General features: G+C 42.6%; 2 protein-coding genes and 1 non-coding gene across 3 annotated transcripts; all 3 read left to right on the top strand.

The window, feature by feature from the left end:
* Window positions 1–19,466: 19,466 nt before the first annotated feature.
* On the top strand, window positions 19,467–50,194 carry GPATCH1 (G-patch domain containing 1). The gene is made up of 20 exons (XM_065416392.1): window positions 19,467–19,563; window positions 24,068–24,202; window positions 24,561–24,646; window positions 25,367–25,527; window positions 25,874–25,971; window positions 26,153–26,211; window positions 26,671–26,916; window positions 28,513–28,660; window positions 29,944–30,023; window positions 31,299–31,503; window positions 35,292–35,570; window positions 38,808–38,986; window positions 39,260–39,387; window positions 39,796–39,932; window positions 40,282–40,451; window positions 42,695–42,908; window positions 44,439–44,546; window positions 46,784–46,908; window positions 47,458–47,609; window positions 49,124–50,194. The coding sequence occupies exons 1-20, from the start codon at window positions 19,485–19,487 to the stop codon at window positions 49,152–49,154; spliced, it is 2,820 nt and encodes a 939-aa protein (XP_065272464.1). The 5' UTR covers window positions 19,467–19,484; the 3' UTR covers window positions 49,155–50,194.
* Window positions 50,195–61,344: 11,150 nt separating this feature from the next.
* WDR88 (WD repeat domain 88) lies at window positions 61,345–95,661 on the top strand. The gene is made up of 11 exons (XM_065416784.1): window positions 61,345–61,452; window positions 65,264–65,374; window positions 70,188–70,276; window positions 74,086–74,149; window positions 74,688–74,826; window positions 84,602–84,731; window positions 87,998–88,182; window positions 90,424–90,506; window positions 93,968–94,036; window positions 94,486–94,578; window positions 95,524–95,661. The coding sequence occupies exons 1-11, from the start codon at window positions 61,345–61,347 to the stop codon at window positions 95,659–95,661; spliced, it is 1,209 nt and encodes a 402-aa protein (XP_065272856.1).
* A 5,282-nt stretch (window positions 95,662–100,943) lies between these two features.
* Window positions 100,944–101,017, top strand: TRNAT-AGU (transfer RNA threonine (anticodon AGU)). The gene has a single exon. It is a non-coding gene; the product is annotated as a tRNA-Thr (tRNA).
* Window positions 101,018–125,839: the final 24,822 nt, after the last annotated feature.

The following is a 125,839-nucleotide window of genomic DNA, read 5'->3' as shown; positions in this document are numbered from 1 at the left end:
AGGAAGAAGAAGACGCGAGAGGACATGTTCTCAGAACTAATGGGCTGCTCCCGAGCCCAGGCAGCACAGCAGAACCAGTGGAGGGAGAATTTGTCCCAAATGCACCGGACACACATGGAACGTGAGGAGAGGTGGCGGCAGGAAGACCAGCAGGCGACTCAAACGCTGTTTGGACTTATGAGGGAGCAAACGGACACGCTCCGGCGCCTTGTTGATGTTCTGCAGGAACGGAGGCAGGAGGACAGAGCCCCGCTGCAGTCTATCAGTAACCGCCCTCCCCCGCCACCAAGTCCCATACCCCCCTCGCCCAAAGTCCAAAGAAGGAGGGGCGGCAGAGTCCGTGAAAACTCTCACTCCACCCCTGCAGACTGCTCAAGCACCAGAAGGCTGTCATTCCCCAAAATTTGAAAAGTCCTTTCCTTCCCGCCTCACCCAAGCCCCCGTCCAAGTTTCACCCCCCAGTTTCATGTGTGGTTGTTAATAAAAAATACGTTTCTGTTCGTTACTGTTTCCATCATGTTGTTTTGGGGGAGAGTCTGTCTGAAGGGGGGGAATGGGCTTGCTAATTGGACAGGACCGTCACCTTTAGCAGGGTACAGAGGCAGGGGCAGGTCCAGCAGCAGGGCACATACACAGTGCACTGACTAGTTACCCTGGTCAGTCTGGGAGGTGGTTTTCATGTTCTGTGTGTGTGTGGGGGGGTGCTCTGTGACTGTGTGGCGGGGGAGGGCAGATCTTATGCAGCGGTCCTTTTCCTGGATCACAGAGCCACGCAGCAGGGGATCTGTAACCCTCCTCCCCCTGCCATACAGTCACATAGCCCCCACATAAACGCAGTCCCGCTCAGGAGGGCTGGCAGGCTCCGTTGAAACAACCAGTCCACCACTGCGAATCCTGTCATTCCTGGAGTTTAGAAGCATCATTTGCATCAGTACACTACACCCGCTCCCCACCACAGTCTGCGTCCCAGGTTCAACACTTTCCCACGAAAACAGTAATAAAGACAACGGTGTTCATTAACAAAATAAAACTGATTTTATTTTTTTGGAAGGGGGTGAAGGGGGTATGTAGCTGGATAGGATAGACAACATTAACCGGGTAAAGAAACGGGGGCAGGTTCAGCTTCTCTTTAAACAAACTTAAAAGTCACTGGTTACCCTGCTCACTGAGGAACCTAGCTTTCAAAGCCTCCCGGATGCACAGCGCATCCCGCTGGGATCTTCTAATCGCCCGGCTGTCTGGCTGGGCGTAATCAGAAGCCAGGCTATTTGCCTCAACCTCCCACCCCGCCATAAAGGTCTCCCCCTTGCTCTCACAGAGATTGTGGAGCACACAGCAAGCTGCTATAACAATGGGGATATTGGTTTCGCTGAGATCACAGCGAGTCAGTAAGCTTCTCCATCTCCCCTTGAGACGGCCAAAAGCACACTCCACCACCATTCTGCACTTGCTCAGCCGGTAGTTGAACAGTTCTTTTTCAGCGTCCAGGGCGCCAGTATAGGGCTTCATGAGCCAGGGCATTAGCGGGTAGGCTGGGTCCCCGAGGATCACTGTAGGCATCTCCACATCCCCAAGAGTTATTTTGTGGTCCGGGAAGTAAATACCTTCCTGCAGCCGTCTAAACAGACCAGAGTTCCTGAAGACGCGAGCGTCATGAACCTTGCCCGGCCATCCGACGTTGATGTTGGTAAAACGTCCCCTGTGGTCCACCCGTGCTTGCAGCACCATTGAAAAGTAGCCCTTTCTGTTAATGTACTGGCTGGCCTGGTGGTCCGGTCCCAGGATAGGGATGTGAGTTCCATCTATAGCCCCACCGCAGTTTGGGAATCCCATCGCGGCAAAGCCATCTATGATGACCTCCACGTTTCCCAGGGTCACTACCTTTGAGAGCAGTACCTTAACGATTGCGTTGGCTACTTGCATCACAACAACCCCCACGGTAGATTTGCCCACGCCAAAGTGGTTCGCGACTGACCGGTAGCTGTCTGGCGTTGCAAGCTTCCAGAGGGCTATGGCCACTCGCTTCTGGACAGTCAGGGCTGCTCGCATCCGGGTGTCATTGCGCTTCAGGGCAGGGGACAGCAACTCACAAAGTTCAAGGAAAGTCCCCTTCCGCATGCGAAAGTTTCGCAGCCACTGGGATTCATCCCAGACCTGCAGCACTATGCGGTCCCACCAGTCCGTGCTTGTTTCCTGTGCCCAGAATCGCCGTTCCACAACATCCACGTGACCCATTGTCACCGTGATGTCCTCGGTGCTGGGTCCCGTGCTTTCTGACAGGCCTGTGCTACTCTCAGACTTCAGGCCCTCACCGCGGTGCCGTAGCCTCCTCGCCTGGTTTATCTGCATCTGCCTCTGGGAAAGGTGGATGATAAGCTGCGAGGCATTGACAACGGCCACAACTGCAGCGATGGTCGCAGCGGGATCCATGCTCGCAGTGCTGTGGCGTCCGCGCTGTCACTGACCGGAAAAGTGTGCGAACTGATTTCCCGCCGGCGCTTTCAGGGAGGGAGGGAGGACGGTAGTGACGGAAGGATGACGACAATTACCCAAAAGCACCCTAGACACATTTTTTTTACCCAGAAGGCATTGGCGGCTCGACCCAGAATTCCAATGGGCAGCGGGGACTGCGGGAACTGTGGGATAGCTGCCCACAGTGCACCGCTTCCAATGTCAACGCTTTCCCCGTTAGTGTGAACTCACAAAGTCGAATTACTGTCCTTAGTGTGGACACACACGTTCGACTTTGTAATATCGATTCCACATATTCGATTTAAGTGAAATCGAACTACCCTCGTAGTGTAGACATACCCTAAGAGTCTGGCTTAGCTGGCCAAGGCACCATCTTTGAAACAGCACTTTGAACCTGTGACCAGACATCTAAAAGCAACACCTAGGCATTCCGACACTGGTACAAGTTTGGTAGGCTTCAGAATGCCTGATAACACTGTGCTGGGCCTGATTCTCTAGCAGTGAAGTTGCAAGTGAAAGCACCAGAGAAAGAAGCTGCATTTTCTATATTTGCTGTTCTTTCTCTATCCTTTTGTGTGCATTTGTCTTGCTTTGCCTTAAAAAAAGCAGGATCGGACTTCAGCAGTAACACCACCAGGTCCAGACCATCTAAACTAACTTTTTCCCTTTTCCCCAATAGAGAAAGGTAATCTTAAATGCCATCTAAAAGACTGTCAAACAGGGGTTGTCCCTGTAAAAGATTTTATATAGCTAAAAGGAATAAGAAATATTGTTACAATTAAACTCTTAGTTACTACTTTGAATTTCAAATGCTTCACTGATTTTGTGTGTGTGTGTGTGTGTGTGTACGCATCTTCAATAATAAGTTTTAAAGATTTTTAATCATGGTTGTTACAGTGGAAATAAGCCAGCAATAACTTGAGACACAGCTCAGGACCATATGTAATTATTTGATGATGAATTCATGATTAATCATGAAAAAGAGTTTCATTAACATCCCTTGTTGGGCCTGAGACACTGCCTTATTAACATAATAGTCCCCAAATTAGAGGGCTTTATTATTACTATTACTAATTTAATATATTCATATATGTTAGGGTGTTGCCTTATGGTCCCAAACAGGATTGGGACCCATTATTTCCTTTAAGGTGAAAGGGAAAAGAGAGTTATGAAACCCAGTATAACAGAAATATTGCAGTTTTCTTCTTTTTTAATATCAAAGGAAACCCTTTTTGTTTGGAATGAAACGTCCTCTAACAGAGTTTACAATCTACATACTGAAGCTTTGTTCAAGTATTTGAGAGCTTGAAATTGGCTATAAACAAAATTGAAACTGACTAGTCTATTTTTATTGTCCAAGTTGAGTTAAATGCAAAAAGTAAACGGTATCACTAGTAAAAAGTATTTTTAATTTTAAAAACTCTTTCAGCTGTAATCTAATCTAAAGATTTTAGGCCACGTTCATAGGGAAGGTAGGCTGTAGTGAAAGACAACCATTTCTAGTTAACATATCCCTGATACATAAGTGGGAAAGTAGTGTAACTTGCACAAATTTCCATTCAATGGATGTGCAAAATGGGTGTAACAGGTCTTTTCAATACTAGAAAAGGGCCTTGGTGTAACAAAATAGATTTTAACATCAGTCTAGCTAAATCAATGGACACCCCCCAATGCAAATGCACCTATACCAGTTTACCTTTTGTTTATATTAATTTAGCTTGTGTTGGAAAATTAAAAACTAAAGCTACATTGATATACACTGAGGGGGTTGTTCTGCTTTAACTAGATTTATTTAAAATCAACTCAGATAAACCAGTGCAACTTTTTCTTCATAGACAAGGCCTAAGTGTCTGCAGGATTGCCAAAGGGCAATTTGAGAGGAAAAGCAACCAATATAAGGGTGTAAGTGAAGTAGGAAATTCTGTGGAACATGCCAAACTTATGTATGCCAGAACCTATTTGACAAAATGGAACCTAACAATTCACACGTTCTCACTTGCCATGTAAACTTGAATTATTGTATATTATTCTAGCAGTGCTTTCCCTGAGAATTTCCACAGCACGCAGCAGAGTTCAGGGTAAATCTGAGGGACTTTCACCCCATACTCACTGTCCTGCATGTTTCCTACCAGGCACTTTTATTTACTAGATTAGACTACTTTAAAATGATCCCTGACACTGATAAAGGCTACTTAACCATAATAACATACTATATGTGTAGGGTTTGATCATATATTCCTTACATAAATCGATGGGAGTTTTGTCTACATAAAGAGTACATGATCAAGCCCTTAGCAATTTTTCTCCCCAAGAACATGCAACATGTTGATTGTATCATTTCAGTAGCTATAGTTAAGCTGTGTAATGGCTGGGTAGGAAAGCTCCATGTCCGTGGAATGTAAATCACAAGTTTGTATTTTCCAAGAGCTGATTTACTCTCAGACAGTCACATTTCTGATCTTTCTTGGAACCAGATGGCCAAGCATCCCTCATCTATTACCAGCTACACATTATTATATCTGTTTCCTTGCTATTAGAAATCTTAGGTAGACATGGACCCAAGCCACAAACTCTGCAGGGTTCCAAAGAGGTAGTGATCGGGGTTGTGGGTTTGTTCCATTATAAAAATAAGAGCAAGAGTAAAGTATGGATCTGGAACTAATGTCCTCAAAGTTTGGGGTATATGGATGTAGGATTTTGGTTCAAGTCCACCTCTATTATTAGGAGAGAGAAACTACAGCAAACTGCTACACTTGACATTGGGCTTTCTTTACCAAAACATTTCTTTGCTACTCACAGGTTTGGCTCTTAAGAAACATTTGGTATCTTTTGGTTAAAATAACAACTAGAAAGCACTGAATCTAACTCTGAATCAAAATAAATATTCCCCTTCGTCTTTTTTAAAGATCTCTGTACTAGTTGACTTTCTTTATGTTTACAGATGAACCCACCACTTAATCAAAACAGAGTTTACATGAAAAACAGGCACAGAATTGCAAAGCTTTAAAACAAAGGGCTCAAACCTGGTCACACTGAAGTCTATGTAATGGGACCAGGATTTGGGCAACATCACCACAGACACAAAATCCTATGTGCGTTACATATAGTAGGTCAAATTTTCTTCTGTGATGTTGGTGTCACCCAGTAGCCCAATGTGTTCTTTCTGAATGTCTGCCCCATGAATATGTGAAGCTCTAGCCTTTACTCTCTGGGCTGGGCACCTTCCTGTTCAATCATCTTAGGCCTGGTCTACACTGGGGGGGGGGGGGGGGGAATCAATCTAAGTTATGCAACTTCAGCTATGTGAATAACGTAGCTGAAGTCGACGTACTTAGACCTACTTACCGCGGTGTCTTCACTGCCATAAGTCGACTGCTGATGCTCCCCTGTTGACTCTACCTGTGCCCAGGGCCGGCTGTAGGACCTGCAGGGCCCGATTTGAATCCCCGGCGGCGGCCCGGGTCTTCGGCGGCACTTCGGCGGCGGGGGGTCCACTCCGCGTCTTCTGCGGCACTGAAGGACCCTCCCCTCCTCGCCTGCTGCCGAAATGCTGCCGGAGCAGACCGCTGCTGGGTGAGCCTAAGGCGTGGGGCCCTCTTACGCGCGGGGCCCCCTTACCCGCGGGGCCCGATTCCAGTGAATCAGGGGGAATCAGCCTAAAGCCGGCCCTGCCTGCGCCTCTCCTTCCAGTGGAGTACCGGAGTCGACGGGAGAGCGCTCGGCAGTCGATTTATCATGTCTTCACTAGATGCGATAAATCGACCCCTGCTGGATCGATCGCTCTGGAGGTAAGTGTAGACATGCCCTTAGTTAATCTTGATTAACTTTACAGGAGTAGTAACAGTTAATGAGTTACAGTTAGTGAGGTAATTACTTTAAATGGATCACAGCATTAAACACATTACAATCCATGACAATAAATGCTTACAATAAACTGTTAAAATATTTACAAACAAGCTCCTAAATTGATTTTTCTCTAACCAAAAAGGTGTTAAGTCAGTTATATTTCAGTATGGATACTCATGCAATTTAATGATAAGCCCCCATGGTGCCTTTTGGTGAACTGTGTTTTATTATTCCTGTAGAATACCAGTGAGATGAAAGCACTTAAAAGAAGACAACTTGGTCTAAAAGTCTGCGATCCCTCTTCCATTGCAGTCAAGAGCAAATGTCTCATTTGTCATAGTTCAGGGAAACTGCACCTGTTTTCTGCTTCACTGGTCCATCAAGGGCACACACTTTAGGCTCCCAAGTCCTCAGCCATCACCTCTATTGCGTGGAGACCTGTGCCTCTCTTCCTCCTGACCAGGTTTTTCTAGGCTGTACAGTTCCCGGCCTATACTGTGTTATTCCTTCTTTCCTAATAACAGCTGCTATTTTTCATTAAGGCAGCAGCTTACAAGCAGAAGCATAATAAAATGGGATTATGTGGAGATGGAGGCATGGACTAGCCAATGCTGTTTTTCATGGCACATTGGTAGGGTGACCATATGTCCCATTTTGGCTGGGACAGTCCCCTTTTTAAGTCCTGTCCTGCACATCCTGCCTCTTTGGCAGAACTGGGCATTTGTCCCATTGGCAAGAGCAATGGGACAAATGCCCAGTTTTGCCAAAAAAGTGGGAGGTGCTTCCCTAACGGGGGTGCAGAGGAACATTTGGGGGGATAAGCGATAAGGCCAGCCCCTTATGGCAGGGCATGGGCGAGCGACTCGGACCAGCCTCACGTGAGAGTAGAGGGGGTTCGGGTGTATCCATGGGCAGTGGCTGAGATGCAGGTTCGGGGATGCTAGCCCCCCCAGCCCTGCCCCTTCCATGCCCCCTGGAGCCCAGCCCCTTCCCCCCCCCCCCCCCCGTGGCCGCTGCCCCTGCCCCAGCCCCAGGCTAGCGCCCACAGCCACACACACACACCCCCGGCCCCGGAATGTCAGGAGGCCGGGCAGCGCGGCCCCAGTGCCCGCCCCCACTGGGGCCATGATGACATAGGGGAAGAGCTGTCCACAGAGCGCGGGAAGCAGGAGGGGACCTGGGGGCGGAGTGTGGGCAGGGCCACACCTGGCTGTTTGGGGAGGCTCAGCCTCCCACAGCCTATGATACCCGCCACTCATGACTGTATCGGTTCTCTTCCCCTATACTAGAGTAGGTGTAGAGTGCATCAGACACCGCTGATGATGTGGGGGTTCCATGGCTCACTGACTAACTTATCCAGACATTTATGACTATAGGTTGTAGGACATGGTAAATCGAGGCAAATCCACACAGCTCATCTGCCTCATGGATCACTCCTCAGCTCATCAGCCTGAATAATAATATCTAATTCATATATTGCACTCTTCACCAGTAGATCTCAAAGCACTTTACAAAGGAGGCCAGTGTCATTATCTGCATGTTACAGATGGAGAAATTGAGTCACAGAGGGTCACTTGTTCTGTCTACTAGGCCATAGTGCCCTGAAGAGAATCCAAAATACAGTCTTTCAAATACATAGCTGTTGAACTCCATGTTTCACTCCCTTATCTCATGATCTTGGCAGAGATACTGTCAGCAGCTTCTCCTTGGATCCTTGTCCTTCTTCCTTTGCTTCTCTTTACACTCCTTATCTTACTTTCTTCACTTTTTGGGAGTGCCCAGTATGCCCTACAATGTCCTATTCAGCATACACAGCTGCATCAAAAAGTAGCAACTTTTATCTTAAAAGAACAACAATTCTCTTTGCTGATTCACTTGGCTAGCAAACTTCTGCCTTTTGTGAAGCTTTGTAAAGGCGTTCTCTTCCAGGGATAGTTTTAGTTTTACTGCAAGGCAAACTAGGTGAGGTCAACCACAAGTGGGGGAAGGGAGAAGAGAGAGGATTATAGCGCTAGGGCTATTGCATGTTAGTTATCTTGATGTAAAAAAAACAACTCCCTTTGTGAGACAAAGTAGGTGAGGTAATAATATCTTGTATTGGACCAACTTCTGTTGGTGAGAGAGACAAGCTTTCAAGCCACACAGAGCTCTTCTTCAGGTCTGGGAAAGTTACTCCCAGCGTCACAGCTAAATGCAAGGTGGGACAGATTGTTTAGCATAAGTAAAAAGAACAGGAGTACGTGTGGCACCTTAGGCCTTGGCTACACTTGCAGATGTACAGCGCTGTGAGTTAAACCTGACTTCGTGCAGCTGAGTAGGGAAAGCGCTGCAGTCTGTCCACACTGACAGCTGCCCAGCGCACTGTCGTGGCCACATTTGCGGCAATTGCAGCGCTATTGGGAGCGGTGCATTATGGGCAGCTATCCCACAGAGCACCTTTTCCCATTCTGGCGCCATGGGTTGTGGGAAGGGGGCGTGGGTGCGGGGCATTCTGGGTCCTGTCCCAACGCCCCGTGATGCATCGCTTCGCATCCCAGAAATCCCTTTGTTTCCGTTCACCTTTGGCGCCATCTTTCAACGGTTTCTGTGCAGCGCGATCTGTCTGCGGGAAATGGAGCCCGAATTGCTGAGGCATATGCTGACTTATCTCGCCAGCACGTCATGTTTGGTTGTCGAACTATTCCTTAAGATCCAAAGTGACAGTGAGAGTGAGGAGTCCGACGATGCTATCGAGCCGCGTAACGCGTACGACACGAAATTGCTTGTGGCATTCACAGACATGCTCAGCACCGTGGAACGCCGCTTTTGGGCTTGGGAAACAAGCACCGAATGGTGGGATCACATCGTCATGAAAGTCTGGGATGACAAGCAGTGGCTGCAGAACTTTTGGATGAGAAAAGCCACTTTCATGGGACTGTGTGAGCAGCTCGCCCCCACCCTGCGGCGCAAGGACACGAGATTGAGAGCTGCCCTGCCAGTGGAGAAGCGGGTGGCTACTGCAATCTGGAAGCTGGCAACTCCAGACAGCTACCGGTCGGTCGCAAACCAGTTTGGAGTGGGAACGTCGACCGTTGGAATCGTGTTGATGCAAGTTTGCAAGGCCATTAATCGCATCCTATTCAGAAGAACCGTGACTCTGGGTAACATGCAGGAAATAGTGGATGGCTTTGCACAAATGGGGTTCCCTAACTGTGGAGGGGCGATAGATGGGACGCACATTCCTATTCTGGCACCACCCCACCTAGGATCCGAGTATGTTAATTGGAAGGGGTATTTCTCTATGGTTCTCCAGGCGCTTGTGGATCACCGCGGGCGTTTCATTGACATTAACACAGGCTGGCCCGGAAAGGTGCATGACACACGCATCTTTTGGAACACTTGGCTGTTCAGGAAGATGCAGGCCGGGACTTTTTTCCCAGAGCGGAAGATCACGGTAGGGAAAGTTGAAATGCCCATTGTGATCCTTGGAGATCCCGCTTACCCGTTAATGCCGTGGCTCACGAAACCCTACACAGGGAGCCTTGACAGCAGTAAGGAACGGTTCAACTACAGGCTGAGCCGGTGCCGAATGACTGTGGAGTGTGCCTTTGGCCGTTTAAAGGGTCGCTGGCGATCTCTGTATGGGAAGCTGGACTTGGCCGAAAACAGCATCCCTGCGGTTATATCCGCGTGCTGTGCCCTCCATAATATTTGTGAAGGGAAGGATGAAAGCTTCACTCAGGCATGGACCTCCGAGGTTCAACACCTGGAGGCTGAATTTTCACAGCCAGAGAGCAGGGCTATTACAGGGGCCCAGCGCGGGGCTGCAAGGATTAGGGATGCCTTGAGGGAGCAATTTGAGGCTGAAAACCAGCAGTGATATCTGGTGCCCTGCATGGGAGTGAAGTGCAGTAGTTCCAATCTTTAGGAATCAGTGTCTGCTAAGCAGACAAGCAGACTTGCAGTGCCTGTTTATTTCCTGGGCTAAGGAGTCTTTTACTTTATGCAATAATAAAGAATGTTTTCAAAGCCAAAAAATCCATTTATTGAAAAGAAACAAGGGAGTGGAGTGGGGAACAGTACAATCACAGATTTGCATATGTCCTGTCTGGTGTGCTGTGCAGTGAGTACTGCACTTCAGGATAGCTATACTGCATGGTGATGGGGGTTGAGTGCAGAGGGTAAGGGTCGTGGTTTTCAGGGCTGGGTGGTGAAGATACTGGTGTTGGAGGCAGCGGGTGGTGTGAAGAACACGGAAGTTGGGGAAAGTGGGTTGGAGGTGACAGTGGGGCACAACGGAAAGAGTTTTGGGACAAGGGCTGTGGGGGGGGGTGGCGTTTGTGTTTGCGGTACTGCTCCTCTTTCTGCATGGCTACCAGCTCCTGGATAGCATCTGCTTGGCGCTCCAGGATGCTTATGAGCCTATCAGTGCTTTGCTGCCGGTGCGCGGTGCTTTGCCGCCGGTGCGCTGCGTTTTCCTGGCGGATCCTGCTTTCTCTCTCCCTCCAGTTCTGTGCTTTCTCATTCTCTTTAACAGATTGCCGCATCACTTCTTGCAGCATGTCTTCTTTGCTTTTTCGCGGTCTCTTCCTGAGTCTTTGCAGTCTGTGAGCAGGCGATAAGAGGGACGGCTGAGGTCTCAAGGTTGATGCAGGTGTATAGGCAAAATGCAACATTTAACAGAGGCAGCATTGTTTATATCAGACAGAGTAATGATTCCCCCCACACTTAAGGAGTAGAAAACACACAGGGTCTACACAATAGCATAATTTTCCTGTCCGAAACAGAGCACACATACTCACCATTTTGAGGCTCCTGTGGGATAAGGGGGACTGATTGTTTCAGGGCTGCACTGTCCTCTGGGTTTCTGTGCCTTGGGGAGAGCCAACAGCTTCAGGGGGCACCTACACTGAACACTGTCCCAACATTTTCCACAGCAGTTCATCCTGGACGATATCTCGCTGCTGAGGGTGACCTGGGAAGCAAGGGAGGGTCTTCTACTGCAACGCGGCTTCCGCCCTGGCCCATATGCAGCTTGCCTGTGTGCAGCAATGGTCCCCCCCGCCCCTCGTGGCACAATGGCGCGGACACGTTAGCCTGGCTGGGACAAGGACCACGGTGGCTCTCCCGATAAACCTGCGCAAGCGCATTGCACACGTTCTGGATGAGACATTCGAGGAGATTACCGAGGCCGATTACCGTGATGTGATAAACCACATCAATGCACTATTCCGCATCTAGGCATGCATGCCTAACCCTCCTCTCCCAAAGAGCCCACACCGAAAAAATTCCTTCCCGGAAAAAAAAACCGCTTACCGGGAACCTGCTCTTCTGTTCCACCAAGTACAGGCCGCTGTGACTGGCTACCTTCCTCCTGGCTCGAGAAGAGCTCCTGGCTGCATAGCTCCAGGGATTCCGGGGTGTCTCCATCCGGCCCACCACCATCACTCCCGTTTTCCTCCTCCTCCTCCCCTCCCCCCCACCGGCTCTGAAGTGTCCATGGTGGTGCTCGGAGTGGAGGTGGGGTTAACCCCAAGTATCGCATCCAGCTCTTTGTAGAATCGGCAGGTCGCGGGGGGAGCACCCAAACGGCCGTTTGCGTCGCGGGCTTTGCGGTAGGCACTCCGCAGCTCCTTCACTTTAATCCTGCACTGCAGGGCGTCCCGGTCATGGCCCCTTTCCATCATGTCTTTTGATACCTTCCCGAAGGTATCGTAATTCCTACGGCTGGAGCGCAGCTGGGACTGGACAGCTTCCTCCCCCCAAACACTGATGAGGTCCAGCAACTCGCCATTGCTCCATGTTGGGACTCGCTTGGCACGTGGAGGCATGGTCACCTGGAAAGATTCGCTGATAGCACTCCACGCCACGCCGGGCTGAGCGAACAGGAAGGGGATTTTTAAAATTCCCGGGGAATGTAAAGGGTGGGTCACACGGTTGGTTACCTGAGGCCAGGGCAGTAGAGTTTGAACTGATGACCAGAGTGGCTAGAACAGGCATTGTGGGATACTGCTGAATAATTCTGGAGGCCATTCACAGCGCATTGGGCGGCCACACTGGCGCCGCAGAGCTGCAGCGGCAGCTCAATACTCGCTATTCCTCTCGGGGAGGTGGAGTACATGCAGCGCTGCAACCACGGAGATACAGCGCTGCAAATGCCTTGCCAGTGTGGACGGGGAGTGAGTTACAGCGCTGGGGGCGGCTTTACAGCGCTGTAACTCGCAAGTGTAGCCAAAGCCTTAGAGACTAACAAATTTATTTCAGCGTAAGCTTTCATGGGCTACAGCCCACTTCTTCGGATGTAGTTAGCACATATTGTAAGGGACCATTCAAGATAGACTGACCCATTATCACCTCCGAGTCATAAGATAAAAAGAGTGGGTTAGTGGGTTACAGGTTGTTGTAATAAGCCATAAATTCAGTGTCTGTGTTATGCTAAACAATCTGTTCCACCCTGCGTTTTGCTGCTGTGCTGATAGTACCTTTCCTAGACCTGAAGAAGAGTTCTGTTTATCTCAAAAGCTTCTCTCTCTCACCAACAGAAGTTGCTCCAATAAAAGATATGGCCTCACCCACGTTTTCTATCTAATATTCTGGGACCAACATGGCTATAACTACATTGCATACAGCTCCCTTTGTGTCAGTAAAGACAAAGATGCAAAGTCTGTCCTAAGCCACAGGGGGGGATGGCTGCTTTGCTGTGTGGTACAGTGTGGATGTGTGAATGTGGAGTGCAGTAAGAGAAAACCTTCAGTGGAACCTGAGGGCTGGTCCACACTAACCCCCCACTTCGAACTAAGATACGCAACTTCAGCTACGTTATTCACGTAGCTGAAGTCGAACTATCTTAGTTCAAACTTACCGCGGGTCCACGCGCGGCAGGCAGGCTCCCCCATCGACTCTGTGTACTCCTCTCGCGGAGCAGGAGTACCGGCGTCGACGGCGAGCACTTCTGGGATCGATCCGGGATCAATTTATCGCGTCTAGACAAGATGCGATAAATCGATCCCAGAAGATCGATTGCTTACCGCCGGACCCGGAGGTAAGTATAGACGTACCCTGAGTTAAGCGCCAGCAGTTAAGTCAAGGCCTTTATTTCTTCTATAATTTTGGTAAAATAAGAGAGTTTAGTTGATTTAATATTGTTTTCTGTTCTTCTTGTTGATAACGTTTTTATCTCTTTGTTACCATGTTTAAAATACTCCCATCAATTAATCACCTAATTTTATATATTTACTTAAGAAGTTTATAATGTGTTTGTTACCATGGCATGTCAGTGACTCACATTTAGTTTAAACCCAAACATTACACTACCTATTTGAAAGGTTACTTCTACACAAAAGATATAATAAGCAGCCTAATTTGGTCCATCCTCTTAACAAGTTTAATTAAAAACAAATGCACTGACAAGTACTGGCAAACTTCACTCTGCCCTTAAAAATTATAACAAATTAAATCGGTCTGTGGATTTGGGGCCTTCTTCCTGGTTTTGATGTATCCTCCTGTATTTGAGCTTTCATATAAAAATGATCATGTTTCTGCTAGCCTAGCCTAGCCTAGCCTAGCCTATCTGTGGCAAAAATCTTTCACAATATACATGCCTACATTATTAACAATTATCTACTTAATTGATGGGTAATATATTAGATCAGTGATCCTCAATGTTGTAGAATCTAGAGAGCCACATTGTCGCTGAATGTGTCACTGTTGTAGAAAGGCACTGGAGTCATCACAAACCCTCACAACTTTCCATTCCAGTTGCAAGGCACATTTCTTTGACCTTGCCCTGCAAATGGAGTGGAAAGTTGTGAGTTTTGTGATGATTTCAGTGCCTTTCCTTCTCTAATATAAATACACACTAACCAGGGCTGGCCCTAGGTCAAATGGTGTCCCAGGCAAGGCGCGTCTTTGGCTCCCAGGAGCACCACCAGCTTTTCTGCCGCCCTAGGCGGCGGAAGGTCCCGCCCCGAAATGCCGCCCCCCACAGAGGCGGCGGAAGGTCCCGCTGCCGAAATACCGCCGCGGTTGCCGCCCCCCAAATTGTAGCGCCCTAGGCGACTGCCTAGGTCGCCTAATGGGTTGCGCCGGCCCTGTTGGCTCCTCCTCCATTTGTTAAACTTTTGAATACCTTATTTTTTATTGCATTTGTAGCCCATTTCACAAGTTTGATGCACGATTTGCATGCATGATTTATCTCTGTCACATAAGATGATACATTTGCATGCTAGGATCTGTAAATCTGTATTTATTCATGCCATATATAAGCAAATAAAAAATTTCATTTCCTCTAAGCATATAGAAACTTTAATTTTAAGAATAACTGAAATGTACTAACATCAAGAAATTGAACTGTGCACCAACATTGAGTGGACCAGTATTAAATAGTGTCTCAGTAGGTAACAGTCTTAGAATGTTAACTCTAGTCTTTTAGTTCAAAAAGTCACTTTTCTTGCCTTTACCCTTGTGAATTGAACCACAGCGTCTGAGAGATCCAAAGACTGGCCAATGACATTTTCAAGTGATAAAATAGCAAGCAATTTCAGTCTTTTATATTGTTGCATAGCTAGTAGTTCGATAGATATCTCTGGCATCTCATTAAATATGTCCTTTATTAGTCACTACTTACACTCTTCAAGTCTTAAAACATAAGCACACTTTCAAATTACACAATAAAACAAGGTTCACAATATTGCAACTGTGAACTCACTTCAGTTCATTCTTATATCTCACTGACTGACAGGTGAGTCCCCACCCCTTGTATACCTGCAAGGGGATGGCTGACAACATTCTAGGAGGTTCGAGGAAAATGTTCTCAGAAAGTCTGGCAGGTTCCACAAGATTCTACAAAGATCTAGAACATTCTAGGAGGTTAGTGAAAAATGAATCCACATATGGAATACCTGAAACATGTTACTTCAAACATTCTATTTTCTCTTTTGTCGTAACAACAAAAACAGCACCCCAAGCGGTCTCTTGGGTTATCTGCCCTAAAACTGGCCCTGTTAGCAACATGTATATTTATTTATTAATAATAAAAACTCTACAAAAATAAGACATTCCACTACAAATGCTGCTCCACCTGGAGAGAGGATGAGAGAACAAACAACATATGACAGATGTGTAGTCATGTTACTTAATGAACTACTGGAAAGTGCTCAGATACTATGTGATGAGTGTGGTATAGAAAAACTATATAGAATATAACAAAATCATCACATATTCTCCCACCAACTTGTATAATGAATGCAAATTGTTTATTGACTTGAAGAGATAACAGTTTATTATGAACAAAGTAAGCAACTCTATAATGCAAGATGTAATTCTCATCTGATAAAGGAAAGTCAGTATGATTGAAGAAGGAGCTGGAGACTTTATTACCCCATCTCTCTGTATGTGCCAAACAAGACATGGGAAGAGATTTGTTATTAATGTTCATTTGGTGCAAAATCCAGCTTGTGTGTATGTGTCTTGATGGTTATAAACTCTTTAGGATCAATTATTTACTAATCAAAGGAAACCTCCTACCATACTAATGACTAACAGCTCATTTTACCATTAAGTATTCTGGCCAACTGTTCAGTAATTAGCAATGATGAGAAAAAAGATAATATATGTAAATATCCATTGTTCCCTTCTCTACTGTTTTAAAGCTGGATTAAAGCCACAAATTATGTAGATAGGGAGGATTCTATTTAAAGCTGTGTAAATATTTCCCATGAAAGCCTGAAACCATAGGAAACTCGGCTAGTTTCAGTTTGAACACAGAAGTTAAAGCAGCTGAGCTCTGTGCAAAATATTGTTGGTCCTAAAACACTTGATTTAAACTCAAAGCAAAACATGTTACAATCTAGGATTAGAATGGAATTTCTCAAGGTTGAGTGTTGTGATTTCCTTTCAGTGTTTTAAAGAAACTTGTGACAGCTGCTCGTATGATAAATCTTGGATCAATAGAAACCTCAATAACCCACCTGCAGCACAGAATTTAACATCAGATGTTTTTTATAAAGTTTTGCATTCAGCACCTTGACCTTGAATTAACCTGAATCTTAAGAAAAATGCAAGGTTGGGAAACCACTTGAATCAAAATGTACATAAAAGTTTCTCTCTGATAATAATGGGTAAAGCCACAAAATTAAAATGCAGAGACAGATTAAAAATTGCAGGATTTCAGATCTAGAAGTTTGTTTGTATTCATTATATAAAGGCCAGTTTGCAAAAACTGGATCCAGAAACAGCCCATCATCTGGATGTATTTGGGTCCAAGGTTTTGGGGCAGGCCCAGCATTAGTTTCCACCCATACAAACCAAAAATGGCAGGTTTGCACAGCTCTAGTTGAGCTCTCATACAACATACAGCAGTGCTTTTGCTGTCCACTTACATTCTAATAATTGATCACACAGCTATGACTAGGTATGATTAGGGTAAAAGGTAAATACTGTACGTAATCAAACCCTGCTTGTTGTCCTTGACTACAGGGAAGGAACAGGTTGGGTGGATGTCACCATTTTAGATTCCTACCTGGTGCCTAATGAGCCACACCCAGTGCTGGTCCAAAGGGCAGGTAAGACCTATCAACACACCTTGTGTATAGACTGTACATGAAAGGTAAACAAAGGTGACTGAGTTGACGTCAGCTTTTTCTTTTAATAAAATGTATTTTCTCCTTTGTATAATTATTAATGCAGAAATAAACTTACTGAGAGAAAAAGAGAGAAAGTCTGTGTACATATGTGAATGTGCTCAAAATTTCCTAGGGTATATATTATAAAAGTGGAGCTTATTTGCAGCAGCTAACAGACATGACTTTCCAGTTCACAATTGTTTCTAACACCACCTTGATAACTGCCTTACAGAGTAAACCTTCTTCACATGTGAACTGGAAAAAAATTGACACCACCACTAATTATTTCCCCCTTCATCTTTTAGTACAAAAAAGTTTTGGACATCCCTTCTAACCATGTACACTAATTCCTTTAAAACTGTCTGTACAAGTAATTGGATACCTCAGGAGACCAGTAATAGCACCTAGAGCCTTTAACTTATAACATGTACAGGTTTCAGTTAAAATTATAGATGGTTGTGAAGTAAAACCCCTGCCCCAAACTTTGCTGCTCAGGACCATCTGTAGTATATCCTGGTAGGCCTTCATGGAATAAGGGGTGGAACCAAGTCAATTCACCCGTGGCTGTCTTCTATCCTTTGGGTAAAGGAGGCAAATGTGAGTGATCACTAATGGTAAAATATCTAGGAATGTTAAGAAAACGTGTGTGCCACTGTTTAAATGTAACTTGTAACAAACTGGAGAGAATCTAGGGGAAACCAACACAAATGATACAAGGTTTAGAAAATGTGACCTATGAGGAAAAGATTAAAAGAACTGGGCATCTTTAATCTAGAGAAGAGAAAGCTGAGGGTACAAATAAGTCTTCAAATATGTAAAAGGTTGTTAGTGGATGGTGATCAGTTGTTCTCCATGTCCACTGATTGCAGTTTGCAGCCAGGAAGATTTAGGTTGGATATTAGGAAAATCTCTCTAAGTATAGCTAAGCACTGGAAAAGGTCCTAGGGAGGTTGTGGAATTCCCATCCTTGGAGGTTTTTAAGAACAGTCTAGACCTGTCATGGGTGGCTAGAGTTTGACTCTTCAGGGCTAAGAGGGAAAAAAATGTAGTAAAAGCTTATTTTTGACACTAGTCAGCAAATATGACTCAATGAAAATAAAGAACAGCTCTGTTAAGTACCATAATGCAGTTTCTGCACAAACACTTTTTGAGTAGAGCAGCACTTTAAATAAACTGGACCAAATTTGGCTCTGTGAGTTTTATCAGCTGTAAGTCAGTAACATCCATGTTTCCCCCTTTCCACATTGAATACACACGGAGTATGTTTTACACTTTGATTCTGGAAGTGGATCCATTTCACAAAATTGCAGTTGCTATTATCCATTACTCTTCAATCCTGACAGCAGTAGTGATATTGGTACCCTATGCTAGATTCTTTCCATGTCTGTTGTGGGATCATATCTGCGATTTGTTGGCCTTGTTAACTCTGAGTTTGGAAACTATTACCACCTTTCTTGCAAGAATCATGCTTAAACATGGTTAACTACAGTGTTTCAGACCACTAATTTTGAACATTGCACTGTAGTATTTTTTATATGGGCACGTCTCACGCTCCCCAGGTTAAAAGGTCTGTAAAGGCAAGGGGCTAGCTCCTGGGATCAATAATGTTGCTCTTGAGTGACCTCTTTTGGCCAGTAAATGAAGAAAGTCGTATCCTGCCTATTCATCCTCATGGAGGAAGTGTTAGTGTTGCTGTGTGATGAAGCTACAGGAAATTAAAGATGAAATCCCAGAGGAACCTGGCCCCACTCACACACCATTCCAGGACAGGAATATGAAAGGGATCTCAAACACTTGTCCTGTTATTTCCAAGTTCATTGTGATTTTGCTGTGGCAGTCCTGCATCCTGCAAACATTCATATGGTCATAGACGTTAGAAATGGAAAAGCCCTGTTAGGTAATGCAGTCTTACTCCCACCGCAAGTACAGGGTTTCTTTCTGAGTATGTTTTCTATTGTATTGCCCCATCTAGATTTAATCTTGTCAGGGGCAAGTGTGTATTGGTGGTGGTGGGTTCTGCTTGCTTCTTAGCTTGGAAATATCAAGATGTAAAATATGAGCCAATGAATGATACATTTAAAATTATTAGGGTTAGAATTATTATTAGGGTGCCCACCCATCCCTTATTTCAAGGGACTGTCCCTTATTTCATTGATTTGTCCTGGAGGATGCCCCCCATCCCTTATTTTAAGATGTACTGAAATGTATTAAAACTGATCACAAGTTACATTTTAAACATTACATTGAAAATTGATGACAATTGCATTGTGTGCCTGAGGGTAGCAGAAATATAAACTTGAGAGAAAAAGACGTGATACTTCACACCGTCCCTCAGCAGCCCAAGGGCTTAATGGGGGAAGGGCCTGAGCTACAGCAGCCCCCTGGGGTTGCGGGCTCTGGGTGGGCACCTGAGTGCAACCCCTGGCAGGCGAGAGCAGACTAAATCCGAGCAGGACGCAGGTTGCTCTGCTCCATCCCCACACCGCGATGGCGGCGCCCGCCGAGCGCCCCGCCTCTCTCACGTGACAGCGGCTTGGCCCTGGCGCCAGGCGCCCTGGTCAGAAGATGGCGGCGTCGGAGGCCAGCGACAGTGAGGAGGAGGAGTTGGCGGGCTATGGCACCGCGCTGGAGCCCCTGCCGGAGGGTAAGGGAGCTCGGGGGGCACAGCCGCCCCGATCCCCCGGCTTGCGCGGAGGCGTCCCCCTAACTAGCCCGGCTAACGCTGCGGGCGGGCGGTGAGCGAGGGGCCTTGTCTCCCCGGAGCCTTCTGCCCACATGAGGTGGGGGGAGTCGCCTTGAAGCCAGACCCAGCGGGGCAGCCCCCGTCTCGACAGCCGCACATCCTGTCTGCTTCAGGGAGCGAGACGAGCCAGCTCCTCTCCATGCCCGCCGCCCAGGGCCGTCTCCAGGCACCAGCCCACCAAGCTTGTGCTTGGGGCGGCACCTGGAGGGGGGCGGCGCGGCGCTCCTGCTCCGGCCGCCGGGGAGAGCGGGGCCACGGCCGGGGCTCGCCGCCCTCCCCCCGGCGATCTGGCCGCCGGGGAGAGCGGAGCCCTGGCCGGGCACTCCGCCCTCCTCCCAGGGCTCCGGCTGCCCTCCCCCCCCCCCCGGCCGCTGGGGAGAGTGGAGCCCCGGCTGGGGCTCGCCGCCCTCCCCGCGGGGCTCCGGCCGCCCTCCCCCCCGCGCCCTCCCCTGCTGCGCTGGGGGGGGGTGGTGGAGGCTTTTTTGCCTGGGGCGGCAAAAAAGCCAGAGCCGGCCCTGCTGCCGCCTGGTCTGCGGCTTCCTTTTCGCCCTGTGTCCCGCAAGTCCCTTTCCCTGCCCTGCGCCTGCGAGAGACCCGCCCAGCTCTCCCCGATCAGGGCCCAGTAAACACAGCCACCCCCGCCTAGCCCGCGAGGTTCCCTCTCGCCAGGGGAGAGAAGGGGTTGGGTGGGCGAATACTACTAATGCACCGACGCTGTTGTGCTGAGAGGTGTTAATAGGGGAGGACAGGGTTGGCTCGGCCTGGTGGTTGGGGAGGCTTGATGTAGTAGTTCTTAGTGCTCACTGTACAGCCAACACAGTCGTACCAGGGCAGGTCTACACTACAGCCAGGATCCACGCTCTGAGATTGAGCCACCGGCCTTCGATTTAGCGAGTTTACAGAAGACCCGCCAAATGGACAGCAGATCGCTCTCCAGTCTACCCCTGTACTCGACAGAAGTGTAAGATAAGTTGACGGGAGAGTTTCTCCTGTCAACCCACCGCGGTAACTCTACCTAAGATACGTCGACTCACGTAGCTGGAGTTGAGTAGTGTTGGTCGACTTACCGCGGTAGTGTAGACATAGCTTTAGGGTAGAGTGGGTAGTACAGAAGATAGGCTAAGAGCTGGCAAATGTACAAAACAAACAAACTGGAGGGGCTGCAGGGGATTCCCTTCTAATCTTTGAGGGCTTATTTACACTACCCACCAGATCGGCGGGCAGCAATTGATCCAGTGGGGGTCGATTTATTGTGTCTAGCATAGATGCGATTAATTGACCGCTGAGCGCTCTCCCATCGACTCCAGTACTCCACCAGAACGAAAAGTGCAAGCGGAGTCGACGGGAGAGCGTCAGCTGTCAACTTACCACAGTGAAGACACTGCAGTAAGTAGATCTAAGTACGTCGACTTCAGCTGCGCTATTCATGTAGCTGAAGTTGCGTATCTTAGATCAACCCTGCACGGTAGTGTAGACAAGCCCTCAGTTACTGAAGTCTCAGGTGTTACTTGTTGCAGTAGACAGGTTTCAGAGTAGCAGCCGTGTTAGTCTGTATCCGCAAAAGACCTAAAAGTCGCAATATTACAACAAAAAAACTTCAAAAACAGACTCCAACGAGAAACTGCTGAGTTGGAATTAATTTGCAAATTGGACACCATTAAATTAGGCTTGAACAAAGATTGGGAGTGGATGTGCCATTACACAAAGTAAAACTATTTCCCCATGCTTATTCCCCCTTCCCCCCCCACTACAGTTCGTCATATCTTCTTGTCAATTGCTGGAAATGGGCCATTTTCATTACCACTACAAACAGTTCTTTTTCTCTTCTGCTGATAATAGCTCACCTTAACTGATCACTCTCGTTATAGTGTGTATGGTAACATTGTTTCATGTTCTCTGTGTGTGTGTGTGTGTGTGTGTGTATATATATCTGTCTATCTTCCTACTGTATTTTCCACTGTATGCATCCGATGAAGTGGGCTGTAGCCCACGAAAGCTTATGCTCAAATAAATTTGTTAGTCCCTAAGGTGCCACAAGTACTCCTGTTCTTGTTGCAGTAGGTGGTCCTCAGTTTTCAGACACAAGTGTGATTAAGGCCTGGGTCCGCACAAGGATTTTGTACAAATTCGATTACGGTTGTGATTTTGTTTACCGAAATAGTTATACCAGTGCAACTCATAATGTGAACACAGTTATGCTGGTATAAAGATGCTTTATGTGAGTATAGTTTATTTCCCTTCATGTACAAGAATAAGCTAGACTACTTGTACTTCTTTAATAATACCAGGGTTGTTAAAGCTGTACAAATTTTGTGTGTAAACAAGGCCTAAGTTGACAGTATCTCTTTTAACAATGTCACTGCTAGGTCAAGTTCTCAAATGACTGTGCTTAAATGGAACATCAAAAATCCTGGCACCATTGAAGCACTAAGGCTTCAGTTCTCAGTACATTCAGACTGTTTCAACAACCTGGAAGTTCCATGCATTTCTGTAAGGCCTTGTTGTTGGTGTTCAGATTTTTAAAAATAAAGCTATGTTATATTTATTAAAGTTTACCTTTTTTCCCCCCACTTCTGTGCTCAGATAACCAAAAACACTGTGCATGGCTGATACGAGACTTTTGCTATAACAGAATTATATTTCTAATAAATGTTGGAATAGAACTGATGGAAGTAAACTGTGAAAGCCCTCATTGTTATTTACTTAGGGCTGGTCCACACTGGGGCGGGGAATCGATCTAGGAAACGCAACTTCAGCTACGAGAATAGCGTAGCTGAAGTCGACGTTTCCTAGATCGAACTAAGTTTACTTACTGCGGGTCCACGCGGCGCAGGCAAGCTCCCCCGTCGACAGCGCTTCCTCCTGTCGGCGAGCAGGAGTTCCGCAGTCGACGGGGGAGTGCTTCTGGAATCGATTTATCGTGTCCAGATGAGACGCGATAAATCGATCCCAGAAGATCGATCTCTACCCGCTGAATCGGGCGGGTAGTGTGGACCTACCCAAAGACAGATACAAGTAGAAAGCAATTAATTGTTGTAAAAGTTAGACTCTATACAGTAAAATCCCCCTGTGGTTTGTAGTGCTCCTTACCCAAGGAATAAATACAATGTTGCTCATTTAATACTGTTTCTTATTGCCTTATAAGGTTCAGGGTCAATACTTTTTCTGTTATATCCAGTTTCATAAAACTGCCCTGCAGCTGGGTGTAAATAGGCATCCTACCATCAAAAGCACAGAGTGCATGTAACCAGCTGTGGGTGGGTGGGTGTGTATGCATGTACATTCACAGGTGCACTGGCCACATGAATGTTTAACCTTCATCCCATGTATTATATATGTACAGTATTATATTTCAATGGTAAATATTTGCATAATGTAGGAATCCTGCCCTTTAAAGGCCATGGCAAGAGTTTTGAGGCCTGATCCTGCAAACACTTAACGGTGGGTAGTGTTGAAGTCAGTGGGCAGAAAGCACTGCATACAGCAATGTTTCAATTGTCTGTCCCTGAGATTATAAATCTCTTGGAGAAATGACAGTATTTTACATGTTTTTGCCAAGCCAAGCACACGTTTGGTTTTCAGTAAATAATAATGAGTTTACACACAACAATGAGTTTACACAAAAAGGAGATTATATATACACTTTAAAAGTGCTTATTATGCAAATCCCTCTGTTCCCTTGAAGTCGTCTTGTTAAAATGTGATTTCAGCACAGTTAGTTGTATGAAATATTTCAAGGTACATGATCCTGCAATAGATTGCATGCAGCAGATGTTTGCACCTGTACGGCGCCTCATTGACTTCTCTTAGGGGGATGGTGCTATTACAAGTGTTATCTTTTGGCAGTGCCATGCAATTGAAGTTCTGACCACTTAAAGATAGCCCTGACTTTTAAAGATCCTGTTGGCTGTTTGCATTGATAGTGTTGTTAGTTAACCTCTGTCTCGATTAATTTCAAAATTGGATAGTTATATTCTGCCTTCCAAATTCCTAAAGCTTCAGTTGGATATGATGTTAATAACACTTAGCAATTTTCATAATGCTTTACAAACAGTGCTTAGAGCACCCTCTAAAATAGGAAAATAAATATTATTCGTCCCATTTTACAGATTGGGACATTAAGGAGACAGATAGATAGTTTGTGGTTTGCCCACAGCCATGGAAAAAGTTGGTGTGAGAACTGGGATTAGGATTTAGAAATTCTTCATCACTATTTTTATTTTCTTATTCTCTCAGTTCCTGTTTTAAATAGCAGCATGTAGTGCTGACATGCACAGTTGAACTGCTGTCACTTTCCTCTTCAGAGTTGGCTGCTATTCCTGTGGGGAACAAATAGTTACTGAGAAGAGTGGGGATTTGATTCTCTGTTCGGGTTAACTCATTTTCCTGTTCTTTGTATTTGTAGGTGAACGAATTAAGAAGCCAGTTCCTCTTCAAGAGCAGACTGTTAAAGATGAAAAGGGACGATACAAACGTTTTCATGGAGCATTTAGTGGTGGTTTCTCTGCTGGCTACTTCAACACTGTTGGTTCAAAGGAAGGTCAGAGATTGTGTCTGAAACTAGTTCCTCTCATGGAGAAGAACTGCAGTAATAATTTATCAAAACATAACACTACTACATTTGTTTTTGGGAAAACAAATGTAAATTGGTATTATGTATTTTTTTCTGCTGATGTTCACTGTAAATAGTTATACTTTTCTATTAAAATGAACATCATTGAAGATGCTACCGTTGGAATGCTCTGCTTATGGATGCATCATGTTGTGTTGGAGTGTCCTTAATGTGTTTCTGATTAATAGAATGGCAAAATGGCAACATATTACCTTTTCCTTGATGCGTTCATACATTATATTAGAGTTTCTTTTTATACATTTCTTAAAGATTGGTTTCTTTTAAGGATGGGCCCCTTCAACTTTTGTATCATCACGTCAGAAGAGAGCAGACAAAACAGTCCTTGGACCAGAAGACTTTATGGATGAAGAGGTAAGTTTACAAAAATTATACAAAAAGTTGTGGCATGACAATACTTCAGATGTTTGGGCATTTTATCACTGCGTATATTGTTGCATGAATTTATGTAGATATGGATAATAGAATCATTTTTATTGTAGATAGTACTAATAAGAAATTTGTAAGAATGATCCATTATTTTAAATTTTCGTCAAAGAACTGATTTAATCTTGTCAGGGACAAGTGTGCATTTGGTAGTGGTGGGTTCTGCTTACTTCTTAACTTGGAAATATCAGGATGTAAAATATGAGCATCCCTAGTTTTGCTGGCATAGTTTTGAGGGCTGATGGGTGTAGTTGGGAGCAGTTTCAGCCCTTGAATGTTTGTAGGCAATTAAAAAACCCTATTTTGTTTAACTAAGAGTCTTCTAGGTAGGACCTGTTTAAAACAAACAAAAAGAAAAACCTTACAAAACAGAAAGCAAACAAAACTTTCTAGGTCTCCATTATAAAGAAACATATGTAAATAAAGACTGTGATTTTCAAAGGTGCTGAAGGGGAGGTAGGTGCCCAATTCCATTGAAATTTAATTAAAGTTGGACACCTAACTCCTGTAGGTGCCTTTGAAAACCCAGCCAAAATAAAGGGCATAAACTCCAGGTTTTCCTTGGATGGTCATCTTTAATATTAGTCTATATTTGAAGAAAAGTTATTTCTAATTAGAATTTTTCCATTTTGTGTGTGTGTTTTTCAGGATCTAAGTGAATATGGGATAGCGCCTAAAGAAATTACGACGACAGATGACTTTGCTTCCAAACCCAAAGATAGAATAAAAGAAAAAGCTAGGCAGATTGCAGGGGTAACTGCATCCATTCCAGGAGCCACTGCACTGGATGATTTAATAGCACCAGCAAAGTGAGTAGATATAGCGCCTCATCCCCAAAACATCTATGCTGTATTGGCAAGTAAAGGAATATCTGACTACTGCAGTCAGTGCAAATTACTGCAAAATATATAAAATTGCATTTTCAAAGGGACCTCCACCTGCCTTCTTGTTTTGCACATGCAAATTTGCGCGCACTGTCATTTGCAGTTCTGCATGCAAGGTACAAATGATAATACATGAAGAATTGTGCTTACAGAAAACTGCTTTGAAAATTTGGCCCATACTGTTATGAATTTATAGCTTTCAGGAGCTTCACCATGAATACTTTTAAATTAGGCTGTCAGCATAAATGTTTTGTTCTTAATTTTCTCTTAGAATAACTATTGGTGTTGAATTATTGCGAAAAATGGGCTGGAAAGAAGGACAAGGAGTTGGACCTCGAGTAAAGAGAAAGCCACGCAAACAAAAACCTGGTATGTTCAATTAAGTTTTGAGTCATGGAAAATGTAGAGTTTCTAGTCTTCTCTGTGCTATTGAGAAGATCTTGTAAAAACCTTTCATTTGCTCTGTGGTTAATTTTTTTTTTTAATGTAACTAAGAGAAACTTACTGAAGAATTGTAACTTTATAGTATGATGCTGTTATGTCTTTACAGATCCTGAAGTAAAAGTATATGGCTGTGCGCTACCACCTGAAGGATCTGAGGGATCTGAGGTATTATGCACGCAAAAGTTACTGTTTTTTATATAAAAAACAGTATTTGTAAGTTATATTTAAAGTATAACTTTCAATATATGTAAAAATGTATAACAAAAAAAATATGACTATTATATGACTAGAATACTAATATTTGTAGTGTTGGTCCTAGGACATTAGCGAGACAAAGTGGGTGATGTAATATCTTTTGCTGGACCAAGTTCTGTTGGTGAAAATGACAAGCTTTCAAGCTACACAGAGCTCTTCTGAATATTAATGGTTGGGTTAAGGTAAACCTAGAACAGCTCCTTTTCTAGTCAGGCATGTGAAGTGATATCCGTATGTATTTAGAGAACTCTTAAGCTTTTTCAGAATTGGACTTTATCTTAACTAAATGTTGCTGTGGAACTTACATTTTTATACTGCTGTACAGAGTTTAATGTTTATTTATTGTAATGTACTTTAACTTTGTAAAAGGATGAAGAGGATGAATATCAGCCAGAGAATGTGACGTTTGCACCGAAAGATGTAATGCCTGTAGACTTGACTCCTAAAGAGAATGTCCATGGACTTGGTTACAAGGGTCTAGACCCCACCAAAGCATTGTTTGGGGTTTCAGGAGGAGAACACCCCAGTCTTTTTACTGATGGTTCTGAAAAGACAAGTAATCTAATTGGTGATCTGAGACATAGTAAAGGAAGAAAATTGGGTATCTCAGGCCAGGTAAAACATTACTGTATATACTGTGTTGCAGTGCCAGTTATAGGAAATAAATATGTTTGTCTTAAAATCTCTCTAAAATGGAATTAAAACAAAGTTTTAAAGCAAATTGAAAATACCATATTATTAAAAATAATACTTTGTACTACTCTGTTCCCTTCTCTCTGAGAATCTGAAAGAGATCATGAATTAAATCTTAATAATACCTTGTGATGTGGATAGTAGTAGTATACCAAATTTGAGATGGAAAACTAAGGCACAGATAGGTAAAATGACCAAACACCAAAAAACAGGGTCAGCCTGAATCTTGAATTTAATATATTTTTATTGGTTGAAAGAGGCAAGGATCATTGGTTCCTATTACATTATGCATGACATTCCAATATTAATATTGTGATTGAAATAAATTGTGGGAGAGTAGAATAAAACAAATGTATACAGTACTCTCCTTTTTTACATTGAAAGTACTCTTAAAATTGCAGTAGAATCTGCAAGGGCCAGATGCTATGCTTCCTAGTCCGTAATCAGGCAACACTTCTGTTTAAGTCAATGGTAATTTTTGCTGTAAATGTAGATATTTCTGTTATTACAGTGTTATTTCATATTCTCAGAGAGCCAGGAACAGTAAAAAAAAAATGACACTATCTTATCAATGTGAAGCAATGCTTTCATTAAATGTTCCCTTTCATAAGGTAGTCTCATTTTTTTTTTCCTACTGTTCCTGGCTTTTTGAGAAATAAAATGTAGATAATTTGATTTTTATTTCTCCATGAGATGGAAAATACTCAGAAATTGTAGAATGATCGCAAGAAACTTTGTGTGGTTTGAGAACAGGACTGGGAGGCAGGTTACCTTGCCTCTGTTCCCATTGCTAACACGGGCTTGCTGTGAAGCCATGGTTGAGTCCATGAAGCTTCTATATGGCTTAGTAAGTTAATGGGTGTAATGTAATAATATCATGATGAGTGTGGTGTAAGTAAAAATGAAAGTGAACATTAAATTTCTCCAATTGGAGTAAAATGAGCTTTTTGTGAATCAAAGACGTTTAATTTTTGGCCGTTTCCTTCCAACGCTAGGTTCTGTCAGCCACATTCAATTTCCCTTTAGCAGTATGCCGTGATTCATGTTTTCACACAGGAGAAACATTGTCAAGTTTTGTGATTTTTGGGAAAAAATAAATATGGTCAAATATGGTTGTATTTATTCCCATTACGCTGTTCTTCTCCTCTTTAAAGGCTTCCTGCCAGCATAATTATTTTCTTCCTTTAGAGCTCAACTAGTGCCGTTCGTATTTAGATGGCAGGATACATTGTTCAGTGTTGTATAGCTAATCCTGCCGATTATAAATCAAACATGCCTCTGACATAGTGGTCCCAGTCCCTCTCTGCTGGAGGACACGCTTGCTGTTTTGATCATTGGTCTCCCATTTGGCAGGGTATAGTATTTGCTACATGAAAGTTATTAAACTGGTCCCAAACATGTAATTTTAATTTCAGAGACAAAATATACATATTCTGACATGTTACTTTTTCAAGACAGAACTGTTACATTTTGACACTGTAGAATTCTAACCATTTTTAATTTAAAAAATTTTTCTAGGCTTTTGGTGTAGGAGCTTTGGAAGAAGACGACGACGATATATATGCTACTGAAACATTGTCAAAATATGATACAGTTCTGAAAGATGAGGAACCTGGAGATATGCTGTATGGTTGGACTGCACCTAAGCAGTATAAAAACAAGAAAGGTAAGAATTATAGATAGATCTGAAGTTTCAGTATAATTATACTTAAAATGTATATAAGAATGCTAACCTCTATTTCCCAAATACGTTCATTTATAAAGGATTGATATTTTCTAGCCCTGAGATCTCAATATTTCACCTAATCTCCTCCATTACCATTACTTGTCGTTCAAAAGCAGATTAAATGAAAACTTCTGCTTTCTTCAGTTTAGTCATGTATTTATATGAAAAAAAAATTTTTTGCTGCAGGAAAAAATAGTAAGTGAAAAGCAACACCACTATAAAAATACAGATGATATTAAGAGAGCTTATTCCAAAGTTGTCCATGGCCAAGGTATAAAATATTATATGGAAAAAATGTTAAATATAGTGGTTGAAAAGCACTCAAAAGTTAGGAAATGCCAGGATGAAAGTTGCCTATGCAATAGATATGAAACTACATTAGCATTATACAGCTCAAAATTACTACAAAAGAGGGCAGTTGTAAGAGGAAAATAATTACCACTAATAGTGATAATAGTTCACCACTAACATTAGTGGTTATGGTTGAAAATCTCAGAAATACTGTGTGCACTAGGTTAGAACTAATACTAGACTGTGATAACTTACACAGTAGTTTTATTGTCAGAAAAGATGCATGAATATTTAAGAATCCTTCAGTAATTTACTTGCAAATATAGGGCCTGATTTTGTAGCCCTTACTAATATGGGTAGTCTTGGAGATTTGAGTGGGGCTGCTCACATGAGTAAGTGCTGTAGGATCACGTGTATAGCCATTTGCCATGTATCATGCAAAGCAGCACTTGGTAAAGTACCATCTTTGGATTTAATTTAATGTACATACATAAACTTCTGAATTTCTTTCCAAATGAAATTGATTCCATCAACATTGGCTTGAATTTGGTTCCATCAACATACATAGTGTATAGCCAGTCACAGCCGTGGAGGCTTCGATGGATTCTGAATGAGATAGGCATGCCTCAGGGATTGTTGTTAAGCAAAAATTATGCAGGATATGAAAGTCAGCGGTAACTTTTGCATATTCTATTTGTATTATACAATGCATAGTAGTATTAGTTATTGCTGATCATTCACAAGTTGAGAAAAACTGTAAAGGTTTTTAATAAGGAATTAAAAAATATCAGGACATACTAATTAAAGGATGCTGTATCAGAAAATAGAATCGTTTGAAATTATTTAGTTAAAAAATTAAAGTTGAATATCCCTGTCTATGAAGTTAGTTGTTGGCTTTGAAAGTTATGACTAATTCTGTAATCATTTTATAGGAATGGAGAAAGAAGTTAGATATATTGGCAAAATTCTGGATGGCTTTTCCTTGGCTTCTAAATCATCAGCTCCAAAGAAGGTAAATAAAACATAATTTTTCTCTTAGCAAAAACAACTGTTATAATTTTGCCATCTTTACGTGTTTAAATATAGACAATAAGTAATCACTCATATGTCAATAATAATCAAATAATTTATGAAGGAAAGATGTAAACAAGCCTAATATAGATCTAAAGAGTGATATGCAATTTGACTGAGCTCCTTTGTTATTACTCTATTCTACTGCATTCATATTGTGTCTTGTAATAGGAATAAACTTGTTGGTAAGCAACAAAGATATCCTAAATAGTCAAAACTATAGGTTTTCAGGTTGATAATACAAACCTGAAGTTTGTCCATCCACTAGACATACTAAATGCATTCAGAGCTGCTCACTACTGTTTGGCAGCAGTTTGGAGAATTGGTTTTAGCAAGAATAACGTATATATTCTGCTTGTCTGTTGTTCAAACATAACATCATATTTTCTTAGTGACCAAGACCTCTCAAATTCACTCATAGTGACAAATTTGTTTTAACCCTATTTTTAGGACTTAATTTTAAATAGAAGATGTATTGGTATAAGTGTAGAATGGGGTAAAATCCAGGCATATATAAAATTTTGTGACAGTATGCTTTTCCTAAAGAGGAAATAGAAAGAAAAATCCACTTAGTATACTTAACCATAAGGAGGCATTGGGATATCTGTTGTTTGTTGAGGACTATTCTTTTAAGAGATATGAAAACAGAATTTCAGTGGAGGATACTAAGGTATTTTAGAAGCTTAGGGAAACTATTCAACTTTTAAAATTTAATGTTTGAAAGTGCATGTAATTCCCATTTTAAGGAAGGTAAATTCTTAAGCAATATCCAAAGCATTTTCTGAAATATTTAAAAAAAAAAAAAAAAAAAAAAAGCAGTTCTTGATTTGCTATTTGATCTATGGTATAATTTTTATAAACCGACAATTTGGTAATTATTTTTTTCAAGTTTCAAATGTTCCTGTTGATTACAATGCCATTTATTTATTGATTCAGACTAATTGAGCCTGTCTAGTTTGTTTGTTTGTTTGTTTGTTTGTTTGTTATATAGCTTACTTTTCTATTGTTAATGTTCACAAATTACATTGACAGTACTTAAAGGAGTATACAGGTTATGGATGTCCTTTTGTGCAAGTCTGAGCAGTATATACTAGTAGTCTATAGTAAGACTAACTTTTGTACGCTGTCTTGTGGTTTTTGTGAAGGACATCTCCTCATCTATAAATAACAAATATGAAACTACATCTCTCACTGTGTTTTCTGTTTATTTTGGAAGACTTATCTACCGCCTGACCTGCCAAGGGATTACAGACCAGTCCATTACTTTCGACCAGTGATAACAGCTAGAAATGAAAACCCCCTTTTACTTCAGGCATTAGCTGAATCAACTGGGAAACGTGAGACTGATACTCCACAGCAAAACAGACACACACTGAATGCATCTCAGAGGAGGGAATTGCTAGGAGAGACTGCTCTAAAAGGTATGTGACATAGTGTGTGACCATACTTCTCCTTGTTTCATTATAATTTAGATTCACTTAACACTGACTAAACTACTAGGTTATCCCCATAATATTTTTAGCACAGGAAATACTTGTTTACAAACTTGAATGTTTACAATCTTGAATATATATATTTTCTAATTTAATAAAACTAAAAATAAAAATAAAACACCCCTTATGTTAGCCAAAATATTGGACAATATGATCCCTAAATGTCAATTACTGGGAATACCTACAGGTGTTTTCAGTTACTCACGCTGATTAAAGGAGAAAAGTGTGTGTAAAGGTATTTCATTTTTTGCTTCCATGAAGCCTAAATTTATTTATTTTAAATTTCTGCTTGTGGTTTTTTTTTGTTTTTTTTTTTAACATTAGAAATTCATATCTTGTGTAGCCTGGAAGATTTTATAGCTCTCTAGTCACTAGTGTTGTTATGACATTATATGAGTCTAGAGAAAATAGCAAATAAGAGGGAAAGGGGATGTTAGACTTTTTAAAACTTTTTTTTTTTTTTTTGGTTAACACTTGTTTAATATCAACCAGTAAAGGATACTGGAGAAAGAACATATTAATTGCCTTTCCCTTCAGTTAAGTTGTGAGGCCACAATACTAATGCTGCGAGACAGGGTGGATTTTAATCCGCAAGCAGGTAACCTTTAGTAAAATAATCTATTTTAATCTTGCTTTGCATTTGTACGTTTGCGTTATTATGCTAAAGAAAGGTTGGTTCTCATTGGTTGGTAACCATTAAAATATGTTGATTTGCAACTAAATGTAGCCTTTGTACTAATTTTGGTCCTTCTTTTTGCTAACCAAGATATTCTATATTTATACACGTATTTAAACAAGTATATCATTTAATTTACGTTTATTCAGATTTTTAATTTTTACATTTACATTGTTTATAATATGGTGAATGATTATTCATTTTTTACTTGATTTGTATCAAGCTCTGTTTGAATAGAAATTTAATTAAAAATGTACAAAACAAGCGTTTTTAATTTTATTAGACAAATAAAACTAAGTCTTAATTTATCAAAATGTGTTCTTCATTTAAAACTGACTTATTAAACAAAGGAAGTATTATATGTAGTTACTGAACTCTTTGTTTCTCATCACCATGTCCTTCAAGATTTTAGAACGAATAGGCCTCATTCTCTCACCTAGTTTTATTAATAGATTAGAAGAAAAACCTATTTTTCTGCCTTTTTTTTTTTTTTTAACTCCCATTGGGTTTTTTACTTTGAGTGAACTAGTCATTGAACTGAATTAGTTGAATAAACTGAGATGAAGAAAACATTATTTCTTTGCATGCAGAAGAGGCTACTCTTGCCAGAAGCTGATTTAGCACCTGAACAATCTCAGGTTCCAGATACTTAGCCAGTGTACTTCCCACCAGTGCAGTGGTTTGACTTTCTTTAAAACTTGCCAGCAAACATGTACTGCTTAATATTTGTTATTTAATTTAAATTATTTTATTTTATTTAAATTATTTTAATAGACTATAATAAGTTTAGGCCTTAGCATAGGTTGTCATCATTTCAAATTTAACTTGAAATAGGTTTATTTATTAAAAAAAATAAACCTGCATTTTATTTAAATAAAAAAAATCTGATTTTAATAAAAGCCATCTGATTGTTTTGATTTTTTTCTTTAAATAATAGATTTTTTATCCACCCTGCTCTGAGACCCCCCCAGAAGAAGGGGCCCCCGCAAAACCTGGAAAGGTCAGACTTCACATTTCTCAGTAAAAACTAAGGAGGACGCTTCCTTTTTGTCTTTAGCCTTTCAAGCCTTTTCCACACATCATAAATAAGCAAAATATGGCACAAACATAACTTAAAAAAATATCCATTGCAGGTCACTCTTAAATAGCTGTGACAGAAATTAAGATTGTATAATAGCTACAATAATGCTATTTTGTCAGCTTTTAAAGCATTCCACCTGGTAAAGCTCCATGGCATGGCCTTTAACTTTCTGCCTCGTGAGAACTGGAGATACTCTCCGAACTAACAGTACTACTCTTTAATCAACAGGAATAGTTGTTGTTGGGTAATATGAATAATTCCCTCACCCTTGCCCCCGAGGGCTGAGTATGACGCTTCTATAGCATCCCCAGCCCTTCTTCACTTGAGAAGCAAGTGACTGGGACCAGGAGCTGCACTGTACATGGCAGAGTTTGGCACTGAGACCACTGGGCTAACCAAGCGCAAAATATATTTATAACTGAAAACAGCATAATAGATTAATATAATAGCTAAATTATATGCAATATAATTAATAAATATATATGCATGTTTATGTAATAAAAAAAGAAAATATATGGAAGTGTCCAAAACTTTCAAACCACTAATGTAACTACAGTAAAAGCGATGTTATCTAGCAATTTACCAACTGGAAAGCTCTATAAACTGGCATTTCTGATCTTCATTGAAAGTCTGGTTTATAGTCCAGTTGGTACGGGGCTGGCAGGCTCCCTAGCTGGGTCCACATGGCTCCCTGGAAGTGGCAACATGTCCCTGCTGCTCCTAGGCGGAGGAATGGCCATGAGGGGTTTGGAGTGCGGAAGAGGGTGCAGGGTCTGGGAGGGAGTTTGTGTGCAGGAGGGGGCAGGGGGTCAGGGTGCGGGAGGGGTTTCGGGGTGCCGGATCCAGGCAGCGCTCACCTTGGGCAGCTCCCCGCAAGTGGCAATATGTCCCTGCTGCTCCTAGGCAGCGATGCAGCTAGACAGCTCTGCGCGCTGACCCCACCCCGCCCTAGGTGCTGGTCCCAGAGCTCCCATTGGCCAATGGGAACCACGGCCAATGGGAGTTGCAAGGGCGGCGCCTGCAGGTGGAAGCAGCGCGCAGAGCCGCCTAGCTGCGCCTCTGCTTAGGAGCAGCAGGGACATGTCGCTGCTTGTGGGGAGCTGCCTGAGGTGAGCGCTACCCGGATCCAGCACCACCTCCTGCACCCAAACTCCCTCCCAGAATTCGCGCCCTACACCCACTCCCCCACCCTGAGCCCTCTTCCCCCATCCAAACTCCCTCCCTCTTAGTTAACCGGAGTTTTTGACTTACCAGTACCTCCCATTTCCCCAACATGCCGGATAACAAAGCTTTTACTGTATTAGATTCTGAAGGTTTAAAAAAAAAAAAAAATGGAGCATATACATATGCTGTACAAAATTTTACATTCCAGATTTGTATGAAGTCTAGATCTTTACACTATCAAATGTAGACATCCCTGGTTTATACTATGCCAGATACATATGATGAAAAACAAATCAACTATCTATCTATCTATCTATCTATCTATCTATCTATCTATCAGTATAGAGATCTGGTGGGGCACAATACATACGAATGAGTGTGAGGCACTATCCTGCTCCTTTCATAAAAGATGCATCCACTCAAACAGCAGTAGGTTCACCAAAGATGTAACTTGTAAAAGCGATGTGTGTCTATAATTTTTTATATTAGTGTAATAAAAAATACAGTGAGAGCCACTTCTGGTAAAAGAAATCTCCTCTCTTTAAATGACCATTTAAAAATATTCCCTCAGGGTTTCCAGCAAAATTGTGACATTTAAAATTAACCACTACTAGAGTATTGATTTTTTGATGATTTCTTGGGTATCTGAATGTATATACATCCTATATTTAGACACATTTTTGTTTAGATAGGGAAATAATATACATGTAATATGTTTTATTCATGACAGTAGAGATAGTTACAAAGATGTTTACTTTTCCAAATATCTCCTTTATTGCTTTTTTCTATCCTCAGGTCCATCTCCTTCTGTTTTGGAGTATCTGTCAGGGAAAGACAAAGAGAGAATCAAAGAAGCAAAACAGGCAGCTGAACAACAAATGAAAACACAAACTTTGCCTCAGCAATCCCTGAATATCTCATCTTCCTCAGATGGTGTTAATCACAAGTGGCAAATGGCATTGGGGGAGCAGTTAGCCACCCCTGGTTCTAGTGACTTCAAACCATTTGCAAAAAATCCAGAAAAACAAAAAAGATATGAGGATTATGTAGAGAGCCTTAAACAAGGACAAAAAGGTAACTAGCAAATGGTCATGAAACTCTTCTGCATTTTTTTTATTTGGAAAAAGTTATTTCTGCAATTTTAAGTATTTCATTTTAAGCTTCTCATAGGCTTGATTCCAGAATTCCATATGTAGCGTTTTTCCTTCTGTTTTCTGAGGCCCTAATCTTGCAAAATTTAGGCACATAAGTAATCCCATTGATTTCAATGGGACTACACATTAATTTAAGTGTTTGCAAGATTGGGGGCTTTGATCATACTCATCTTAGTTTCTCTGATCCCTCATAATGTAGCTCACAACCTCACAGATGAGGGGTTTTCAACCTTTTTCTTTCTGAGGCCCACCCCAACATGCTATAAGAACTCCACGGCCCACCTGTGCCACAACAAATAAGAACATAAGAAAGGCCGTACTGGGTCAGACCAAAGGTCCATCTAGCCCAGTATCTGTCTACCGACAGTGGCCAATGCCAGGTGCCCCAGAGGGAGTGAACCTAACAGGCAATGATCAAGTGATCTCTCTCCTGCCATCCATCTCCATCCTCTGACGAACAGAGGCTAGGGACACCATTCTTACCCATCCTGGCTAATAGCCATTTATGGACTTAGCCACCATGAATTTATCCAGTCCCTTTTTAAACATTGTTATAGTCCTAGCCTTCACAACCTCCTCAGGTAAGGAGTTCCACAAGTTGACTGCGCGCTGCGTGAAGAAGAACTTCCTTTTATTTGTTTTAAACCTGCTGCCTATTAATTTCATTTGGTGACCCCTAGTTCTTGTATTATGGGAATAAGTAAATAACTTTTCCTTATCCACTTTCTCAACATCACTCATGATTTTATATACCTCTATCATGTCCCCCCTTAGTCTTCTCTTTTCCAAACTGAAGAGTCCTAGCCTCTTTAATCTTTCCTCATATGGGACCCTCTCTAAACCCTTAATCATTTTAGTTGCTCTTTTCTGAACCCTTTCTAGTGCTAGAATATCTTTTTTGAGGTGAGGAGACCACATCTGTACACAGTATTCGAGATGTGGGCGTACCACATCTATATGCCGAAAACCACATATTTATATGCCGAAAACCATTCGAAAATGGTTTTCAGCATATAAATGCCAGGGCCGGTGCTAGGGGGTAGGAAGCTGGGCAACTGCCCACCAAGCTACATTGCTCTGGCTTCAGCTTCTGCCCCAGGTGGCGAGGCTCAGGGCCCTGGGCTTCAGCCCCATCCGATGTGAGACTTCAGCTCTCTGCCCTGGGTCACAGCGAGTCTAACACTGGCCCTGCTTGGCAGACCCCGTGAAACCTGCCCGTGGCCCCCGGGGGGGCCCTGGACTTCTGGTTGAGAACCGCTGTCATGGACCATACTGTGATCTTGCAGTTTTTGTTTTGTTTTGTTTCCTTTTTGTTTACCTTCCAGCTCCATACCTTCAACCTGCTTTTAATTCTCATCTCTCTTTTGTAATTAAGACAGTATGTACTCTGGGTACAGTGGGACCATAGTAATGTTAACTTAGTCTGTCACCAGGAAGTATCCTTCATTCCCTACCCCCATACAACAGTTTCATGTTTCAGAATACCCATTGACGTAAAATAGAATGATTTTCAATAGTTGTTATTTTTAGGGATGGGTATTTTTGCTATGCTCTCCAGGCCGTCTTGCTCCGCTCTTCAGGTCCAGCTTAAAACCTTCCCCCCTGCTCTCCAAATATGCCAGGGAAATGGGGAGCTCGTAGTTGGCTTTAGCAGTTAATATCCAGCGCTCCCTGTTCTTCAGTGGCTGTGCTGTTCTCCAGGAAAATCAGCTACCCAGCCTGTGCTTCTGGGTTCCCCCCACTTTCCATCTGCAAACTGGGCTTCAGCTCTGCTGGGCTTCATGGATCAGTGTAGGGAGCAGGTACTGTAATCCAATTGACTTGCATTTGTGGGGAAAACTGGATAATGAGAGACAGATCTCAGCAAGACAGGGAAACAGAAAACAAATGTCAGATGCCCAGTTGCAGCAAAAGGGCAAATTCTCTGGCAAAAATGCTGATTTTTGAGGTATTTTTGAAAAAAGCCATATCTACGGAGTCCATGGGGTCTCTTGCTGAGATGAAGGAAAACTCGGAATCAGAAGTTGGTCCAGTAAAAGATGTTAGTTAACCCACCTTGTGTCTCTGAGATGGAGGCAAGTTACTACACCTCTACCTCGATATAATGCTGTCCTTGGGAGCCAAAAAATCTTACCGCGTTATAGGTGAAGCCGCGTTATATTGAACTTGCTTTGATCCACCGGAGTGCGCAGCCCCACCCCCCCGGAGCACTGCTTTACCGCATTATATCCAAATTTGTGTTATATCGGGTCGCGTTATATCAGGGTAGAGGTGTACTTTGTTTTTTTATGTTATTTCAGGTGCATTTGGCTGTTCTTTGATGTTGAGCTCTGTCTTTGGGCCGGTAGTTTATCTGCTCAGGACATAGATTGTTGCTTTGTATAAAATGGAACAACTTAAATGTATTTATTAGTAGAACAGGATGAAAATGCAGGAAATCTTGAAATAATGTGGAAGGTCAAAAACCTCATATCAGAGGCTCGGCTTGGTGTTGATTTTGTTCCTCTCTCCTCTAGAAGCAAATATGAACCAAAATCTGTTCCTTGTAAACAGGAAAGGATGATTTTTTTTTTTTTTTTTTTTAAGCTACTTGGCACATCTGAATTTGTACTTATGAGCACGCACATTTTATGCATCCAAAAAGCTAATTTGAATACTCAAGTGCATATCTAAACTTTAAACTTTACTAGCAGGTACACATATTGAGCTTTTTACCTTTACATTTCAAGCATTTTGTTGGAGTTGTGTGTGGAGTTGTTTTGTTTTCTATGGAGCAATTCATATTTTGTATATTCCAGTGTGCATTACAGAGCAGTGAGTTAGGTGTCAATAGTACAGTAATGGGTTAGGTAAATGAAGTAGCCATCATTCATTTGTCAAAGATTGTCATTCTGACACTATCTTGGGCAGTCATCCTTGGCTACTGAAGAATAGTATATCCAGCAAGACACCCGGGGTTACCCCTATTCTTTATTTCTGAAGTTTTTGGCACATTTATATTCAACTACATATTCATCAGACCCTTGTGGAGATGAGCTTGGCTTCTTGAATTGGTTTAACTCATTTTGTGATTCTTTCAAACAGCATACAAGTGTATTTTAACTTAAAAGTAACTTTTAAGGGCTGCTAAGCATTTCTGTCCTTTAACTTACAATAGATACACCAGAGAGTCATTCAGATCTGGGAATGACAGAATGGGAGCGAGGAAGGGAACGAGAGGAGTTCTTCCATGCAGCAGTGCTCTACAAATCCTCCAACTCAGTCCTGTCATCAAGGTTTACTCGGGCCAAGCATGAAGATGACACCGACAAAGTGGAAGTTCCTCGAGACCAAGAGGTTCATGCTGTTAATAATCCTGTATTGTGATTACCTGTGTTAACACTCAGTAGCACAGTCCAATTTATTTAAAACATCATGGTAGAAGATAAATGTAATAATGTTCTGTTGCCTTAAGAAACCAAAAGGAAATATACAATACTGCTCGCACAGCAGTAGTTAAGTATTTATCCTTTAAGTTCACTGAATGTTGACACCATTACCATAATAACAGGCATTTTAAGAAGGTGATTATATTCTGTAGAGTATATAATCAACATTTGAATTTTACAGATGGATATTGATGACAAAGAATCTGCAGTGAAGATGAAGATGTTTGGCAAGCTCACAAGAGATAAGTTTGAGTGGCACCCTGAGAAGCTACTGTGTAAAAGATTTAATGTTCCTGATCCCTACTCTGAGTAAGATGATTAATCAAATATCTTAATGCTTTCAAAATATTTTTTTTTAATTGTTGTGAAATGTGTGTTTGTGTAATGTTTGGGGAACATGCCAGCTTGACATCTCTGAAGGCTGAAACCCTCTCTTTATCTTCAGAATAGATGCAACCCAGGTAGAACAACAGTCAGGCTTCCTTCTGATAACTTGCCAATTTGCTTTTTACCTAAACTAGGAGGATCACCTCATTAGAGATACTTTGAATGGAAATAGGTGATCCCCCCCCAGAACATAGTGGATGCTCCTTTGTTAGGGTTTGTATTCATGGACTCTGCTTGTTTTGTGGATAATCTGAGACTTCATTTTCCAATGTTGTCCATCCATCCCATCATTAAAAACAACGATTGACAAATAATTTCATTTTCTTCTAGTTCATCGATTGTTGGGTTACCCAAAGTGAAACGTGACAAGTATTCTGTATTCAATTTCTTAACTCTACCGGAGTCTACCACAACAACTATAACTCAAATAACAAATGAAAAAATACAACAGAATATCAATCCTAACAGTAAGTGGGTAGCATTTTATTAGTGTAATTCCATTGATGTACTCGTCATGGAATGTAAAAATACCAAGATGCAATTTCCTTAAAAATAAAAGGAAACTGTTTGAAAACTCAGAGCTACATATATAAGGCCAGAGCAATTGAAATCAGTGGAGTTATACTGATTCATAGCACTGAGAATCTGGCTAATAGAGATCTTCTAGTTTTAAGATTTTTTTATTTTTTAAATATAGGCAGTAATGATAAAGCAAGTATTAGTAAATAATTGACCTGACTATGACATGCTGTAGTATTTAATATAAAGCTAATTAACCATGGTGCTTGGGATCTTGTACCATTTTTTTTTTTTTAGAGCCAAAGAAACCATCAAGATGGGATGTATCTGACAAAGAGAAGAAGAAAAACGATTCTGTTAGTGAGTTCCTAAGTCTTGCTAGATCAAAAGTTGATATTCAGCAGCAACAACCAGAATCAGTAATAGAAGAAGACAGAAGTAGAACAAATGAACCCCTTCCCAATAAGGTATAAGATCTCCAAAGGTTTGACATTTTCAGTAACATTCATGCTATTGCACATTGCTCTTCTCTTGATCTTGTTTTGAAATGCCTTTCCTTGTGCATGGAGAGAGTCAGTAGTAGCAAGTTAGAAAAGACATGTCTGCACAAATTATGCCCTCCACCTGTGGGAAAGAGAGCTTCTTCTCCACAATATGTCTCCTATGGAAGCTCCTCTACTGGGGCTCTGCAAGCACTGGGTTCCTCAAATGGAGAGGCTGCAGACCCAGGACAGATCTAGCTGCTCTGCAGCATCATACATTCACAAATGTACACTAGAGGGAACTTCATGACTTTGGCTCTAACTTACTTAGGTTCCCATACTGTGAGCTTAAGCTTCCATCCCCATGAAAGATGGGCAGTGGCAGGGAGGGTCCTGGTCACCACAGTTCCTGCAGCAGCATGTTGTCAAGAAGATGAGGAAACCAGGAGGCAGTGTGAAGGCACCAGTTGACTATAAGTGGCTCTGCATGGATCTTGGAGTTCTATGGGTTCTTTGGCCTGAATCTCCCTATCATGTGCGGTGGGAGGAAAAACACCAATTTTGCCCTCTGCTCAAACAGAAAATGGGGAAAAAACTCTGCAACAGTAAACGATTAAATTTTTAGTCTTCTGTATGGGGAAACATATATTGATGGGGAATCTGGGATATTGCCATAACAGTATTTAGCATTGAAATGCTATGTATTTTTATTCACATCATTTTGCCCTATAATTTCCTACATAAAGCACATAATTTTAATATCTGTGGTTCTCAGCCTGTGGTCGTGTGTTGCTGGTGGTACATGAAGAGCTGGCTGATCTCAGGGTGTTGGCAGTCTTTGTTGTTTCAATAAGACAGCTAAAAACAGATCTCTCATAAGCAAGTTGGTGTAGTTGCCACAGGAATATGTGATAATGAGTGTGAGGAAAGGTTGTGTACATTTCTAGAAGTTGGAGGGGAAGTGGTCCAAACAATGGGGGAAAAAAAACCCAATCCTTGCTTTCTATGGAGAAATGTATAGTTCAGATGAAGGAAAACACTTGTACTTCTAATTCTTGCTGTTTTACTGAAGAAGCAAAACAGTAATCTGATGTACATGAAACTCTGCAGGCATGTAGATCTTGATATGAAGTAGGAAATGTATTTTGTTTGAGTACTATCTGCTATAGAGAGCAGTGTGATTCTATTACATGTGGGGATGAATTGTGGAGACCTTCTGTAGCTCCAACCATGAGAAATTACAGGGGTTAACAAAAAGAGCACAAATTGGGTAGTTATCATAAATAACAATTACCCCTTTTGCTTGTGCAGTTTTAGCAGATATGCTGGTGGAGGCCATTTGAAAATTTGGCCCCAACAGTGAAATTTGTTAAGGGCTATCAGTTTTTTTAGGTTAGCAGGATAGTTCTTTTGTTAGTTAATGCGAACGTCGGTTGACTCTCACATTTGACATTGATGTTATTGTGAATGGACTTGGGGGCTTGAACAAGGCACATTTAATAAAGAGGTGGAGGGAATTTACTCTTTGGAAAGGGTCTGCAAGCCTCTCTGTGGTCCATGTAAGGACTGTGGGGGGAGCTAGGTTGCAGACAGAATCACCCTACAGTCTTTGTAATCCCTAAGTGTTCTGCACTGTCTAGAATGGTGCGCAAAGGGAAACATGAGATCTGTGCTTACAGGAATTGTATGGTTATAGCTCATACATAGAGGACACAAGGATTGCAAGTATAGTCTGGGATTATGGCTGTAGAGGCTGTGATGCCTTCCAGCAGATGGGAGGTTTAATTGCATCTACTACACCCACTGATTTTCCTGCACAAAGTCCACTTTTCTCTGTTTTGTACAGGGACAGATACATATTATTCCGAGGAAGATAATAGATTTGCTTGTTGTGAATTTAAGCTAAAGAAAAAGTATCTAGAGTCTATTGACTTAAAAATAAAAAGTGTTAATATTTTATATTCTTTCAAGTGAGCTGTTCTGACCTGCATGAAAAAGGCACAGGATGCAGTGTCCTGTATTGGAAAGTGACTTAATTTAGCAGTATCTGAGCTCTACTACTGTGCATCAACAGTTGTCAAGTTTATAGACTTCAGATTTACTGTAAAATTTGCTAATTTTAAAATGAAAATACCATTAAAAGTGTCACAATATTTTATCTTAATGGAGAGACACTTCTTTCCTCTGTCAGTGTTTAATTTTTTTCCCTTATGGGCACTGTTATGCAGGCAGTTAATGAAAGCACAGATCAGAAAAAAGAAGAAGAAAGCAGACCATCTATGGACTTATTTAAAGCCATCTTTGCCAGTTCCTCAGATGAAAAATCATCCTCATCTGAGGAAGATAGTGATGAAGAGACGCATCAGACACCTTCTGCTATGCCAAACTCAGAAAGTACAAAGCCTGCTAATCTACCAGATACCTCCTCAGCTGATGTACAAGGTAATAGTAAACAGTTTGTTCAGTTTCATGAAGTTTTAGCAATTTTATAATAAATTAAAATATTATGAGCCTAGTAGAAAAATGCTTTACACCAGTTTTACACTGGTGTAACTACACTGTTCTCAATGGAGTAACATCAGTGTAAAACTGGAGTAATGGAATACTGAATTAAGTGCTCTCTATTTAAATATTATCTACATAGCCATAGGCCAATGACAGTTTTTACAGATACACTGTCAGATGCAATTGTTTGCTAAACAGAGTGAGGGATGAGGACAAATCCTATATTACTCTGTAAAGAAAGCCCCAAAGTTGGGTGATTTTATACACCTGTAGTAAGGTGTATGATATATGATAAAGTATGTATATTGAATTTGACCAGACTGGAAATAAGTAGAATTTGCATTTATTTGAAAAAGGAATTTCCTTTCTATATTTTGATATTCTCATTTAATATAATTTTTAAATAGTACAGTAATATAGCTGTATCTGATCAGTTTTCATTATCGGTCTACAAAGCAAATAAATTCACGGGACTGGGGGGGAAAAGCAGTCTTGTTCTATTATTTAGCAAGATTTAATAGCAGAGTATTATAGGGAGTTCTCATACTAGAAATTAAAGTAACAATGTACTAGAATACATTTAATAGTTTACTAGGAAATATTAGTAAGCAAAATAACATTTATTTTGACATTTAGGGATGATGTATCTTTAATTTTTAAATTGGCTTTTGTTTGCATACTTACCAACTAGAAAAGAAGGCAATATGCAGTGGATCTGCCAGTAATTAGTGCCAGTTAATCTAATTAGTGCAAATGGCAGATAGAGTAATAAATTCCTAAATAAAAATAAGCTAATACCCCCCCATTCAAATGTAAAGTAGCCTTATTTCATAGTAAAAATACCAATTTATATATACTTTTTAATGTGGAAACTTTTCAAACTGCTAGGTCTAAAATCACCTTTTAGGCTATTATATCTTAAACACTGGAATTTTGCATAATTCTTGAAAAATTTGCAGGGGTGAATCTGTTTTTTGCCCTTAAGTTATAGATTCTTTTGTTAATATTTATACTTGTGTTGCCTGCCATTTTAATTTAAAAATCAGTAGCACTGTGATCAAATATTTGGTGATCCCAGCCAGTGCAACCAATCTTTGAAATGCACAGGAAGGTGCAAAAGGAAAAGGCATCAACTTCTCTTTGTTGATACAGATTTTTAAAAAGTTAAGAAGGTTGTGTACAAAAAAAAAAGCTTAAGAAATCATATATTTATGTAACTGAAGTCCTTTTTAAAGAATTTGTGTAGTTATTGGGGGCTTCCGAGGATCCCTTCAATAAGAAATAAGGGTGAGAATCACCTTCTGCTTCTTTGAAAAACTAGTAAGTGCAAAATCTAAACAAGGGTGCAAAATTCATTAACTTGTCTATTTATTTGGTATTTCATTTTTAATGGAATATTTTCTCAGCTGTCTTGGGTATGGGAAGTACTTTTTCCTTTTAAGTTAACCTATATGTTTGTTTTTCTAGAATGCATGGCTGTTACAAAAGAGCCTGACCGTGTGCCACCTCTTTTGAAGGAGCAGTTGGATAAGGAAGAAGAATTTGGACCGAGGTTGCCTCCAGTTTTCTTTTCTAGTAAGTACTGAAGACTTTAAATTTTGTACACTGAAAATGTATATTTGATGCAGTTATTTTATTTATGCTCCCCATAAACATCTTCAAAGTTACCTCATTATCTACCTTCAAATCCCCTTCTCAAAACTCTCCTTTGTCATGATGCCTACAAAAATCTGGTGTGCTGAGACCACTGCCTATCATGCTAACCAATATTGTCTTATTACTTCCTGGTAGTCCCCGGTCTCTCTGCCTTCATCTGTTGTCTCTTGTCTTTTATAGTTAGAGCCCTGCAAATCTGTGGATATCTGCTTTATATCCGTGGATATCGGATGCCGATATCTGCGGACCATTTTTGCAGATCGCGGATCAGATGCAGACATAGGTGCTGTCACACCCCCTGGCTTGAAGTGGTTTCCATTATATACAGGGTTTACAGTTTGGATCAATGTCTCTCAGTACCCGCCACTATAAAAATTGTTCCAGCACTCATGGATGTGGCTACAAATTTTGTATCCACGCAGGGCTCTAAATATAGGATCTCAAAGGTGGGGAAGCAGCTGTCTGCAGCTCATAGCCTACGAAGCTGCTTCTCCACCTTCCAGAGCCTATACCCCCCCCCCCCACACACACACACACCCCATTTACTGACCTGACATAGCAATATGAAGTTGGGAGAGGTTTCCTAAATAGCTTGGATGCTTAAACCGTAGCGATAGGAACATGGTGAATTTTGCTGCCTGTCTTGATCTAACACCTCCTTTTTCTCTGTATACGTGGGGGAAAGGGATATAGGCTGCTTCCCCACCTTCCAGATCCTATATTCCCTCTCCTCAGTATACAGAGAAAGGGGAGGTGATAGATCAGAAGCAGCTGTCTGCAGCTCATAGCCAATGAGGATCTGGAAGGCGGGGAAGCAGCCTCAGAGGCTATGAGCTGCAGACAGATGCTTCCCCACCTTTGAGACCCGATATACCAGGGGTCGGCAACCTTCGGCCCATCAGGGTAATCAGCTGGCGGGATGCGAGACATTTAGTTTACATTGACCGTCGGCGGGTACGGCCCCCCACAGCTCCCAGTGGCTGTGGTTCGCCGTTCCCAGCCAACGGGAGCTGCGGGAAACGGCAGCCAGCATGTCCCTGCACAAGGCTCTACTTATATTTAGATTGTAAGCCCCTCAGGGCAGGGACCATCTTTTTGTTCTGTGTTTGTACAGTGCCTAGCACAATGAGGTCCTGGTCTTAGGACTAGGGTTTCTAGGTGCTACAGTAATGTAGATGAGGATAATTTCATTTTTTTTTATACTGTTTGTATTTCAGAGGGCAATTTATTGACTGGTATTTGATCTACAATTAGGTACTATACAGAGATAGATATACAAGTGAATGTTACACCGTTTTAAAGCCTAGAGTTGTTAAGCAGCTGTCCCCATGCAAGTAGAAGGTATTTTTGGGTCAATAAGTGTGTGTGTGTGTGTGTGTGTATATATATATACACACACACATACGTACATTTAATGTGGCTGTAAGTTTGTGTTCAAGTCACTAAAATTCAGAACTCATGTGTAGTTACTGTCTTTTCTCTACCCAGAATCAGACCTTACAGATCTTTGAGTAAGAGAACGTATGCTGCTGCTATTACCTGTTAAATGTTGAACAGACAGGGTTTTTGTTGTTGTTTTTAATCCCGTTTAATTAACGACGTTCAACAGATTTAGTGTGAATAACAAGGCGTTGTTACTTCATCTGTGGAAATTTTGCGCACAGATTAAAGATATTCTATGTGTTCTTAAGTCATATAATTTCAATTCAGATCCAGGTCCCTTTCTTGGAAACTATCAGAGCACTGGGGTCCTTCATTCTTCCCTCCAGCCCCACATACACCTGTGTACATTAAAGTGATATTGTCAAAAACTTTGATCCTACATTGGGATCCACTAGCACAGACTTTTGTGCCTGTGAAGATTCCCACTGATTTCATTGGGGCTCTACACAGACTCGAGTCAATGCTAACAGATCCTGATGCAAAATTGGGTCCAAGGTTCGCATGATGGTTTTTTTTTTTATATCTGAGTACAAAGGTGTGTCTATAGAGTAGAGAAGTTAAAATGAATTGGAATTGGGAGTCCCAAATCCGTTCTGTAGCTTTGGAAATCTCAGCCCAAATATTAGGGAATTTAAATTTTTGTGTAGTTTAATATTGTGTTTGTCTTTTATATGGTAATGCTTTTATTTCTCTATATTTGATTTTTGCTTTAGAGACTACTCAGAAACATGAGCCAGTACCACTAGCGAGTTCTCTTGAAGCCAATCAGAAAGAGAAACCTAAAAAGAACAAAGAAAAACACAAGGCTAAGAGAGAGCACAAACACAAAAAGGAAAAGGTGACCAACTTAAATAAATTGGTTCTTTCTTTCTTTCTTTGGACTGATTTCCTCAGCCAAGTGAAAACTACCATGATATATGCTAGATTATGGAAAACAGAAATAGAGTTGGGCTGCGTGGACACCCTCCCTTAGACTCCCTTAGCACTTCTAGCTTAGAACAGAAGGTACATTGGCTGAATAGGGTGCTGCTTGTTCTTTATGTGCTTAGGGACCATACGCATAGTTTGCTTAGATACTGCATAATGCTGTAGAAAACCTTGATACAATATAATAATAAAGTTTCTAAATATATGTTAATTTAATTTATTTGGTCCTTGCCTCCTAAAGACCTTGGCTTGTATTATTTAAAGTTTACACAACTGAAGATGTGCAAGTACTGTTGTTACTGCTCTGCTCCAGTTAACTTTGGAATTTACACTGAAATATGTTTCCTGTAATCCCAGTTGCTCTTTTTTGGTGACCTTCTGTTTTAATTTGACCAACTCTCTTTGTAAAATTTTAAAAAAATACACAAATAGCAAACTCAACTATTTCTTTTTTTAACAGAAAAAGAAACATAAGAAGCACAGGCACAAAGGCAAACACAAGAATAAAAAATCGGAGAAAAACAGTAGCTCAGAGACTGCTGATAGCAGTGACAGCCTTAGTGACATAGAGGAGGAGATCACAGATTTGTCATCCCAGGAACTTCTAAGAAGGTAAACAGATAATTTACTGAAATCTTTGTAAATCTGGCAGCAATAATGAGCCAGATTCTTGCTAGTGTAACTTGGTGTAGTTCTGCTGAAGTCAGGGGAACTACGCCAATTTAAACCAGCTGTGGATCTGGTACAATATGTTTGTGCCTAGAATACAGCTTATTTTGCTAATCAAGTCAGAAAAGATAATTTATCCTAGGCTTTTGGATCTAGATGTGCCAGATAAGAACTAGTTTTAAGATAAAGTGCTCCAGGGAAAAGAGCGTTGAGCAGCTAACTCTGCAAGCACTAGATAATGAAAGTTAATTTGGGTGAGATCTTGGTGTCATTGTAAATTACTATAAATGGGAATAAATACTGAGTAGGTAAGAGAAATACAAATGGTGAGAAGTGTTGCTACTACATTTGTTCAGAAGACATAGTTAAGGTTAACAACATTTACCCCTCCCCTGATAACTATGGGGTATTGCCTGATAGATTTTTAGTATCAAAAATAAATGCTGTAATCTGGCTAAAATTCTTCATAGCTGAATGACCCAGCTCCAGCAGACCCAGGTTGTTGGGCTTATTTTGGTTCAGTCAGGGCTTGTCAATATCACACTGTTCACTGCTTGCTGGTTCTGTTCTTGTGAGATGGCAAGTTATTGACGTTTAAGAGCATTCTGTGCTTGAATACAAGGTTACTGTAAGTCAGTACCCTGCTGGCTCACAAATATGGAGCAGGCAGGCAGAACTGAGTAGACAATGAGAAACTGTTTGAATCAAGTGTGCATTTGTTCAGCAAGCTGAAGTGAAGGTGGTAGGTCTAATTTTAGACAGTGTGCTCTTAAATATTTTATAAACCATAGACTTGAACAAACCAGTATTAAGCCCATGAACAGTAGAAGAGAACACTGTGACTTCATTCTGCTTTCAAAGTATGTTCCATACACTTCTAAAAAAACCAACCAAATTAAACATAAGTAACTTCAGCTCCAAGCATGCTCTGGGTGGAGGAATCACTGCATCACACTCCAGTTAACCCCTCTGGCTGATTGAAGGAGTGGCCTCAACATGTTCTGCAGAGTAACCACATTGTGGTATAGGACCTTAGTGGGACAAGGGAATACAAATAGGAAAACTAGGCATTCCAAAGGACTATTCCCATCCCTCTTTTGTTCATTAAAAAACAAGCAAACAACAACCTGATGAGCGCAATTTAAAAATGTATTTCTAAAAATTAAGCTTTGTTTCTGTATAACTTTTTTTTTTTTTTTTTTTTTTTTTTTTAGGGTACTTTTTAAGGGGCTTCCAAACAGATAGCTCAAAATTTGCAGCCAGACCTGTCTTGTTTGTGAAAACTGACATGTTGGAGGCTCTTAGAAGATTTGCCAATTTTGTTTTATTAAAAGGGCAAAAACTCATTATGGTTAAATTCAGATTGAGGGTTTGAGAAACCTTTTCATTCTTGTTAAAGTGATTAAATGTTCCTGGTGTTGTTGTGTATAACTATTAAATATGGACTTTTTTTCCAGACTGAAACATCTTCCTGCAATGAAGCAGTAACTTGCTTTCTTCAATACTGTATGACTTTTGGTCTGAAACTTTGATCTCCTCCATGATGGAAGATCAGTAATGTATAGATTGCACTGTAAATGTTGTATTTATGCTGAATATATGTTTGAAATCATAAATTTATAATTTTTTTCTGTGATATTTTACCACTTTAAACTATATGAATTGTGGAATGTTGGAAAGATCTTTCTTTCTTTCTTTTTTTTTTTTTTTACTGCTAGCATGCATTATCAAAAGTAATCGTTCAGGCTCTACATTTAATTAATGTGAGGGCTATTGGTAGCAAGCGCGCGTGTGTCTGAGAGTAGGACTTCTCCTTTACATCCCAGTGTTCTACTAAAAAGGTAGGCTCAAAATGGTGAATTCTTGGTTGTTTTGAGGAACCTATTATAGTTTGGTTTGAGCTACCTTTAATTTAAATGAGACTAGATATTTTAAGAAACTGTATATTACAAATGGTATTTCTGGTGTGTTAAATCATTGTGTGAAAGTTCTTAAAATATTATAAACAAGAATGTAAGTCAATGCTGAAAGAAGTGAAGCTCGGAAGTTAAAAAGGCATAATTTACATGAAAACAAGTCATTCTGTCTCTCTCTTATGTAGATATTCAGAATGCAGAATTTCTCTGTATTTCTAAATGTGTTAATCTGCTTTTCAGACTTTTTCTGTCTTAGAATTTTGTATATTCTCCATCACCATAGTATGGCTTTTTCAATAAATTAACAAATGGTATGATGCATGTTAAAATAGCATTACAGTACTGGATTATCTTGAACACTACCTACATAAAAAATGTCATCATCAGTATCGGCATTATTCTACATTCATGTTTATATTTAACACAAATGTTATGTTGAAAAACCCAAAGATTCTTCAAAAATTTCTTGCTTGCTCTGAGTACAAACCTGTGCTGTATTGTACACTTAAAAAGAGGTTGAAATTTCATTAAAAAGTCCAAATAAGTCTGTAAAGTCCTATTACAATTACAGGGTTGTTCATGATGTGAACTATAAAATAATACTGAACCACATGACTGTCTGACCTCCTTTAATGGAACAAGTTGTTAAAACCAGTTCATCATGATTTATTATGAGACTAAAAGAATGTTCTCCATTTGCAGTTGCTAACAAAAAAAATCAAACGAGCTCAAGGTTGTAGATGATGTTGTATTGGGCTAGCTAAAAATAAAGTAAATTTTCAGCATTCACAGTCTTTTTAATAGGTCATTGGAGTTAGAGCAAGGTGGCATAGTGTTGATTTAGGTTTTGTAATTTAAATTTAGCAATTAAGAGGGAACTTTATAAAGAGAGGGGAAAAGTTAGTAACAAATGTGGATTTGGAATGCTGTCTGGATTACAAGAATGGGTAAATGAAGCAGCAGAATAAAAAAAATTAACTAAAAAGCAACAAGAAATTCTTACTTATAGTAAACAGATATTTTTGGTAGACTACTAGTAGTACAGTATTGTTATAAAAATCAGTGTCTCAAGATCTGCTTCTCTCAGAGGGGGAAAAAATGGCTCCTATAAAATCAGACACCAATTCTCAATCCTTTCCATTTAGAATTACTTCTCACTTATTATTTTAAAAAATTAAAAATGCCATGAAGATAAAAAGTAATTGTTTCTGTCTTTTTAATCCACTAGTGTGACACACAACTTCTTGGATTAGTATAATTTGACAGGATTAGAGAAAAATATTAACTTTTTCAATTTGTTTACCTGTACATTTGACAGCACTTTGTATAGTCATTTTCTCTGTATAGTCCGTTCCTAGTTTTGTTCATGTGGGTCTCTTCATATAGCAATAGAGGAGAAGAATATTTTAAAAGATAGGAAAATCTGATTGCCATCCTAGAAAATTGGCAGGAAGATTTAAGAGCAGGTGTGGTATTTGAACTTTTTAAATGTCTTTCAAAATTAATGAGTTTTCAAATTAACAGTGCCCCTTTAATTTCTTAAATCATTATATATCCAACTCGTTTGTGTAGAAGTACATCTTTGTAAATTTAAAGAAGCTATTTTCAACAGTGCATTAATAGAACAGGGATTTCAATCTTTCTTTTCCCTTGACCCCCAAACCAGCTCATTTCTTGTCCTGACTCCAACCCTGTAACCTTTTGTGGTCACACATTTCTAATTGGTATATTGTAAAAATTTAACAGCAAATAAATGCTTCTGAATAAGGAGTAATGAGTATGCCCAATGATGAAAAGAGTTGCAAGATAAGAAGTGAAGGGAGCCTTGATGCATTTTCTTGTACCTCTTTCCTTATGTCTGCAGAAACTTCATTTGAAGAAGGCAAAGTAGCTGGCAGGGAGCTGTGAGCAGTGGGTCCTGGCAGCCAGCTCCACTCTAAATAGCACTTTTCCAAAGTTGAGAGCATAGTGCAGGTGAGAATATAAAAGGTGCAGTGGAGGCAGGGCAGAACAGCAATAGAAAGGGATGGAGTGAGCTTCCCTAGTCCTAGAGGAAGCGAATTACCAAGTAGGCTGAAGCCCTTTTAGATGGGGAAGATCTTGGGCAATATCCAGGTGCAGCTTGCATTGAGGTTGTGACCCTGTTATTGAGAAATTAGAATAGATGATGGTGTGATGAAAGGACGTTATTGGACTGAATTTGGGATGTTACATGCCCTACCCAAGAGGTGAAGACAAGTGAATTATGCAGCTGTCCTAAATTTATGCCAACAAAGCCTTTAGGCCCCATGCTCCATGTAATCAGGTTTTTTGTGTATCTTCATCTAAATACTCCCCTCTTTAAAATATATATATTTATTTAGAAGTTATATACAAGGATAGCACCTTTTAGTGCTTGTGGCTATAAAGCCTGATGCTTGTAGTTACCATGTGTCCAACAGTACAGCTCTTGAATATGTGAGTGTCTCAAGCCCAGGGCTCCAGGCACCAAGCACCCTGGTAGGGATGTGGGAACCCTTTGCCCTGTAAGGTTTGACTTAAAAGCTAGAGCCCAGATGGTGAGCTCCTGGCCGTTTGGAGCAGGGCCGGCTTTAGCAAGTGCGGGGCCCGATTCCTGGGGCGGCACTTCGGATTGCCAGCTGGGGGTAGCGGGGCCGTGGGGCTGCCGCGCTCCGGCCAGCGGTCCAGCCGGGAGAGCGGGGCTGCTGCGCTCCGGCTGGGGTCGCGGGGCTGCCGCGGTCCGGCCAGAGCTCCAGCCGGGGCCGTGGGGCTTGCTGCGCTCCAGCCAGAGCTCCAGCCAGGAGAGCGAAGCCACGGGGCTTGCCGCACTCCGGCCGGGGTCACGGGGCCATGGGGCTGCCGCGCTCCGGCCGGAGCTCCAGCCGGGAGAGCGGGGCCGCGGGGCTGGCCGCGCTCCGGCCGGCGCTCTGGCCAGGGGAGCAGGGCCCCCGAAGACGACCGCCGCCGGGGTGAGTGCGCGGGGCCCGATTCCAGGGAATCGGCCTAAAGCCGGCCCTGCGTGGGAGAGTCGAAGCCGGTGGCCTGCGGGCTGGGGGCCAGCAGCCGCTGCTGAGGTTCAGATGCCGGGCGGGGAGAGAAGCGGCCCATGGTGTCCTGGCGGTGGGTTAATTGCTCCAGTGTTGGGGAGGCGCCGGAATCCCCGCGAGGCGTGGGCACGCGGCTGGTGGTGCGTGCGGTACCCGCTGCAGGTGTGACAACACGTATAGCAACCCTCCCATTTTGCAACTAGGTGCAGTTTCCGTCACGCAACGTGACCATCTGGACTACTGCTCAGGACTTGCTACCGCCTGGTCCATGAGGTTGCGAATGAGGAGGGATGGGGTATGTGGTCAAAAACACTCACAATCTGCTTCCTCCTGGCTAATGTGACAAATTGATCTATTGGATGATTGAGGCGCGCTGTTTCACTTTTTTGTGTGTGAATATGTGAAAAGGGAGGTAAGGTTTGGGGGTACGGAGCCTGCCCCTGAGCCCAAGGTGATACCAGACTGGCCCCTTTGATCGGTCTGCTTCCTCCTTGCTAATGTGCCAGATTGATCTATTGGATGATTGAGGCGTGCTGTTTCACTTTTTTGTGTGTGAATATGTGAAAAGGGAGGTAAGGTTTGGGAGTACGGAGCCTGCCACTGAGCCCAAGGTGATACCACTTTCATTCTTTTAATTTACTTTTATAATTTGCATTATACACGTGGACACAAATACAGAGAATAATTTTTTCAAATAAAAAACATTTATTATTATAATCTGGTATATACATTACAAATGTCTTTTGGTTGCATTATGTTTTGAACAAGAGGCATTTAAACATTTTTTTTTTTTTTTTTTTTTTTTTTGTAAAGGAGTGAACTATGCACATTTTTTGCAGTTGTACTCTTCTCATCTGTCAGGTTTTCTTGATTGGTTCCTTCTGTAATGCGGGGCATATGTGCCCATCTCTTGCAAGAATCACACTGGACCTTTGATAAGTAACAATTAAGAAATGAAATCACAGAAGTTATAATGTTACACATACTTTGCATTCACTCATGCTATTCCTTCCACATGTCAGCATTACCCAACATATGTATGCCTATCAGCATGAAGAAAATGTTTACTGATGTGGAATTTTTACAAGAATCATGATCCTTAGGCAGTTTATGGCATTTATTTCTCATACAATTCTATGTTTCTTACCATCGTGCTATCCTCACTTTCCTTTTTACAGTTGACAAGGTTGCAGTATATGCAGTCCTCCATGCTTTCTTAAAAATAAATATAGCGTTATGAAATGATGAATACGTTACGACCAACACCGAAAATGCAAATCTTGATTTATTAATTAATGTCAATATTTTAATCCAGTCAATGGTTTGAACATATCTTTTTCTTTTTTGTGAATCATATTTTCTCAAATTTTTACTTTACTGCACCTGTATCTAAAAATGCCAATTTCATTTAACTGGTCGATCAATAGCAATCATTCACCCCCATTCAAATGTTTGTGTACTTAAAGATATTATTGATTCATAGTCACCATTACAGAACCAAACCTGTGAGATATCCCACTTTAGGGGTATTAAGATAACTGTCTGCTATGTGACATAATTCCACTCTTCATGTTATCTTCACATGTGCCTAATGAGTCCACAGTACATGGTAGAAAGTAATTACCTGACTCCTTCATTAGAAGAATTGCTATATGTCTTCTAAATGCAGTATTAGCCTCTTGTGTTGTTTCTACCATAATGATGTCTTTGTGCTGCAAATATGTTTCTGCAAACTAACAACACTGATATTTAGAATAAACATCATAATTACCAGAGGTGAAAGTGGGCCGGTTCAGCATACTGGTAAGAACCGGCCACCGGTACCGGCCCGTACACAGCTGACGTTACACTTCCGCTGTGGCAGTGCTTTATGCTTTAACGTCGCTGCCCCCTTTAGCTCCCCCCTCCCCCCGCATCAGCGGCCCTGCCATAGGGTCCAGCAATGCTGTTGGATGCTCCTGGCAGGGCTGCCGACAGTGGGGGAGCAAAAGGGGCCCTGGGTTCCTGCAATTTACAAGGGCCTGGTGCTCCTGGCCACTGCAGCAGCAGCTGTCAGGAAGGGCTGGCTGGTGGAATCTAGCCCCCAGCACCGCACCTTCTGCCAGAGACCGCATCCCTTCTGGGGCCCACAAGCCCACCCCACACACCTTGGCAAGGATGCCGGTGTAGTGCCCACTGGTAATCTCTGGCATTTACTTTCACCCTGGATAATTACACATACATAACAAATGATAATGGCAATTTGGTATTCAATACCTTTAAGATGAGTGGTCCGCAGTTGTGGCCATCACTTTGTCTGGGATGCTGAACAATTTTACTCTTCCAATCAGATGAGGATTTGCTAGTTAATCGTTTGATGAAGTTTCTGAAATTTTTAGAGAGTACATTAGCGGACTGCATAAATGAGCTTTTCTTTCTCCCCCCCCACCTCCCCCCACCCCCTTCCGGTTTCTGGACATAGATACAAATCCATTCTATCTCTTTTTAATTAATGATTGAAATGACTTATTGCTCACATATATACACACTTGCTTTCATATTATTGTCTCACTCTTACACAATGTATCACCTGATTTGCTGTGCCCCATTTTGATAATAACAGGTTCTCAATCATGCAACATGCTACTGTTTCGTGTCCACATTCTGTGAAGTCGTTTCCCAGAGTCAAATCACACAAGTTCACTCAAAGTCCGTTACTAGACATATTCAGTACAAGTACATGCTGTTTCAATTTTTATTTGTAGCTGACTAGTCTCACTATTGTTACATTCCCTTTAAAAAAAATGTCAATGGAACATTCATGTCCACTGTAAAAGTAAGTATCTAATAAATCACCTCCAATTCCTCAGGCATGTTCTTTCATATCTCATCTCATCACACAAGGGGTCAATTATTAACAATTCCTTTTTTTTTCATCAAGGCTATCTGTAAGTGTAAATATATTCACAAATTATATTGGTAATGTGATTATTTCAAAAATTTTATACTGATTTATCAAAAATCATTATGCAATTAACATATTCTCGTTTGTAATGTCTCAGGCCTTGGCTACACTTGGGAATTCATAGCACTGCTGCGGCAGCGCTGCCAAGCGCGAGTGTAGTCGCGCCGCCAGCGCTGCGAGAGCTCTCTCGCAGCACTATATGTACTCCACCTCTCCGAGGGGAGTAGCTTGCAGCGCTGCGAGTGAGCGTGCAGCGCTGCAGGCGCTGATTACACTGGCGCTTTACAGCGCTGCACTCGCTGCGCTCCGGGGGGGGGTGTTTTCACACCCCTGAGCGCAGCAAGTTGCAGCGCTGTACAGCGCCAGTGTAGTCAAGGCCTCAGTAACACACAAGAGAAAAGCATATTGTGAAATCATTGATCAATTCATTACAGAATGTATTCTTCCAAGTTCCATTAACAACGTAACTTGACAGTAGCATTTTATTTTTAACATTCACATTCCACTTTCCTTTGCATGCCCTGAACTCACTGAAAACCCGCAACACGGGGAATTATATCACTGCTACTATAGTTGTGTTACAAATCGCTTATTTAATACCACATGTATTGCCCATAATACAGAAGTACAATACAAAACATCTTACCGCAAGAACCCAATGACCTGGTGTGTGGTAAGGAAGCAATAATATATCATTTTGAAGTAATTCACTCTATTTATTTAAAAAAAAATAGAAATGCAATTATAGTTTCCAGTGAAGCAAACCATGAAATATACACTATACTGTATTTCCCAATTTCATTACATGTATTACTATTAGAGTACTCCTCCACATCAAACATAGCATTGTATTTGCTGTTTCACACTGTGTTTAACTCACTGAATGAAATTGTGCTTTGCTCATGCTATGTATGAAAGTGTGTTAGCATTTACCTTCACTTTCATTTGTGGAGCTCTGCCTGAGAGAATGACAGTGGAAACTACTGATGAGATGGGGCCCCCTCCAATGGCTCCTCCGGAGTGCGGCCGTGCTGCCCGTCGTCCTCCTTGCCTGCAGGAGCCCAGCGCCGGCCTGGCAGGCGCCGCTTTTGAAAAATGTGCTGAGGGGAAGCGTCTGCTTCCCTTGAACACCCCTAGCTATGCTCCTGCATTGAGCATGAAATGAGCTTTAACAATATGTTGTGACTACTTACATTAAAAAAATCCATTCTACCTTGGTTTAGGAGAGAGACCACTGATTGACCAATAAGAATTTGGTGTTGCAGATCCCCATAGTGCAATTATTTTTTCTTCTCCATTGTCAGTGCAGCTTTTATTTTGGTGAGTTTTGCACACAGATGCAGAAATGTGTACTTGCGCATCCAAAAGTTCTGCAGCCACTGGTCATGAGCCCAAGCCTTCATTGTCGTAGAAGATTTTTGCCCTTGGGAAGGATGTAAGATGACACCATATAATACACTTACTGAATATTTGTGAATCAGCTTCTACACACAAGCAATGACATGTGAACATGGGACTGTAAGGGCTGGATTCACAGGCAAGATAAATGCAGCAAAAGGCAATCCTAAAATTTGTGAACTGTTATGAGACTTCACAGAGACAAATAGTTATGAGAGACTCTTTTAAATACTCAAAATGTGTGACGCAGAGTTTGATGGAATGTAGGGAAATTCTTTCACTGCATCAAGTCTCCTGTAGCTGTAAACTAGCACCGAGGCAGCAGGTTTTTATATTTTTTGGTGGCATCCAGAAAAGGTCCAAGGGAGTTTTGCTGTGGGAGGGGACTTGGGGTCTGTACCGGGTTTACAATGGTGCCAATGGCGCCGTGGCACCAGGCACACCCTGGGAAGGGGCCCATTACAGACCCCTGTAACCCATCCACATAGCTGGGTCTGGCCCGTCGCCTGGGGCAGTCCAGCACACAGGCCTTGCTGTCTTTTCACTGCAGACTTTGATCTTGGTGACAAATCTGTAGAGAATTATGAAACTGGTCTAGGGGAGATAATGTCTCACTATAAAACACTGGAAAGCTGTAAAAAAGTTGAAGGCTACTATACACTGGCATTGATCTATGTGCAGAACTCTTATGGACATCACTGGTTTTGTGCAAAAATTTAAGATAGAATGTTAAAGACTTTTTTTTTTTAAGAGAGAAATACTTTAGTGCACTCTTTTATACATAAAGTGTACTCATTTCCATGAGACCCAGAAGTGTGACAGATACTGTGGATCAGATACAGGGCTGTATCTAAACTGTGCTTAGTGCAGTTTGTGAAGGAAACCGGGGTAAAGGTGCTTTTAGGTGCCAGTTATGTGTCCTGCGTCTCACTGCTGACTAGCTGCAGACCCAGTGCTCAGAATTAAGCAGTGTTCTCAGGGCTACTGTACTCTATACTAGTTTTCAATTGCCTGCTAAATCCTTCAGCCATGCCACCTTTTCACTTAGCTATATCCTGAATAGTGGTGACTGGGAATGGGGGCGGGGAGTGTAGCAGATGCCAATTTGAGGTGAATATTCTCTTGGCCAGATTCTGCTGGGTTTATGGTGCTTTGTGCTATGGACTGGAGCAAAGTGGCTGGTGAATAACCAAGAATCTGGTTAATAATTATTCTCTAAATTCAGCTTTCTTCTTTCTCTCTCTGTGAATTATCACTAATTCAAAATAGTAGTGTGCAAGTTGACTGGATAATGGTAATAGCATAATCTCTTGTTATAACATTGTAAACCCTACTACCTGATTTTTATATTAAACACTTACTATACATGATACAATAAATCTGACAGAAACAAAACCTAGGAAAAGTTTATTCTTTCTGTGTCTTATTTAAAGTTTTCCAGTAATCTCCTCTTGCTTCAGAATGCCTCATGCGTTACCCATACTGTTTGCAATAGGATTCAACCTGTGGCTTGGCTGCTGAGTCTTTACTGCTTCCTGAAGAGCTGGGAGCTCAATATTCATCTCAAATAGATACTATATGCAGAAGCACAACTCAGTATATAGGGTGTGTGTGTGTGGGGAGAATTATTGACCTTTGTGCATATGTAATGGTGTTTGGTGTTTGTAAGGCAAGGTATAATAATCACACTTCCAAATTGCAATGAACTGTGGAAAAGTTCCTGTTTGGTGTGAGAGATGTTACTTATACCTGTGTTGTAGAGATGTCTTCTGGTTTTTAAAAAAAACCATGAATAAAGCTACTTTAAGGGAAATTACTGCTTTCTCCAACACCGAAAAGCTATGAGATCTTTGCTCACCAATTCTCATAAAACTTGTATTTGTCATGCCTTTTTGGTGACTTTAGGATTACGATCTATTATGAATAAAGTACATTTCATTGATTGATTTTAAAATGAAATTAGTAACTGGAAAAAATGGCCAGTATTTTTTTTTTTAATCCTGTGACAATTATAAACTACTGTATTCTGTCATTTACTTTCTAGAATCGAAAGTATATCTAAGTATAATCTAAAGTTCTCCTGCAAAATGCCGGCTGTGCAAACCCTTCTGTGGCTGGATCATTCTTGTGTTTTTATTTTAAGTACAAAATAAATATGTATAACAAATTTAAAAGTATGTAATTAGTAATTTGATATGTCGGGTGGTGCCTTTTTTTATGTGTTCGCTCCCCTGATGTTAGAACCTGGCTACGCCACTGCTGTAGGGGGCTCATTACCCAGCAGCTGGGGGCCACCATGCGGGCTCGGCAGGGCTGCTGGCCACGGGGCCAATGGGTGTGGGTGGGCTGGGTGGGATCTCGGGAGTCATGTCCCAGGGATCTGCCCCGCTCCCCAGCACTGCTCCAGCTCTGAGCTGTCTCCACTGCCTGGGACCTGTAGGGCCCCACCTGCCTCCCCGGGGGAAGAGCCACCTGGGACTGGTGCAGAGGCTGGGCCAGTCTCAGCCAGTCACAGGGGAGTGGGGGGGAGGGGAGGCTCAGCTGGGTCCTGCCAGGCATGTGGGTCCTGAGGGAGCCTGGTAGGCTCTGCTCCTGCTCCAGCCTGGCTGATCTCACCACTCCCAAGGGGCCGGAGTTATCCTGCCCCAGGACCAGCTCTGGCTGTGCTGCCGGCTCAGCCTGGCAGACACAGTCACCTCCCATCAGGGCCGGCTACTGTGGCCGGGGATTAGGGTGTGGGAGAGTAGGTCTCTAGTGGGTTTCGGAGGGTGCTGGGCAGTGGGGGGTGGGGAGATCTGTGTGTGTCGAGGCGCTGGGAAGTGGGGGGGTCAGTGCGGGGCACTGTGCAGTTGTGGCGTTGGGGGCACTGGGCAGTGAGGGGATCTAGGGGGGGCTCTGGGCGGGGAGGTGTGGGGCACTGTGCAGTTGTGGTGGGGGGGCATTGGGCAGTGAGGGGATCTGTGGGGGGTCTCTGGGGGGGGAGGTGCAGCACACTGTGCAGTTGTGGGAGGGTTATGGGGGGTATTCAGCTAGGGGGGCACTGGGCAGTGAGAGGATCTGTGGGGGGGTTCTGAGTGGGTGGGGGAGTGGTCTGTGGGAGGGGGGTTTGTGGGGGTGGTGTGGCACTGGGCATAGGGAGTCAGAGGGGTGCTGGGCAGGGGAGTAGCATGGTGCAGCATGGGCCCGCCCCCAAGGGGAAGAAGCGCCGTGGCAGGGCCGGGCTGGCTAGTGTGCATCTGGCAGCTCCCGGTTTGTAAACAGTGCCCTTGTACTGGGCTGGGTGGAGCGGGGCTGTTCCTGCCGTGCCATGACCCATCTCCCATTGCCCCCGGCAAGCCCGTCACTCTGAGGGCTCTTCCCCCCTGCCCCAAGTCCCCATTTCCCCCATGAGGGCCCACAAATATGTTTAGCACCGGGCCCATAAAAGGTTAATCCGGCTCTTTTTGGGGTGCAGGCTCTGGGATGGAATTGGGGTACAGGAGGGTTGCAGGCTATGGGGAGTTTGAGTGAGGGGTGCAGGCTCTGACCTGGGGCAGGGGATTGGGGTACAGGAGGGGGTGCGGACATGTGGGCTCTGGGAGGAAGTTAGCAACTCAGCCCGTTATATAAGAGAAAGGAGCTGCAGTGATTTCATATAGACATAGAAACTGATAGAAGACACTTGTACATATTCAAAATGTGAGAGGCAGAGTTTGAGGGAGGGGGTGTCTGTACACTATTTCACCGCATTCAGTCTCCTGGCTGGAGCAGTAACGTAGCCCCGCAGTACTTGTATAAGACAGAGAGGAGCTGTGGTGTCTAAGCTTTGACAGCCCAGGAATTGGGCTGCCTGTGCCTTTAAGACCCCAGCCCCAGGAACCTGCCCTCTGCTCCGGGGCTGACATGCAGTCCTGTGAGCAGAACGAAAACAGCCTCTGCACCCCCCACGCCCCTAGATTAGCGAGCACAGCACGTGGCTCATCCCACGGGGTCACTGTTCCCCCCTCTCCCCCTCCCTAAACGGGGGGTTTTGTCCCCCCACGGGGTCTGGCAGCGTCTCCCCCCTGGGCTTAACCCCGGCTACCACCCCCACCCCCGATTTTTCCCCTTCAGCCCCTCTCCTGCCGCAGCTTGATACCCCCTGGCCAGTAAATTTCTGCCCCCTGCTCAGACCCTGACAGCCCCCCCGCTGCGATTTGCCCCCTTTGGTCCTCTCCAAAGTGCAGGCAGCAAATCGTAAGTAGAAGTAAGGGCAGAGAGAGGGCAGTGGCAACAGCGAAGGTTACTGGGCATGCTCAGTTCGGGTGAGCATGCTCAGTGCACCCAAATAGGGAGCGGGGGCAGCGTGACTGCTAGGGGCTCCCGTGAGCGGCGGTTACCTCAGAGCCGGGGAGATGGCTGGGGCGAGCGGCGGGGGGGACCCGCTGGCGTTGGAGGAGCCTCCCCTGCCCAGGCCCTCCCAGCCGGAGAGCTGCTTGGGCGACCAGGACAGGCTCGCGCAGGTGGGGGCGGGGAGCGGACGGTTTCCTGCCCGGGGGAAGGCGGTGCCCTGGCTGAGAGACCGGGCGGGCGGGTGGGTGAGAGCCGGGGGGAGGGGTGTCTCAGTGTCGGGGGCCAGAGAAGTCTCAGTACCTGGGAGTGGGGGTAAGAGCAGGGTGGGTGAGAGACGGGATGTGTGTGTCTCAGTGCCTGGGGGGTGGGGTGGGTGAGAGACTGCGTGTGTGTGTGGCGGGGGGTCTCAGTGCCTGAGGCAGGGATATGGGAGAGGCAGGTCTCAGGGGGGCGGGCGGGAGAATTCTTTTGTGTGTGGGTGGAGGGGGTATCTCAGTGCCCCAGGAGTTGGGGGGAATCAGTAGGAGCACTACTGGGATGAGCTGCAGACTGCCCTGTTTCTGTAGGGCCAATGCATGCCAGAGGCTGCTAGTTGGGGACAGCTGGGACTAGATGTTTTCTTCCACCACCTTCCCCCATCCGTGGAAAGTATCGCCAGCCTAACCCGTCTTTGCTACCAGCAGGCTGACCTCTCCCCAGTGCCCATGTGCTCCTTTAATTTGCCTGCACCACAGTGATGTATTTGTGTATTACAAAACTTGGTTCATCCTCCCACCCAAAACACCAGTGCTCTTTGCAAAAAAAAAAAAACCCTCCGCCCTTTTCTAGATTGTGGTAATAGTTCAACTGCATATTTCATTATGATTTCTGTGACCGCGTACCCCATAAGGCTTTATGGGGGGTGCTTATAAATGTATGTATGATATAACTGGAATAGGGTTTTGCTACATATGCCATGTAACATATCTATGTAAAGGTTATGATCTACTGGTTATGTTCATCCTAGTTGTATGCAGGCACCATTTGTGTGTTCAAAGTTATGAACATTGGCTGTATAATTGCTTGATTTCTAAGTAGCCTTAGTTAGAACATTTGATCACTTCTTGGGAAAGGAATGTGCAAATTAGGTGCTCAATCAGGAAGCACTTAACAGACAAAAGAGTTTGGAAGACTCCAATCCACATAAGAAGTCTACCTGAGGACATTCAAGGTAGCATGTGGGTAATGGCTGCTACCTGCAAGTCCTGAGTCATGCATGGGCATGTGACTTGCCCATGTGATTCCGAATCTCCATTTTGTGACTGGATTCTACACAGGGTGAGGAGGGGGTCTCCACCCACAAGAGAAAGTCTATTTAAACCCCTGGGAGACCCCTCCATTGGGTCTTCAGCTGGCTAAAGAAGGAGCCTCTCCACCCCTCCCCCCCCCATACTTAAAGGAAACTGAAACAAAGGACAGTAACTACAGGGGGTGTGAGTAATTGCTGGACCCAGGCTAAAAGAAGATTAGCCTGTAAAAGGGAGCATTCTGGAACTGGTGAGGATCTTATCTGTATTTAGTTTAATTAGATATAGATTTGCGCATTTTATTTTATTTTGCTTGGTGATTTACTTTGTTCTGTCTGTTACTACTTGGAACCACTTAAATCCTACTTTCTGTATTTAATAAAATCACTTTTTACTTATTAATTAACTCAGAGTATGTGTTAATACCTGGGGGAGCAAACAACTGTGCATATCTCTCTATCAGTGTTATAGAGGGCGAACAATTTATGAGTTTACCCTGTATAAGCTTTATAGGTAAAACAGATTTATTTGGGTTTAGACCCCATTGGAAGTTGGGCATCTGAGTGCTAAAGACAAACACATTTCTGTGAGCTGTTTTCAGCTAAACCTGCAGCTTTAGGGCAAGTAATTCAGACCCTGGGTCTGTTGGAGCAGCAAGACAGGGTGCTGAAGTCCTGAGCTGGCAGGGAAAACAGGAATAGAAGTAGTCTTGGCACATCGGTTGGCAGCTCTCAGGGGGGTTTCTGTGATCCAATCCGTCACAGTTTCATTATAATTAATATGCTATGCTGAAAGTGTTGTTAGTAACATACATACAATTGTCTGTGAAGACTGGAGGGGAACTTGTGTCAACCTATCCAGGAAAAGAAAGAAAAGCAAGAACAAGGCAGGTGTAATGTACTAAATTCTTAAAATACACAATTTATATTTTAAAATTGTTAATGTATTCATTGCTCCTGAAAGCAGACGACTGGAAGTATCCTTTGTTACTTTACATGTATAATGAACCACAATATAATATTCATGACAAATCAGACAAACTCATTTAGCCTTTCTGATTATGTCAGTTCTGAAGAACAGATACTGAACAGCAGTCAATACACTACCATATGTCTATGAAAAAGATGCAGAAAAAATGAACACCTGCTCAAGGAGGTTTGCAGTGACACAGGATGAAGGCATAGTCTGAGTGATTATTTAAGACCAATTTAATCAAACAAAGGGTTCTTTTAATCCCAAGAGATCAGCCCACACAGCCAGGTCAACATATAATTCAGATTTTACCCAATAATCACACTGTTGCTAATCCTTTAGTATCTAATATCTAAAGGTTTATTTATAAGAGAGAAGAAAGAGGGCAGAGTTAAAATGGTTAAGGAAAACAAATATATACACTCATTTCAAAGCAGCGATGTTACAGACTGCTGGCTTGTAAAGACTCTGGTAACTTCCAAAAGATTGGAAGGTCCTTAGTTCATTGGTTGGAATGCGCCTTTTAGTGTAAGTCCATAGTCCAAAGATCAGAGCAGGAAAGAGCCAAAATGGAGATGCTTCCAGGGGTTTTTATACCTTCTCCCATGTGGAGGGAACTTTTCTCAGTCTTAGTTTGTGGAAAATTACAGGCACAAGATGGAGTCCAGGATCACATACAGAGGCAGATTAAGGTTTCCTGGGGTCCTGGGCCAGAGCAAGTGGGGGGACCCCTCCCTACTCCTTCCACCTGTGGTCCTGTCCTTGTTCCTCCCCCCTCCACATGTGACCCTGCCCATGGCCCCACCCCTATTCCACTGAGGGTCCCCCCCATTCTGCTCTTCTACCACTGTGGCCCCAAAACCAGATAAGCTCTCTGAGAGCTCCAGTCCTAGGGCTGCAGCGGGAGTCCCAGTGCTGGGACTTTCCCCTGCTCCCGGCTGCTGATGGGGTCGGTGGGCACTGGGGGCTTCCCCCACTGCCACTCCCGATGCTGCTTCCCGGGAGCGGGGTCAGGGCAGTGGGGCTTTTCCCACCCCTCTGGGGCTCCGGGGCCCTTGGGCATGGACCCCATAGCCCCAGTGGCTAATCCACCACTGGTCACATGCCCTTGCATGCTTCGATGACTAATAGGAATGGCTATTACCCATGTTCTGGCTAAAGTGTCCACAGAAAGACTCATGGGATGGGGACAAGCTTCTTCTGTGGCTCATTAAGAGTTAACTATTCCTTAATAGGCCATCAACGCATTTGAAATACAGTCAATAGTCATACTTTTAGATGCAAAGATGATACATGCAGACAAACAGGATAATCATTTGATAGATTATAACTTTTCCATTGATACCTTACATGACATACTTTGTATAAGATTTGTTGCAATTGTCTAACAGTGGCAATATTAATTATATAAATGGTCATATTTCAATCATACAGCGTACACAACATACTTCAAGAATCAAAATAGATTTTTTTAAACGTAAAGAAGAGCAAGATCATTGTCATGTACAAACAGGTGCTTAAAAAAAAGTCTTGCTGTGATCTGCCAAATCACCTGCAATCTAATAACAGAGAAAGATGAGTGTGAATGCTCTCAAACAGCAGGAACTAAAATATTCTAATTGGGTTATTACTTTTAGACTATCTCTTGAGGACTAACTTGTCAACAAGAAGGATTTATTATATAAGATAAAATGTACTGTATCTTTGTTCTGTTCATTTACAGATCCACTTTAAAATTTTGAGAGGGCACTGTGATACTGTGAGCTCCTGCCATTTCTGCTTTGAAGATACAAAAATTCTTTCTTGCTCTTATGACAGAACAATGAAACTCTGGGTATGTCATGAATCTAAAACAATTCAACAGTCACGCCATAATAATGTCTAAATCAAGCAAGAAATGTCATATAAGTATGGAGGTTGAGTGAGTCATAAATTGACCTTCTAAACAGCATTTTATTCAGTTTGTAAAATAACTAAACTATTTCACAGGTACAATTACAGTGGTAACGCTCCTATTCCATACTTTTAACACATTCTTTGACATTCAGCAGTGCTCCATGTAGGCACCTGGAGATGAATGTTCTTATACACTAGTGAGGGAGAGCTCTACTACAATATTATATAATATGTCAAGTCTTTCTGGGAAAAAAAACATTTCGTTTTGACTTGGGAATGTCATCTTGTGCTGCTTTTATAGTGTTAATGAGGTTTTTTCCCCTAATTGTCATGTTTTTTCCTCATTAATTACCTGAACCTAGTCTCTGACTCAGCAAAGAACTTAAGTATGTATGTAGACCCTATTGACTTCAGTAGGACTTAGACATGCATTTAAAGTGCTCTGCTGAATAGCTGTGGACTTAAGCACATGCTCAAGAATTTTGCTGGATCAGCGCTCTAGCTCTTTGAATAAAATACTTCACAACAATGGCTTGTTACACAATTTTTGATTTCTTTTGATCTGGAGGTTCATTTTGCTCACCATCACATTGTTTGATGTGTACAGTCTTTCTTAGAGAATAGTGGGAATCAAGGGTTATGCACTATAGGCACTAGATTTAGCTATCAGCAAGGGCATAATGTTTTTTACACTTTTCATGTGCTGCCTTTTGTTTGCAATGAAGTCAAATCTGTCTGTTCTTTACTTTCTATCTGCTCTGATGCCCTTGGCCAGTTTTATGAAGTTACCTAGGGTTTCCACAAAATTCCAACTAGGCTGGTTACAGCAACCAGGGTTACCTGAACTGAGGCACACAAGAACCCTGGCTGATGTGATGTGAAGTTTATTTATTTCAGTCTGTTCTAAAAGATGGCCCAGATCCTTATTCTTAGATAAGTACTATACCTGACGTTCATATGAGCAGCTGACAATTCATTATGCCTGGCATATATGAACTGGTTTGTAACTTGATTCAAACACTTCCTGCTGAGGCTGGTATTAAGGGATGGTAATGCCTTAATGTTGTGAATACAGGTGTAGAGGCTATGATGCTATAAAGAGAACTTTAGTGCTGCACTTTTATCCAGATATCATGCTTAGCTTCCATTATGACATGTTAAGAAATTTTCTAGTGAAAGTTTGGGAATAGATGAAGAACAAAGCTTTACTTGGGGTCAGCTCAGGCATCCACAGTGTTCAACACTTCCAGGGTATCCAAGAGACAGGACTCATTCCATCCTTAGCTCCTCCCATGAAACAGCTGAGGAGCCGCTCCCTTTTTGATAGGTTTCAAAGCAAATAATCATGATTACAATGGTGATGTTTAAGGAAATATTTGTAGGAGGCAAGACAGTAAATAAATGTGTCCAGCCAAGTGGATCATTAAGATGTTCACAATTTAATGTTGATAATTCCATCAAATTGTCAGAACTACATACTCCTCATCCCATCACAGAATTGGAATTTGTAAAGTATAGATTCTTCTATTTTTAGTGAAAACCTATGATATCAAACTTGCATGTCAAGAGATTTAAATCAAAACAAAAAAATAATAAGGTAATTGCGGAATCTTCCTTAAGTAAACTAGATGGAGGGGACACATGAAAGCCTCTTCATTGAAAAGAGAATATAATGTATTGAATATTTTTTTTCTTCAAGTATGGAAGATTAGTACTGTCTGATGTGACTTGCTTATCTTGGGCATAGTTGTGTAAGAAAATTTTTATCCAGCGCTCCCTGAGATGTTATTTTTTGTCAGGAGCTATCTAAGAGAATCTACCTGAATGTTGAGGGCTTCCTTATAAGCAACACATAAGAGAGACAATGGTTCATTTATCCTGATAACTTCCACTTTGTCAGGACAACTCTGATTTCCTCTTCTGTAGGAGTAGCTGGGCCAGTTAGGATTCATAAAAGACCAGGTTTGATAACAAAGAGCTAGGGAAACTGTCAATTCCACTTTGAATTCTCTTTGTTTCTTTTGAAAGAGTAGGTATCAAATGTGTATCTAAGAAAGTATTTGGAATTCCTCTTGTGAATAGAAAATATTTCACTGGCAGTGCACACATCTTTTGGAAAACACAAATTAATAAGGCACAGTACACATGGTCTAGATCAGTGGTTCTCAATCAGAGACACGTGTACCCTGAAGGTATGCAGAGGTTCTTCCAGTGGGCACATCAATTCATGTAGATATTTGCCTAGTGTTACAACAGGCTGCATAAAAAGCACTAGTGAAGTCACTAGAAACTAAAATTTCATACAGACAATTACTTGTTTATATGGCTCTATATACTATACACTGAAATGTAAGTACAGTATTTATATTCCAATTCATTTATTTTATGAATATATAGTAAAAATGAAAAAGTAAGAAATTTCTCAGTAACAGTGTGCTGTGACACTTTTGTATTTTTATGTCTGATTTTGTAAGCAAGTAATTTTTAAGTGAGATGAAACTTGGGGTATGCAAGATAAATCAGACCTCTGAAAGGGGTACAGTAGTCTGGAAAGGTTTAGAGCCATTGGTCAAGATAAGACTAGAAAGACAGTTTTCTTGACTCAAAAAATTAAAACAAAATTGTAAGTTAGGGTTTTTTTGTTTGTTTCAGCCTTAGAAAGAGACACGATGGCTCTAATGTCTGCTATTGGAACACTGAAAAATAAGAAAGAAAAATCAGACTTAAAATAAATTTACTTTCATTCAAATTCTCTGTATCATTCACAGCTGTTAATTGAACAGAATAACTTCCAGTTGAAGGATCCTGTCAGGGGCAGCTGCTGCCAAGCCCCAGACTGTGTACATTTCACAAGATGGGAGTGAGGAGGAGGTTCAAATGTAGTAAAGCTTCACTGAACAGCACAGCAGCCTTTGAAGGGGCATGTGCAAGTAAGGCAACTTACAGTGCCACACACAGGTCCTGATCCTGAAAACTCTTATTCAGGTTCAATTAATCCCCTTGCAATTAGTGACACTACTTATATAAAATAAAAACTTGATCATATGAATAAAGGAATAAAAATACGTTGACCTAGAGTTACCACTGCATGTCAAACTTTCTTTACTGTACAGTATTTGAAATGTGTTTAGGTGGCGCTTCCCATTGTGTAAAGCTCAATTATTACTATTTGTATTACCCTAGCACCTGGGAGCTCTGGTTGTGGACCAGGACCCCATTGTGCTGGCTGTACAAACACAGAACCAAAAGATAGACCCTGCCCCAAAGAGTTTACAATCTGAATATAAGACACGACACGAGGGGGAAGGGTAAGGAGGGGAGTAAAAGGAAAGGAGACAGTTTTGGTCAGCATGATAGCCAGTAGTCACAGTACACTAGTAGTCTAACCTTTGTCATGTTTGAGGGTTTTGACAGAGGATAATGAGGTAAGCTTTACAGATATTTACAGGGAGCGCCTTCAAGTATGAAAGGCAGAATGCGAGAAAGCACGAAGGTATTTGTAAATGTATCAAGTGGGCAATGGAGGTTGATGTCATGGGTGACTGAAGGCAGGAGTTGACATCTCCCTTGTGAGAGATTAGGGTGACCAGATGTCCTGATTTTATAGGGACAGTCCCGATGTTTGGGGCTTTGTCCTATATAGGTGCCTATTACCCTCCCTCCCTCCCCCCCCCCGTCCCGATTTTTCACACTTGCTGTCTGGTCACCCTATAAGAGATATGTAGGGGATAGGACATGAAGGGCCTTGAAAGTGAAACAAGTAACTATGTTTGATGCAATAAAGCTAGGAAGATGATTGCAGCAGAATTCTGAATGGATACGAGCAGGGCCAGATTGCATTTGTCAAGGACAGAGAAAAAATGTTACAATAAGAGAGACATGAGATGGTCTGAGAGCCTGGATAAATGCATTAGCTGTGTGGATGGATAGGAAAAGCCGTATTTCAGAGAAGTTATGCAAAAAGAATATGTGTAGCTTGGATGTGAGGACCTGGTGAAATTGGAGGCGAGGAGCTCCAGACAGACTGTAACTGTGTGTTTAATGAGGTTAGAGATTAAATGGAGATGGGGTGGTAGTTGGAGAAGCAAGTGGGATCAAAGGTGGTTTCTTTAAGATAGGAGAGACTAAAGCATGCTTGCATAGTAAGGAGAAAGAGTTAGAGGAGAGTGAAAGGTTATGGAGAAGAGAAGCAAGGGGATTAGAGTGTGCACAAGGGAGAGCAGGGGATGGGATGGCATCACAGGGGCAATGGAGGGATTAGAGGAGGAGAGCAGATGAGAAATGTCTGTGAGGGAGAGAAGGAGGAGAAAATTGTATGAGGGGATGAGAAGGTGAGCCAAGCAGAGAGGGAAAGTCAAGTTGTGTTTTGTCAATTTCCTCTGGGAAGAAATTTGTGATTCATGGCTCTCATTGTGCTAGGCCCTGTACAAAAAGTGTTCCCTGACTCAGAGAGCTTACAGTCAAAATATAAGACAAGAGACGACAGGTGGATACAAACAGACAATGGAGTAAAAGGACATAATGAGACAATATTGGTCAGCATGTCAGGCGGTGGTCTCAGGACACCAATATTGATGATTGATTTGTGGAACAGGTGAAAGGTCATTTTTTTTCATGGATAAAGGTAATAATCATTCTAATTCTCAGATCAGGTGCTACAACTGAGACCAAGTTCACTGATTTCAGATCTTTTATATGTTGCATTTTATCTTTTCAAAATCATTAATCAAGCTCCTTTGGATTTATTTAAGGATGCTGAAAAAGGTGTTCCTGTTCAAGTCTTTGAAGAAAAACACACAGCTCCCATTTCTGAGTGCAGCTTGACTCCTGATAACAAAAGGTGACCTTTCATTTGTAGTTCATATGTAAGTATAAATAGAGAGGAGAAAGTGGTGCTATTTGACTGCTAGGTGTTACATTTTTACAGCAAATGAAAAAAAACAGAACGAAACTCAGAACAAATAAACTGAGTATTGCTCTGATGCTTCCATATAGATAGATTTGTTAGAGAGGAAATTGAATTAATTTTTTCTAAATACACAGAAATAGTTGCGTTGAAGTACAGAAGTTAAACAAGTACAGATAGAAAAACTGTTATGGCAGTTAGCTTATCTTCAACCATTTAATATTACTTTTATAATGCAGTAATATGAATGATTGTTTTGGTGTAAACAGATGTGTTTGAAATTAGACACTAAATTATTGGAACAGTATTCTGTTATATTTAGAGCAATAGCATTTACAGAAATGACTATGATGATTACACTACATACTTAAAGTTCCAGTCCACTCATTCTAAGCTCAGTATTGGTTTCCTCTCTCAAATCCACAAAAAAGGCATTACCTCAAAACTGGTATGTTATTTCTGAGGCCAAAGTAGAATTTTTCTTCCAAATTTGATGTGAATTGGACAAAAGGTTCCTAAATTATGAGACCCTACAGAAGTTCACTAGCAGCCAAACTGTGTTTGCCACATTGTAGCAAACTCCTCTGACAGAATGAAGGAGAGAAACTTAGGCCAGGTCTATGCTATAGACCAGGGGTCGGCAACGTTTGGCACACGGTAAGCACCCTGGCGGGCCGGGCCAGTTTATTTACCTGCTGACACGGCAGGTTCGGCCCATCGCGGCCCCCACTGGCCGCGGTTCGCCGTCCCGGGCCAATGGGGGCGGCGAGAAGCGGTGCGGGCGAGGGATGTGCTGGCTGCGGCTTCCTGCCGCCCCCATTGGCCCGGGACGGCGAACCGCGGCCAGTGGGGGCCGCGATCGGCCAAACCTGCCGCTTCAGCAGGTAAATAAACTGGCCCAGCCCGCCAGGGTGCTTACCACTAAAGGGTTTGAGAAATCCATACCCTTGAGCGATGTAGTTATGCCGACCTAACCCCCAGTGTAGATAGTGCCATGTCAATGGGAGAGTTTCTCCCATCGACATTGCTACCGCCTCTTGGGTACAGCTTCTCCATACAGTCTTCACTTAAGCGCTACAGTGGTGCCAATGCAGCATTTTAAGTGTAGACTTGCCCATAATTTAGTTTACTGATCTAGCTAAGACCTTGTGTCAGATTGCTGGTTCAAGCATGATTTCAAAAGATATTAACTTGACTGGGAATGTTGCTAGAGATCATCGATTCTAGCAATCTTACAGCATGTCAGATAACTGCCAGAGACGTATGCTTTCATTTAAAAAAAAAAAAAAAAAAAAAAAGTCTCTTTCTTGCAGACACAGGCCTCATAGTGTAATTTCTTTCTTAATATATAAGCATGGTTTTATACACATTATCTTCAGCAGTATTCACCATTAGATTGTTTTTATTGTGAGACATTCCCCATGCTCTTTACTCTCCCAGAATAAGAATCATGAGATGATGGTGTCTTTAGAGAATGGAACATTATTTACTTTGTAATTCTACTTTTCTGAAGAAGGATTCTTCACCCATCCACACGGGGCAGAGAAGGTTATTGTATTTACTATGTAGTGCAAGATTTTGTGGAGCTCTTGCCTCCCAGTCTTGAAAGTAACTATCTGAAATGTTTTGGGGCCTGTGAAGTGGGAGCAGGTTCAATTGAGGGGAATCCCAGAGCCAGCCTACAGTCATAAATGTTAAGACCTTGGAGAATTTCCTGAATGACTTATGCTGGTGGCACAAGACCCAAGAGTGAGGTCCCTGCAAAGTGTTATCTTCAAACAAGTAATTTTTGTTTGCAGTAATATTAACAAAGTGCAGCTTTCCTCACTATTCCCACTGCTAAACCCTTTGTCTTAGTAATTTCTTGTCTTAAATGCCTTAAACTTCTCTTCTCAGGACTTCCTCTCCTCTCCCTATTCCAGTCTACCCAAAGTGGATGAACTCATCTTGTCTCCTGCTGTCCCAGTTGTATCATCCCCTCCTTGAGTCTCTTCATTGACTTCCTATCTTTTATTATAGTGAATTCAAACTTCTTTTCCTTACCTTAAAGGTCCAACATAAACTAGCCCCTGCTGTTATGTCTTCTCATTCCCCTTGTTCTCTATCTTCTTTATCCTCTGCATCTCTTTCTTTTCCTTCCTCTTTTTTGCACCTTCATTCACGCTAGCCCTACACTTGGAACAGTCTCATGTCTACAAAGCTCTGTCTCTATTTTCAGATCCTTAAAACTCACTTCTTCCAGGAATTCTTCTGATCTTATTCTCACCAAAAACTTGTCCAACACTCTTTAAAACTTTCTATTTTAGAACCCGATGCAATGCACATTAAGGAATGGGAATGTTTCATTTGGCTTCAGTGAGTGTTAGAGCAAGCTCTTCAGGACACAGAACTTGTCTAGATTAGACTGTAAACTCTATGTATTTAGAGATATGTAAATGAATAATAATTTGAGAACTAGCCTAGGATCATGGGTTTCTTCTGACATTGGAATTTATATATTCAAAAAAGTTCTGTCTTGTCTGTATTGTTTATCAGCATTCTATATCTCTGCAGTCAGCTGTTATAATTTTGTCAGGAGATGCATCTTATCTAATGGCCTGCTATGGACATTAATCACTACAAGAGCTGTGGAATACACAAACAGTTGAATGTGTAGGTCAAGCAATGTCACTAAGGGTATTATTCCTGGTATTGCTATCAGTGGAGCATAGTCTAGATCAATTCCAATCAAGTTGGAAGATTGACAAAAAAAACTTTGGTCACCACACTTTAATTATGCTAATGGTGCCTTTTGCTGTTGTCTGAGTTTTTGAAGATTGCTAAAAAGACAAGCAGAGTTTCATAGTTTGTTGACCTTTATATCTGTTTCCAGTCAAAAATAGCATTGTTACATAAACTAGATATGGCCTTTATGTGTTAGATGATGTCTATTGAAGAGCAGAAAATACATTGTCAATTGTCAGAAGATCAATGTATGAAATTCCTTGCCATCTAGGTTCCTTTTATTCTTTTAATATATTTAAATTCCATTTTCATGTTTAACTTGTATAAAATGATATTCAGTGACACTGTAATAAATTGGTCAAAAACTGAACAAGTGAAAAGCCATTATGGTAATAAAGTATAATTATCATGTTCTTTAACATTCAGAATAAATGTATTTCAAATATGTGGGAATGTTTTAAGAAAACCTGTCAGTTTCTAGTAAACTTTATTAAATGGCTTTGTTGTGTAATGTAGCTTTGTATTTGTGCATAGCAAGGTCAGTGGTGTTACGCAGCAATATCAACTCCTGAAAATGCAAATAACTAGCAACGAAGATACTTCACATTCATAACAGCAAACCCACCATAATTGCTTTACATGCATTCTAAAGTTAGTGATAATTAAATAACTTGTAATAGGACGAAATGAAAATGAATAGGCTGTCTGCACTCCAAATTACTTAGAAGGCATTCTTTTGTTAATTTCTAGTGCGAAAAATTCCAACTTTTATTTCAAAATTTCCAACTAACTCCTTTTTTGGGCAATAGTTTTTGCAAAAATATAAAAACAAAATATATTTATTTTAAATGTATTGGAAAGTAGGGAGAACAAATAATTTAACAGAGAACTGAAGGTGTGTGTTTGCTTTTCCCCCACAAAGACAACTTTTTATTGTTTCTATACTAACAGCATTTTAAGTCTGAGTTCTTTTAATGGAAATGTTGATTGTTGTTTTTGTTAATATGCTTAATTTTTAGAGTGATAACATCATCATATGATAAAACAGTAAAGGCTTGGGATATGGAAACAGGAAAAATGCTTGTATGTATTGATTTTTTCAATGAGTTTAGCTTTTAGCAGAAATTGGTAACATTATCAAATTCATAAAGATTTTTAAGTTGGAGGTACAGTAAAAAAATGCAATCCTCACGTTGGGCAGTAATGTGGTCTAGTTGGAGACTGTAGGCTCAGCTGTGAGAGCGATTAACTGTGTGACCTAGGGCAAATCGATTTCTTGATATGCCTCAGTTACCTCATCTGTAAAATAATATAGGCATGATTACCTACCCCAGAAGGCTACCTTGAGGTTTAATTCATTTAATATTTCTGGCCAATTTTATGATCTCAGCTGGCCGGTGCTATCTAATTTTAAATTTCCTGCTAATGCAAAATATTAAGTGGGTTTAAAAAAATTGAAATACTGTAAACACACATTTATCAGAGTTCATTAAAATATCAAACAGTAGCAAAAACTATTCCTTCTGAGCCTGTTTACTGATTATAGAAGAGCTGATAAGAAACTATGTGATAACTAATCCCAAAAAGCATGACTTCCAAAACGGTTTATTTTCTTCTTCAGTGGACTGTAGACCAAGAAGGCCTTGTAACTTCATGTAATATTTCATGTGATGGTAAATATGTGGTATCTGGCTTGGACATGGAAAATGCTATATGTGTTACTGATGCAGTAAATGCCACAACGGTGGCATATGTCCAAGGTAAGACTTTAATACTTCACATTGTTTAGTTCTGTTCTTGAGTCTTGCATCTGATGAGATAATTTTTGATTGCATAAAGAAAGTCAAAAACTAGATTAATATTAAATTCAAGATCTATTGGATTCAAACAATCTTTTGTGAGGTTGGGAAACAAACCAATGTGTGAGGAGGGGAAGCAGTATTTAAGAAGACATATCACAGACATGCCCTCCACATGGCAGTGAATATGGAACATCAGGATTTTATTTCTATAGGATGTTTTTGTCCAGTTACACTTTGTTCAGCTTTGTCAATGTGTATTCAAATGAGTGTGTGCAAGAATCTTAACCATATGTGTTGGTTAGCATTCTGCATCTCACCCTTTCTTTTCTCCCATCTTTTTCCTCTCCTTCTGAAGTGTTTGTTTTCTGCAATAGACTCCTCAGAGGATTTTTAATTCTAGATTTTTTCAGGATCAGTAGATTGGTGTTGTCTAATGTGAGTGCTGCATTTGAGGTGCACTGATGATGGAATTTATCCCAGTTCACTAGGACTGGTTAAGCTTCCTGCATTACTTAAGGCCAATGTAATCCCCTGGGTCTGCACAAGCCTCATGAGCTCTTTAAGTGGTGTAGAGGGGCTTGGATGGGCTCTGTGCATTCTGTGTATCCCAAGTCCGTTGACATGAGTTAATATTTCCTTCTGTTTTCTTCCCAAAACCTCTGTAATAGCTACTATGCTATCATAAAAGCATCAGGAACTGGAGGAAGATGGGATAAGAGATAGATCAATGATAACATGGTGCATGAGTCCACTTGTGGACTCATAGATAAACATGTAAGACTGAATTACAGTGGTTGCTTTGCAGTAACCAAGAAGGCTTGTGTGTTTTCTCTCCGTATGTACATAAACGTATTGTCTTGTCAAGCTAAACTAACTACAGTTATTTGTTACAAATATCACTTTAGATTGTTACAGTTTTTAACAATCTAATTTACTTTTCACAATTTATTCAATTTTTCTTTTTTAAAATTTCGTCTCTTTGCTCTGTAAAAAATCGACTATTTAATATCACTTTGGTTTATAGTCAGTTTCTGGGTTTCATAAATTGGCACAATAACACATATTTGGGATGCAAACACTGCAAGGGCATGTTTATTTGATTTAAAAGAATATTTCCGTGACTTTGTTTTTGTTTTTAAAAAGTTAATGGAAAAACTTCTATTTGTCTTAGACTTTGTAAGAACTTGTTTTTATCAAAACTATGTTGTGGACCAAAATTAGCCTGACAGTGGTTTTGATTTTTAAGCACAATTCCCCTTTGAAAGCAATTTCAGTGTTGAGACCGCAGTCCAGAAAAGCACATCAGCACATGTTTAAGGACTTGATTCTTGGATATGCTGAGCACCTTCAACTCCCATTGAAGCCTTTGAGAGTTGAAGATGCTCACTCAACATGTTGCAGAATCAAGCCCTAAATACATGAGCAATCTCATAAATTAAAATATAAACATGTATTTAAGTGCTTTGCTGAAATTGCTTGTTCTTAAAAGTCAGAAGTACACTACAGCTGAATGTAGTTTCAAGATGGACAACAGCTCCATTATTCTTTAAAGGGACACTATCAGGCCAGAGTTGGTTTACATTGACTTTCATGGAGCTAATTACATGCTTAAAATTTAATCATGTATTTTGCTAGATTAGGGCCTGAAGGCTTAAAAATCAATGGAATGGTGAGCTAGTGGCTTATTTTTAGATTCATTAGCAAAAAAAGAAAAATCTACAAAGCTACTACTCCTTTGAATTTTAAATTTTAATTTAAAGCATAGTATAAGGATATGTTTTAATAAAGTTATTGATCAAAAGACAACATAGCTGAGATTTATTCATAACTGAGGAAAACTTAACGTATCCCATAACTTTTCCAATGCACTGTGTTGCTTTTGCTGGAGTTTATTGTATCCTTTCAACTGAACTGTGTGTTGGGGACTTTTGTGTTGTTATAAAACAAGACCCTTCCATGAGCTTGTTTTGTATACAAACTGGATGATACCGTGGCTAAAAAAAATCCCACATATGATATACTGGATTTTGAGTTGTACCATGAACTTCAAATGTCCTTTAACTTTTTCCAATTTATTACTTTTCATTATTCTAATCCCATTGTTGAGACTATTGTAAATTAATGTTTAGATTAATATGACTTTAATCTGTTGATTGAATATGATTTCAACATCTATAGATGTTTATTTGTTGATAGGAAGTATTTACAAAGATAATTGTTTTACTGTGTGTCATGAAGTTTTACTGTGTGTCATGAAGTTTTACTTGTGCCATGTTTACATGTTCTCATTGCAGAATAGCTGACAACTAATATAACAAAGACAATGAGGAGTCAATATTTTCATAATAGAATTTCACTTTGGTAATATGTTGATAGTAAATATAAGATTTATATTTGCTAGTCTACAGTTTCATAGGACTGTGTCAGGGTTCCCTCCCCACTCTGAACTCTGGGGTACAGATGTGGGGACCCACATGAAAGACCCCCTAAGCTTATTTCTACCAGTTTAGGTTAAAAACTTCCCCAACGCACAAATTCTTCCTTGTCCTTGGACAGTATTGCTGCCACCACCAAGTGAGTTAGACAAAGATTCAGGAAAAAGACCACTTGGAGTTCCTGTTTCCCCAAAATATCCCCCCAAACCCCTTCACCCCCTTTCCTGGGGAGGCTTGAGAAGAATATACCAACCGATAGGTTAACAAAGTGAGCACAGACCAAATTCCTGGTTTTTAGGACACTAAAAATCAATCAGGTTCTTAAAAGAAGAACTTTATTATAAAGAAAAACGTAAAAGAAACACACCTGCAAAATCAGGATGGAAGGTAACTTTACAGGGTAATAAAAGATTTAAAACACAGAGGACTCCCCTCTGGACTTAACGTTACAGTTACAAAAAACAGGAATAAAACTCCCTCTTAGCATAGGGAAAATTCACAAGCTAAAACAAAAGATAATCTAACGCATTTCCTTGCTTTACTTACAATTATTGTAATCTTAGATGCTTATTTCAGGTAGGGTTTTAGGAGAGGTTTTTTTCCTGCCTGGTCCCTCTCTCTGTCCCGAGAGCACAAACAAAACCTCCCCCCACAGATTTGAAAGGTTCTTCTTCCCTTATTGGTCCTTTTGGTCAGGTGCCAACCAGGTTATTTGAGCTTTTTAACCCCTTACAGGTAAAGGAGGGATTTTATGCTATCCTTAGCTGTATGTTTATCACAGTCTGCTTAATGCAGGGGTCGGCAACGTTTGGCACGCGGCTCGCCAGGGTAAGCACCCTAGCGGGCCGGGCCAGTTTATTTACCTGCTGACGCGGCAGGTTCGGCCGATCGCGGCCTCCACTGGCCGCGGTTCGCCGTCCCAGCCCAATGGGGGCGGCGGGAAGCGGCGCAGGCGAGCGATGTGCTGGCCGCATCAGCAGGTAAATAAACTGGCCCAGCCCGCCCAGGGTGCTTACCCTGGCGAGCCGTGTGCCAAACGTTGCCGATCCCTGGCTTAATGAGTTGTTCTATTGTATGATATTTCAGTCTAGTATAATTATCCCTCCAGATCTGTGAGGAATGCATGTTGTCAAATTAAATCAGATAATGTCTGCAAGATTATTGCTTACCTTTTTTACTTCAAAATTTCCTTTTGTCTTAGATATAGGCTCTTAATCCTTCTCTCATGTAGTGACAGCACCACAACACCCTTTTCCCTGCTTAGAGAATAGGATAGCTGCTGCCTACACTATTCCTCATATTAGCTAAAAATCAGTGCTTAAGGAGCAAAGTGCTGTGCCCTCCTCTAAAGAACTAGCATATCAACTTCCTGACCTGCCAGGGGTTGCAAGTTTGGATTGCCTGCATATAATCCAATTTACTTCTTTCACAGGCAGTTAGCGAGAATGGTTTAGCAGAGTGAGTTATCTCAAGTCATCAGTGACTATTTTGACATGACATTCTTTCTAGGATATTTAAAAGAATTGTTATAAATTACCAATTAAAATCAGTTTGGAGTACGTCATGAAATAATGTATTTTTTAAATATGATGTTTGTGCAGGATTCTCACCCTTGGACTCCAGCTCCCTAGTGTAAAATAGGAGGAACTATCTCCCCAAGCTCTTACGGTTTTTAAGGGTATGTCTACACTACGAAATTAGGTCGAATTAATAGAAGCCGGTTTTATAGAAATCGGTTGTATACAGCCGATTGTGTGTGTCCCCACATAAAATGCTCTAAGTGCTCTAGTCGGTGGACCGCGTCCACAGTACCGAGGCTAGAGTCGACTTCCGGAGCATTGCAGTATGGGTAGCTATCCCACAGTTCCCGCAGTCTCCGCCGCCCATTGGAATTCTGGGTTGAGATCCCAATGCCCAAATGATGCAAAACAGTGTCGCGGGGGGTTCTGGGTACATGTCGTCAGGCCCCTCCCCCTCCATCAGAGCAACGGCAGACAATAGATTTGCGCCTTTTTACCTGGGTTACCTGTGCTGACAACATACCACGGCAAGCATGGAGCCCGCTCAGCTCAGCTCACCGTCACCATATGTCATCTGGGTGCCGGCAGACGTGGGACTGCATTGCTACACAGCAGCAGCAGCTAACTGCCTTTTGGCGGTAGATGGTGCAGCATGACTGGTAGCCTTCATCGGCGATCTCGGTGCTGGCAGCTGTAGGGCTGCATTGCACCAGCCTTTTGCCTTTTGGCAGTAGATGGTGTATTACGACTGGTAACCGTAGTCTTTTCCTATTACAAGTTGGATCATCGCACGTTAGCAGAGTCTTCCCTGAGCAGCAGATCGTGCAACAGGAAAAATGTGGCTATCAGTCTTAGTACACTAACTGCCAAGCGCCCAGTATTTGCTGCCAAGCACCCAGAAGATGCCGAGGGCTATCAGTCATGCTGCACCGTCGTCTTAAGATGTAAAAAATAGATTTGTTCTGTATTCATTTGCTTCCCCCTCCCTCCGTCAAATCAACGGCCTGCTAAACCCAGGCTTTTGAGTTCAATCTTTGGAGGGGGCCATTCTGTGTGACAGTTGTTTGTGTTTCTCCCTGATGCACAGCCACCTTTGTTGATTTTAATTCCCTGTACCTGTACGCCATGTCGTCACTCGCCCCTCCCTCCCTATGTCCGTCAGATACTAGTTTCGCGCCTTTTTTCAGACCAGACGCCATAGCTAGCACTGGGATCATGGAGCCCGCTCAGATCACCGCGGCAATTATGAGCACTATGAACACCACGCGCATTGTCCTGGAGTATATGCAGAGCCAGAACATGCCAAAGCAAAACCAGGACCAGCCGAGGAGGCGATTGCAGCGCAGCGACGAGAGTGATGAGGAAATTGACATGGACATAGACCTCTCACAAGGCACAGGCCCCAGCAATGTGGAAATCATGGTGTTACTGGGGCAGGTTCATGCCGTGGAACGCCGATTCTGGGCCCGGGAAACAAGCACAGACTGGTGGGACCGCATCGAGCTGCAGGTGTGGGACGATTCCCAGTGGCTGCGAAACTTTCGCATGCGTAAGGGCACTTTCATGGAACTTTGTGACTTGCTTTCCCCTGCCCTGAAGCGCCAGAATACCAGGATGAGAGCAGCCCTCACAGTTGAGAAGCAAGTGGCGATAGCCCTGTGGAAGCTTGCAACGCCAGACAGCTACCGGTCAGTCGGGAATCAATTTGGAGTGGGCAAATCTACTGTGGGGGCTGCTGTGATCCAAGTTGCCAGGGCAATGAAAGACCTGGTGATATCAAGGGTAGTGACTCTGGGAAACGTGCAGGCCATAGTGGATGGCTTTGCTGCAATGGGATTCCCAAACTGTGGTGGGGCGATAGACGGAACCCATATCCCTATCTTGTCACCGGAGCACCAAGCCACCGAGTACATAAACTGCAAGGGGTACTTTTCAATGCTGCTGCAAGCCCTGGTGGATCACAAGGGACGTTTCACCAACATCAACGTGGGATGGCCGGGAAAGGTACATGATGCTCGCGTCTTCAGGCACTCTGGTCTGTTTCGAAAGCTGGAGGGAAGGGACTTTCTTCCCGGACCAGAAAATAACCGTTGGGGATGTTGAAATGCCTATCGTGATCCTTGGGGACTCAGCCTACCCCTTAATGCCATGGCTCATGAAGCCGTACACAGGCAGCCTGAACAGGAGTCAGGACCTGTTCAACTACAGGCTGAGCAAGTGCCGAATGGTGGTGGAATGTGCATTTGGATGTTTAAAAGCGCGCTGGCGCAGCTTACTGACTCGCTCAGACCTTAGCGAAAAGAATATCCCCATTGTTATTGCTGCTTGCTGTGCGCTCCACAATATCTGTGAGAGTAAGGGGGAGACATTTATGGCGGGGTGGGAGGTTGAGGCAAATCGCCTGGCCGCTGATTACGCGCAGCCAGACACCAGGGCGGTTAGAGGAGCACAGCATGGCGTGGTGCGCATCAGAGAAGCTTTGAAAACGAGTTTTGTGACTGGCCAGGCTACGGTGTGAAACTTCTGTTTGCTTCTCCTTGATGAACCCTCCGCCGCCCCCCCCCCCCACCCGGTTCACTCTACTTCCCTGTAAGCCAACCACCCCACCCTCTCCTTCCCCCTTCGAGCACCGCTTGCAGAGGCAATAAAGTCATTGTTACTTCACATTCATGCATTCTTTATTAATTCATCACACAACTAGGGGGATAATTGCAAAGGTAGCCTGGGATGGGTGGGGGAGGAGGGAAGGAAAAGGACACACTGCAGTTTAAAACTTTAACTCTTATTGAAGGCCAGCCTTCTGATGCTAGGGCAATCATCTGGGGTGGAGTGACTGGGTGGCCGGAGGCCCCCCCACCGTGTTCTTGGGCGTCTGGGTGAGGAGGCTATGGAACTTGGGGAGGAGGGCTGTTGGTTACACAGGGGCTGTAGCGGCGGTCTCTGCTCCTGCTGCCTTTCCTGCAGCTCAACCATACGCTGGAGCATATCAGTTTGATGCTCCAGCAGCCGGAGCATCGACTCTTGCCTTCTGTCTGCAAGCTGACGCCACCTATCATTTTCAGCCCGCGATTCAGCACGCCACCTCTCCTCTCGTTCATATTGTGCTTTTCTGTAATCAGTCATTGACTGCCTCCACGCATTCTGCTGTGCTCTGTCAGCGTGGGAGGACATTTGTAGCTCTGTGAACATGTCATCACGCGTCCTACGTTTTCTCTTTCTAATCTTCACTAGCCTCTGTGAAGGAGAAACATTTGCAGCTGGTGGAGGAGAAGGGAGAGGAGGTTAAAAAAGACACATTTTAGAGAACAATGGGTACACTCTTTCACGTTAAATTTTGCTGTTCACATTACACAGCACATGTGCTTTCGTTACAAGGTCGCATTTTTCCTCTTATATTGAGGGCCTGCCGGTTTGGTGTGAGACATCACTCACGCAGTGCCAGGCCACAGATTTCAGCTTGCAGGCAGCCATGGTAAGACATAGTCTTTTGGCTTTTTTAACCTTCTTAACATGTGGGAATGGTTTCAAACAGTAGTGCTCTCATTTCCCATACCAAGCACCCGTTGGGTTGGCCATTTAAAATGGGTTTGCAATGTAAAAGGAGGGGCTGCGGTTTCAGGGTTAACATGCAGCACAAACCCAAATAACTCCCCTCCCCCACACACCCAATTCTCTGGGATGATCACTTCACCCCTCCCCCCCACCGCGTGGCTAACAGCAGGGAATATTTCTGTTCAGCAGAGCAGGAACGGGCACCTCTGAATGTCCCCTTAATAAAATTGCCCCATTTCAACCAGGTGACCGTGAATGATATCACTCTCCTGAGGATAACAAAGAGCGATAAGGAATGGATGTTGTCTGCATGCCAGCAAACACCGGGACCATACGCTGCCATGCTTTGTTATGCAATGATTCCAGACTACGTGCTACTGGCCTGGCGTGGTAAAGTGTCCTACCATGGCGGACGGGATAAGGCAGCCCTCCCCAGAAACCTTTTGCAAAGGCTTTGGGAGTACATCCAGGAGAGTTTTCTGGAGATGTCCCTGGAGGATTTCCGCTCCATCCCCATACACGTTAACAGACTTTTCCAGTAGCTGTACTGGCCGCGATTGCCAGGGCAAATTAATCATTAATCATTAAACACGCTTGCTTTTAAACCATGTGTAATATTTACAAAGGTACACTCACCAGAGGTCCCCTGTGTGCCCTCAGGGTCTGGGAGCATGCCTTGGGTGAGTTCGGGGGTTACTGGTTCCAGGTCCAGGGTGATAAACATATCCTGGCTGTTGGGGAAACCAGTTTCTCTGCTTCCTTGCGGCTGTGAGCTATCTACATTTTCTCCATCCTCATCTTCCTCGTACCCCGAACCCGCTTCCCTGTGTGTTTCTCCAGTGAAGGAGTCATAGCACACGGTTGGGGTAGTGGTGGCTGCACCCCCTAGAATGGCATGCAGCTCCGCGTAGAAGCGGCATGTTTGCGGCTCTGCCCCGGACCTTCCGTTTGCTTCTCTGGCTTTGTGGTAGGCTTGCCTTAGCTCCTTAATTTTCACGCGGCACTGCTGTGCGTCCCTGTTATGGCCTCTGTCCTTCATGGCCTTGGAGACCTTTTCTAATATTTTGCCATTTCGTTTACTGCTTCGGAGTTCAGCTAGCACTGATTCGTCTCCCCATATGGCGAGCAGATCCCGTACCTCCCGTTCTGTCCATGCTGGAGCTCTTTTGTGATCCTGGGACTCCATCATGGTTACCTGTGCTGATGAGCTCTGCGTGGTCACCTGTGCTCTCCACGCTGGGCAAACAGGAAATGAAATTCAAACGTTCGCGGGGCTTTTCCTGTCTACCTGGCCAGTGCATCTAATTTGAGAGTGCTGTCCAGAGCGGTCACAATGAAGCACTGTGGGATAGCTCCCGGAGGCCAATAACGTCGAATTCCGTCCACACTACCCCAATTCCGACCCCCTAAGGCCGATTTTATCGCTAATCCCCTCGTCGGAGGTGGAGTAAAGAAACCGGTTTAAAGGGTCCTTTAAGTCGAAAGAAAGGGCTTCGTTGTGTGAACGTGTCCAGGCTTAATTCGATTTAACGCGGCTAAAGTCGACCTAAACTCGTAGTGTAGACCAGGCCAAGACTGTTAGTGGTAACAGGTAGGGAATCCAAGCCACCACCTCCACTGTTGTTTCATGCCCAAGGTTTAATTGCTTGTTCACATTATTGTTATTGGACTTGTTCTTGTTGCCTGTTGAGGTTGTTCTTTTGGCGGTATTCCTAGAGCTGCTTACACTCCATGAATTAGAATCTTGGCTAGAAGATATCATTAGAGAAGGGGGAATACTGACCTGCTTCTCTGAAGGTATCATTTTATATGATATTCTTATTTACTCAACCTACTTACCTCCTCTCAGAGTTCAGAAGGGAATTTTTTCTTACTTTGATATTTTATTGTCCTACCTTTTGCCAGATTACATTTTCAAACATTTTGTTTTGTTATTGGCTAATTTTTGTTTGTTTTTTTCCCTTCATTTCCTACTTAATCAGGACTGGATGGTTTGAAGGGCAGTAAGTTAGTTCAGGTGTTTTGTATGACACCAGTTGGGGAGGAAAGGGGGATTGTGCTCCTACTCACTGCCCTCGGTGGGAAAAAAAAAAGTCAAGAGTTTAGGGAGTTCTGCCTTTCTTGAACTAGAGAGCTGAGATCCAGATGTGAGAATCCTGAAAATAGCATCTTCAAGGAAGCAGAATTACAAGTTAGGTAATATTCTTGTTTTGGTTTTTATTATAGGTCATCACAGAAGCACAATCACAAGATGTTGTTTTGACCCTGATAACGAGAGAGTCTCTTCAGTATCATCTGATAAGACCATAAAGCTTTGGGACATTATAGCACAATCCACCACTATCACAATTGATGAGTAAGAAAATATAGTATATCTATATTAGGCAAGATTTATATGTACTTTTAAAAAGTATCAGTGAAATGTGTGTTATAACTTATACTGGGAAAATGAACAGTAATTATGTAACTGAATAGCATAATACATGGAAAGGCTGAATAACATACCATTAAATACATGTGTAAGCGGGGAATGGTCCAGCTTATGGGGAACTGTCCTGGCTTATACACTACCCCAGTGAAATGGGCTAGCGAAAGGATCTGAGTCCTCGCTCCCACTTCCTTTACCCAGAGGCCTGCCTGACCTCAAGGGCTCCCCTTCCACTCTCCTGTGTGGCAGAGTCCTCGTAACCCCAACAAGGCTGGGCCCAGGATTCCTGCGGGGCTCAACCCTCAACCTTGTTGTGATCACTTAGGGCAGGGGCTAGGGTGTCCCCACTCCGGGGTGCTCTCTCTGCACTGGATGCTTCCCTGACCCACTGATCATTACATACAGTTCAAAGCAAATACAATTTATTAAACAGCAATCAATTTTAAAAAATAAGGAAAAAATGGGAAAGGCTCAAGGAAAACACATAACCCTGCTCTGTGGCACGGGGACATCACAACCAGCACTCTCTGGAATGTAAGGGAAATTCAGTCTGTTCCTCACAAGTCCCAGGCTCCTTCTGAGGCCCTGGTTGTGCTGCAGGGATGCTGCAGGTCAGACACTTGCTTTGGCAGTAGTCACGCTCTCAGGCTCTAGGTGGCAGGACCATTCTTCCCAGTGTCCCCCCCATCCTGTCGGGGTTACGATCCCCTTTCAAGTCTGACCTGCAAGGCCTCTTGGCTGGGGGTGTCTCCCTGCACTGGGCCTGCTGCCCAGGGTCCCCCTTGCTCTTGCCAGCCGCTCACCGCACGCAGCTCCGGACTGCTCCAGCCCCAGCTCCACTCTGCCTCAGCACTGCTGCTGCTCCTCTGCCTCCAGCTCTCTGGGCTGCTTCTCTGGCCCCTTTGCCTCTGGTTGCTGCAGCTCTCCTCCCAGCACTGGCCTGCTTCCTGGGCTGCTTTTCTGGCCCCTCTGGATCTGGCACAGCTCTGCTCCCCAGCTCAGCTTAGGCTCCTGCTTTCTCCTTAGCTCGGCCCCATGCTGTCTGACCCAGGCAATTCCAGTTCACCGGGGGGACGGACCCCCCTGGCCTCCTGACTCCCTGATTAGCCTGCCCGCCCTGTCAATCAAACCGACCTGCAGCATTGGCCTCTCCCCATTATTCCTGGGGACTGTCAGTTTCAGGGTCCTGATTTCCCATCGACCCTTCCCCTTTCTTTTGGTACTGGGAACTAGCCAACCAAAACACCCCCACTGAGTTTTAGTAAGGGGACAACAGTTCCCTTACACATGGAAAGGTTAAATAATATGCTATATACAAGCTTCTTGATGTGAATGATAGATGAGGTGCATCTGTCCATCTGTAAGCATTAACTAAAGCTAACCATCATAGTTTCTAGGTACTGAGACGTAGAATTTGATAGTGGAGAAAGCAAACAATAGCATGGGGAATGTGCTGTTGAACTGGAAGCTAGTTGCTGATGTCTCTCAGGACTAGCAACACTGGATAATAACATTAACAAATGTGAAGAAGATGAAACACCATTTAGCATGATACAGGTCTCTAAAAGGACTGCAAAATGGAACATACACATAGTACAGGATATATTTTTGGAGAAGGATAGGTCTTGATCTGAGTGTGGAATCAGAGTGAAATTATCCGGAGAGAAAACTCACAGCTGGTAATTCACTATCTAGAGTTGATGGCTTATGAATCTGAAACTCAGGTGGAACCAAAAGGTCAAATCTTGAGAGATTCAAACTGTCCCTTCATCATTGTGAGGTAAATAGATTGACTTCTGTGCACTGACTGGAGGCATTTCAAATGAGAACATAACACCTGAAATCCATTCTGATCATAGTGACTGTAAAGTTCCTATAGCACTATTCTTAATATTAGGGATTTCCCTGATATCCAGGCCACCTTTCTGTTATTGAGTGTGTTGCTGCATTTTATTGGTGTATGTGCATGTATCCTGATCCTGAGAGAAGCCCCCACAACTCCCACTGAAGTCAATAATACATGAAAATCCTTATATAAAGATAGAATGATATTGTCTGTGTAAGAAGGGAGTATGCAACAAATGAAGATATCAGATGAGCTACTGAAAAACATTAACAATGGCGTTAAACAAATTCAATGGTTCTGGTTTTAAATCATAAAAGCATTAATCATAAATTGTCTGTATAAAAAGTACTATTAAAGTTGCCCTTAAAAGGATTAGGAATTTACTTAGAATGGGAGACTCAGAGCTGGAACATTTTACTAATCCTTCTTTTAAATTGCAATGGATATAGCAGGGGTAGGCAACCTATGGCACACGTACCGAAGGCGGCACGCGAGCTGATTTTCAGTGGCACTCACACTGTCCGGGTCCTGGCCACCGGTCCGGGGAGCTCTGCATTTTAATTTAAGAAGCTTCATTTAAAATTAAACATTTTAAAAACCTTATTTACTTTACATACAACAATAGTTTATATATTATAGACTTAGAGAAAGAGACCTTCTAAAAACGTTAAAATGTATTACTGGCACGCGAAACCTTAAATTAGAGTGAACAAATGAAGACTCGGCACACCACTTCTGAAAGGTTGCTGACCCCTGGGATATAGCATTGTTTCCTGCAGAGATGCTTGTAATCCCTTCCCCATTGCGGATTGCAGGAATTGCTAAAGTCCTGTCAGGTTCTGGAACTTTGAGATTTCTTTCTTGAAGTGCACCCCCTGTTCTCAAAATTGGAGTTCATTGTAGAATTCAAATCACTATATAGTTTCATGACATATAGAGAGAGAGATGGATACTGTTTATTTGAAGGCATCCGTAGCTCACCCTTCAATGTTGGCTTTTAATTAAACAAGTGTGTAGTGTAGTAATCAGAGGATTTTTTGTTAACCGGTGGGTGACAAGAAGCAGGTGATAAGCTCTACTTAAAACTCAGTTAGTACTCGATCCTGTGAGATGTTAAACACTATGACCGCATCCAGGAAAGCACTTACTCACATGCTTAACCTTTGGCAAATGAGCAGTTCCAGTGACTTTTACAGAACTACTCAGATGATAAAAGCTAAGAATGTGCTTAAGTGCTTCACTAGATGGGGCCAGAGTGCTCAGACCTTGCAAGATCAAGCCCTTACAGCATTCTAATGGCTTTAAAAATCACAGTATCCTGGTGCAGTCATTTTCATTTGTATTTCAGGGCACACACCAATGTCATCTCAGACTGCTGCTTTACCATAGATGGTCATTACTTGTGCACTGCATCTTGGGACAAAACCTTAAAACTATGGGCTATAAAAACAGGGGAGTTTCGTTATCATGGACCTATTTGCTTGAACCAAGGTCATGAAGGTTCTGTTAGTTCCTGTGTTTTTAGCAAAGATGGTGAGTTATGTTAAATACCATTATACACATTTTGAAGTATATACATGTAGGACATTTCAGATAAGTCACAGGGGTCACATGCCAACCATATGACTGATTTATTTCTCAATTTCAAAATTAAATGTTTTTCATTCTGATTAAATGGCTACACACACAATGTAAGTAAATTGAAATTGATGGTTTGTATTCTGCTTTACTCAGACATCTGAAATGCTGCTTAATTGATATAATCATCAAAGATTTTCTGTAAAAAGATCATGATTGAGAGAATATAGTAGAAACAAACTACTGAGCCACCTCATGGACTGAATGCTTGCTATTATCCACCTGGTATTAGTTAATGGTTGTAAGGCACTTTGAAAATGTAAAGCACTATATACAGTATAAAGATATATATTATTATTGTTAAGCATATTGAATGAGAGAGAGGATGTCACTGTGTATCTTTAGTCAGTACCTCCAGGAGTAAAGTTTCTGCATGGTTCAATCAACATTTTCCAATAATGTGATATTTCAGAAAAACAGCTTTATGGTATTTTGTGAGATACAGTAGAAGAGCACTATTACTCCTCTGTATAAAATGGTTGATATTTTAATACTTTTGTAATAACTGTGTCCTGGACTAAATAATCTCTGAATCTTAGGTGTTAATTTGCCTGTGATATTGCTATTGCAGAGTTAAAGAAAACACCATCAACTTGTTATATTGAAATGGCATCTCGCTTCTTTGCTGTGCTTGGCTACTACAAATCTTTATGCCTTGATTGACTGTTTCTCTCAGAACTTCCCGTCTTTATACCCATAACAAACATGGCCTTTTAAAGTACTGACCCTCTTCACCATGTGATCCCATCTAAACCCAGTCTTCTCAGTTCGGTGACTTCAATCCTAAACTACACACTTTGGGGGGGGGGGAATTCTGGGAATGAAAACATCGAAGGTGGTAGCACCGAGTAGTTTGGCAGTAGCATTCATTATTGTGGTTCATTCTGTTCAAATGATAGGGAGATCATTACAAGAAAGTTTTCTTGACATTTTCCCACTATCTCTGCCCCATGTTAGAAGAATATGCTCTACTTTGGAGTCAAGGAAATAGATTTACCGCAGGAAAGGTTTTGGAGAAGCTTCTAGTGCAGGGGTGGGCAAACTTTTTGGCCCGAGGGCCACATCTGGGTGGCGAAATTGCTTGCAGGGCCATGAATGTAGGGCTGGGGCAGGGAGTTGGGGTGCGAGAGGGAGTGCAGTGTGCAGGAAGGGGCTCGGGGCAAGGAGTTGGGGCAGAGGAGGGGTGCGGGGTGTACAAGGGGGCTCAGGGAAGGGGGTTGGGGTGCACACTGTGGGAGGGGGCTCAGGGCAGTGGTGCAGGGAGGGGGGGGAGAGCTGGAGGGGGCTCAGGGCAGGGGGCTGGGCTGCAGGAGGAGTTCGGGGTGCGGGCTCCGGCCTGGTGACGCTTACCTGGAGTGGCTCTGGGGTGGCAGCTACGCACACCGGGGCCAGGGCCTGTCTGGCCTGGCCCTGCGCCGCTTCCGGCACCATGTCCCTGCGGCCCTGGGGAGGGGGGCCAGAGGGCTCCGCGTGCTGCCCTTGCATGTGGATACCTCCCCTGAATCTCCCATTGGCCGCGGTTCCCTGTTCCCAGCCAATGGGAGCTTCGGGAGAGATACCCACAGGCAAGGGCAGTGAGCGGAGCCCTCTGCCCCCCCTCCCCTAGGGGTTGCAGGGACGTGGTGCTAGCCGCTTCCTGGAGTGGCGCAGGGTCCGTGGCACCACGGGGGTGGCAATCCCACGGGCCACCATAGTTTGCCCACCTCTGTCCTAGTGAATGAAGTGTATTTTATCCACTGGTTCTCAACTGCAGCAAGTACTAAACTTACCAGTAAAAGAAAAGCTATAGTAATGAGTAAATGTAGTTGTTTTTCTAGCCAAAGCTTAGTAGTTTTAAAAATAACTTTTTGCTATTTTAACTTTTTTTAAATAAAATGTCTCATCAAATTTCATGTCATCAGCATTTTCTTTTACTTTGTAAGCTCTGTTGTATTTTTGATAACTGAATTTTATGCCTATGTTTATACTCATTAAAAAAAATCCAGGGACTTTCATTACCTTGCTAGAGCATAACTAATACCAGTGCATTATTTAAATTCTGTTAACAGTCTGACTCAAGTCTGGATGAGGCTTGTTCTGTTAGTCTGTATAAAAAAAACCCAGAGAAATAATATGGCATCTAATTTTGTATTTTAGCATCTCTTGTAGTGTCTGGAGCATATGACAAAACTATAGCTCTGTGGGATGCAGGAGCAGGATATAAAAAGCTAGCGTTAAAGGTACTAAATTCCTATTTGCTCACTAGTTTAGTGAGAAGCTATACAAATGTACAGCTAGTAATTTGTTAGTCTCTAAGGTGCCACAAGTACTCCTGTTCTTTTTATAAGTATTGTGTATCTCTTTACATTAACTGATGTGTGTGTCTTTTTCTCTCTCTTCCCCCCACCCTCACCCTCATAGACATAGACAAGAATCTGTCATGTACTGTATGTGACTTTAATTTCCTGGAGACAATATATTTTTATAATTACCGACTACTTTCTTTGTCAAGTGTGTTATTATTAACATACTACTAGATTTCTATCTTACTGCATCAGCTGTGTTAGTAACTGCATTGTGTAGAATAGCATATTTACCTTGGAAGATCATGACTTTCCCCCAGTAAGAGACTGGTCAGTGTGTGTATAAATTTAAAAATGCTATACCCCTTTGTATGTATGTATGTATCCATATAATATAATGGTCTACATTAAAAAAAATGTTAAGGTCACAAAGGAGATGCACTCAAAAGTCAGAAAATGCTAAAGTTAAGGTTGTCCATTCAACTTTAACTCTGCCCCCACGTTCATATGTATTATAATACATCTTTAGTTACAGGTACATGCTCAACCACCCTCTTATTCAGTGTTCGGGGTAGATGGTGCTTCGTAAATGAGGCAGCTCCCAGCTGTGTGATATTTACTTTATCCTCATCGCTCAGTGTTAGCCCTTGTTCCTCATTCACTACACACAGTACGACTGCCTCATACCTGAGGCAACAAGGTGGTACATCTGTGGAGGAAGCACATTATGGTACATGGGAGCTAGTTAGTTTAGGACTTTATGGTACAAATTTTCAAAGGCCCTCCAAAATGTACCATTAAAATTTGATTATTGACTTGAAATGATCAGATGTTAACTGTGGACATGATGGATTTTACCTTTTAAGAGTACAGCTCTTAATTTCATGCTCTGACATGATGTCCTTAATCCAGTTTTGGTGACATTAAGATTGGTCTGCTGCCATTTGCTGTACATTGACTGCCAAAGAAACAAACTCATTGCTTGTAGCAAGTGCAGAATATAGTAGCTGCACAGTTACCCTGAATCTCTCTGCCCTCCTACAGTATCTGTTGCTCTGGTCACTGCAGTTTGCTGGCTGGCTGGTGCAAGAACTGAGTGTAAGGTTTTATTTTGAATGGTTAGCTGTATCATTTTCAAAAGGCCTCAGAGATGGTGACTGAAACTTACAGGTGCCCTCCTTGTATTCGGGTTCCCATTTTAGAACTGTAAATGAGAAAAGATCAGTATTATAAATCTGAATAAAATTCTGAAGACAAAAAACATCAGTGAACTACCTTCATTGCTGAAAAAGACATTTAGCTAAAACATTTACCTTCAGAATTTTGTTTCTTCCGTCCTACTCTTTGTTCATCTCACTTGGAACTGACTCTTTGGTTTTAAAGAACTCACTCTGAACCCAGAATCTAAAATAAGAATTATCCTTGTTGCAAGTGACTGGGTGTGGAAGAGGGCTTGAGAGCACCGATTATCATCGCCACAAAGACTGCTTTTGATATGGAAGTTACTGTTATGATCTAGAGTATGATTCAATAAGTCAGTCACTTCCAATGTTATTTAGGTATCTGATATTAGTGTCCGATGTATGTAGGTTTTAAAACCTTTCAGTAGAACCTAGCAGTGAATTTAGAATATTAGTGGTGTTGACAGTAAGTCTATTTTTTTTTGTACCTCTGGCATACTTATAATCCCATCTTTTCAAATTTGTGTGTGCAAGATGTGCTTGTATTATTTACACATGCAGGTACTATGACTGTATGCACAATAATAGTAATGTTACATGCAATTTTGTAAAGTTCGGCCATAATATGCATAAAGTTGGGCCATAATATTCGTTTGATGGAGTTTGGGTAAAAATTCATTGAAGCTGGTGGGTGTGATAGCTGCCATTCATTCAGGATAAATCTAAGGAGTAGTTAAGTTCCTTTTTGGAGTAAGATACACCTCTACCCCGATATAACGCGACCCGATATAACACGAATTCGGATATAACGCAGTAAAGCAGTGCTCCGGGGGGGTGGGGATGCGCACTCCAGCGGATCAAAGCAAGTTGGATATAACGCGGTTTCACCTATAACGTGGTAAGATTTTTTGGCTCCCGAGGACAGCGTTATATCAGAGTAGAGGTGTAGTTGAAACAATAGGAGCACCACCCCAAAACACAGGTCAAATGCAAGGCTAGTCAGGAACTGAGCTATGTGGGAGGGGGGTATGGGGAGAAGGGTGGGTCTCTGGGTATTGTTTGATGTAGATGTGCACATCTGTGGGCAGAAGCAGGCAGAGAGAAGCAGCCCAAAAGCCAAGCAAACAGCAAGAGAAGCCCTGGAAATGTTGCTGGGAAAGAAAGCAAGGAGAGGAAGTTTATTGGGTAGAGTGCAAGCTGAAAAGAAGCTTTGAACTCTGAGCAAAGAAACTGCCTCCTGTTGTTTGATACCCACTGTGTTCAGGGAAACAAGGACTTTGTGAACATGCTTTGTAAATGAAAACGATTGCATCAAAGAAATACATGACTCTAAAATGGCAAATTTGCCCTATATCCTATTAAATACGTCTTTGCCTTTCTCCTTGTATGTTAGAAAATATTAATGTTTCTTTTTGATAAATGTTAATGCATACTTTTCATATGTGAAGTTTGTCTATCAAAATGAAAAACCTCCTTTTTTGAACTCAAGGAGTTTTCTCATTAATTCTATTAATTTTTAATAATTTCACTGTGTGGGTTACTTCTTCATTTTTGTTTTTAGCTTGATTCTCTTCTTGTGGTAGCAGACCTAATGGTGCTCTCACAAATCTCCATGCATGCTCAGTGATCAGTTGTGCAGCAGCAAGCAGGACCAACCCACCCAATGCAACTGCCTGCCTTCTGAATCATCCCCCTTCCCTTGAAGTGGGGAAAGGCTGGTGGCTGCCCTCAAAGCTCTCCCCCTTGCCATCTGACCCACATCTTCAAACTGCTCTACACTATGTGCACTAGAAAACAACTCTCTCCCTGTCTTCTTCCCTCCCTCTCTCTCTCTATATATTTAGCTAAATTATTTAAAAATGTAGAAAGGAAAACACACAAACAAACAGTCACACACACACACACAAGGAGGACGAACCAAAAATAACTACCACACTATCTGCCAGCACTGCATCAACCAGAACTACAATTCTAACTGAGATGCTGGTGTTACACAAATCCCGGATAGAGGATCAGGCCGTGTCAAGTATATGCAGACAAAGATTAACCTGATAGCAGCTGTTCTCCTGACCAGGGACGAGTGAGCATGCACAGAGATTTTGCTTACTGTAGGAAGGGCTGCCAGAATGGATTTGTGGTGAAGACAGCTATTTCCTTTATTATAAAAGTAATAAAGTTCTTACTGTTGGTCTACTGTTACAATTTGCTTTGCTCCAGGGCCATGGAGACTGGGTGATGGATGTTGCAATTAGCAACAACAAGAAATGGATCCTTTCTTCCTCAAAGGTAACAACTAACTTACAGATGTGGTATAGGAAGCTAATTTGGTAACAGATTTCACTATATATTTCAATATTTATTTTATAATTTTGTGTAACAGTTGACTCAGACAGTCTTTCATTTGTAGTTTTATGATTAGTTGAAAAGGAATTACAGAAAACATTAAGAAGAATTTTATATGTAGGTGTACATGTTTGATGTGACCCATAAACTCAGTTTCTAAGATTACTAAATATTTGTGGTAAGTAAAACAATTTTTTGTTTTCAAAGTAATGACAGTTTTAAAAATAATGCCCATCTCTTATCCAAGAAATTTTCCTGTCTTATAAGTAGAGTTATTTGTGCAACTGATGAGGCCTTTATCCATTGGACAAATACTGTACTGTAGCTTGCTGTGGTGTTTGACCAGTGATAACATGTAAATACATGTCCTAATTGTAGTTTCTGACTTTTAGGATGCTACTTTGAGATTATGGAACATTGAAAAGGCTGATCATGTTCCTGCGGCAATAGAAAGCAGAAAAACAAGAGGCTCAAAAATAGCTCAAGTAAGCATTATGTGGAGTTACGGCTGATGGGTCTGTCCTTTTAGTCTCCAAGTTACACCTCACTCTGTTCAAAATCAAAATATGAATGGCTGAAGAGACATTGTCAACAAGATTGCTGGGTTCAAAAATTGATTTACCTTATTTTTCTCTTTTGTTCGCAAAAAATTATGTAATTATTTATATGTGAGTTGGGGAGGGAGAAGAGGGAATTTCAAAACAAATGCATCAATGCTTTTCTTTCTTTTTTAAAAAAAGTATTTGGTAAGGATGCAGAAGTCCATGTACAGATGCCATTGTATTTTTAGAAACAATAGCAAACCAAATAAAACATTTTTAAAATAAAAAAATCCTTTGGCTTCCAAACCTGATGCTTAGTAATATGATTGGCTGCATTCAACACTGCTGGCCTCAGGCAGTGGTATTCATGCACTCATGGACATTTTTGGCTCCCCAGTAAACATAAAAAATATTGAGTTTACCAAAGAAGGAAGAGAAAAGGTATGAAATCACTACCAGATGTTAAGAGGAGGGGGGGGAAGAGAAATTTTGATGACAATTCAGTTTTAATTCCAATTAAACAATTTGTTCTAAACCATGTGAGATTGGGAAAGGGAAACAATCTTTATTTGTTTTGTAAAACTCATCACACCTCCAGTGCTGTATAAACTAATAATAATAAATTTGCTAAGGCAATATCACAAACTACAAAAATATACTAGTAAATGTAGGAAAGCTTCCTGCACAATGACTGAATGGGCCTGATTTTCAAGAGTATTGAGCACCCACTGCTCCATTTGAAGCTAATAAGAGCTGCAAGTGCTCAGCACCTCTGAAAATCAGGGCTGCATATTTATAGTTGAGCATCAGTGGTAAAATGATTCATGTCTGGCACATATGATTAACTAACATCATTTTTGTTGTTTTTTAATGTTATATTTACATCAGTGTGAAGAATGTGAAAAACCTTTCTCACTCCTACAGTGTGATGACTCTGAAGCGGTAACCAAGTGTGTATTCTGTCGACTGGCTTCTCCTTCGAGAAATATTTTGCCATTACCACCTATTGTAGCGCCTGATTTCTAAATTCTTCCCAACAGACTATCTGTGCAAATACATTTGAGTTTTTAAGCATATGCCTATACATAATTGTGTTTATCAGTATATTATATTGCATGTACATACAGAGGCAAGGACTTCCTCCATACTTCTGTGCCATACAGTGACATCTATGTTAAAAAAAAAAATCTGCTGATTCATTGTACACATGTGCAATATACATACTGAGTTTCACAGTGTAACAGATGACCGGATCAAGTCCTAAGATTTTAAATCTATTCATATTGTACAAGAAAATAAAATTACATCCATCCCGTTTAAGTGCGCACACTTAATAAAGGTTGTTGTAACAAAGAAAATATGTGACTATGTAACTTGCTGACAGTTGTCCTTAAATTGTGTAAAATAAAGCCACCTTTTTCTACTCTGGAGTGTGGAGTATACTGGAAATATGAAAAACATTTGCATCAATTGAAAATGCTAAAGGGTTTTGAAATTTGAATGTGGAGAGGGCATTTGGACCATGAAGTTTGTATTATCTTGCTTCCAACATCCCCTACAAAATGTTTCTAGGAACTTTCAATCACAGAAATACATTATTATTTGTGTTTGACATGACATATGGCAAACTAGTCCTGTATATTCAGGACCCAATCCTGCAAGATGCTGTGCACTCTCAACTCCAGCACTGCTCAAGATTGGTCCCTAAAAGTCTATACCTCTTCACTAGCTATGTGAGGATGTCAATTAATATGAGATTAGTGTTTCAAGATGTGGGGGCCTCATTCATCAAAAACATGTTTCAGCAGATTATATTATTTTAAAAGGGATTTATAAGGAGAAAAAATATATTGTACCAGTCTGGAATGTAGTTAAGCTATAAAATAAATCGAAATCTATTATGGGTCTTTCTTTCTTTTTTAAGCCATGTGAATTGTGTAGCCTTGGTAGCTACAGTTGCACTTGACTCCAAGATGAAAAAAAAAAAGATTTTTTAAGATATAGTATGTTTTATCCAGTTTTACTGCTTTGAATAAAGCATGAGGTCAAGTTGTAACATATCCCAAGACACTGTCCTCTTTATTAAATATTGTTGGTTTGCAGTAAAAAGTTGAAAAAAATGCAGTTTGTATGGTGCTGGAATTATTTTTGCAGAATACATAAAATGTGCCTGTCTTATTGTTGGAGTAATTACCCTTAAATATGAATAAGAATAATGAACTAATTTCTGCATGTTTGAAAATAATCTGTTTAATTAAATAATATTCTTATAATATTTGATTGGGATTGTCCTTTATTTGCTCTTCCTGTCCCATTTAGCTGAAAAATCAAACCTCTAAGATTTTCCATTGAGGGAGCAAAGCCAATTACTCTATAGAGGTTTTTTTTGTGCATAAATAGTGTGACATTCAGAGACAAATAGGTGGAAATTTTCTTTTGAAAGGGTCTTTTATTTCCCAAATTAAGAAAGACAAATCAAACTGATACTTTGCTGTAGCAAACGTAAGTCTTATTAAATCAGTTTGTATGTTAATGCTTATTTAACAGAATCAATTTGATAGATCAAGACAAAGAATAGAGAGAACAGGAAATTTGACAACTATATCATAGACTAGTGGTTCTCAACCAGGGTTCCGGAGCCCCCTGGGGGGGCCGCAAGCAGGTTTCAGGGGGTCTACCAAGCAGGGCCAAAATTAAACTTGCTAGGGCCCAGGGCAGAAAGCCGAAGTCCCACTGCATGGGGCTGAAGCCGAAACCTGAGAAATGTAGCTTCGCAGGGGCCCCTGTGCCATGGGGCCCCGGGCAATTACTCTGCTTGCTACCCCCTGATGCTGGCCGTGGCTTTTATATGCAGAAAAACAGTTGTAACACAGCTGGGCAGTGAACATAAGACCATAAGAACAGCCATACTGGGTCAGACCAAAGGTTCATCTAGCCCAGTATCCTGTCTTCCGACAGTGGCCAATGCCAGGTGCCCCACTGGAGTTTTTATAGCATGGCGGCGGGAGGAGGGGGAGCTTCAGAAAGAAAAAGGTTGAGAACCCCTGTCATAGACCATTCAAACCAGTTTAGTGCTTGGGAATATATAGGTTATTTTTGGCCTGATTAGATAGGGCAGGAGTGGCCAACCTGAGCCTGAGAAGGAGCCAGAATTTAACAATGTACATTGCAAAAGAGCCACAGTAATAAGTCAGCAGCCTCCCATCAGCTCCCCCGCCCACTCCCAGTGCCTCCCACCCAATGGCAGCCCCACTGATCAGCACCTCCCCCTCCCTCCCCGCACCTCGGTCATCTGTTTTTCGGTGTGCTTGAGGCTCGGAGGGGGGCGGAGCGAGGGCATGGCAAGCTCAGGGGAAGGGGCAGAGTGGGGGCAGGGCCTGTGGCAGAGCCAGGGGTTGAGCAGTGAGCACCCTCCAGCACATTGGAATGTTGGCGCCTGTAGCTCCAGCCCCGGAGTCGGTGCCTATACAAGGAGCCGTATATTAACTTCTGAAGAGCCGCACGTGGCTCCAGAGCCACAGGTTGGCCACCCCTGAGATAGGGCATTCAAGAGTTACATAACAAACTTGTTTGATGAATAAAGCCTCAAGAACTACCCAAAACTACCTACTCTGTCCCTCTTAAGCTACTAGCACCATCTGCACTGCTGCCTGACTTCCTATGTTTTTGCATTTCTCTGCAGGTAATTATGTCTGCTCTTATGGGTCTGCTATAGGAGAAGAAAAGGCATACTGACAGCCATGATTTGGTTCTAAGTATGGCCCATGGATTCCTGGTAAATTGGCAAAGTGATCCCTGGCTTTACTGTTGAGGAAACCGTAATTATACCCCAATTTTGTAATCAGATCCATAAGGGGAGGACCTTTACACCCCCCCAGATCTGATTGCAGGAGTGGAGCCACAGATTCATTAGCTGTTATTTCTATTTTTAAAGTAATCCGTTTGCTTGGCATAGCACAAAACAGAGTGTTTGCCCCCAAGAAGCTAACAGTGTAAAGTCTTAGCTCTCTGAGAGAGGAATTCCCACTGATGTCTGTGGACATTCTGCATGTGGAGGGCTTATCAGACTTAGATCTAAATTAGAAAAAAATCATTTAAATTATATAAATTTGTGTATGTAATGTGTGATCTTTTCAGTCATTAGGACAGTGTGTGTACACAAAAATCACAATATACATATACCCACAAATACATAATCGGTGGTATTATGACTTACTACAAATGTCTAAAACAAAATTAAATGAAAATGTTAAGGTCCTGATTCTCTACAGAGATCTGCTAGCATGGACTCTGTGCCATTGGGACTCCGTATGAATGTGTGCCTGGGAAGTTTTGGAACTTAAGCATGTATAATTTTACATGCCTAAATAAGTTTGCCCTGGCAATTTTAACATGTATTGTGCCAATGCTATAGTGTAGGCACGTGCACACACTCTCGTGCATCTCAGTGAGTTGCATGTATGGGCAGGTCTACACTACAGCGGGGATTGACGCTCTGAGATCGATCCACCTGCGGTCGATTTAGCGGGTCTAGTAAAGTCCCTCCAAATCGACTGCAGATCACTCTCCAGTCGACCTCTGTACTCTACACCCGATGAGAAGAATAAGGTAAGTTGACGGGAGAGACCCCTCGCGATGTAGACCCTGCGGTAACTTGAGCTAAGGTACGTCGACTGGAGTTGCGTAGCATAGGTCGACTTACTGCAGTAGTGTAGACATAGCCTATGTCTGCCACTTGCCAACCTGCTATTCTGACTGTGGCGCCATAGCTATGCTACCATATCCGCGTAGCATAGATAGGGTTGCCAACTTTCTAATTGCAAAAAAAGGAAAACTTTTGCCCCGCCCCTTCTCCAAGGCCCCATTCCCGCTCACTCCATCCCCCCTCCCTCTGTCGCTTGCTCTCCCCCACCCTCACTCACTCACTCATTTTCACTGGTCTGGGGCCCGAGAGGTTTGGGGTGCGGGACAGGGTGGGGCTCCAGGAGGGAGTTGGGGTGTGGGCTCTAGGAGGGAGTTTGGGTGTGAGGGGGTTCAGGGCTGGGGCAGGGGGTTGGGGTGCAGGAGGGGGTGAGGGGTTAGAGCTCTGGGTGGCGCTTACCTCAGATGGCTGCCGGGAAGTAGCTGGCATGTCCCTCCGGCTCCTAGGTGTGGGGTGAGGCCATGGGGGCTCTGCGCACTGCCCCAATCCCGAGTGCTGCCCCTACACCTAGGAGCCAGAGGGACATGCCAGTACTACACTGGCTGCTTCCCAGGAGCTGCACAGAACCGGGTAGGGAGCCTGCCAGTCCTGTGCCAACTGGACTTTTATCGGTGCTGACCAGAGCTGCCAGAGTCCCCTTTCCGACCGGATGTTCTGGTCGAAAACCGGACACCTGGCAACCCTAAGCATAGATGCAGTCTACAGCGACAAAAGGGCTTTTTCTGTCACTGTTGGAACACCAGTTCTCCAAGAGACAGTGTCGGTCAATGGAAGCATTCTTCCATCAACTTTGCTGCATCTATGCTGGGGTTTAGGTTGGCATAGCTATGGGCTCAGCATACCTCCCACCATTTCAAGTGGCTAAAGTGGTACGCAGTGCCACGAAGGCTTGGCCAGTCTGCCCCAAGCCAGAGATGGAGTGCTGGCGGCCAGCCCAAATTTGATTGGTGGTGAGACTTAGCACATGGGGTCGCAACACCACTCAAATTTGGTCCGGGTGCCGCTCCGGAGATGGGGGGCAGCCGGACCAAGCCTGACTGGCACTGTGACATGTTGCAAGCTGGCACGTGGGGAAGGCCAAGGCAACTGCCCCCTTTGTCTCCTCTCCTCCCCGGGGGGCCCCGAAGGTGGGAAATGTTCTGTTTCAGCCAGGCCAGTGGCTTGAAGGTGCAGTTCAAAGCCGGACAGCCACATGAAACCCTGGCAGGCTACGGTGCTCGGGCCTTGGATTTTCCACCCCCATGAGTGCCCTAGCTAGGGTGACCTACATTTTAAGTGTACGCCAGCCCTGGGTGGCAAGGGCAAGGTGGATCCCTCCCCCCGCTCTGTGAGGGTTGGAGTGGGCGCCTCTGCCTGCGTGGCAGGCTCGGGGAGGGTCTGAGAGCAGTGTGAGCTCCCACCCCCGGCTCTGTTCGGGGTTGCCGCTGAGGCATGGGAGTGAGCGCAGTATTATGCAGCGGGCTCGCAGCACCGCTAGGGTACTAGGGGGTGTCGCTTGCACCCCAGCCCCACGCGGCGCTTGCAGCCACCTCCTTTTGTGCGAGGAGAGCAGCCGCCTGGCTGCCGAGCCATGGATGGGACCGCCGAGCCACACAAAGGAGCAGCCGGCGCCGTGGCTTAGTTGGTTAAAGCGCCTGTCTAGTAAACAGGAGATCCTGGGTTCGAATCCCAGCGGTGCCTGCGCGGGCCGGGTCCGCGTTTTGCCGCGGGTTATTTTTATCTCCGCTCCCTCCCAGGGCAGGGGCCGCGCTGCCTGGTCCGGCAGGGCCGCCGCCGCCAGTGGTTCAGCTGACAGCAGGAGAAGCCGGGTCTCCCCATTCCCTTCCGGAGCCAGTGAATGCCCTGCCCGCAGCCATGATCCCGAGCCCTCCCCGGCCCCTGCGCCGCTTCCCAGAGTCCCTACAGTACTTGGCCCCCGCTGGCTGTGCTGCGCCCGCGTAGTGCCTCCCCCCTCCCCGCAATGCCTGCCCCCTCCCTGCCCCAGTGTGCTGTGCCCTGTAGTGCCTCCCCCCTCCCCGCTGTACTGAGCCCCGCGTAGTGCCTCCCCCCTCCCTGTCCCAGTCTGCTGTGCTGTGCCCTGTAGTGCCTCCCTCTCCCCGCTGTACTGCGCCCCGCGTAGTGCCTCCCCCCTCCCTGCCCCAGTCTGCTGTGCTGTGCCCTGTAGTGCCTCCCCCCTCCCCGCTGTACTGCGCCCCGCGTAGTGCCTCCCCCCTCCCTGTCCCAGTCTGCTGTGCTGTGCCCTGTAGTGCCTCCCCGCTGTACTGCGCCCCGCGTAGTGCCGCCTGCGCGGCCCGCGTAGTGCCTCCCCCCTCCCTGCCCCAGTGTGCTGTGCTGCGCGGCCCGCGTAGTGCCTCCCCCCTCCCTGCCCCAGTGTGCTGTGCCACGTAGTGCCTCCCCCCACCCCGCTGTTCTGCGTCCCGCAGTGCCTGCCCCCTTCCTGCCTCCCCCGCCTGCTGCGTCCTGCGTAGTGCCTTCCCCCTCCCTGCCCCAGTGTGCTGTGCCGCGTAGTGCCTTCCCCCTCCCCACTGTGCTGCTCCTGCCAGTGCAAGGATATTTTGCGCTCTAGGCGAAACTTCCACCTTGCGCCCCCCCCCTCCCATCCCCCCAGAGCATTGCTTATTCTAAACTTTCAAAAATGAATACTGCATAATGTGGCATTGTTCATTATAATTAATACACGTTTGGCTTGAAAATTTATTAATTTCATTATTTAGTCTACATATTTAATGAAAATAAATGCCCTTGGGTCTCCTGCAGGTGGCTAGAGTCCCTCCTGCCCCCCGGAACTGGAAAGTGCTGTTTTGGGGATCAGAGCACAGAGCTGGGAGTCGGGATCAGGCTTCTATTCTCCACCCTGCCACCAACTCACTGGATGACTTCAGGCAAGTTACTTCCCCGTTCTGGGCTTCAGCTCCCCCCAGCGCTAAGGTGTGAAATGGTTCCTTGCTCCTGGGCTGGAAAGTGCAATGCAGGCGGGAGGGGGAGTCTGAAGGCCTGTCTTCCCCACAGGTGTGAGGCGAGGACAGAGTTCCAGCCTCCGTCATGACCGTCCTGGTTGCTTTACTCTGCCCCACGCCAATCGCTGCTGAAGCCCCTTACTCAGAGAGCTCTGGCCCAGGGCAGAGGCATCAGTGTCATTCTGGGCCTGATTTTCAGAGATGCTGAGCACCTGCAATTCCCCCGATGTCTGTGGGAACTCCAGGGTACTCAGTACTTCTGAAACTCAGGGCAATTTATTTTGAATGCTGGGCCAGGACAGAGCCTGCAAAGGCAGGTCCATATACACCCCTCAATCCACAGCAGATCTCCCATCAATAACAATACAAGCAATCAGGAGAATGATGAGGGGCAGTTGGCTCAATGCTGGGAGTGGGGAGGATATGGCCCTAATGTGGTCACTAAACTTCTACCTAGTAAAGTTACTGGTGCATCTGCTGTCATTCAGTGGGAGAACAAAAATCTCTTGGGTGCTGCAGCCTGCCCTGGGTTCAGCTGCACTTAACCTGAGTTGCTCGCACACTTGCAGTGGTTGTGCACCACGCAACTGGTCACCCATGTTATATGGAACTCTGGCTCTGGCGGTGTCATAATTAGACTTAACAGTTACTGCCGCATTTCCTAGAGCTGTTGGCCCAGGCTGGCTGCACACTCAGGCAGACAGAACTGTGTCGGCTAGACGCCCCATCACCTTTGGAAGATTTTCCTTGTAGCCATAAGGGCTCGAGACAGCCGTGTTTCTTAACTGAAAACTTGCAGTGTGCTGCCCCTGAATCCCAGATTAATACCTTGTGTGGGCAGGTGCAGAGCTCAGGGCTTGAAGGCCTCTGGTCTAATGGTCTGAGCCAGCGCAGAACTAGGAGCCTCGATCTCCTGTGTTCAAAGCAGGACTCCAACAATGACTCCCCGGGTGACCTTGGGCAAGTCATGTCCCTGTTCTCTGCCTCAGTTTCCCCCAAAATGGGGCTCTATTTACCTGCCCTGGTTACACCGGCCCTGCCTGCCCTTCTCCTCTCCCTGCTCCCGCCTGCTGCGCCCCGCGTAGTGCCGCCCCCTCCCTCCCCTGCCTACTGCAGCCCACGTAGTGCCTGCCCCCCCGCTATGCCATGCCCCACGTAATGCCTGCTCCCTCCCTGCCCCAGTCTGCTGTGCTGCGGCACCCAGTGTCTAGTTCCCTGCCTTGTACCTGCTGAACCCATACTGCCTGGCACACTGCCCTGCCCCCACGCCCAGTGACCTCTGTTTTGTCATATCAACTGTACCTGGTGTCATGTCCTGTCCTGCAACCCCCCATCCTTCCCTGTGCTCTCTTTGGCCTGTGCTCTCTACACTGCTCTGCACCCATAGTGTCTTACACCCTAAAGCTTGACACCCTGGTCAGTTCTTACAGTGCCCTGCCCTGACCACTGCCTGCCCTGCCCTCCCTGCACGCAAGGCAGAAGCAGGTACCCCCAATACATGCGATTAAGTCTTTCCCCAAGCTGCTGGGCTACTGCTTTTCAAGCTTCTCTCCTTGGGGTGGGCTCTAGGGAGTCCTCACAAGACTGATTACGCAAGAGAGGAGATCAAGCTGCTGCTGAACATACACAACTCCTGTAGGCAGAAGATGGATCCTCCACCTGCCAATGTGCTCAAGCTGGTAGGTAGCTGCTCTCTGGGAAGCTCTTGTCCCACCAATAGCTCCATCCTTTACAGGAGAAGGAGCTAATGCATTCACTAGAAGAAAGTCTGTAGTGGTGGTTCTTCAGTATTTACTGGTTTGTACCAGTGGGCTTATTTTAACCATCCTGGGTATCTATATCCAAACTGTACCTTAAGAAGTTAACAAGTTTAGAGAGTATGACATTATCCTTTTTTTTTGGTCAAATAAAAATGACATTTTAGCATATTAAATTTAGCTGATGTGTTTTATATGTCCTGAACTCAATACTTCTCTAATTGTTTGAACAAGAGATACTAAGCTTCTCTTTTGATTGGAAGAGCAAGGTTCAGAAAAAAAGGACAGAAAGAAAAGTTACCTCTATACACTGCTTCCTCATTGCCTTTAATGAGGCCAGAGAGTGTCTAAATGAGTTAACAGGGTTTTCTTTGTTTATTGCCATTTCAGTAATTTCAAAGCAGCATGTATTATTAAATGCATCAATTTAACATCAAATGGGTAATGGATAGAGAGTGGTTACTTATTATTTATGGTGCATGTTATACATTACTCTGGGTCATTGCCAGCCTGAGGATGATTAATAGTAGGGATTTAATAATATTTCAATATGGTGTTTTCTACTAGACAGTTTATTTAACAACAGATTTACAATGCCTATCACCATTATTTTTGTCCTATAGAATATTGTGTTGACCCATGTTGCTGTAATTGAAGTTATACAGAGTAATGGGTTATTTTTATATTTTGAAAATATAAACCTATTATATCTTCTCATAGTAGGTTTAATCAGTATTTTAGAATGTTTAAACAAGTGCTTTAGAGATAGCTAAAGCGCACGTTAGTTTGAATCAAATTGAAGGAACATCATATTTACTATAAAGGCTTAGAGTGCCTAGTCCATGTTTAATGTTAAATAAGTTGTGGTGTTGTATGTTTGGGCTGCTTAAGTTCTGTTGACAATTTCAGTTTTCTATAACAGAATTTTGAGGTGCCTATTCCTTGATGAGCTGAAATTCCCATCTCAAAACTCTCTGTTCCCTTGCTCTAAATCTTCAATAGCTTCTTAGTTAGGGAATGAACTTATTCTTTTCTCCTCTTTTTTTCCTATACTTGGCATTTATATTTGCAAAATGTATTACAGAAAAGTATTGACATCACTGAACAGCTTTGGGACTTCTTATTTAGCTTCCCCTACTGAAGGATTTCACAAATAAATCACTGTCTATTTCCTGTGTAAAGTGGAAACAAGTTCTCTGTGCCGTTAGTAATGCTGGGTGCATAGGGGGGAAAAGTAACATTTTAAATCTCAACCTTCAAAAATATATATAACATTTAAGAGCCATATTCTGCCCTCAGTTATGCCATTGTATTGACTTCAGTAGTGTTATTCCAGAATTACACCAGTGTAAATGAGAGAAAGATTTGTCCCTAAATCTAATGGCAAAAGGCCAAATCCTGCAAACATTACCAGGTGTTGTGAGTAACCTCAATGGAGTAAAGTTAAAGTGACCAGATGTCCCGATTTTATAGGGACAGTCCTGATAGTCAGGGCTTTGTCTTATATACTCACCTATTACCCTCTATCCCTGTCTCAGTTTTTCACACTTGCTATCTGGATCACCCTAAGTAAAGTATTAGAGCCTTAAGGTCCCATCGACATACTTATACATGTGAGTAACCTTAGTCATGTGTGAAATTCTATAAGCTATTAAGGCTCTTCATGTGAATAAAGTTACAAGAGACTGAAATTGGTTCCTTTCCCCCAGTTCCTTATTCATACTGTCAGCTTCTGATTTGTGGTTGTTTAAGTTCTTCATTTGCATGTGTGCAGAACCAGAGCCTAGGGCTATCAGATCTGCATGGGCAGAATCCTGTGCTTATACAGATAGATCCCTTTGGGGCTATGAATGGGCACGGCGGAATGCATGCGTCTAATTTACAGGATCAGAGCTTCAGATTGTAAGATGCTCAAACAGGGAACTTTCAGTTGTATTTATTTATAAGGTACTATATAAATAATATTTAATAATAGGCAATATAAAAAGTAAGCATAATCCAAAAAGCAAACTTCAGACATTAAACAAATTTTACATTGAAAACTGAAAAAAATGTATTTTGGAGCAGTATCCTGGGTACCCTGGGTATCCTGGGAATAAACTTCCTTGTACAGACAGGAAAGAATAAATTAAGGCCATATTTATCATATCACACTATGATACTTTTCAGTAGTTCACTGATTAGTATTGTAAAGAAAACTCCAAGAAAAAGAAACTACTAAGGAGCCTGCCCATAATGCTTCCAGCTGATCTTTAACTATTGGAGTATAGATCCATAGCTGCATAGATAACAATGATTTACAAAAAGTAAAATCTTGTATAAAGCATTTTTCTACTTCTTTGATCTTATTGTATGATAAGAACAAAATTACACAACTTCTTAGAATCAGTTCTGAACTAAAACCCTGGTCACAAATCCACATCAGAGGAAATTTTATTATGGATAAGGATATGATTTAGTCACAGAGGTCATGGAAGTCATGGAGTCCCTGAGTTTACCAGACCTCCATGACTTCTTCAGCTTCAGCTGTCAGCGGTTGTGGCCAGGGAAGAGGTGGGGCTGTGCGCCCCCTACCCCTCCGCGACTGTGGCCAGAGCTGGGAATTTTTTCATTTTTGTGTCTCAAAATATTTCAAAGTTTTACATGAATTTTTGTTTATTGCCCGCAACCTGTCCATGACTTTTACTAAAAATAATTGTGACCAAATCTTAACCTTAATTATGGATTGTATTAGTGGTGTTACTCCAGATTTTGTAGTAGTCCTTTCAGGCACTAGGAAAATGAGCATGAACATCCTGTGTTTTGGCAATTCTCTCACATACTGTATGTAACTAAACCAACTTGCTCCTAGCTCTTACACCAGGGGTCGGCAACCTTTGGCACGTGGTTCGCCAGGGTAAGCACCCTGGCGGGCCGGGCTGGTTTGTTTACCTGCCGTGTCCGCAGGTTCGGCTGATTGCGGCTCCCACTGGCCGCGGTTTGCCGCTCCGGGCCTATGCGGGCGGCGGGAAGTGGCAGCCAGCATACCCCTCGGCCCGCGCCGCTTCCCGCCGCCCCCATTGGCCCAGAGCGGCGAACTGCAGCCAGTGGGAGCTGCGATCAGCCGAACCTGTGGACACGGCAGATAAACAAACCGGCCCGGCCTGCCAGGATGCTTACTCTGGCGAGCCGCGTGCCAAAGGTTGCCAACCCCTGTCTTACACACTAGTGGAGGCTAGGGTTGCCATCCCTCCAGGGTTGGCCAGGACTCTCCCAGAATCGGCATTGGTCTCCCGGTGACTACTGAAAGCAATCCGGGAGATTTTAATAGGCTATTTTAAGAAAATGACATTATGTCATGTTGGGGAAAACAACCTCCCGGCATAACTTCAGTCAGAGTTGGCAACCCTAGTGGAGGTTGGTTTTGTGTTGGTCTGTTTTGGATAAAGTGTTATATCAATCTCTGCACTGTTGCGCATAGGGGGACATGATTATTCAGGATCTTTTTTGCTAAATGTGGTGCAGCCAATACACATGTCCCGCAGCTTGAAGAAATGCTGCACACAGGAAGAAATGCTTATGCGAGTCAGATATTTATGAACACTTTCTACGTGAGAGTGAATCTGTTAGATGAGGTACCAGTAATGTACACTTACAACATGTTGTATTTGAATTATTACATCAAAACCGATAATGAATATTCTTTTACAATTTATCAACAGGAATGGCATGGTGAGTTAGCCAGCATGGCTCAGGAGTGGGCTGATAAATGCACTTTTGAACATGGTCAGTCTGAAAGACACTTTAACACATTTGAGGAAATGGGGCAAAATCTGAATAGATTCAGCAGCACAGATCCAATTTGTCTTGACTCCGTAAGAATGATTCTGTTTTTTTTTTTAAATTTGGCTACCCAGAGTAATGAAGCCCAGCCTGCAGTAACAGATATATAGATATCTGTTTAGTTATGTGAGAAATAACTAATATTTTAAAACTATGTTTATAAAATGCTGATGCTCCTGGAATGAATCATGGCACTGATTTCTTTTCATAGATAGATTAACATAAAATAAATACATCAGATATGTTTTTTTCCGTGTTTTAAATCTAGCCAATCAGGCAAACTGCTCTCTCTGTACATAAACTTCCATTGACTTCAGGTGGGAGAGGGGTCAAGAGTCTTGTATGGATGGGTCTATTTGTTAAATGTTATAAAGAAATTCCTGAAATAACATGAAACCTGCTTGGATGTATTCAGTGTCCATTCTGCTGCGGTATCAGTCTTTCCATATCCAATATCTTTTCCAAGGTTTGCAACCACTCTGCTTTGAAAGGAAGAGTTAAGCATTTCCAGTTTGTAATATTTGAAGAAGACAGCCATTTCTTATTCACTTGTTTCAAAGTTTTGTGCAACTTTTTGAGGGACAAAGGTGACTTGAAATCCAAAAAATCATTCAGGACTCGGTCTTCGTCTCAGAGGGATCAAATACGTGGGCACACCCATGTGATGGTATATCCAGGCCCTGACTCTGCAAATACTTGCACATGAATTGTGAGCAGGCCCACTGAAATCCAAGTTAAACATGTACATAAGTGTTTGCAGGATCAGTGCCAAGGAACATTGATTCATTGACTTGCATGAGTAGTTCCATTGACTTCAGTGGGGCCATTCACATGCTCAAAATTACTCACATGCATAAGTGTTTGCCAGATTGGTATCCCAGTTCTCTCCTAGTATTTATCTCCTATATCTAGGTTATATTTAGCCAGTATCTTGAGACTTAAAGCAAACCCTCAAGAAATGAATTCATCAGCATGATTCTGAAGTATTTTAATGCAAACGTAAAATTGATATTCTCTCTTAAAAAAATTGGAAAATTATTCATGCTAAAATGATTCTTTAAAAATATTATGCCATGTAAAATACCATGGAAGAATGTTTTGTAAAGCAATTAGAAAATGCGAAACAAATGCTAACATTTAATTTTAATCATTTTTGTGTGCATGTGTGTGAGCATGTTCTCTTTATATTTGTATAGGGTTATTTGACTCCCAAGTCTCTGGGGCTTTTGTTTGTTTTTGGACCCTTCATCCCCAGACCCCTTTCTCTTTGGTTCCTCCTCCTTCCTGCACAGTCTAAAGAGTCTGGAGCAGCAAAAGGGGCAGGGAACAAAGAACAGAAAAGGATGAGAAAAGAAAGGTTAATTTAAAAAAGATCTGAATTATGTGGCAGTGCTAATTAACACTCTGGGGACTGCTGAAGCCTGTTGAAGGCCACTTATATTTAACATAAGAGTGTAGTTACCAGTTTTTAAACATCCTTAAAGTTCATACGTCATCTGCCAGGTAGCAGGTTGGAGCAGCTGTCTCCCTATAAATATTTCCATTTTTGTTTTACAGGGACTTCAGCAAGTGTGTAGAGTTTTCCCACCCCCAGCACTTGCAACATCATGTCACTTAAAAAGAAATTGTACAGTTTATAAAATTATATTGCTCTAGGTTACAGCAAGTGGTGCTCATAGGTAGGGCCCTATCAAATTCACGGCCATGGAAAATGTGTCACAGACCGTGAAATCTGGTCTTTTGTGTTCTTTTACCCTATACTATACAGCAGGGGTCGGCAACGTTCAGCACGCAGCTCGCCAGGGTAAGCACCCTAGCGGGCCAGGCCAGTTTATTTACCTGCTGACGCGGCAGGTTCGGCCGATCGTGGCCCCCACTCGCCGCGGTTCGCCGTCCCGGGCCAATGGGGGCGCCGGGAAGCCGCGGCCAGCACATCCCTCGCCCGCGCCGCTTCCCGCCGCCCCCATTGGCCCGGGACGGCGAACCGCGGCCAGTGGGGGCCGCGATCGGCCGAACCTGCCGCGTCAGCAGGTAAATAAATTGGCTCGGCCCGCTAGGGTGCTTACCCTGGCAAGCCGCGTGCCGAACGTTGCCGACCCCTGCTATACAGATTTCACGGGGGAGACCAGCATTTCTCAAATTGAGAGTTCTGACCCAAAAGGGAGTTGCAGGAGGGTCAGAAGGTACCATACCATACCATTACATACCACGCCAACCTTCTGTGCTTCAGAGCTGGGCGCCAGAGAGTGGCAGCTGCTGACTGAGGGCCCAGCTTTGCAGGCAGCAGTGCAGAAGTAAGGGTGGCAATACCATACCATGCCATCCTTACTTCTGCACTGCTGCTGGCAGTGGCTCTGCCTTCAGAGCTGGGCTCCCGGCCAGCAGCCGCCACTCTCCAGCTGCCCAGCTCTGAAGACAGCGCCGCCACCAGCAGCAGCGCAGAAGTAAGGGTAGCAGTACTGCAACTCCCCCATAATAACCTTGCGATCACCCCCACAACTCCTTTTGGGGTCAGGACCCTTACAATTATGACACTGTGAAATTTCAGATTTAAAAAGCTGAAATAATAAAATTCACGATTTTTAAAACCCTATGATCTTGAAATTGACCAAGATGGAGTATGAATTTGCTAGGGCCCTACTCATAGGGCAGTGTACCCAGGCATTTAACTTAATGAACATTTGCTAATGTTCATTAAGTTAAATGTGTTCTGCCAAGCAGTGTTATTTAAAAAGGATATAGGCAAGCAAGACCTGCTTGATTTTTCAACATACTGCTAGAAAGGTGGTCTTGTATAGTCAGACAGTAGCCCTGGAAGTCAGGAGAGCTGGGTTCTAGTCCCAGGTTTGGTACTCACATGCTGTTTGATCCTGGGTATGTTAACTCTCTGTAGTCCATTTCCTTACCTGTAAAATGGCGATAATACTACTTACCTACTTCACAGGGATGCTGTGAGAGTTAGTTAATATTTTGTGAAGCATTCTGAGCTCTGGGATAAAAGCTCTTTTTTAGTGTAAAGTATTATTCTTGTTGATAAACCCAGTACTTGTGTAACAAAGGCCACATTTACTGGGGGTCTCTTCAGTGGCATCAGCAAAATCCACCAGTTTATTTGGGCTCTGCATGGGTTCAGGGGTCTACCCACCTGGATCTGTTTGCAGGATTGGAGCCTCTGTTTACAAATGTAACTCTTTGGAGGCTTAATTGAAAAGGTCCCTTGAAAATTAGCCCTAAAGATTTTTATTCTGTGTAGTTTTCCATACATCACTAGCAGATGTTCGTTAAGCATTGAGCTTGACTTATATATCACAATGTATATACCACATATTTTACACTTAAATATTTTGCAGGCTGGAATTTTTTCATTTTTGTGTCTCAAAATATTTCAAAGTTTTACATGAAAGGGCTAGTGAAATATATTTGATATTGACAGGGGAGAGAAAAATATAATGGATGTAGCATGTGATGGCATAGTTAGAAGCTGCTTTAAAAATGTCTCAAGTCTTTTGAAAGCCAGCACACTGAAAGATGGCTGTAGACACAGTGGAAGAAAGACAAATGCCCAATTTCTTATGACAGTTTCCTAGATTGGCTGCAATCTTATTTAAATGGAACAAATTAATGCTTGGTTGAGGACAGGTAATTCTTGAAAGTTAACTTAGGGATGGTGAACTGACTAACCTTTCTCAATGATCATCTGTGAGGGCATCATACTGACTACTTGATCCACCTGTTCATGCATACCAAGGTATAACTGGCCCCCATATTGAGAGCTTTGACCCTCTTGCAGCCTATATAGGACACTGTACAAGCAGGATAGTAAGGACCGGTAAATTCTACAGTGATACTTTTAACTGCACACAATGGTGAATAAAGGCCTATTGAGTAATATTAAGAAATACTGTTTCTGGCCAAGATGGCTACCTCAGAATATACAACATTCACATAAACATTTCTAGAATGATGATGAAGCACTAAAGTTATGTACAGATAGAATATCCAAGAAATTTACAGAAATACACTCTTTTATTGTTTAAGCTGGATACTTGGATCTATTTACCTTTGAAGACTTGGTGGGATGAAGCAAGCTGGTATAATTTTGAAAGCAGTGACTGCTCAGGTCCTCTCTGTAGACATTACACAGAGGTAGTGTGATAATGTCCTTCTCTAACATTTGATAAAGTACATATTATTCTCCTGGTCCTCATCTGTGGATTTTTACATTTAAAAAAAATTGTATCTGAAGGGTTAAAATTCTTGTATGGGCAAGGATGAAGTATATCGGATGTGGATATATGAATGGTGTGCAATGCCCTGGATTGTTCACCTCTGTTGTTTGTAACTATAGTCCTCTGTAAGTAGTATACAGTATGTTGTAATAATTAGAAACTTGCATTTTACACTGCTAGATGTATTAATTACTATATACTGATTATTATCCTGCCACCTGCATATAATTAGTTTTTACTTGTTTAGTAGTAAAAGCTTTGCTTAAAATTACAGCAATTTGGTCAAGCGTACCTCAGCATGAACCTATTTAATCTTTATTCATGAACTCATGGAACCAGAGTTTAAAAGAAAATGTTATAACGTACAATGTATAGATAAAATGCTTGCCATCGGGAACAGATAGGGGCATACATTATTGGTTTTATAGCAGTTTTCAAAATTCATGTGGGTTGAATAAGTAAAATAATCATGAATAAAATGTGGGCCTGGGCCATTAAATATTCATGACAGTTCGCAAGACTGCAGATAAATTATTTTTTGCCTCAGCAATGTCTAGCTTCTGTAGGTGAGAAAAGGAGAAGTGAACTGTTTTCATATATAACTTATAATATAGACGCTACGTCAAATTCACCTTTGGTGTAATGGCATTGATTTCAGTGGCATTACGCCAGGGATGATTCTGTCCTAATGATTATATATAATCACTTATGAAAACTGTGGGGAAGCCAGTGGAACTACACTAATTTATACCACCTGAGGATCTGGCCCTGTCATAGGTCAGCTGCACCCAGAGTGCTCTCCTGCAGCAGGCCTGCCTCAGTTTCCCCATGGAGTGTTCCCAAGTATAAATATAACCCTTGTGGGGTTCATTTATTATTGAAGTCCCATGCAGATAAATCATAAGAATCCCACAACCATAACTTAAAATTCCCTTGCATAGTCCCAAAAGTACATGCAACATTCAGCCCTGTTGTCTTCACCACACCCCAGGTCTCCAGCGCAGCCCTCTCCTGTCCTTTATCAGCACAGACACCCCAGCCCTGCCAACTCCGTTCTTCACAGTAGGATCCCCCGCAGCCTCTCTGCTTGGAGCATCCTTCACTCTCCCTGGTCATCTCGCAGTTTCTCAGGGTCCAAGTCCATCCACAGTTCCTTCAGCCCTCTCCAGCCCTGGCTCTCTGGCTTGGGGACAGCAGCCAGAAAACCCCTCTTGCTGCTCTCATGCCCTCAGCATTCTCCCAGGTCCCAAATATACAGTCTCATAGCCAATTCGTCCCTCTTCCCAAGGATGGCCTGCAGAGAGCTTTCTGCTCTCAGCAGTTTTCTCCAAAGATGTTGACAATGATGACTGTTACTGCTGCTACGGCTGCACTTGCTATGGCACAGGGGAGCTGGACCTGCATCATTTACAGGGGCCAGCCCTCCCCGTGACAGGCCTTGTAGCTTTATAAAGTGTAAGGGCCAAATTTTCGGAAGCCTCAACCTGGATTCTAATTTTGCTCCAACGATTAATTGCTGGCATAATCAGTTGTCTACATTCTTCAATTATGCCCATATTTAGCATGCTGATTTGTGTCTGCAAAAGATATAGTGATCACCATTAAAAAAGCATCATTTACAGTGGCATGGTATTTGACTTTACTACAGCATTTACTACAATTACAAAAAGAAATAATGTAGTATATATAACGTAGCTATTTAAAAATATATTTATAGTGTATCTCTTTACTGAGTGAAATTCAATTATTTTCATCCACCATTGATTTCTGTCAAAATTGTGGGTACAAAATTAATACATTTTGAGAATTTGGATCCAGGGGTTTCATAAAAGATGCTTCCGAAAGAACAGCAGTGAGGTGAGGTCTCATGTTGTGTAGCCTTTGCAAAAAAAAAAAAAAAAAAAAAAAATGTGGCCAGAGCTTTTGAAAATGCTCATCCACAGAGATTTGCTCCAAAAGTTCTTCAGATCCTAGATTATAATATCTAATACATTTGCTCAGAAGATTTTTCAGTACTGAAGCCCATCTTGTCCTTCCAAACTTTATCCATAGCTTACCCCAGTTGCATGGTGACTTCATGCTCCTTGCTTGGTGAAGATGCCTGTAAGTGCATCATCACTTGAACTCCCAAACATTGATCAGATCAAACTTGATTTTTCAGCTCTCTGCTTCTAGGAATAGCAAAAAAGTGACACAGTTCCTGCAGACAGATCTGCACATTGGGGCCATCTTTGTCATACAGATGGCTGCCTAAAGAAGAAAAGTCTTAGGGGCAGTCTAATGTTTAGTGGCTGTTTATTGTAGGAGTGATTGTAGGTTGTCGGGGTGGATATTTTCTTGTTTGCCTAAGAGAGCAAACATTGCTGCACACTTATTGCTCACAGAGATTTGGGTAAGAACATTTGATGCAAATACTGACTGAAGTCTCTTCCCCTATTAACCCCAGTTTGTAAGACTTCTCTTTCATATTCCCTGGCATGTCATTTTGTGAAGTGTCATACTGTGACAGGCATGTACACTTACACAATGTCATATTTATATAATTTGATGTGATATACATGTCATGAAAAGATTTGCTGGAATGTAATATGTCAGCTCTGAACTTCAGAGGGGAAAAAATAATTTTTTGTAGCCCATAGTTTGCAGTTGAGAAAACAAGGTCTTTTTGCATTGACTGCTTTGGTGTCAACATACAAAATAAGATTCTACTGTTTGTGAAAAGATTTTAAATGGTCGTTTGCTACTTTAATGTTGTTAATGGGAATGTTAAAAATTACTTGTGGATGTGTTACAAGATTTCAGAGTATTGCCTTACAAAGTAAAACAATAGTATTAAAGTGTGGTTATGGACAGGAAAGTGACTGTAAAAAATGGTTCCTTATCAGTACCGACTTAACAATGGCGCCAATGGTGCCATGGCACTGGGCCCACACTCAGAAGGGGCCCTGGTACCCAGACAGTGGCCCCACAACCCTGCTCAGTCTGTGCTCCGCCCCAAGGCCCCACCCTTGCTTGGTCTCTCCCCCAGGCCCGGCCGGCCACTTGCTCCTCTCTTTCCCTTGGCCCCTGATTGCTCTTCTCCCTCCTTTATCCCCCATGTGAGTGGTGGGCGGGGCCTCGGGGGACGAGGCCACGTGGAGACGGGGCCTTGGGGTGGAGTGTGGACGGTGCCTCAGGGGGGAAGAGGCCAAGCGGGGGCGCGGCCTGTGGGGGGTGGGGCCACTGTCGGGGTGCCAGGGCCCACAAAAGCTTAATTCAGCCCTGTTCCTTATTATTCAGAAGATCTGCTTCCTGTGTGCATTCAGTCATTATTGTTATTAATGTTTCAGAGACAAGGAGGGTGAAGTATTATCTTTTATTGGACCAACTTCTGTTGATGAAAGAGACAAGCTTTCGAGTTACACTCAGCTCTTCTTTAGGTCTGGGAAAGGTACTTAGGGCAGGTCTGCACTTAAAATGCTGCATCGGCACAGCTGAACCACTGTAGCACTTAAGTGAAGATGCTCCTACGCCGATGGGAGGACTTCTTCTGTCAATGTAGTTAATCCACCTCCCCAAGAGGTGGTAGCTGTGCTGACACGAGAAGCTGTCCTGTCGACATAGCACTGTCTACACGGGGGGGGGGGGGGGGGGGGGGGGGGGAGGGGAGGAGGTTAGGTTGGTATAACTGTGTCACTCAGGGATGTTGATTTTTCACACCCCTGAATGACGTAGTTATACCGATATAGGTCTGTAGTGTATACCTGGCCTTAGAGTGTCAGAGCTAAATACAAGGTGGAACAGACTGTTTAGCATAAGTTCAAGGTGAACACCTCTGGAGCCATAGGACAAAAAAAGGGGCTAGGAGGTTACAGATTGTTGTAATAAGCCATAAATCCAGTGTCTCTATTAAGACCAAGATTTGTAGTGTTTAGCAAAGTTATGAATTTAAGCTCCCAGGAATATCAGGACTCATAGAAACCATCCTCAAACCACTCACCACAAAAAAGGGCCAGCTTCCTCCAGGACACAACTGACTTTCTCCAGGAACTCCAGAATATTAACAACCTCCCTCAGAACACCATTCTTGCTGCCATGGATGTCACCTCCCTATACACCAACATTTCTCACAAGGATGGCATCGCTGCCTGCCTCAGATATCTACATGACAATGGATAACATTCTGATCTTCATCCCAAACACATCACCAGACTCATCCATTTCATCCTCACTCATAACAATTCTACATTCAACAACAAACACTTGGTCCAAACTATGGGAACCATCGTGGGTACTAGGATGATTCCCCAATATGCCAACTTCTTCATGGGCTACCTTGATGAAGAATTTCTGGACAAATACACCATGAAACCAATGCCTGAGATACATTGATGATATTTTTATCCTCTGGCCAGACGACCTAAACTCCCTCATGAATTTCCATCACAACTTCAACCACCACCACCCAGTCATCAAACTCCCTCTAGAACACCACTGCACCAGCATCAACTTCCTGGACACCATGATCAACTTCAACAATGGAACCCTACAGACAACCATATACAAGTTGCCCCTGGAGCGCCACATTTTCCTTCACAGATCCAGTAACTACCTCAAATACACCAAGAAATCTGTTATCTACAGCCAGGCACTCAGCTATCATAGAATATGTTCCAAGGAGAAAGTCAGGGATACGCACCTTAACATACTTAAAATCACCTTCTCCAAACAAGGACACTCCACCAGAGAAGTAGATCACATCATGGAACAGGTCACCCAAATACCCTCTAGTGAGACCGAGTGGCCTCCCTCTGGACTTGAGAGTGAGGGATCACTACACTCTCCGTGATGGGTGGAGCCAAACCCACCCCACACCCCTTGTCGGAAGTACCAGGGTAGGGCAGGAAGTATAAAGGGAGAGCCCTGCAGATCAATTGAGCGGGAGCCAGGGAAAGAGACAGACGTCTCTAGCCCACTGCAGAACTCCAGAGCTGAACCTGTGCTGTGCAGTGCCCTGCCCCTGGGGGAGATAGACTCCAGAGAGGAGTTGCCAGGACTGCTGTCCACAGTGTACCCAGAGGAGACAGAGGACCCTTGGACTAGGGACTCCCTCCCCAGACTGTGGTAGGAAGTAGCCCAGGGAAACCAGACTTTAGTCTGGTTTTGTTGCCATTCGCCACTGTTAAGGCCCTGGGCTGGGACCCAGTGGAGTAGGGTGGGCCCTGGTCCCTCTACCCCCTGCCACCAACCCCACCCCTGTGTGGTGGGCCATTCACCCCTAGGCCAGAAGGCCTGTGTGTTGCTTGTGGCTTGCCCCAGCCAGGAGACTGCAGGCCCCAGACTGTTTGTGGGCTGCCTTAGCCAGGAAGCTTAGGCTAACTCCTGCTCCCTGCTCTGCCCTGACCAGAGGGCCAGAGCTTCCCTTCTAGATTGTGTTTGCTGTCTGCCTTCACCCAGATGCTTAGACTAAAGACTGCTCCCTGCTCTGCCCCTCCCCAAGGGCCAGAGCTTCCCTTATGGATTGTTAATTACTGTCTGCCCCGTTAATTACTGCTTGTGCTCTGCCTCGCCTAGAGGGCCAGAGCCCTAGACTCTTGAATGGTGGCAGCCCTAGCTGGGAGAGTCTGGGCTAAAGACTGCTTACTGCTCTGCCCTGCCCAAGGGGGCTAGAGCTCTGGACTGTTAACTGTTGTTTGTCCCTGCTAGGAGACTATGAACTATAAACTGCTTACTGCTTGGCCCCGCCAGCGGGACCTGAGTGTGAGTGCTGCTGACTGACGCAGCAAGGTCAAGTGGCCTCCCTCCCCACTTGAAAGCGAGGGACCACTATATACCCCAAGAGAACCTGCTTCAATACAGGAAATATGAACCCTCTGACCACACAGCCCTCCTGGTCACCTACCATCCCACACTAGAACCCATTAAACAGTATCATTAAACAGTTACAACCAGTACTTGTTGGGGACCACATCCTGAAAGAAATCTTTCCTGAATCCCTTCTTCTGGCCTTCAAACAATCCCCCAACCTTGCCATGCTTATCATCAGAAGCAAACTACCCGGAGACCAGGACCCACCAACTCAAAGTGGCACCAGACCCTGCCATAACAACAGACACAAAACCTGCAGACCTATCTACACTGCTATGATGATCAATGTTCCATCCCCACAATACACCTCTCAAGATGTCTGGGTCCTACGCATGCCTCTCCCAGCCTGTGGTGTACCTCATCCAGTGCACAACAAATGCACCAATAACTGTAGGTGAAACCAGACAATTACTACACTCTTGAATGAACGTGCACAGAAAAATGATAAAAGACAAAACTGCCATAGCACCCATGGGAGAACACTTTTCACAAAACAATCACTCCATATCTGACCTCTCAGTTCTCGTCCTCAAAGGAAACCTGCACAACACATTCAAAAGATGAGGCTGGGAACTCTACAAGGGGCAATGTGCAGACTACAATTTATTCAGCAAAAACAGAAAAACAAACAGTCCATCTCTGCTTTTACAGAATTCAGAAGATAATGGCTGAAGAATTAGGAAAAAGGAATCCTCTTCCATTTCTGTTTGCAATGGATACTTTCACTCCTTCAAACTGTACAATGGTAGTTAGGTCGTGGTCAAGGTATACGTGTATGGGGATGTCTGCAACTTTAGTTGGGAAGATAAAACAGAACTGACCCCATTGACGACAATGGCAAAACTCCCATTGACTGTACTGGGGACAGGATTTTACACAATAAAAATAAGATAATAAAGAATTTGTATAATAATGGAGGGAGGGAAAGCTGAGTCAACAGAAGCTCTGTGCCTATATCACAGGGTAGGCTTTTGTCCATGTGAGTTGTGCAGTGGTCTCAGGATAGCAACAACTATCCTATCTACTGTAGTGTTCATAATTACCTTTTAGTAACATGGGACCAAGAACAATTAGACACTGCACAGTGCATAAGAAAATGTTAAGGGACAAATTTTCACTATTTTCAATTAAAGCTGTTGAGTACTGAGCTTTTTTCAAAATCTGGCCCTAACATTTTTAATAGAACTAATAGTTCAAACTTTTCTCTTCATTAAATTATAGCTCTTTCTGATACTTTTTGTTTTTTCTTAAACAGAATGTACTTTTTCATATTTAATTTTTCCTCTCTTTTTTCCCCTCATGAAAGTAACATGTAATAATCAAAACCCTGGTAAGAGCAAATAATTTATGAGCATTTACATTTTTTAAATTCATTGTAATATTTCCCTCTGAATTTATGTACAGGAAATTCCTAGCACAGAGAATATATTATAAATAAGTGCTGTTAACTTATTTGGTTGAATATCAGAAAAATACTCATTATATAAATTATTCAATTAACTTTGCTTTTTTATTTGTTGACTAAATCATTTGACAAAGGGTATTCGACCAGATATAGAGCTGTTCAAATCCAGCAAAAATTTATTTTCAAATAAATAATTTGACTAATAATAACAGCAAAGGTTGTCAAATAATGTATTAAACAAATAATATTCTGCTTACTCTAGTTATTTAGAAGGGTCTCTTGCTATTTCCAGTACACTGTTTTTCATGACTGTTTTAATTTGTATGTCTATCGCAATCAAAAAGTAATTACTCAGTCCAAATGCAAGTTTTTGCTTTTGCTGGCATGGGTTGTGCTGTTGTACTGAATCCTTCATGGCTGTAGATATTTTGGATTGCTAAATTTCATGTAATAAAAGATGTACATTAATGCATTACTGTAACTAGGCAAATATTCCCTACCCAAAGTACTGGAGATCCATTATTTCCATAACTTTAAAGCAACAAACTCTCAGTTTAAACAGCAACTTTCATTGCACTAGCTGAGTTCTAACATTTTGTTTTTCTCCCTTCTTTTAAATAGCATGTCCTTTAAAATGTAAGAATTGTGTGATCCTTAACCCTGATAATTGCACATGTGCCTGTGATGAAGGATGGGATTATACAGACTGTTCAGATACAGCTTTATGGTTTAAGTAAAATAAAGACATATTCACAACAAATCTTGATTACATAAAATTCTCATTCTACTGGCTGAGAAATAAAGGTTATTTAAGCTGTTTCTTACAAACTCTTGCATTAAAGCGACAATAAGGTTTGTACCTCTTAGAAGTGATGTTCCTTTTCAAAAAGTGAGAATCAAGCTATCCTAGCTGATGCAAAATCTCAAGATGCTAAGGCCTCTAGTCAGCCAAAATGATATGTGGACTTTTGGGGTCATGAAGTGCTATGTATATTGACTACACAAAAGAATAATCTGTCCAGGGGAATAGTTAGTTCAGTGCAGTAGGTCAAAATGAATATTCTTTCCTGGCTGCCATGGGAAAAATCCGTGGTCCTCAGTATTATTCTCATCAGGTCAACTGCGATATATGCTAGCACTCAGGTGGGTCAGAGTTTGTGAAAGCATAGTCTGAGAGGTTGTTGGAGCCTCTGTAGACCAGCAGTTGAAGATGTAAATTTGGACTGAATAGTGCCGTAAACTGTTATGTCTTAGCTTGTCTCTTAGGCCTGGTCTACACTAACCCCCAAATTCGAACTAAGGTACGCAACTTCAGCTACGTGAATAACGTAGCTGAAGTCGACATACCTTAGTTCGAACTTACCGCGGTTCAGACGCGGTCCACACGCGGCAGGCAGGCTCCCCGTCGACTCCGCGGTACTCCTCTCGCCGAGCTGGAGTACCGCAGTCGACGGCGAGCGCTTCCGGGATCGATTTATCGCGTCCAGACCAGACGCGATAAATCGAACCCGGAAGTTCGATTGCCAGCTGTCGAACTACCGCGGTAGTGTAGACCTGGCCTTAGTAAGATGCTAGTAAAACTTCTTATGCTTTAGTTAGATGTTGTGGGCCAAATTCTTATTTACACCAGTGGAAATGAGAGCAGAATTTAGCCATCTCTTTTAGTACCATCTTGTAGACCTTCTGATCTAATAATTTCATGGTGATTTTTACATCAGAGATTCAAACTGATGACATAGTTGCTGCCAGTTTCCATATCTCAGCAACCGTGAACAAGGTGGTCCTGAGAGCACCAAATCTATTTTTCTGCTCTATCTTGGCACTATTGACCTCATGCCTGATACTGATAATGCCTAATCTGGCTGGAGAGCTATTGGTAGGTACTGTGAAGCTGAAGTTGATCTAAATCTATCCACTCTGTATGTATCTTCTCCACTGCTAGATACTTCAGTGAAAATATTGGTGAGTGACTAGTATGGTAAAAATTGTCTGAAAAGGGCAGAGCTTAAGAAAAGTATTATTTGGCTTTGTTAAGAAAACACTAATAAATAGTTAATGTAAAGTTATGTTGTATATTGAAAGTGCTGTGAGCTTTTGTGCACCAAGATTTAAGTATCACAAATGTTTTATTGCATACCTATTTTATTTCCAGTGTACTATGAACATGTTACAGAGGCTTGTGGAAACTCTAAGGAGACCTTCTGTATAGGGAAGCATCAAGTAAACTGTGCACAAATACAGCCAGAAGGGTGCAGAGCTAAATGTGAGCAAGGTAGTAAGTAACTGTGATTGTTTCCAATTGGGATTACTGTACTTTATGTAAATCTATATACGTGGAATAAAATATTTAAAATTGATTGGCAGTTAAATATTTGCCAGAGCCTCATCTTTAAGGAGTAGGAAATCTCTGTGATTTATGTCTCTGATCCTGCACCATTAAAGTCAGCAGGAGGTTGGTCACTGACTTCAATGAGTGTAGGATCAAGCCGCAAATGAACTACTCATGGAATTCAAAAGTTGATGCTGATAAAGGAAATGAGAAGAATTAGCTGTAATAGAGCTACAGAAATGGATCAATGTCATGTTGCTTATTGAAACAACAGTACTAAATGAAATCTCTTCAGTCCTGTTTTTTCAAGTTAATATAATGCCCCTGTTATGGAGCTGAAAATTCATTCTGGATTTCTGCCTTTTGTAAAGCAGGTGGAAGACTGTTATTTGATTTAACTAATAAAGAGATCTGTAATTATCATAATAGTCTCTCTACTTTCTAAAATTAACAAGTACGTCTTAATAGAATAATGTATTAGAATGTGCATACTGTCCTAAAACCACATATATTACACACAGGCTGCTTCCCTTTGCATTTCACAATATAAACAGGCATATATGCATACATTTTGGTTCTTCTTTTTTGGCTACTGTTTTAAGGTGGTCTTTGAGTAATGGCAGAAGTTATGAAAGCTCTTTATAAAAATTTCCCAAAGCAAATTCTTGGTTGATTTAGCAACTGAAACAGCAAAGTATAGTGAGTATCTAAATTCTTTTGACAAAGTAAATACAAACATAAATATATGCTTTAATTTTGACCTATCAATTTAAATATACTTAAACTTCACAGCACCTGTTAAAAATGTGACAAGTACAAGAACGTGTTGTCAAGGTAAATATGCTACAACAAAGGATATTTTAGTACTGATCACTGTGAATGCATTTGCCAAGATGGGTGCTGTGGGGATATCTGTGGTATGTATATAGTATAAGAAAGAATTACATTACTCTAAAACTGTGCCACTCTCAAACCTCCATAAAGAGCAGAGTTCCTTTCAGTTAGTTACTTTTTACTGGAATTTTGTCTCTGACTGCTGTTTCTTTCTACAGTCTTATGTTGCCTTTATAAGAGAATTCTTAAAAATATATACTTTTCACTGTACTCACTGTTGTTGTTGTTTGCTTTTGTTATTGTTGCTGATTGTTGCAGCTTTCCTCTTGTTTTTCTTTTGGAACATCTGTTGAGTTTTTTAGTTTCCAGGAAGTGAGAATCCTGCATGGATGATGTCTTTTGAGAAGGGAAAATTACCTACCTCTAATTCTGTTTCTCTGAAGGTTTTTGTCTTACAGGACACTCTCATGTGCCTATCTCCCCATACATTTTCTGAGGTACTTTCTCCCCCCCCCCATTATTTTCTCCTTTCCCTCAAGGGGTATTTTTAGATCATTTTTGATTGTCTTTTCTTTCTGGGAGCTTTGCCTCCCACTCAATCTGGGGAAATCACTGGAATGTTCTTGGGAAAGGGTGGCATATAATGGCCAATAGTGCATTCTACGACACTACAATTGTACTGAAAGGTAAATAAATACATGTAAACCTTAAGGAGTACTGCTAGTCCTGTGCTAAGGAGCTAATGTACAGGAATGAGGATCCTGCAGAATGATATCTTCAGAAAAGCGGATGTGCAAGGTCAGTAATATTTCCATATTGCTCATCATCAACGACAATGGCATGCATGGGTGAAGACCCACTATTCAGTGGCAATGGCATCTTCCTCCTTGGCTTCCCCCCTTCCATTTTTGGCAAAATGTTTATTTTATCTCCTGTGCCTAGGCTGCCGTTTCTCCCACCTGATATCATGTTTACCTGATGATAAGGTTGCTTTGCAGCATTGTAGTATATTTTACAGGCCTCAGAAAGTGATCATAGACACCCCCCTAGCTCTCTGCAAACACATAGGGTATGTCTACGGGATTACTCCGAATTTACAGAATTCGATTGCTCTTTTAATATGAGGTTTATCCTGTAAATCTCTGGACACATGACAACCCGTATACCCTCTGTTTGCAGAGAGGGAATACAGTCATTTATCTGGCATGAGCTATGTGTGTATTGTACCTGCTGGATAAATATTTTGCTCATTCAGAAGCACTCTCAGTTGTTTGTTTCTGTGTTTTTCCCCCCCCATGTTTTTCATATAATTCAATTCACACCATTCTTTATTACTTGCATGTTTTGCTCTGTGTGTATGGATGGCATCCATAGCTCTGTTCATAGTTAGAAGAGTATATTGGATTGATATGGTCCTCTTTAAGCAGAAAAAAGCCATCTTTTCATGTTTTAAAGCTTCATTGAAAGATTTCAACGAGTTTGATTGTTTTGTAAATCTCTTTATTAGTTTTGTTCCATGGTTTGTGCTTATCCAATGTTCCCATTTTCTCCAGTTCTTTCAGTGATTTATTTTCATTTATCATACAGGTTTGTCATAACTAGCCTACCGTATATTAATAATTAAATTACTCATTCATCTTTCTCTTTATTATAGTCAGTCTGTCTCTCTCTTCCCCCTCATTTTGATATTAAGACAGTGTCATCTACAAATCTCAAATGGTCCACTCTTACTCTGTTAAGGTCTTTCTCCCTTGTGCAACATGCAAAAATAGCCTCTGCAATGAAGAACAGAAGCAAAATGATAAAGCCTGTCAGGGCAGCTATCCCTTCTCCGTATTTACACAGCACCTAGCATGATGTGGTCCCAATTCTCGACTGGGGCCTTTTACTGCTTATGTAATATAAATATTTACATAATAAATGGTACAATCGCTGAAAATGTCTGTTAGTGTGCATATTTTGTGATGCTTTTATCTATTCAAATAGGAAACATCAGAGGTGGTAAGGTTTTTATATCACTGAACTCCACCTCATGGAAATTTTAATGGTGGTTGCTCATTGTGTGCCCAATGTCCCAGTCATTCTTAGTATTGGTATGATGCCTGCAGCGTGATGTGACATTTGGCTATGACCTATGAAGATACAGAAGATATGTTCTAATACTCTCCTGAGAGCCCCTACCTCTCTACCATCATATGCCTTTTTATGGATTACTTTTTTTCAATATATAAATTAACAGATTGATTTTGAGGTTGATGGGACACTACACTAAGTCCTGCTTATGTGCTGGGTGTTAAACTGTCTATGCCATGATCCTTTGTGTATTATACATGTGTGAAAAAAAATCCCAATATTTTGTGAAGAATTTGTAGGTGCTTGGTAAAAGGCAGGTGAGTCTGTGTATTCCTTGAAGTCCTTTCCCCCCCACCCCCCCGTGGAGCAGTGTCACTGAAGCATTGTTCCAGATTTCTGAGCACTTCTCTATGCATATTAATAGTTGTGCATGTGTTTAGGAAATGAGTTACAATTTTCTCTGTTAAGAATCCAAGAATTAATTAGCTATGAATATGGATTGAGAACAATACAAAAACATGGAGAAACTGCAAAGGGCATCTTAATAGCATATACCTAATGGACTCCTTTCTAGCCATAGAGGATACTCCTAAGAGTAAAGCACAAGATTCTTTATACAAGAAGAAAAATGGTACAAAGGAGCCTCGTAGCCCAGAACTCATCCATGGAACTTCTAAAAATATAGTATTTTAGTGGAATGTGGAAAAACAAAGGAAACTAAATCACAAAATCTGTGTTATACTATATCCATTCCAGTGGGTCTAGGCGAAGCTGTAGCCTGTCATTAGGACCAAATGCAGCCACAGTGTAAGTCAGTCTCTGGGCCAAATTCAATGAAGAAGTAATTGGCTCCGTAAACCACACTTTGGGCGTAAGTGGTAATGTTAGTTTTACTGATTTGGCATTGAAGGAGTATGCAAAATAACTTTATGTACATACTAGTGATGGCCTGAGGTAGGTGTGGGTGGGAAGAAAGAACAGATTTAAAAATTGTATTAAGATGATGTTTAAAAAAAGGGAACGGTACAGAGTTTAAGCGTAGAAGTTTCTGGTTATCAGGGAATAACGTGCAGATTATCAAGGGATGCGAAGTTTGGTTTAAGATCAGATGGCGTGAGGAATACATAATCTGCAATATCCCTGATTGGGGGTAAAAGATTAACGGGTCAAAGTACAGACATTGAGATATGAGGCTATGTTGTTTATATGATGGCTATGTTCAGGTATGGAGTATAATGAGTGGATACGA

The sequence above is a fragment of the Emys orbicularis genome, chromosome 14 (assembly GCF_028017835.1).
Source record: "Emys orbicularis isolate rEmyOrb1 chromosome 14, rEmyOrb1.hap1, whole genome shotgun sequence".
Classification (NCBI taxonomy): domain Eukaryota; kingdom Metazoa; phylum Chordata; order Testudines; family Emydidae; genus Emys; species Emys orbicularis.
Note: the sequence above shows the minus strand (reverse complement) of the source record. Positions and strands in the feature narration are given on the sequence as shown.

Coding starts and splice junctions, on each gene's coding strand:
- WDR88 (XM_065416784.1), top strand. CDS start 61,345: ATGGCTGGGGCGAGCGGCGGGGGGGACCCGCTGGCGTTGGAGGAGCCT. Junction 74,150..74,687: donor TGGAAACAGGAAAAATGCTT/GTATGTATTGAT, acceptor TTTCTTCTTCAG/TGGACTGTAGACCAAGAAGG. Junction 94,037..94,485: donor GGATCCTTTCTTCCTCAAAG/GTAACAACTAAC, acceptor TCTGACTTTTAG/GATGCTACTTTGAGATTATG.
- GPATCH1 (XM_065416392.1), top strand. CDS start 19,485: ATGGCGGCGTCGGAGGCCAGCGACAGTGAGGAGGAGGAGTTGGCGGGC. Junction 39,388..39,795: donor GTTCCTGATCCCTACTCTGA/GTAAGATGATTA, acceptor ATTTTCTTCTAG/TTCATCGATTGTTGGGTTAC. Junction 46,909..47,457: donor ACAAACACAAAAAGGAAAAG/GTGACCAACTTA, acceptor TTTTTTTAACAG/AAAAAGAAACATAAGAAGCA.